We start from the raw sequence: 124,226 nt of genomic DNA on the forward strand, positions 1-124,226 counted from the left end.
AATGTGTCCCAAGTACACGGATGCATGCCCCATCCGCACTATCATTTTCTATGTTCAGTGGATCTCAATTTGGCATTAAAATTAGAAAGATCATATCATAGGAAACATGTTTACTAACATTCAAGTTGATTGGACTTCAACTTCATCAAAAACTACCTCTACTAAAAACTTAAACCTGAAGCAGGACAGACGGACGGACAAAGAAACGAACTGACAGACACACAGACCAGAAAACATAATGCCCATAAATGGGGCATAAAAAAGCTCTAAACAACCTATTGTATGAAACAATTTTTGTTACATAAAATTGAGAATGGAAATGGGGAATTTATCAAAGAGACAACAACCTGACCATAGAAAAAACAACAGCAGAAGGTCACCAACAGGTCTTTAATGTAACGAGAAATTCCCGCACCTGGAGGCGTCCTTTAGCTGGCCCCTAAACAAATAAATACTAGTTCAGTAATAATGAACGCCATACTAATTTCCAAATTGTACACAAGAAACTAAAATTAAAATAATACAAGACTAACAAAGACCAGAGGCTCCTGACTTGGGACAGGCGCAAAAATGCGGTGGGGTTAAACATGTTTATGAGATCTCAGCCCTTATATACACTAGATTGTTTGATGACAAGTTTCAGTGACAAAAAGACAGACAGACCAACTGATAAACAAGAAAATTATGTCTCTGAACATTGAATTGAGGGGAGACAACACATTAAGCAAAGTCTTTACTAAGAAACAAAATGTTGCTCAAGAAAAACTATTATCATAAGGTATAAAAACATTTATTTACTTAAACATTTAACTATATAATATGATGTGATTGCACAGATTTTGATTGCATGAATGAGTTAAAAATATATGACTAACATTGAGATAAAACAATGACAAAATAAAATAAATATCACAGAAAATATGACTAGATTTCATAAAATATAATATAAACAAATGGATAAATACATGTATATAAATGAAATATTGCTGACATCTTATGTATTATAAATATAATGGCACAAATGAATTATACAATAAGTTTTTTTTGTTAAGTTAGGGACGACATCAAAAGATCCATGTAGGATAAAAAACTTAAATCAAATAGTTTGGGGGTGGGGGTCAACATTGCTTCAAGTTTTGTTAATCTAAAATCGATTTAACATATATCCATATAGATAAATCAATTTTTCCCAAATTAAGTTAAGAAGGGGGGTAGGGGGTCAGCGAATCAGCGAAAAAAACTATGTGAATTAAGTTTTTTTATCCTACATTGAACTTTTGATGTCGTCCCTTAACAAAACATCTTTAAGTCAGATTTTTGTAAAAATAAAAAGATTCCTAAACTAGCAACATCTATTTGTCTTAAGTACAGATAATTGCACATTATAAATTTATTCAATTTGATTGAAAAATTGATAGAAACCCAATTTATAAGAGTTAATATATATCTCACGGAAAATTTGATCAATACAACACCTAGTGAGAATTTTTTTGTAAAATAATATACTGATAACTATAAACTATAAATGTGTATCGGCTATAGAAATTCTCCTCAATTCATATTTGTCAACTTTGCTTGAAATGTCTGATGTTTTCCCTGAAGCTATGCTAGATGTTTCACTAGGAATAAAATTATCATTTTTCAGTGCAAACAACAGTTCGTCTAAATCTTCATCCTGGTTATCATCTGTTATTGACGGAATAAGAACTGGTGGTGTGACGTATATGTTACGGTTGAATGGAAGGGTACGCTTGACTTTCATTGTGCTCTTTGTGTTTATGGAATCTTTTTCCCAGCTCTGAAAAAAATGTCAGCCAAAACATATGTTACTTTTTATAAACTCATTCATTTGTAGGAAAGTTCCTTATATAGCAATGATTAATTTTTCTCAATTATTAAAAAATGCAAAAAAATATTCATGAAATATCTGAATATACAGCACAAGGTTGAAAAGATTACAAACAAGAATGTGTCCTCAGTACACGAATGCCCCACTCCCACTATCATTTTCCATGTTCAGTGGACAGTGAAATTGGGGTCAAAACTCTAATTTGGCATTAAAATTAGAAAGATCATATCATAGGGAACATGTGTACAAAGTTTGAAGTTGATTGGACTTCAACTTCATCAAAAACTACCTTGACCAAAAATTTAACCTGGAGCGGGACAGGCGGACGGACGAATGGACGCACCTTCTATCATAGGTGGGGCATAATATTGTAGGTGGGGCATAAAAATGCCACAGATCTGAATGACAATTACAACTAAATACTCTAGTGATTTATAGAATAACTAATTGAAGAATCCAAATAGAGAGAAATATTCAACAAGTCAACGAACAACACATTAATTCAAGAATGTTTTTAGCGCATGAGGTAATTATCATTGTTGTATGACGTCAGAGAGTGAAATACCCATGTTTGTTTCACATGTGAAATTATCGGTTTTCATCTAACTGAGAAATCAATGTAATTGATTGCAACCAATGTAATGATAAGCATAGTTTAATTTAGCTCTCATACAGTCTGATATAGTTTATGGTATATACTGACCTCATTAAGTACAGAGGCTCTGGATCCTTTCAGACTGCCAATGTCTAAAATGTTGTTTGCATGATGTGATGGTATAGGCAAGCCATCTCCACCAGAGGTCACTGGATAAGCAGATTTTTGTGGTCCAAAACATTTCTGTATCCAGGGGTTACGGAGAATAGTGTACAAAACTAAAGCCATTACACCCTAAAATAATTTGAAAAGTTGAAATATTTATACTTAATACACTAAAATTAAAACAGAATGAAAATTATTCTATTTTTAAAATTTTTATTTTTTCTGGTAGTATAAAATAAAAGTGAAGGCGCTGAAACATAAATAAATAAGACTTCAGTATAAAAGATCACAGATGTACCAAGATACGTTGCAATACGACTGAATATTGTAAAAAACACCTACAAAATAATTCACAATGTATGCTCATAGACCAGAAAACTTTTTTACTCACCCTTTCACCTTAGTTTCTTAAATATGTTTGTCAATAGGAATTAACCTCATTCCAATAATAAAATCTTTAAAATACTTTATTCCAAATTTGGATTGAAACTAAAGGCTCTAAAGAGCCTGTGTCAATCACCTTGGTCTATGTGCATATTTTGAAAACAAAGGACACAGATAGATTCATGACAAAAGTGTGTTTTGGTGATGGTGATGTGTTTGTAGATCTTACTTTACTAAACATTCTTGCTGCTTACAATTATCTATAATGAAGTTGGCCCAGTAGTAACAGTGGAAAATATTTTGTAAAAATTTATGAAATTTGTTTGAAATTGACTATAAAGGGCAATAACTTCTTAAGGGGTCAATTTACCATTTTGATCATGTGGACCTTTTTTGTACGTCAAGCTCAGAAAATTTCTGAGCAGATAGATCTTGACCTGATAAACAATTTTCCCCCATGTCAAATTTTCTCTAAATGGTTTGGTTTTAGAGATATAAGCAAAAATCTACATTTTACCCCTATGTTCTATTTTTAGTCATGGTGGCCATCTTGGTTGGTTGGCAGGGTCATCAAACACTTTTTCAAAACTAGATACCCCATTAATGATTCTGGCCAAGTTTGGTTAAATTTGGCTCAGTAGTTTCAGAGAAGAAGCTTTTTGTAAAAGTTAATGATGGACGACGGACAACAGACGTCAAGTGATGAGAAAAGCTTCCTTGGCCCTTTGGGCCAGGTGAGCTTAAAAGCAGTCCTTGTGATTATAGTAAAACTAACCTGTATGATGTTGAAGATACAGAAGAGAATAAGCATCCATAGCTGTCCATAGGCTAGGTGTAATCCACCCCAGAACCAAGTCAATGTTATCACTCCCCAGAATGACATCAGAGTACGTATCTCTGAAATGTACAACAATTATCTTTATACATTAATAAAATTTCAAATTTAAATGTCATATCTTTCAAATGTTTTGTACATTTTGATGTTAAAGCTGAGTATGTAAAAAAAAAAAAACATTGTTGTGGCGAGTGAGTGCAGCAAACAAGCTTAAGAGTTTCACATTGTGTCGAGGGGCTTATATTTTACGATATTTATTCAAAGAAAAGCCTATTTACTACTGATAATTTCTCCCTCCATAAGATAGATCTACGCTTGACGAAAGCAAGCTATATAACGTCTCCTTAAACATTTGACGTGGATCACATTTCAAAGCTGTGATACGAGAATTACGGAAGGACTAAGCAGGGTGATATAGGCATAGGGCATGACTGTAAATCCTAGTATCTGCTGATTACCCCAGGATTTTTTTTTGGGGGGGGGGGGTTTGTGTAGCTCATTCTTTAGTTTTCTATGTTGTGATTTGTATGCTGTTCTTTATCAATTTTTGCGATAACTTTGTCAGTTCCCTTTTGACTGATCAGTTTGAATATTCTATTGGTAGCTTTACCTCTCTCTTGTTACTGAATTAAATGATGATACTCATACAAAACAAATGAAATGTCATTCTACAATTAGAAATGCACTGAAAAGATTATAATTTCTGTAAAACTGTAATTTAAACTTTAGAACTACAAAAGAACATTAGTTTTTGTTTGCAGTGTTTCACATTTGTCATTTTGGAGCATTTAGTAGCAGACAATTTTGTATTGGTTTTGCTCATTGATGATGGTTGTACTATTGGTGATCTGTAGTTGGTAAATTCTATGTCATGTGGTCTCTAGTGGAAAGTTTCTCATTGACAATCAAAACACATCTTCTAATTTTCATATTTTTTCTTCTATATGTCCATGCTTGTGTTCCTTAAAAAAATCTTACTTACCATTTATATTATATCTGCCTCTATAAATGTCATCATAAGCCTGCCATTGTGGTGTCACTTGGAATGCCTTCATAAATATTATACCAACCATAATGAGCATAAGGAGAACAGGTACTATTATACCTCCTAAACCAGCATAGGCATTCACAATAAAACATCTACAAGGTAAATCATCAGATACATATTTATTGCTAGGAAGATAAAACCTTTTCTCAGAATCAATTGTTGTTTATCAAGGTATCTAATTTTTTAAAACTTCAATAAGATTTAAAAACAGGTCAATTATGGCCCAGAAAAAAATTGAAATGGCAATTTTTATTCATTGTTGACAAAAAATATATGTTCCCCTTGCTTGGAGGTCTCATTTGGGGGTTCCAATCATGGATCCCGTTTACTGTTTTGTCAGATTCACGTATCCCGCTTCCACTATGTATGTAAGCAATTCTAATTTTTTTGTCATTTCCCGGGTCCCGCAAGACCTCATTTCCCATTTTTACGCCACAACAATTTGACTTTCACGTGTCACGCTTACAAAAAATCGGCAATCCCGCGTCACACTTAGACCCCAATGAGACCCACTTGCTTAATGGTTATTATAACATGATCATTTTATGTCTGAGTCAAAACTCCAAAATTCTTTAAAATGCAAGATTTCAGTGATAATTTTCAAATGAACTTTATGTGACATCTCTAATTAATGAGTTGCTGCACTTACATTTGTCCATTATTGTTGACGTCACCATAGATATGATCCACTGGTAGGTCATACACATATTTATATAAGTTATACGTGACTGTATAAAATATGGCGAGAATTACAGCAGGACTTCCTGGAAAAAAAGTGTTATCTTAAGGAGATCATTCATGAAAGTAACAACAAATTTATTTCTAAAGTACCACAATGTTTCAATATTTTCAGCATACAAGCCTAAATAAAATGTGTACTTCATTGAATATTAAAGTAGGGAATTTATCCATGAAATCATGAAAAATTGGAATACCAGAAAAAATAATGAATCTACAGTACATAGATTAGCTATTAAAAGCAAGAGATGTACTAACCCCAGCCTATGAGAAAGAAGAAAACATATTTCCTGTCTGTATGTTCATCGTTCATTACCAAGATTTTCCAATAATTGATTGCCTGAAAAAAAGAACAACTGCATTCCTTATAGTTTGAAAAAAAACAAAAGTAATTCAGATGCATTCATGAAAAAACATTTTTTTTTTACCAGAAATTAAAAATGTTGTGTAGTCACAATCAAATAAGAATGTAATTTTCCATTGTTTTTTTGTTTTTTTATCAAATTATGACAAAAAAATATTATCATTTTAATTTCATAAATATTTGATTAATGGCTTTTTTTGATTACTTATATAAATAAAATTAGGACACAGTGGAACAGAAGTTTGATAAAATGTATCTGACTGTGGGGTATGAGCGAAATGAGCTTTTATTCTTTGACTTGTGAGGAAAAGCAAAAGTAAATTTATATGATCAGCCATCGCAGCACTCCATTTAGTTACCTGAGCTAATATCCATGTAAACTGTGTCAGAAAGAAATAATGTAGAAACAATCCCATCACAATACACCTATAGTTACTCTCTATCTTATTGTATATCAATATCTCAGTGGGACTTCCATAGGCTGATACTATGTAACACAGCTAAAATAAAAATAGAAACAGTCCCATCACAATACATCTATAATTACTTTCTATCTTGTTGTAAATCAGTATTTCAGTGGGACTACCATAGGCTGGTACTATGTAACACAACTAAAATAAAAACAGCAAAACTATGTAAAAAAGCTAAAAGAAGTCTAGAAATCATTAAGTGTGTGTGTGTGTGTGTTGGTGTTTAAGTCCACTTTCAGCATCTATGGTGTCCAAGTTGTAGGGGGTCTCATTGGGGGGTTCTGATCCTGGATCCCGCATACTGTTTTGTCAGATTCTCGTATCCTGCTTACACTATATACATAAGCAATTCTCATTTTTTTGTCATTTCCCGGGTCCTGCTAGACCTCATTTCCTGTTTTCACGACACAATAACTTGACTTTCACGTGTCACGCTTACAAAAAATTTGGCAATCCCGCTTCAAACTTAGACCCCAATGAGACCCATGTTGTATTCAGTCAAGAATCCAGAGTAACCAGAGAGAGTCACAGTCTTCAGGGAAAATGATGTCTAAATCGGTCTAAATCCTAAATGACCTTAAACTGATAAAATTACCAATAGGCTGTCTTTTACAACAAAAATAAAGTTTGCTTTTGAACTAAAAGAATTTACTGTATCAGATTTATTTTTAGATTTTTTTATCATTTTAAAAATGCAACAGGATAAGATTTGCAAGAATTAAAACTTGCATTTTAATTTTGGATAGCATTGTATAAAATTTTCTTCTCTTAAATGACCCAATGTCAATGCAGTAAAAAAAAAACTTAAATATAGTATGCACGTAGTTACTTACCTGTGTTGCAAAACAAGCAAAACACATATGCATGAGTAAATTGGCTGAGAACATTGCATGTAACATCGAACATATGTGGTGAACTAATATAGCCAATGCCATGCTAACCTGTAATGAAATATATATACTTTATTATTCATTTGTTATCGTTGCATCTTTTTTTTTTAAAGTTTTGTGTAAATGCATGGTACATTACTATTTTATTACAAACAAAGTTTTATAATACATATATAATGACAGACATTGTGTTGTAAGTATTTTGTTTTTAATATTGGTAATCTTTTGATCACTTTTATTCCTCGCAAATATATATATAACTTTTCAAACATTGAAATTACAATAACCCTTCATCATTTAACTCATATGTCTTTGGCAGATATTTGTTAAAAGTTTTATAGTTTTTGGATTTAAATCTTACCATACAAAAGAAGCAGGCAACAAAGAACCAGGATGAATATCCCACAATTCCAGCATCTAAGGCTGTTGCCTTGACAGCATAGTGTGTCAGATGTTTACACGAACAATCCACATAATCATCCTGACCTGTTGAAAGGTCATTGGTCACTTGACACCATCCTGATGGATTGACCCAATCTTTACTTCCATAGTCATAAAATACACATCTGAAAATTGGACAAATTACAATACAATAATAACTCTAAAACTGGACAAAAAAGAAATACAGGTATTCTACATTGAATGAGAAGCAATTTGATATCAATATAGTCCAAAGTATTTCTGGATGAACCTGTAGCTTTATGGCTATAGTATAGGACAACAAACATAGACAAGTAAAATAAAATATTGAAGATATATGCATTTGTGTGCATTTTAGTTGTCTTTTAGTGTAAAAATAGTTTTTATTTTGACATTAATACCAAGTACATATAAAGGTAAACTACATTATCCGACACTTACTCTGCCTGGTTTGTAGCAATCCTACTGTCTGGTGTATGTATCTGATATACTGCTGGCCTGTTAGTGTACGCAGACGGTCTGCCTTTTATACCAAAATTAATTATCTGAAAAAATAAACAAGTTTTTTTTTTCAAACAACCTTTTTATATAAAAAAAGAAGATGTGGTATGATTGCCAATGAGACAACTGTCCAGAAGAGACCAAAATGACACAGACATTAACAACTATAGGTCACTGTACTGCCTTAAACAATGAGCAAAGCCCATACTGCATAGCCAGCTGAAAAAGGCCCTGATAAGACAATGTAAAACAATTCAAACAAGAAAACTAATGGCCTTATTTATATAAAAAATGAACAAAAACTTTTAAAGCATTTTAGTGGACATTTCTCAAGGTTGGTTTGGTGTAGATTGTTCAAATTGGTATTTTAGAGATTATTTAAAATAATAAGATACTTAATAAAACATGTATGATGTAGTACAAATGCAAACTACAGTACAAAGATTATCTCCAATGAAAATAAAATACAAATTAACAGCTACTTTTTTCTGGAATGGCAATGATTTTTCATGTAGATAATTTTTAGGTTACCGCAAATGGGACAAATGTTTCTCCCTTCCTCTTTTAAAGTAACTCACCTTATTACTCAGTAACTGTGGCTGATCATTTGTCATAAACCATAGCTCACTGCTATACTCTATCATATGGAAATCTACACACTGAAAATACATCAAATATTTTAACAATGTAACATATATTTCTATTTGTGCATAGTCCCATAATCAATGGATAATACCAATCTGAAGTAAAAAATCAAGAAAAAAGAATGCACATTTTTTAAAAATCTTAAGTATACTCAAAACAAGACCTTAGTATTTATCTAAATCATGGTCCAAATGAATTACAGTAATTCATTTAGTTCAACAGTGTCTATTTATCCATTTCGCAATACAGGGTACAGTACAATAACACAATAGTAAAATGCCAAATGATAAATGACATAGATAAGTATCTGTACCATATATATCAATAAACCAATAGATACAAAAAGATGTGGTATGAGTGCCAATGAGACAACTCTCCATCCAAGTCACACTTTGTAATAGTAAACCATCATAGGTCAAAGTGCAGCCTTCAACAAGGAACCTTGGTATGTATACTTACAGTGTCTACTTGATTGGCTGGAGGATCATCTATTTCGTCTGGTATTGTAAAGGAATCGTCTCGCCTGAAAAGACAACAATAAATATAGGTTTTATTTTTCTTCATCTTAAAATCAATACTATGATATATGTGAGGTTTGTAAACTCTGCAATATGCAGAATACTGTGAAATCCAGTTCATACAAGGAAAATGAAATTTGCTTGATACACATTATGAGGCTCCAGTCAGGTATCAGCCTTAGGTGAAGAGGTCCCTTTATAAATTGCCTCAGGTCACCTGGTCATAAACATTTTGAGCAGCAAATTAAAGAAATCTTTACAGTAAGGTTTTGAACAATTTTAAAGGTCTTGGGTCAGAACTTGACCATTATTATTAAGAGCAATTTTCTGTAACCACCAAAGAAATTCTAATAGGGTCTGGCACACATGGTCTCAAATTTTGATGAACTTTTATATAATAGCCAGTACCTTACCTAAACACACATATTTTAGTGATTATATTTGAGTTTGTTTCTACTTTAAGAGATCATGATATTTTGAAAACATTCTGACTTATTTTACACCTACTTACTGTGCTTGGTACTTATAGTTCTGTATTTTCTGCATTGGCCATCTTGCTGCTGAGATTTTGGCGTACAAGCAATACTGTAGTGTTGACCTAGAAAACATTTTATTTAAAGAGGGATTTTTGTTTTGATTATTTTACCATCACTCAAGTTTAGTGGTATCTGAAATTTGAAAAATCTAATTACACTTTGTATTCAAAAATTTTAACCACATATGTGAAAATGTTTCAGTTGGAAACCAGCCATTATACATATCCAAGTTTACAATATGGACATAGCAATTAAAAAAACCCAACAGCAACCATAATGACATGCCTAAACTTAATTATGCATATTGACCCATGTGTTGACATCTAGATGTCTCTAGTTATGCTTTCTTGTCATTGGGTTGCTGTCTCAGTGATGTACAGCCTACCTCTCCAAATTGTCTTTTCTTTTTCATAATGACTATGATTCAAAACTCTTATCATCTTTTTCGAATTACAATACAAAATGTACATTCAAATCGTCTTGATGTCACATGACTCAATACAAAATGTACTTTAAAATCGTCTTGATGTCACATGACTTACATAGTAGGATATTCTGGAGTAGAACAAGGTTTTCCAGTCAGTTTACAATATGCTAACTTTTCCATTAATAATCCAAGTGATGACCTCCCTTTAGTAGCATCTCTTCTGCTAGGTTTTAACATTCCACATAAAATGTTAAGTAATCCATTTAAAATCTCTTCAGGCAATCTGGAATAAAATAAAAATAAAACAGAATATTGAGAGATGTCTTACTATAGAACTCCTTCAAATACACTGTAATTATCAATGAAATTTACACAACCGAACAGAAGAAGTGGATATAATTTGCTATATTCAGTATTCTTTAACTTTTGGGAGTGAATTTAACATCTTAGAAAACAGTACATTCTCTAACTTCCAATACAAATAACACTAAAAAAAAATAATCTTAAAATCTACTTACTCTCTTATTTGTCCCTCATCCAAAATATTTTCCAGAATTTTTTCGACCAATGTCAGTTCTGTGTTATCAAGATCATCCTTTACTATTAGATCTAGTTTCACCAGTGTTCTGAAATGTAATGAAATAAAATGAATACCGGGTATATTTATTAATTTATTTCAATCTTTCATCAGAATTATTATCGTTGTGTTTTATTTGGTACAATGTATTCAGTTTAAACCTATATTTATTTGTTACCAGATTTGCAAATTTTATAATGCTTATTTTAAATGTTGTATGCCCTTTAAGAACTGTCTATTCTGTTGCTGTATATATAAAGTTGTATGCTTAATAATTACATTAGATGTAAGTTTCATTATAATACGTTATTCTGATTGGCTAACATGTTATTCCGTAAACAATTGCATCAGACAATAACATTTATCATGCATGATGACACGAGATCCCACAAAAAAGTGCACAGGTGAATTAAATAAAACTGGATAAAAATCGTGTTTTCATGATTTTAGCTAAAAAAATGTAATTATAAGTATTGAATACTTCTTTTTGAAACTTTATAGGGTGGTAAAAGCGTTGACCGTGCGTACATTTTTAGAATGAAGCGCTTCTGCGCTTCATACAAAATGTACTTCGGTCAACGCTTTTACCACCCAATAAATTTACAAAAAGAAGCATTCAATGCTTAATTATTATTTATATTGCTGTGTCGTGTGTCATTGTAAATTTTCTATTCTTTTATTAAATTACTGCATGCTCTAACTATAAATATGTCATATAAGTATAAAATGGAGAATGAGGACAGTGTTAAAAAGACAACAACCTGACCAAATAGCATAACAAACAGCTGAAGACCACCAATGCATGCTTTTTCTATAATCTTACTTTTCTATGTTTATAACTCTCAAAAGCTTTCATTTAGTGCAAATAAGATTGAACTGGGCTAAAATATTTTATGCAAACATTGACAAAGTAATACCTACTTGAGTATATCAGTATTATTCTTTACTGAGCCTTGGTTGATCACAGATTTCCAGATCTCTATATTAGATTCCTCAACAATAAGAATGCTAGCTTTAGAGAAAGATGTATCTGGATGAACACTAGAAATGAAAAATAAATGTATATAATCAATACTTTAAGCGAATTAAATCAAACCATAGATGTAATGGGTATTACATCTATGATCAAACTAATAATTGACAAACAAGACTGGGGAAAATGGTACATTAACATTTATTTTCATGTTAAAAGTAATTTTCATTGAAACTCTGCATTTAATACCGTGCGAATCATAATATAAAAGTCTTTATAATTAAAAGGTGCATGCTTTTTTTAATAACACCTCTGCAAATTGCTATTACTCCTGATAACCATAGTTGCATACATTTAACTTTATGTCAACAGTTATCTCCCATGATACTGGGTTGTCTCCCCTTAATACAAATATAATGATAATACCAGACAGGTCTTCTTGTGTTGAATTGTTCCAAATTTAGGCATAACTGGGCTTTTATAACTTATATGTTATGGATTAGCCAACTTTTGAAGACTGTAAAGTCTTTATGAATAAATTTTTTTTTTTGATTACATCTGTCCAAATTACTATCATGCAGTTTCTCCCATTAGGCCTAAGATCACAATTAATTCCCTTTGTTCGTGGTCTAGGAATATAGTTCCTAATTATTATATGGGGTATTTCTTCCTAGGTGTTCTGTCTACTGTTATCTTTGAAATGTTTACTGTTTAAGTGGTCCTTACAGTTGCATATATATGGAAATAAGTAGAACATGTGGAAAAAAAATATTGTTGAAAGTGAAAGTAGTGATTTGGCCAAAATGAAAGTAGGGTAGAAATTAGCCTTCGTCATTTATTCAAGATTCAAATCCTACCATTGGCATGTCAATATGGCTCTCAAAAGATAAAGCACTTATGAATTTTCCTGGGACAAGCATATTTTATTGGAATAATAATGGTCTATAAGCAGTTAAATTTATTTCATGTTTGTGGCGGTGCAAATTTTTTAATTCACTTTGACTTTAATAAAAAAATGCATTGTAGCCAAGGGGGAGAATAATTGTGTTCTGAGGCCATTACCCTTATTGCATGTTTAACTTTTATGTCAACAGTTATCTCCCATGATACTGTGTTGTCTCCCCTTAATGCCATGTGAATGATAATACCAAACAGGTTTTCTTGTTTTGAATTGTTACAAATTTAGGCCTTTTATAACTTATATGTTATGCTGTACAGTGGTTGGTTTACTTCCTTGTTCCTTTGGTTTCTGGTTGAAAGTTGTCTCATTGGCAAATCATATTACATCTTCTTATATCGTCAATGTTAGAATATCCTTACCTTGCTCCATTGTTAGGATTTTTCAATAGAACTTTGAACAGTTTAGGATATGGATTACCCTCACTTGCTTTCTGTGGTGTTAACTTTACATCTAAATGTTTGATTTCCTGTGAATAAAGATTTTTCTTATTTTAATACAATATTGTTTTGAAATACACTGTAAATTACATGAAGTGTGACAGTGTCTTTAATGTACGAATGATTGTCTTGAAGAAAAAAACATTGGCAAAAGTTTTCAATTGATCATTATTACCTAATAATTAAAAAAAAATTGAGGATCAAACAGTTTGCAGTTTAAACTTATCAAATGGCTTAAAAAAACATCTAAATGTGTCTAATATGCATTCATTTTGATTTAAATATTACCTGAGTATTTTTCAGAAATGATAAGACACCAGTCTTTAGGTTGAAGGCATAATTTTCCAATGCAGGGTATACATCTATCTCTTGTATTGTAATCTGACTGGTTACTTGTTCTGTTTGAAAACCAACATCTACGTCATAGTTACGACCTTTAACCCTCTCTACATTTAATGTCACAGTTGCTTCATTTTTATGTATTACTTTAAATCTGAAAAAAGCATCATCTTGTGACTGTGTGAATTAGGGATCAAAATATAAAATAACAATAATGTGTTCAAGTATACAAATGCCCAACTCACACTATCGTTTTCTATGATCAGTTGATAGTAAAGTTATGGATAAACTTTAATTTGGCATTAAAATCAGAAAAATCATATCACAAGGAACATGTATACAGAGTCTCAAGTTGATTGGACTTCAACATCATGAAATAAAATTGAGAATGGGAATGGGGAATGTGTCAAAGAGACAACAACCCGATCATGAAAAACTACCTTGACAAAAACCTTTAACATGAAGCAGGACAGATGGATAGACAGACCTACGAAAGTATGGGCGGAAGCACAGACTAAAAAACATAATGCCACTATGTGGGACATAAAAAATGCAAAGGGTACAATAAAAGTCTGTGCCAAACCTGTGATAGTCGCTGCTATTGTAAAATAGTAATATTGGCTGTAAAAAGTAAGTCCACTTATCACTACAATACAGGATTTTTTGTTACACATAAACCTTTAATATGAAGATCAGCTTCTGTGCAAGTTTCATAACAATCAATAAAGGTTTACAAATTTACCATGTAAAATTTATCATTTTTACAAGAAATATAGCTTGTCCCTATTAATAGCTTTTGCAGTATGCATTTAATGCAGTGACCACTAAGGTCTGTTCTTATTAGCAGACCAGCACTAAAACCTAATATTGATATAGTACTGACCTGGAGTCCTCAGTAAACTGTAGTAAACCTCTAACATAGTCACTACTAAGAACTGTTATGTTAGCTGTAATACTTTTATAGTCCAGTTCAGCATCTTTACCAGCACTGGTCAGTTGTATGATAAACTTCAATTCCTCTTCTGGCTCCTGTAACAAATACAAATTATTTAATAATATCAGATTATCACATGGCATTTTTCATATCGCACGTATTATCAGCCCTAGGTACAATATCAGCCCAAAAGCCGCATGGCTCGAGGGCTGATATTGACCGAGGGCTGATAATACATGCGATATGAAAAATGGCATGTTATGATATTTTTATCATATGCTTCAACAGTAGAGAAAATCAAACAGGTCCATATATTGATCCTTTTACGTGGTTCCCCAAAAGAAGTTGAAAGAGTAAAAAGTTCACGAATGTTGGAACCAAAATTTGATACATTCGATATGAAATCTTTCTATCATATGCCTCAACAAAGAGAAAAAAAAAACCATTTTAATATGGACGAAAAAATAATTTAACAACATACATAAGAAAAATGAACATTGTTTAGAAAAGTCATCTTTTTTAAAAATAACTTTCTAAATTATGTTTCCGGGAAATTTAAAAAAAAATGCAGTTATTTAATAATTTGTTTGGGTTTTTTTTTTTTATTATTATTTTACATAACATACTTTGTAGTATTCAAATAATTGTTTTGTACACTACTTTGTAATAGTTTTCACTGAAAACGTAACATTGAGGTGTATTTTCCGGAATTTGCCGATTGTCACCCGAATGCCATGTGATAACGTTATGGAAAGGCATGTGATAACAATCGAACCATGTGATAAACTTTTCAAATCAGCCCGCTAAGCACCAATTTCGAAAAAATATGGAATATACGTTAATTTAATGCTATTATCATACAGTAAAAATTATATGTTATTTAGTCTAAGTATATGATAATAGTACTGGTACTTGATGTTTTAAAACTAACAAATGTACAGATTTCAATAAAATATGATAAATGAAAAAATAAAAAAAGTATATGATAACTCATATTATTGTATAGCAACATAATATTTCCCACAGAAAGTAACCAAAAGTTAGTGTGCAATAATATAGGATTATTGCATGAATATTGTCCCAAGTAGAATCTTATATTGCACGAACTTGCAAGTGTAATATATGTTATACGAGGGACAATATTCCCCAATATTCATGCAATAACCCTATAATACACAAGACTGTCTGTTATTTAAGATCAAACTTATGTGGTTCCAAAAAGTCAATTAATATTAAAAAACTATCATGCAGGTTAATTAAGATAGGAATTGCTAATTCAATAGACAATGATAGTCTTATGTCAACTCTGTTATATGTCAGGTCACACTGAAATCATTATGGTAATAATTGTAACCATTGGACAGAACTATTTTTTCGGAATTTGGGTTGTCTCAACCTTTGAACTTGATTTGGTCAAATCATTTTTGATTTGAGCTTCACTGACTTGTCTTTTGTGGATGAAACATGTATCTTGGGTATAAAATTATAGCCTGGTGTTTACTTAATATGGCCATACCTGGTCATCCTTCAATGATACTTCAAATGTACATGATGATTCCTGAGCTGGACATACAGCTGTCCCTGCTGTCTTCATCAACTGGTTCCCTAACACTGCATCTTCAGTCTCTGTACTGGTAAGAGAGGCCTTAGCTTTCCATGATACCTGGTCAATAGCACAACCAATGTGATAACAGATATGTGATTATTTGTCTAAGATATATACAGAATCATTAAGTAGATATAATTAAGGAATATTAGAGTAATGTAGTTGAAGAGTTGCCACCATCAATTGTAGATTTGACGGTCGCAAATGTAGTTTTACTGGCAACGCGTAGTGTAGACAGTAAAACAGAGATTTGCGACCGTCAAATCAAAATTGACGGTGACAACTCTTCAACTACAGTACTGTTATTCTGATTCTAATGCATTACAAAAAGAAAAAATACGATAAAACTTGAAAAAATGTCTAAATATGTCAAATAAAAAAAATCTGCGCAACTTCATGAATGATTTTGGCACAAAGACGTCATGGCTAAACGTGACGTTACACAAATGAAAACTTACAAACTGGACGTTAATACGTTACCTGTACGCTTCAAATTTTGGATAAAATTACATTAAACCTGCAAATTCGAGGTATGTGTTGTTTTATTTTCAATTATATAGTAGTAATCGAACAATTGTTGATTCATCAATTCAAAATGGCAGGTCCCTCCTTAGTTACGCCAGGTCAACTGCAGATTTGAAGGCAGCTTTTAGCCAATGGAAAAAATTGTTACATCCAAATTGTATTACGTAGAATACATTTTTTGAAACAATTTGAAAGAAAATAGAAAATATCAATAAATGACACTAGTATCACTTTGTAAGGCCATTCCCTCTGTTCTATTTATGGGATTGATATTTCTTCATCAGAATTAGTATGACAGATATATCGTAACTGTGAAAAACAAATAGAACAGTAAAAGGAGTTTTGAAATTCTGTTCAGGATAATTATCTTTATATCAAAAGCTTTCATATTGTGATATTTTATGTAAAATAATAGATTACCTGCATATGATAATACATAATTTCCATCAATAGAGACTTTCGATACAGGTGATGCTAAATCAGAAAGAGACTACAAGTTTCTTACAGTTAAAAATAGAGAGTAACAAGAATGTGTCTATAGTTCATGGAAGCCAAACTAACACTAATTTAAGTTGACTGTAAAATTGAGGTCAAAACTCTAATTTGGCATTAAAATTAGAAAAAAAACAAGAGTGTGTCCCCAGTACACAGATGCCCCACTAGCACTATCATTTTCTATGTTCAGTGGACCTTGAAATTTGGGTAAAAACTCTAATTTGGCATTTAAATTAAAAAGATCATATCACAAGGAAAATGTGTACTAAGTTTCAAGTTAATTGAACTTCAACTTCATAAAAAACTACCTTATTCCAAAACTTTAACCTGAAGTGGGACGAATGGACGAAGGGACAGATGGACAGATGTACAGACCAGAAGACATAATGCCCCTCTACTATCGTAGGTGGGGCAAAAAACTATTCATAGGGAACATGAGTACTAAGTTTCAAGTTGATTGGACATCAACTTCATCAAAAACTACCTTGACCTAAAACTTTAACCTGAAGCGGGACAAAGTAATGGTGGAACAAATGGAAGAATGAACGAACACACAGACCGAAAAGACATAATGCCCCTAGGTTGGGCATAAAAATACTGCAATGATTTTCATTAAAAACGTTTGGTTAACTGTTTTGTTATATCTTACCTCAACTTCTCCAAAGTAGGCATTGATCCGTGACAGTTGGAGACTAAATGTTGGTGTTGTGTCTTCATTCACTGTTACAGATTTAGAACTTTCAGAAAATCCAATTATCCCATTGGACAAGTCATTCTGAAGAATAGTTATTATAGCAAAACCCTGAAATATAAAATCAATAACAAAGTAAAACTAGATTGAGTTTTTAAAAAGGTCAGGGGTACTCCCACATATCACCAATTACAATTTTTCAGATGAGAAAGGGACATAATTCTTTAAAAGTAAAATCAAACTCCACCATAATAATGAATAATTGGTATTTTGTGTTGATAGTGTCTAATATTCATGCACAACATTTAAGGCAATGTTCACTTCTGTTGTTGAAGAATGTATGTTGACCTTCAGCTTTTTTTGTTTTGTCAGGTTGCTGTCTCATTAAGATTTGTGAAATAATTGATAAAAAATATTTCTTAAAAACATTGCAACGCATATAAAGTTAACAATGTTTTTGTTTTATAACTGAATGGTGTTAATATCTGACCTGGACATAAAAATCTGATATTACCTTCTTGCCACCATCAGGTGATCCCAATGCTATTCTAGCGCCACCTGTTGGCTGTGTAAGGTAGATAATCATGGTTTCATCAGGCTCTGCAGTGTTGTCTGCTAGTATTGTCACTGAAACAGATTTACTGACTTCTCCCTGCTGGAAGGTGACCTTGGTATCAAGGACTTCATAATCCTGACCACCTGTTGCTATGTTGTTAATGTTCCTGTTGCCAAGGGCTTGTGTTATGGTATTGTTTATGTCAGATGATTGAGCCACGATCTGGGAAGTCCACGCCTCACCTCCACCAACAGATCTCACCACAACACTAATTGTTCCAAATACACCACCTATTCAAATATCAGTTTAAATATTAAAAACATTATCTTTTAACGGATTATTTGAAATAAAAGTCATTTCATTGTCCATAGCAAATTATATAAGCCATTTTACAGTTGCCATCATTTATATCAAAAACATGTTGTGAAAAATCTAAAGAATGACTACATAAAATATCATTTGTCATAAAAATATGTAAGGATTTTTATTAACCAAAAACAAATTACTTCTACTCATCCAAATTTAAAACAATTGTGTCTCATAGCAATTATCTGCACTAGTGGCACATAATGCTACACTAATATCTTCAAGGAATTTTTTTTAAATTTAGAAAAACACTTATAATATTATCCAGGATAAGAGTAATATATAAGTTATAAAATCTGACATACCTGTCCTGTGAATAGTGAGGGGGATCTGTGTATACTTCTCCTCTACAGATATCGTCAGTGGTTCTATACTCAGTATACCGTACGGATCATTACTTTCTTCTATCCGGACTAGTGATGTGGCATGTAGTATGCTTAGTCGAGGGGAAATTTCTAAAAAAAAAAGTGATGTACCATTGTCATATAAACAAAATACTATATACAAAAGGCATGTAGAAGAAACATGTATGAGAAAACAATTCAACACCACAATATGTCAATTGAAAAAAAATACACTATATGTACAGCAGTTCAGAAAAACACATGACTCATAATCATTTAAAACAAATATTCTTTTCTGACATATAACCCAATGATTGGAAAGAATTATATATTTGTATAATCAGTCCAAATTCAAGAAAAAAACCAAAACATTTGTTTCTTGAAACAATTATCTGTTTCTGAAATATTATTTTTATTCCATGCTAGTTCATTGTTTAACTTGTTGATATAGTTAAGTTAGTACAGTCAATCATATTACATTAAAAACTTATTTACTTGGAACTAATTCTGTAGGATATTTTTCCACATATGTCAGGTTAATGTGAAAACTTTCTTCCTCCTCTGGATGGTTATCTTGTAAAACCTAAAAAAAAAAAGAACAACATTCATTTGGGAATCATTTAAAAGTTTAACAATATGTTGTTATTCAATATTTACAGTAATAAAGTACTCTTATTATAGAGGAAGATTCATTAGACTTAAAAAAAAAAGTGATAATAAGATGAAAAAGATAGTAATCTTAGCAGTGTAGCAAATTTTGTATAAGGGAGATAACTCATGCCTATCATTATCAATGATGTCATTTGTTATATTTCCATAATTTTTTTAAATGTTCTTTACTGTGATGAATTCCTTTAACACAACTGAACTGGACTCTCTAAGGTTTAAACTGTTACCCACCTGTATCATGATGAGAGCTGATATTTCTCCTGGTTCCATGATGATAGCATTGGTCTCTGTTGTAATGTAATCCAGGCCTCTGTCAGCACTGACACCTTGAGATCTGTATGTTACCTCAATTTTACCTTGTGAACCATAAACTCTTTGTACCAATAAATATGCCTTCAAAGTATCAATAAAAACAATTTTTTTTTTATACAGTTAAAAAGTTTTTGACTCCAAGTTCAATAAAATTTACTGCCATAAAAGCAATCAATGTTACACAATTCTTTGATCCAAAACTATATTTGTATTTTTCTCACTCTCAAAGTACATGCTTTTAACTATACCTTTTCTGTCAGTTCAGAAACTAAAGGATTGGTAGAATTATCAGCAAATCTGACTACACCATATGGTTCTATCTGTACAGTGGTTTTGGTAGGGTCCAGTTTAGTTCCTCCTGATACTGTGGTAGATGGGGTGTGAGGTAAATGTATCACAAAATATTCCACTCTTCCTGGTAAAGCTGTCACCTGCAAACAATTAATGGAAGAAAATCAGAATATTTCAAAGAAAACGCTAAAATTCTAAAGTATATTTTTTAAAGTTTCCATCATGATGAAATTCTAGATCTTTTTCAGCTAAGCACATCTTTGCTCAACATACAGTAATGTAAATTCAGAAATTATTGCAAATACTGTGAATGGATGCATATCACAATAACAAAAACTAGCATTCTCATACCTGATACATATATCTGTATGTATAGTTCCCTGAAATTGCAATAATTAATCTGTCATTTTTGTTCATTTTAAAACAAGAATGTGTCCAAAGTACACAGATACCCCACTCGCACTATCATTTTCCATGTTCAATGGACCATGAAATTGGATAAAAAAATATAATTAGGCATTAAAATTAGAAAGATAATATCATAGGGAACATGTGTACTAAGTTTCAATTTGATTGGACTTCAACTTCATCAAAAGCTACCTTGACCAAAAACTTAAACCTGAAACATGCACTTTCATTTTCTATGTTCAGTGGACCGTGAAATTGGGGTCAAAAGTTTAATTTGGCTTTTAAATTAGAGAGATCATATCATAAGGAACATGTGTACTAAGTTTCAAGTTGATTGGACTTCAACTTCATCAAAAACTACCTTGACCAAAAACTTTAACCTGAAGCGGGACAGACGGACGGACGGACGGACTAACAAACAGACAGACAAAAGGACGCACAGACCAGAAAACATAAAAATCTAATATTATATATGGACACCATAATGTCTAAATTACAATAGTAATATTTCCGACTATGATTGATTTTTTTGGTGTGTTTTATCACCACTTTTAAGCACCACTTTAGGGCTATATCATTGTGGCCATTTTTATTGTTGGAGGAAGCCAGAGTGCCCCAAGAAAACCAGCTACCTTCCTTAGGAAAACTGACAATCCTAGTCAATTAGGATTGGAGTTGAGTGCAACCACACAAGTAACTACTTAGACCACTCAGCCACCATGGCCCCTTTTCAGACTATGCTCTTCTTTAGAAAAAAAAAGACGAAAAACTGACAGAGAATTTTACAAAGAAAATGAGCTATAAACTTACTGAAAACTGAACCTAAGTGACCAAACCATGCTTGAGTTATACACTTACAGTAACACTGAAATCTTTAGTGTCTACACCATGGGGTATAGTGACAGTCCCTGTCTGAGGAGTTATGCTTCCTAAAACACCATTTCCTGGTTCCTGGCCAGAACGATATCCTATCTGCCAAGGAATGCTAACAGGTCCATAGGTACCAGTCCTGTGAAGGGTCATTGTGGCTGTGTTTGTGTCTGAAAATGTAAATGTGCAAATGACAGTCTAAATAATTAGTGATTAAGAAGACCACATTGAAAGCATAATCGAAAAAAGAAAAAAAAAATCGACAAAACAATGAGATACAAAAGTAAAGTATGACTAAAGGTAAACACCTTTGAAACTTAAATTTTATATCAAATGAAACGAGTGTCTAGTTAACATAGATTATATTGTTGCAGAAAATGTATTACTATACTCTTATACAAGATATCAGTGGGATATTTTTTCAAGTATACACAGGTTGGGATTGACTAAACTATACCAAGCATAGTCTTATTATAAAAAAGATTATACTGAGCATTAAAAAAATGATAACACATTTTTATTTATAGCAAATATTGAATAATGTTTTGTCAGATATCATGTGTTGGTTTTTTTAATTTCAGAATTGAACATGACAAAAAACTGAAATGTTTTATATAATTCATAATAACCATGAAATGTATGTGCTTCTGTTTATTTCAGTATGTGTTTGATATTTTTCATTACTTCCCTGTATAATAAAAATATTTTTTACCAACAAAAGTGAACCAACGCCTGGTGAATCTGTAGAATGGTAGAGTCAAAAAATTACTGAAAGATTTTGTAGCAATCATTATACATGTATATGCTTGAGTTGATTTTGGAAAAATCATGTGACTATACTCAACAACAGATGTTGTTTTTTTAACAAAGAATTGACAAAGATATATTGTTTTGCCTACCTTCATTTATACCAGCCAATAAATCTCTGAAGCCAATCACACTATTAGCTGCTTCTGATGGCACTGTTATCTTGGCTTCTGTTTCTAGTGGCTTTAATGCTGGTGGCTCTGTCACTACATGTGAAGACAAGTTGGGTTATTATAAAAATAATATTCTTCAGCTTAATAAAGCAGTTGTCAAATATTGTCAGGTATAATTGCGCACCCTATTGATCCTTTCCATAGATTCACCTGCAAGTTACCTGTCCATTTAAACTTTTGGCAGTTCTATTGTCCCATCTAACAAATACAACAGGTATTGTTCCCTGTATAGTTTATTCACCAGGACCTTTAAATTTCTTGTAAGAGAAATATATCACTCATTGATTAATCTACCTTAGTAAAAAATTTATCTGCTAAATTGATAGAAATTACATGTTTCACATAAAAAAAAATGCCTGTAATTTCGTGTTTATTAAACATTTATAATATTTTTTTCAATATGTTCAAAATAAATAATAACTTAATAATAAACAGTTTGTTTTTAAAATAAAAAGTATTGTTCGTATGAAAATTTGCATTTTTTAGTTTTTGTTTAGTTATAGAATACTTTTAAGAAGGCCTTAATATGTAAACATCAACATTTTTAGGTGTTTTTTATCAATTTTTTTTTGGAAATAGGAATAATGTTAATTTTTTTTAGGAATCAACTTTTATTAATGTTTGAATCAGTGAATTCAACAGATTGAAAATATAATACATTCAAACTCATATACAGTTTTTTTATAAATAGTACACATGTTATTTCCATCTAATTTAGCAGATAAATTTTTTACTCAGGTAGATTAATCAATGAGTGATAGATTTCTCTTAGAAGAAATTTAAAGGTCCTGGTGAATAAACTATACAGAGAACAATACCTGTTGTATTTGTTAGATGGGACACAGTCTATGGAAGAAGCGTATCGATAAAAACTTTTCTTATATCAATGAGCGATATTGTCTAATATCAATTGTAAATATGCAGACATTCCATGCGGAAAATGTTGTTTTTGGCAACGAAAAATTAAGAAAATACTAACTTTAAAACTTATTGTTCAAATATAAACAACAATTGAGTCTCAATATACATTCAGAAGTTAGTTAGAAGCTAAAGTGTATGTCCGTGTAAAATTTGAAGTGCTGTGTTTTTCTTATATACATAAATAAACAATGCGATACTTTTAAAATATCAATGCGATACTTTTAAAATATCAATGCGATACTTTTAAGATATCAATGCGATACTTTTAAAATATCATAGCGGTGTTTTTGTAATATCGATATTAATAATTATTAGTATTAATATTGGACTGCTGTATCCATATTTTGACAATTTTACCTATTATGTCTGTTTTGTTCATGCATCGTTATAAATATGACAGAATCTGATGATACTGTCATACATGTGACAGGTTTTGCGTAATATAACCAGGTTCAAACCACCATTTTCAAAATTTGAAAATGCCAGTACCGATGGGGTTTAATAAACAATGTCGTAATCAAATAGCTAAGTATCAAAATCATTGTTCACATATATATAACATTTAGCAAATTTATAATGAACGCACTGAAATAATATATATCAGATATGCTCGCAGCGCATGCATGGAAGACTTTCTTTATTGAAAGCAATGAAACAAACTTTTGACAAAGATGAATCATACTGTCCTCGTTCAGATTGATTCGACAAAATTTGGCCTGTGCATTTTTGAATCTCCCTTTTTTATACAAATTAGACTGTTGGTTTTCCTGTTTGAGTGGTTTAACACTAGTATTTTTTTGGTTCCTATATAGCGTGGTGTTCGATGAGAGTCAAGGCTCCGTGTTTAAGGCCCTACTTTGATCTATAATGGTTTACTTAAAACAAACTATTACTTTGATGGAAAGTTCTCTCATTCGAACTCATGCACCATCTTCTTAATATATCTATAAATCTTCTATCAGATAAACCCCTTATAAATATCTGCTTTCCTGTCCTTCAAAATGTCATTTGGGTGCTGAATCTTTTGTTAAGTGCAATATGAACAAACACACTTCTAAACTTTAAAGGTAACGACAGTTATGATGGTACAAGAACGATTTCGTCAATAAAAATACCAAATAAACAGCACTGAACGATCCAAATGTAGAAATGTAGAAAAAATATATACACATTTCTAACGTCAACAGACATTTACATCTTATTCATTTGATTTCTAAACATTTTTTTTTTAGTATTCATTAAAGAAAAGAATTTATAACAAGCGATACGGATTGTTATTTATACGATCGATTACTAGTCAAAAACGCAAGTCAAATCTCTGTGGTAACAAAGCAACGGAATGCCCTCACGGTCAACGCGATGTAAAAGAGCGTCCAGGCGGCGAGCTGATTATGTTCATAGTGTTATCGATTTACCAACGGGGAAAGTCTTAGATATAAAAAAAAGAACTGTTTTCCTTCTCAATATTTTTTCTTTGTTAATAATAAATACATTTTCTGTTTGACAAGATTTTTGATTTTCTTTTTATCTGAAGTTGTTCAGTTTATAGTCTGAGGCTACTCAGTTGGTATTTTCAAAGTTCGGAACATCAGCATTTGTACATTTTAATTTGTTTGGAATATTTATTTTACCATTTGAATATTTATTGTTATTTGGAGCTGTATTGGATTGGACTGTTTGAAAGAATGTTTTTTTTTAAGTAATGATATGTATGGTCCGCAACGAAGTTGTCGGTGCCATATAGCTTTACCCTTGTTCTAAATTCTATAATTCTGAAAATCCGAAATTCCGTCATTCTGAAATTCCGTAATTTCGACATTCCGTCATTTTGAAATTCCGTCATTCCGTAACAAACCATTATACGGAGGTTTTTTTTAACGCCTTCATATATTGGGCTGATTTTTGTTATGTGAGTTAACCATGATGAGTTACAGATCAAGTTTAAGTTTTGTTCTGCTTGCCTAATTTTTGCCGAAATTACGGGCTATGGACTTTGGTAAATTGTTGAAAATCTCAGACTTTTTTTCTCAATGCTTTCAGATATTGGACTGATTTTTTTTTTATGTGAGCTAACTATGATGATTTGCAGATGAAATTTAAAATTGTTTTGCTCCGCTAATTTTGGCCAAAATTAAGGGTTAACAACTTCGAAAATTATTGAAAATCACAGTTATACTGACTCTTTTTCTATAGGCCTCTAAATTTTAAGCTTATTTTTGACATGTGAGACTACCATCATGTTTGTGTCCACATTTGTTATTGAAATTGCAGATTTTTCAACATTTTAAGACGGGACATTTCGTGTTGCTTTGACATATCCAGTTTTTGTCTGTTTCGATATTACCCATGTGGATAGAATATAGCAGTGTGACCTCAAGGGCAGATCCAGCCGTTTTCAAAAGGGGGTTCCAAACCTAGGATAAGAGGGTGGGGTCCAACCATATGTCCCAGTTCAAATGCATTGATCGGCCACTGTACCTATATTAGAATCTAATAGGTTGGTAGTCTATTTACAACAGCATTTAAATTCCACCATTACATCATCACTTCAAACAGAATTAGTCGGTTAAACCATGTGATTGAAAACATTAGACTGAACAGGTTGTTTACACTTTCAAATATCAATAGGGTCAAGCAACATTTTTAAAATGATAAGATCGTGTAAGCGTTAATTTTGTTGCAGATACAAAATTTTAGTGATATTGATCCTCAAACATTAATCCGGACATGAACTAAGTTTGTGAATTATGTTTGCGGTTCTTTTGACATGCATTGTGACGTGTCATCGTATTAATTCTATATTAGAAAACTTTAGCAGTTATATTAGAAAAGTATCGCATTCATAAATTTTTGATATTAAAAAAATATCGCTATGATATAAGACAAACATCGCATTGATATTTTAAAATATAGCAGTATCTTTGACTTATAGGCGATTTTGGCTTATCCAACAATTGAATTCATCTCAATTGCATTCCACATAATTTGCTAAATGACATTAATTGAATTTGTACATCTACAAATGATAAATCGTGCATTTATGTCTCATTTATTCAACAATTCAATTTTCTCGTTTAAATACACCTTGTTTGGTATCACTTAAAATAATCCATGGAAATTATACAGCAGACGTATGTCTTTATAATGTCAGCCTGTTTTTAGAAAAGAATCATTACTTTATACCGAGAAATCTTCGTTCCTTCATAAAAATGTAAACATTCGTCTGAGATTTACCACAATGCAACTCGTTGATATAAGACAATATCGCTCATTGATATAAGAAAAGTTTTTATCGTATCGCACCTTCCATAGACTGGGACAATAGAACTGCCAAAAGTTTAAATGGACAGGTAACTTGCAGGTGAATCTATAGAAAGGTTCAATAGGGTTCGCTATAATTATGTGTTCCTTTCAAAATAACTATAGTTTCTAGATGCATTGTTTGCAAAAATATCACAAAATATAAATAGTTCAAAGTATGAAGTATATTTGTGTTGTTTCAGTGGAATGTACCCCAAATTTCCTGTCAGTTATAACTTTTGCTTTTATAATTATTAAGTAGAATTAAATTTTATGTATGACTGCAGTTATTGATTTTGATAGGAAAATTATTCTTTTTTACTTGATTCTTCAATCTATAAAAATTTCTTTTTTTATCTTCTTGGACAACACCGTAGATGGCATAATGTATTGCTGTTTTAATAAAACTGTTTTAGATATCAACACCAATAACTTAAAATAGAAAAAAAAAATGAATAGTTAAAAAAAAAATCAAAATGAGATTGAAGATCACAAAATGCCATCTTCTCTGTGGTCATCAGATACTGGGACTGCTATGCGGAGGTCAATACATACTATTGGATTGCTAGTAAACAGTTGTCTCACAAATCAATTAATATTCAGCTCAACTGCCGCCATGGTCTTGTTTGTATAGGTAACAATAGTCAAAAGGGGGGTGGGGTGGGTAGCCTAAAAAGCTGTATAAATGGCAGTTTGACGTTTCAATAAATACAAAGTCGTATCTTGAACTTAATATGTGTAATTTAAAAAGTAAGACTGACGAGGTATTCAGCATTACATATTTATATTATTTATATAACCCAACCTTAACGAAATAACTGGATAAATAAATTCTCTATTTCTGCTAGTTTGTTTATAAATGAATAATATGGCTGCCCAGGAGGAACAAGACTGAATAAGAGAGAATGTAGCACATGAATTTATAGTACATGTACATGACACACTTTGGACAACATTTGGACACACTTTTGATGTTTCTAACGTCAAATTAATTCACAACACAAACTGCACTTTAAACATACAGGGACTTTTATAAGAACCTTTGTAAACAAACAATGGCAGCCCCCAGGGCTGAAGTGACCTGTTAATAAAAAGGGATAAAAGCTACATTTCTGGGAGACTTATGATCGTTGATACCGATATAACTACAACAAGGAACCAGAGAATCATGTTAGTTTTACTTGATTGTAAGTTAAATGTACAACCCGTACAATAAAATAGTAAATTCTACACTTGTCACATACATCATACAATTATAAAAATATTTAGTCTTTAGATTTGTCCACATTTGCCTTTCAATCTGCAATAGTATTTACATTTCATTACACAATATGAAGAACGTAACCCACAAAAGAAATGATCAAAAATGAATAATTAAGAATTACAAAACCGTAACAATATTATTCAGTTTAACATCTCTAGAATCAAAGAAAAGATAACAAAAAATATTTAGTGTCTTGTTATACCTCCTGCTTCCAAATAATCTACTGCTTTAAGGGTAGCTGTAAATGTGGTACCAACTGCCAGAAATCCATTCCCTTCTATTGCTATGGTAACCCTTACACTTGTCTGACCTTCACTAAACTTCACTGTACCAGTTGTTTTTGAAAGAACGATACCAGACTGTGGCTGAAACATGTAACATATAATTTTAATGTACATTTTGTATTCGATTTGACAGCAATCTTCTTAAGCAGCATTTCCTGAAATCACAATATTTAACCAAGCATTTCCGTCAATTGTTTAACAATTGAAATAATTAAAGCACACAAGAAATATGATAGCAACCATTGAATTAAAAAAAATTTGTAAAGTAACATATAATTAATAATGAACAATGTTTGGAATCTTTCAAAAGAAATGAAAACTTCGTTAACATAAAACCAATGTACCATAACATTATCAGTCTAACTTACGATATCATATTTTAAGTTAAATGTCAGCATAACTTCACCGAACGTTCCTTCATGTCTAGTGAAATTCAGTAGTACAGATCTTACTAAATCTGATGGATCCACATTTATCACTTGTTGTGACTGGATTAGTCCAAATAATCCATGGGGGTGGTCATTGTATCTGAAACAGAATGTTTTGAACTTCTCATAATTCGTTTGAAGTAATGTGTGAAAAAATTTCATACAGTTGGGTATAAAAAAATTACTAGGCAGGCAGCTAAGATTTGTAAGGGTTTAATTTCTTTTTCCAAATGAAACAAGAATGTGTCCACAGTTCATGGATGCCCAACTTGCACTATCATTTTGCAAGTTCAGTGGACCGTGCAATTAGGGTCAAAACTTTAATTTGGCATTTAAATTAGAACGATCATATCATAGGTAACATGTGTATTAAGTTTCAAGTTGAATGAACTTCAACTTCATCAAAAACTACCTTGACCAAAAACTTTAACCTGAACTTTGCACTATCATTTTCTATGTTCAGTGGACTGTGAAATTGGGGTAAAAACTTTAATTTGACATTAAAAGTAGAAAGATCATATCATGGGAAACATGTGTACTAAGTCTAAAGTTGATTTAACTTCAACTTCATCAAAAACTACCTTGACCAACAACTTTAACATGAAGCTTGACGAATGGACCAGGAAACATAATGGCCCTCTACTATCTTAGGTGGGGCACAAAAATGATGTAGCATACAAAATAATGGATTAAACATCTAAGACCAAGGATAACTATTATTAATAAATCCTTAATTTTAAATTAGTAATTTTACTTGTATATATGAGAAAGCCAGTAGTGTACTTCTTAGGAAGATTATCAGAAAAGGGTCCTATATTTAATAATTTTTGCTGGTGGTGCAAGAAGTTCAATTGGTTGGTGTGACAGTGGTGCTGACTCTTGCTTAGAACCTAAAGTCATCATGTTTTTGTTAGATTGTGTTGTCCAACCTTCCTTTTTATTGTAGGTTTGTAGATTTTTAGTCTTTTCACATTCAAGAGTGATACTAACACATACAATTTCTGTTATGTGTGCAAGAGAACTTGAGTAAATCTAATAGGATATACAAACCTTATGTGAAATACTGCTTCGTTATTACTTGTATCTATCACAGCTCCACCTTCCACAGAGGTTAGGATGACCTTGAAAGTTTCTGTCAGTTCAGGAAGGGTATCTGGTAATATCTGAATGTTAAAGCTGGCATCTCTTTGTAAATTACCTAAATAGACTGAACCATTCTTGGGTTGGAAATCTGTAGTGCTATCAAATGGTCCTGTTATCTCCCAAAATACCTGTTACATAATATGAAAGAACTTATTATGTAATGCCAAATTTTTTTTTTAAGAACTATCACTAAGTTATTTTTTCTTTCATACAGCCTTTTTTAGTATACAGGAAGCTATAACACTGTGCTTAGATTTAAAATAAGTTAATTTATTCTATTGAGCGAAAATACTAGACAAAATAATGATAAACAGCCTCAGGGTGCCGGAGTTTCTCGCTATAATGAAGACCCATTGGTGGCCTTTGGGCTGTTGTCTACTCTATGGTCGGGTTGTTGTCGCTTTGACACATTCCCCATTTCCTTTCCCAACTTTATCTTTTCTTTGCTCAGATATAATAATAAGTAGTTATAAATGCTTTTGATTTGAAACTGATACATTGAAATTCAAAGTTTGAAATTTAATTGACATAATGGTTTAAAGCTTTCATTCACCGGTAAACTTGAATTTTTATATAAAGTACAAGAGTGGTGAAAACCCTGTCATATCATATTCATTAATTAAATACCTGTATGGTTCCAACTACACCTGTGGATTCTTCCCGTTTAATAGGAAACTGTAACTGGAAAGGATTTATTCCTGTTGGTTCATCTACTGTCCTCTCTGCCAAAGCTACACCAGAAAACTGTATTACACCACTGGGATCTCCATTCTTCTCAATCTATAATTATATTGTAATCTTTGTTATAATCATTGAAAACATAAGAAAGTTGATGTTTTTTTTTCAAATCAGTACTTTAGATGAAAGGATGGCTGGCTGACTGTTTAACATCCAGTAGCAAATTAAATGCATATTCAAGACAAGAGAATATGATGATGTGAAATGATATATAAATCCTGTTTTGAACTAAACCTATCAATACTTTAAGTTCAAACAAAAATAAAACACATTTTAGATGTTTATTCAAATATTCAAAAAGATCATGTTCATATTGCTAAATTAGTGTAAATTATAAATTTTATAGCCGACGCCCGGTGAATAATCTTCAATAATTGAAAAGTTGAATAGAAACCTTAAGAAATAGAAGAGATCAGTCAGTCTGGAAAATGAAACTTACAGTGACTGAAGCCCTGCCAGTATTAGGTCCTATCTCTCCATCACCACTTGATTTAGGGTAACCAGTAATTGTGACAATCTCTATGTTAAATATTTCTTGTATTTCCCAGCTTGAGTAAGGTTTGATATTGAGGGTAATAGTCTTAGCTCCTGATTCCCCATCAGACCATACTAGATTACCACTAGTACTTTCTTTGTTGTTGCTAATGTAAAAGATATCATTGGTTTCAAGCAGTACTCTTTGTGGATTATTTGGTCCCATCAGTCTCCAAGTAACCTTAAAAATAAATGCAGTATGGATATTGAGACTAAGATGCTAGTCCAAGGACCTTGTTACACTTATTAAGAATCAATGCTTTATATCAAGGATGACCAAGATAACTTTGTTCCAAAATAATTGTCCAAGAGTCTGAATCTGAATCTGAATAAATATGTTGCAGGGCCAGTATATGGCATTTGTGGCAACGGGACAGAGGCGCTGGAAAATTAGTCCAACGTTGTGAGAGCAACCAAAGTTTTAAAGCTCTCAATTGTCTTAGCACCCAAGAGATTGTCTGGTAGTCTTTTCCATTTGAGTATGGTTCTTACAAAGAATGACTGTTTGTATTGATCAGATTTGTTAAGTGGAATTTGGCTGTTGTTTTAAGAGCAAATTTGTCTACAATGTTTGTTGTTTTATAGTTACTAAATTGTTTTGATTTAATTTGTCATTTTGGTCTCTCTTTGACTAATACTGAGTCTTGTGGTACCAACTCCCCGGCCACCTTGTAGAGAAAAGTTAGTCTACCGTGACGACGTCTGTTTTCCAGTGTTGGAAGTTTTAGTTCATTCATAAGTCTCCTTAGAGTTTATCTTTTGAGTTTTAGTTCACAAATCTTTCATTCAATGTTATAAATTGACCATGTTGGTTTATCAGCAATGATGTATGGTAAAATAATTACAGATATGAATGTGTTTAGTATGTGCCTTTAAGATTAGTTGGACTAAACTCTGAGATTTTAACAAATGTTTTGAACCTCAATCCAAGAAAATTGATAACCATGGATGAGTACTGTTGTAAATCCTTAACCATTCAATCTTATAAAGAGCTCTCTAGTTTGGTAACAAGAATAAACAGTTTTATATTTTTCCTTTAACCTGCATAATCAGTCACAAGAAGCCAAATTTCCTAACTTTAAAATCTTACAACAATTATAATATCAAATGAATATATCTTACTGTTTGTTGACCTTTTATACCTCCTGACCTTTCAATGGTCAAGGTCGTTTGTACTTGTCTGGCTGGATTCACCATGACAGTTTTCAGAGGACCTTTGAATCCAAACATTCCATTAGGATAATCTGATTTGGCTATGGTAACAGTTGTTGTAGAAATAGCACCAAGCTTGGCACCACCTGTAATCATAAAACCATCATGTTATCCTGAATTAGTAGAAAAATCATTTAAGATTAGCAGGCAGCAGGCCATAAAGCATTGTTGCAAAAACAAAAGCTTGTGTCAAATGGTCACCATGAACTAGTTGCACTATCTTCCATGTTCAGTGAACCATGAAATCTTGGTTGAAACACTAATTTGACAAATATATTAAATTATTCACTTCATACAGTCATACTGAACATGTTTACTAACTTTCAAGTTGATATGATCACAAACTACCTTTTACTAAAACTTAAATAACCTGATACATGATGGGGAGACAGACTAAATAATGGATGAACAGACCCACAAACCAATGGCATAGTCATTTATTACCAAGCAAGACTTTATTTCCCAAGGACTTATCTTTCAAAGCAGTATCTTACCATGTTAAAACTTACCTATAATACTATCAATGTTAATAATGAACTGTTCAGCATACTCCATTATAGAATCATCTTGTAGAACAATATCTATCATGGCCTCACTTTCACCATCCTGAATCATGACCTCAGTGTCAGCTATCACATAGTCCACACCAGCTGTAGCATTTATATCAGTAACAGTAAATCTCACTGTCAAACCACCATAATTACCTCCCTTTCTAACAACTGGTATCTTAGCAACACCTGACTCTTCCAGTACTGAAAATAGAAAATATAAAAGAATATTTACAGCAAACAAATATATATATGTGTTATATCTTGTTTCATACGATAAGCTGTACGTTGAACTACTTTAAATTCAGAAATTATGGCGATGTTTTTATTATTGCAAAAAATGCAACAAGGTTATAATCAAAATAATTTAAACTCGCTTAAACAGCATTTTTCTCAATATTGCAAAAATTGAAATTGCATGCAGTCAAAAATGACAAAATGGCAATGATAAATGCATACAATAATTTCAGAATTTACAGCACCAAAGCCTGATGGTCTATTCTAATTCATCTTTGAAATGTTCATTAATTCAGAGTAATGTGATACAAAGATTGAATTAACATATAGATGGACAAGGTCAGAACAGTACATTAATCACAATAATACTAGGGTCAAGCGTAGGAAGGGTCTTCATTTTAACTTAAAATGTTTTAAAATGTATGACTTGAGGGTGGAAAGCTACACAACAACTTGACTACCTGTAAATGTGTCTTCTTTAAACTCCACAGTTCCTTCAGCATTGTCATTCTTCTCTATAAGTATGGTCTTTACATTGAGGGAGCCAATAGCTGGGGCCATGTCTAATTGTAGTCCATTTATAATGGTATAATTATTGTTACTGCAAAATAAGAAACACAGGTAACAGAGAACTGTAGATAAATATATTGCTCTTTCTTCAATACTTTTCTTTTTCATAACAATCTTTCAACAGCACCATTTTCAAAATCACAGAAAAGGAGAACAAAAACTTAAAATTTGGTTTTTCAAATCATGCAAAACTTAAATGTTGCATTTTAACCCTGATCTACATTTTAATCATGAATAATGAGGGGAATGATATTCAAATGTGTAAATTATATCAAGGAAATAATAAAGTTATAGAGGATACAGGAATATTTTTGGATATTTTTTTCTGTAATTTTAAAAAATGGTTCCTTATTTTATCTGTATCTGTTTGTTCTATTCTATTTGGTATGACCCCTACACACCTTGGTATACTTAGTCTAGCAGAAGTCAGATTGAGATAAAACATCTCTGGACCTTCTGGTAAATCATCCTGTTGTATGGTGATTTCCACATTTCTTTGTTTCTGTTCATGTTCAAAGGTCAATGTCCCTGATGTTCCGTAGAAATCTTTATTGACCTCAGCTGTTCCAGGTGTGGTTGTGTACGTAACCATTACTCTGTTGATCCTACCATACAGACGTAGTATAGGGATACTGACCTGTTTAATAGCAAATAATAATCACTTCTTTATCATAAACTAACATAAGTTTCATAACATTTGGTTAAGGCAAACTAGAGTTTAACTGAATTAATTTCGGGATGTATGTTCGGACAGACAGACCGATAGACAAGGTAACACTTAATGTCCATGGATACCATTAGCCATATATCAATGTTTATTGTTATTAGGAAAATTTTGTGCTGAAGGCAGAGCTTCAAGAGTCTCTGTTACATTTAATCACATTGTTTAGACTCAGGTTGATTTAGAGCTTGGCATGTTTTGCATGTTGCATTGACATTTGTTTTCTTCTTATAGTTGATGTGTTTCCCTTGGTTTGAGTTTGTAACCCGGATTTGTGTTCTCTTAATTGATTTATGATTTTTGAACAGAGGTATAATTCTGTTGCCTTTATTTATGGACACCTATCTATTGTTGAATATCATATATATTTTTGTTAATCATGTCATTTGTTTACTGTATCATTAATGTATACCCCACATCTATTTTTATGTTCAGATTACTAGTATCAATCCAACTTCCCTCTCATTAAAGACAAGCATGCTTTCACAAAATTGTCCAAACAGATTGTAATTAAGATATTGGCAGCCCCCTTAGTTTTCTAACTGTTTCAATATCTTAACATTTTAAAAAAGGTAACTTTGACCTTCAAAATAATGTAAGTATTTATGAAGTCCTACTTTAGTAGTATCCTCTGTAACACTGGTAATTTCAGGTAATGTGAATTCAAACAGTCCATGTGGGTAGTCACTAGCAACATATATAATATCAGATTTAAATGTTCCTGGCTGACTAGATATAGTGGCGCCACCTGTAGCAGAATTAATCTGCAATGTATAGATCCTCCTTATTTCTGCAACTGTGTCATCTTTTGTCTGAAAAATAAAAATACTTAACTAAATATAGATCTTTTGATATGTAATAAAAATGGGAACTATGATGAATTATACAACCATATTATAGAAATTTACTGTAATACTCATACGTTGATTGCTTTTAATTTCTTTCAAATAACCCATCCCTCCTTTATTTTTCGTCACTGTCTGACATTTAGTTATAATTTGAAACTGCTTTGTGGTATATACTAGTTTGCAACCATTACTTAAACAGAATTATACTTAATGGTTAAAATTCATAAATTCATTAACAATATACAAATTAAGAGAAAAAGACAGAGGAAACTCATGTACTCCATATGGAGGGAGACCATGTGTTTTGATAGGTTAAATGCTTCGAGCATGCTAAACATTTTGGCAATCCCTGCCTTTTCAAATCAGATAATGTTGTTTTTCACACAATAGAGCAGTTGAATGTATGTGCTGTAGATATATGATGACAAAATAGTTGCTACATAAAATCATAATAGAATACCTGTAAAGTTATCTTAGCAGTTTGCTGAAGATCCACAAACTGAACAGTTCCCTCAACTTGCATGAAAGCCTCTAGATCTCTTGGAGTAATCACCCATGTGACAGCTATATTGCCATAGATACCGGCTCCTCTAGTCAGAACAATCTCTACTTGGCCATTGTATGTAGAACTGGACTCTCCTGGTTCCCCAATATAGACAGTGTTATAGTCTGGTAAAATCCTGACTGTACCAGCTGATCCAAGGTCAGGAAGTAGGACAACTGAAGCATCCCCTCTGATGTGAGAGATATCAGCATTATTATCAGCTGATATCAAGGAGACTCTAAATCTCTCCTCACCTTCTAGTATATTGTCCATCTTAGTCTTAAGAGTGATGCTTTCAATAACATCTCCCTGCATAAAAAAACCCATACATATTTATACTTAGTTTAGTCCTGTAAGGCAGAGACTACCACCTTTTAAACTCATCTATGCAATAGTTTATTATAAAAGTTAGAATGACACGCTCATATATTATTGTATTTTGTAATTATTCAAGGAATTTGATCTTGATGGTGGATCTCTCATTTGACACTTTTCTACTTTGAAAAGAAAATTTAGGAATATAGATGACTTTTGAATTTTTGGGTCCTTGAGTCACTGTCTCATCCCCTTTACTCCCTTTGTAGAAGTTAAAAAAAATAACTTACAGCAGAATGCATTGAGTTTGTAGGTAAAGGTAGAATCTTTGGTTAGCTTGGTTGTTAGCTGAACAATGAAGTCATTATAAGATTAGGAATACTACCCTCCTTTAAGAGCTGTCTAGTCCTACAGACAATAATTGGTTATCTGTCTGACTAGTCTACTCTTAAAGGGGTGTAGTTTTCTCAACCTAATAATGACTTCATGGTTCAGGTAGCAAGCAAGCTAACCAAAGATATTACCTTTACCTACACACTCAATGCATTCTGTTGTAATGGTGTTTCTAACTGATTGCCTATAATTGCTTACATCCACTTTATTTGAAATTTGTTAAATAGTTGTCTCATTGACAATCCTACCTCATCTCCTTGTTTTTATATTAAGACAGTGGCTTTAAGCTTATGAAAGTTTACCTGAGCAAAGACAACAGTTCCAGCTATAGGTTCGATGAAATCATTAACAGCTTCAGCATTAAGTCTCCATTGTACATTAACTACACCTTCCATCCCTTGTATTCTCTCTATATCTAACGTTACTTCTCCATTAGGATCATTTACACTAGTAGACTCCTTCACCGATACCTTTAAATAAAAAAAAAATATCAAATTGAAATGCACGATGATGAAAACAAAGCTTGCATTATGCAGTAGAAACTCTTTTAGAGACACAAGACACAACTGGTCTTTCTGACTCCTTAAATTGGTTTCCAGATAATGTGTATCTCTTGCCATGGTCAACTGTACCATTTCTTTTTTATCAAAACAAGGGAAGATGGAAGGCTTATATTTTTATACTGACATGGACTGTACACATTCAGTATAAAAATTGTTTAAAATTAAACAATTAATCTGACAATTTACTAAAATTGAAAATGAAAATGGGGAATGTGCCAAAGAGACAACAACCTGATTAAAGGCAGTAGACAACAGATGAAATGCCTTACTTGACAATTTTAGCCTTAGAAGGTTGTCAGCTGATTCTGGTAATTACATTTTCCTAAATAAGAAATCCGGTATAAGTATATTGAATTAGCAAGCCAATATGAATGCTGTAAATTCAAAAATTATCGCGAGCATTTATTATTGCGATATTGAAATTATAGACAAAATTTGATATAAGTTTTTGCAATTTAGAGAAAAGTCCTGTTTAATACATGTTAACCATTTCAAAATGCAGGTTTAATTTATTGTGATTATAACTCTCGCATTTTTCGCAATAATGAAAACTTCTGAATTTACAGTACTGTGCTTTTCATGAGTGTGTATAGCACAAATTTTCTTTTCTTCTACCACTTACAAAGGTTGTTTAACATTCACATAACTGCAATAAAGTAATATGACCTCACCTGATTCTGAACAAATCTAAACAATCCATTAGGAGAATCATTTTTCAGAATGGCTATCCTCACTCTGGTTTTTGGACCTAAGGTAGAGCCTCCTGTCACTGTTAAGAGTTTGATATCAAAGGTCTAGAAAAAAACGAAAATAACAGCTTTTATAGTCAATTTCTAAAATTTGGTCTTCATATCAAGGCAACTCTCAGAGATAATAAATATTAATTTTAGGTAAAGAAATAAATTGTTGAAATAAAGACTGATTAATGAACTATTCTAACATGACGTCCTTCAAACGCTTTGAGTACACACCCGTGGTAAAATATGAATATATTGGATTGGCTGTTCCGATCGTACTCCCACGTCATATGTTTTTTTTATGAATGAAGTACCCGACGTCATAGAATGATGACGTTATAATTTAAGCATTTTACGGGAAAAATACACGCTTATGATACCGAAAATCATCACAACAAGGAAACGTAAACAAACGATGCTAAATTGTGGTATAAGCCCATTTTTTTCATATACATAGAAAACATATAAGTAAGAATATCATTAAAATTCATCCAAATCTATCTAAATATGTTTTGTGAATAGTTTGAGCATGTCACTTATTCTGTTTGCTCCGTTCTTTTACGCCAATCTAAAAGTGCGTTAATTCATGGGAACGGCAAATAATGGCCTCCATCTAGAGCGCTTCGATAAAAAAAAAATGCCGTATTTGTCCTATTAGAATCGAAATAATTCATGGGGGCTTGAATATATCTAGATTTTACCACGGGTTGTCCCTTTATGCCGATATTTTACCCCTCGCTATCGCTCAGGGTAAAATATTTGTCATAAAGGGCCAGCCCGTGGTAAAATTACGATATATTCAAGCCCCCATGAATTATTTCTTAAATGCAGCATTCAAAGCCATAAGTAAAGATATCTTGATATATCAGAAGAATTGCAATCTTAATTTCAGTACCTCCATTTCTTCTGCTATGGTGTCATCAAGTATTGTTATAGTTATCTGCCCTGATTCTTCTCCATCCATTAGAGTTACACTACCACTAGGTGGCTGGAAGTCAGAAAATGAAGCCTCCTTGGTTTCAGCTTCCCATGACACAGTCACAGTACCCAGTAGACCAATAGTCCTCTTGACCTTCAGTGATATAGTACTGTTTTTACCATATTCTTCATAAGTGTCAATTCTTCCTTCAATATTCTGTAAATAACATAATATTGTGAAGAAACCCTAGGCCTGATACATATTAGTCAAAATCAAAATGAGTGCTATTGAAATGGTAATAAATTTTTAACAACAAAACCTGTTTCCTATTATTGGGACCTTATTGAAACTACTCTTTTTTTCTATTTGAGGATAAAGTGATCTGAGAAGTTATATATAATAAACCCATGAAATATTTTTAACAAGAGGCTGTCACAACGACAGCAAACCAGATTAATTAGCATTTATTTGTGTCCTGGCAATATCACAAGAACCATTACTGATGATCGGTGAAAGTGAAAATTGTCAATATCAAATTTGACCTCTATTTTGTCATCAGTATCAACATATTAAAATTTGATAAGCTTAGATTGAATTGTTCGTGAGTAAATGCAACAACGTGAATGGAAACACCATTTTACAATCTTTCAAGAACCATAACACCTGAACGGTAAAAGTCAAAATCGTCATTATTGAACTTGACTTCTTTTTTGTCATCAGTAACAACATATTAAAATTTGAAAAGCTTTGGTTGAATGGTTCATGAGAAATTGGACGGACACAACTGGAAACACCATTTTTCAATCTTTCAAGAACCATAACTCCTGAACGGTAAAAGTCAAAATCGTCATTATAGAACTTGACTTCCATTTTATCACCAGTAACAACATATTAAAATTTGGGAAGCTTTGGTAGACCTGTTCATGCGTAAATGCACGGACACAACTGGAAACGCCATTTTACGATCTTTCAAGAACCATAACTACTGAACGGTAAAAGTCAAAATCATCATTATTAATCTTGACCTCTATTTTGTCATAAGTAACAACATAATAGAATTTAAAAAGCTTTGGTTGAATGGTTCATGAGAAAATGCATGGACACGACTGGAAACACCATTTTTCAATCTTTCAAGAACCATAACTCCTGAACGGTAAAAGTCAAAATCGTCATTATAGAACTTGACCTCCATTTTATCACCAGTAACAACATATTAAAATTTGGGAAGCTTTGGTAGAACAGTTCATGCGTAAATGCACAGACACGACTGGAAACGCCTTTTTTCAATCTTTCAAGAACCATAACTCCTGAACGGTAAAAGTCAAAATCGCCATTATTGAACTTGACCTTCATTTAGTTGTCAGTAACAACATATTAAAATTTTAAAAGCTTTGGTTGAATGGTTCATGAGTTAATGCACGGACAACATTTGATTGCCGCCCGCCCGCCCGCCGAGCATCCCCAAATCAATAACCGACATTTTTGTCACAAAAATCCTGTTAAAAACAGATATTGTTGCTCGTAATCTCTTAAAATAACTTATACATCTGACTTTTTAAACTGATGGCAAGAGCTATGCTACAAACTTACAGTAGTAACATCAAATTCCACCGATCCTCTTGCATTGTCATTCTCTGTTATAGTAATGGTAATAATATTCCCAGGGACTTTGACACTAGGTTCAGCACCAGCTGGTGGGGTCATCCCCATTACTGCTACACCAGTGATGTTCACAATAAATGATTCATCTGCTTCAGGAATATCATCCTAAAACAGAAATTATGTATGTAAATACCCTAGAAATCCATAGAACAATTCTATAGTCTAGGTCCAGTTGACAGTGGCTGCTTAGGCTTACTGGATAAAGCTCTATAGTTACTTTTTAACACTTAAACACTTTTTATATATTGGAAAAACTTAAAAGCAAATTATTACATCGATGAATAACCGAGAAAAACGTGGAGAGAATTTTCAACTAGGTTACTCATGTGTAAAATGATGCAAGTGTTTGGTAAATAGGAAATTGTTGAGTGATGAATCTGAAAACATATCACACAGTATAGCGTATTTATATCAACCCTGAAACTAATTTTCAGAAATCCTTGTTATGTAGTTCCTTAGGAAGATAGGATGAAAAATATTCATGGGACAGATGGACTGACTGAAGGATAGACAGACAGACAGACTGATGTATGGACAGATAGAGGTTAAACAGTTTACCCCCTTTTTTTAAAGCAGGGGTTTAATATAACACCTACCTGTTTAATAACTAGCTGTACTGGTACCCTGGTTACATTCTCTTGCATAATTACAGTGTTAATACTGGCTACATAGTCTTCACCTGATACTGCTCTTCTGTCAACAGAGTAACCAGTTGCTATCCCTGTCCTGTAATGGAATTATCTCCCTTATTCAAAATGCTCACACATAAATTAATTATATTGTACTTCATTTTTGTTGAAGTTCTGGTTTTCATAATATTTGACCTTTGACAAATCATAAATGAAAGTCTGTCAGATTTAAACAAAGCTCTTTTACTGTAATTGTAATTCAAAAACATTTCTTTCATAAATATGACCTAAACAGTCATGAATTTTCTTAACGTTATTTTCTTCAGGTGGGCAGTCACTATATAAACGTACTGGAAAGAAACTTGAAGTTGACCCATCATGCCTTGCTGCCTAGTGATGTGTACTTCCTGTGTCAGGTCAGTACCATCAGGTTCTGGTAAGGTAACTGACTCTCTTTCCCACAGAACTACACCATATGGAGAATCATTAGCTTGTACAATTATCTTGGCTACATTGTTTTTTCCTGAAATAAAACACTTATTCAGATGTTGTTACAATGTATTATAGGACACAACTAGCAAAAATAGAATGGTAAAAACACATATATAATATAATTAGGAGATAAATGTAGTGTATTTGAAGCTTGGCCTTCGTAAAACGTAGATTTTACTGTCGCAAATTGAGTTTACCTAGCGACGCGGAGCGGAGATAGGTAAACGGATATTTGCGACAGTAAAATCAAGTTTTACGAAGGCCAAGCTTAAAATACAATACAATTATCTCCATTCTAATGCCACATATTAAAATAAATGTCATTTAATAAATATTTTGGCTTAAAAATGGCATAAATGAAAAAGTCTGTGAAACTGTTGCATGGTCTTTAGCATCTAAACAATGTGACGTCATGTGTTTACTCTGAATGTCAAACATGAATACTAAACGTATTTTTACTTTTCGTACGCTTCAGAATGGTTTCAATATACGGTAGACTAAAAGAAGATTTTGAGGCTCAAAATGTGAATATCTTGTTTATTTTTTGAGAAATTACATATCCAAAAAAAAACAGAATTCAAAATGGTGGCTTTCTTAGTTATGGACTGGTAGAACGTGGAATCTGACCCCTCAAAATATCTATCAACGTCCAATGAAAATTATCGTTACAAACAAATTGCATTAGAATGTAATATAACTACAACATCCTTGGCATAGTGGTATAAGAAGATCATCTACTGCAATCATTGAGGTTGAGTTTATAAACTTGTATATTGCTTGAGTGTTTGCAACCAATCTTAAATTGACTAGATGAGGTATTTTCCAGCTCCAACAGCTGCCTCCACAAATGTTATTTGGCCTCAACGATATAGCCAAGTTTATATGAAACATGTAATGTTTTATTATTTTTTTTATACACATATGTGCACTATACTAGAATTTTACATTAATTTGAAATTTATATTATGAAATAGCACTTTAATCTACATGATGTCCATTTTAACAATGTCCATTTCAGATGCATGCTTTTTGGCAAGTTCTCTGTAAATAGTACATATTCTCTCTGGACAATTTAAACAAAACAGAAATGAAACAAAAATATTATGTTAAGAATGTTACATGTGACTGAAAATTTCAAAATTACCTTGTCTGGTAACTCACAATTTTAACAGGAGTGTGTTTAAACGTCTTCTTGACATAATTAGGGTTTTATAATACTTTTTTATTTGATGTCATTAAGCTTACCAATAACAGCTCCACTTGTAGGATCTGTGGAACCTGATTCTATGATCTCTGTTAGACGTATATAACTTATCTCTGGTAATTCTGCTAGGTTGTCATTCAGAATAGTAATTCTTATATTGGCAACTGAATATCCATTTGGAAACTCAATCTATAAAATAAGTATGTAACAAATAAAAAATCATGCGAATACTAGATAAGCGATAAAGTCTTGCAAAACAAGAATGTGTCCATTATACACGGATGCCCCACTCGCACTATCATTTCCTATATTCATTGGACAGTGAAATTGGGGTCAAAACTTTAATTTTGAATTATAATTAGAAAGATCATATCATAGGGAACATGTGTACTAAGTTTCAAGTTGATGTAACTTTAAATTCATCAAAAACTACCTGGACCAAAAACTTTAACCTGAACTTCTTGCTATCATTTTCTATTTTCAGTGGACCATGAAATTGGGGTCAAAAATATAATGTGGCATTAAAATTAGAAAGATCATATCATTGGGAACATGTGTACTAAGTTTCAAGTTGATTGGACTTCAACTTCTTCAAAAATACCTTGACCAAAAACTTTAACCTGAAGTGAACGGAAGCACAGACGGACGAACGGACGCACAGAAGAACGAACGGAGGCACAGACCAGAAAACTTAATGCCCCTCTACTATCGTAGGTGGGGCATAAAAAGCATTAAAGTCTTCTTTATTGATAATTACAGATATTTTCCAATTGAAGTATCTACAATCTATTTATGTTTTCCTTGATTGTGACATTACCCTAATGAGACTAAATTCACCAAGTTGAAGTTTGATAGCCTGACCGGTTTCGGTCCATAAAGGACCTTCATCAGAGGCAGAATGGTGGATTAATGTTTGCACCCTATTTATATAGATATGGTAACCGGCGGTTGAGTCAACCGGCGGTTGGGTTAACCGGCGGTTGAGTTAACCGGCGGTTGGGTTAACCGGCAGTTGAGTTAACCGGCGGTTGCGTTAACCGGCGGTTGCGTTAACCGGCGGTTGCGTTAACCGCCGGTTGAGTTAACCGGCGGTTGAGTTTACTGGCAGTTGAGTTAACTGGTAAAAAAAATCCCAATGGGATTTTCCATGGTTACAATTATCTATATTTAGCTAATGTTCATGTTACAGTAAACTTTTTGACATGTTACGGTAAACATTTTTACACTATACGGTAAACATGTGACCTGATGATATAACCATATTTGGGCTTTAGCATTGGATAAAGGGTGTTTTAATAATTTAAGAAGTACATAGTAATCATTTAGTCTTGATCTTTGGCTTATGATCTTAATATTTGGCTTATGATACACCTAAATATCAAGTCTAATAATAGTATTTCATGGTAGTCATGCAGTCTTGACGTTTTAGCTTGTGATACACCAAAACATCAAGTCAAAACTATTACACCCCCTAACCAAACAAAATTTGGTTCAGGGGGGGTTCTTATTGAGAATGCTTCATTTAAGCCTTTAGTACTCCTTTCAAGATCAAAGGTAGATGAATATTAATCCTCAGTGTTAGAAAGTTTTCAACACCTTAAGTTTGTAATGCAGGTATTACATATATACATCAATTTCAGGTAATCGCTAGGCTTACGCTTAGAGGTCCTATGCCAGTGAAAAATCAATAGGCAATATAGGAAAGGTGTACTGACATAAGTAGTCTCTAAACACATTAGCTCCCGCAACCGCCGGTTAACTCAACCGCCGGTTAACTCAACCGCCGGTTACCATATCTATATAAATAGGGTGCAAACATTAATCCACCATTCTGCCTCTGATGAAGGTCCTTTATGGACCGAAACCGGTCAGGCTATCAAACATCACCAGGCGCTGTTAATTATGTGTATTGGTATATACTATATTTTTATGCTTTTACATTTTTCTCACTGATACACATAGTTAATATGGCTTCTACTAACGAAAGCTCCATGGAGCTAATGTGTTTAGAGACTACTTATGTCAGTACACCTTTCCTATATTGCCTAAATTCACCAAGTTGAACTGATGTGAACAAAATGACAGGTGCTGTGTATGAAGCAGGATCTGCTAACCATTCCAGAGCATCTCAGATCACCAATGTATTTTGATGGGGTTCATGTTGCTCAGTTTTTGTTTTGCTATGTAGTCTTTTGAGGATTTCTGTGTCTTTTTGTCATTTTTTTTCTAGCAGTATTGTCATTAAACTCAGAATTTTTAATGGCCCCTTTCCATCTTCAATCTCTTTTTTACCACAGTTCTAATAATTTTTCTAAAATACTTCAGCTTAAAATCATTTCACTCAAATGTAGCATTGTAAATAATCTGTCTTATAAAACACTTACTGTTCCCTCTAAAGGAGTTAGATCTGACAGTCCATTTTGGTCCCCTGTTATAGACCATCTGACCACCACTCTACCAAAGAAGCCATGTTTTCTCACGACCTTGACCTCTACTGTATTGTCTTTGTCATCCTCCTCTATAACTAATTTCTCCAGTGATTCCTAAAACAAGAGAAAATATATACCTATTCTTACACGCTTCAGCTCATCTTGTCAAACAGCTGGTTTCAAGTATGAAGCTTTTCTGTTCAAAAGTTTTTGATAACAGTTATTTAGTTTCAATGGTTAATATTCAAACTTGATCTTTTCAGAGAGAATAACTATCATGATTATTAAGGTTAAGTGACCAGTATATGTAAAGTTTTTCAAATAATTTATACTCTTGCCCCACAAAAAAAGAATGATTTATTTTTCATACTGTACCAATAACATAACAAGCAAAACTATAGAAAAGTTACAATCATAAAGGTTTTTTTATGACTAAAAATGATCGTCAGCATATTACAAAAAATAAATTGTTAGGGTTCCAGGGAACCCTGTGTCTCGGCTACTTTTGCTGTTAATTGCAGACTCAACAAAACTGAGGGAACAAATTAATAAAAATATTCCTCTCTATACTATCTTTTTATTGTAAGAAGCTTCTGTCAAATTTTGGTAAAAATCCTGAATAGTTTATGAATCTAATAAATATTTTAAAACTTAAACTGCAGACTGTATGTAATGTTTACTGGGAGAAAAACTAAGTCCATTTATAAGTAAAATATGGAAAAACTGGAACACAGTTTTAACATAATTTCCTTCCAGATACTAGCTTTTAATTATAAACAAGCTATAATGAGACTGTCCAAGTTTGGTTCAAATCCAAAATAGTTTAAGAAAGTTATTAAATTTAAAAAACTTTAACTACTGAGTGAATATTTGTGAACACCAATGCCCCTGCCCCTGCCCACAATGATGCTGACGGAATGTAGGATCCCTATGTCTTGCTTTTTCGACAAAAGTTGAAGGCTAACAAAAATCATTTGCTCTATTAACATTAAAATGCATAGTCCTTCCCAAAACAAGTTAATTTTCGTAGCATATGTGCTTTATTAATTAATTCAAATACCTGAGGAAATTCTATAATTCCATTAGCATTGTCATTGGACAAGATATTGACTGTAATCATATTGTGTGGACCTATCTCAGCGCCACCTGTGGGGTTGCTAAGGGTTACATAGAATGTCTCTGTTTCCTCTGGCTGGTCATCCTGTATGATGGCAACAGACGAATGTAAAGTCTTCTGACCAAGTTCAAAGGTCATTGTGATTGTTCTGAAAGGAATGATATGGATCACTTTAATTTCTCAGTGTTCAAAAGAGAATTTTTAAAGTACATGGTTATCATGATAAGACAAAATAAAATCAAAATAAGAGAATATAATTCTGTAATAAAATATAGGGTAAAATCTAAAATCTGAATACAAATATGTTCCCCCTTTTAATCACAAAATATCTGATCCGCCAATTTGAAAGTAAGTAATCCAAACGCTGGACTTACTATGGTTTGATAAACTTTTAAGATACGAAATTCAAAACTTGATTGGAAATTTAAAAAAAGTGTAACATTAATAACTGTATCTTACCTCGGGGAGAAGTCACTGTCTTTTATTTTCACAAATTGATAAACAGTGGTGTTTTCTGTAGATCCTATGCCACCTACAGTCATAACAGCCAGAGCACCAGTTGTCTGTGGTATCAGTATAGGAAACATTGTATTCGCAGGGGGACCAGTCCATACTGATTTAAATTTTTTATCGTGAATGTCCCAGGAAAATATCTCAGAATTTCCTATGCTGTTTGAAACTACCAAATAGGCTGAAATTCAGAAATCAAATACTATGACAATTAAATTTGGTCTGAGTTAACCATACAATTAATATCTAAGGTACATTTTATTGTAGAAGACATTTAAAAGACCAAAAATAGTAGGATAAACAGTTTGCTTTTTTTTTCTGTTTATATATATCTTAAAAAAAATACTTGGCTGAACACAAAGTGAAGCTTTTTTGCTTCTTCTTAGTGCTCACTTACCAAAAGAATCATATTGTGGCTCATAGCTGATAATTAAGGATATCAAAGTGTAGAAAATCTGATAATCTCTACATAGTCCTACCTGTGTCATCTGAGCCAATAAAAGTTGATGTTGTTTCTACACGATATGTGTCTAAATCACTATGCTTAAAAAACATCTGTGTTGTGGAATCCCATCTATAGACCCAGGATTTCTGGGGACTGTTGACTGAGTCCCCTCTGTTGTTAGCAAATACCAATATATTAAGAGACTGTATGAGTAGGTGTGTGACATCTACAGCTCCCTCAGTCCTGATTCGCTGATGCTCAGAAAATTTATTATCTGCATTTAATTTATATATGACTGAGCTGAAACACAGAAAATGATATATAACAGTGTTGACTGATCAAAAACTTTTGAAGTATATCTAAACAATAATTGTGACTTTAAAGTTATAAGAAAGCTATTGATCATTTGATTTCAGTATGATTAAATTTGCATTTTAAAAAATGTAACTCAATGGACAAATCAATGTTAATTCGAAGAACTAAGGCTTACAAAATCTCAAGAGGGTGGTAAAGGGGGTGCTTGCACGAAAAAAACGTGAATAGCCATAATTTCATGTTGAACGTGAAATAATTCTGTAATGAACATTGCACGAAAAATAAACACTTTTATGTGAACCTTTTTTGAATGAGTCACTGTCTTCTTGTATATATTAACTCTTTGATTTACTTGATATTCCAGATTTAGTATACACATTTATGATATAATTGATTTACGGCTTTTAAAAAAGTATTTCTTAACGATCCCTGCCAAGTGTTTGAATTTTATTTGAAAAATACCTAGCACGCAAAATAAGACTTTGAAAATCATGATGCACGTAAAATTAAATATGCAGAACACGTTGAACAAGGCACCCGTCTTGCACGACTGAACGTCAAATAAAAAAGTAAAAACACGTTGAACGTGAAATAAAAAACGGCGATCACGTTGCACAAAATAACCCTTTACCACCCTCTTTCAAGTTTACTACCTAAAACAGTTCCATTTTTTATTTATTTCTTTTCATTCCAGGTAACACAAATATATATTTAAGACTTACTCAACAATGTATGTAGTTTGAACAGAATTATAATTATTAGCCACTGCCATATAAACAACTCCCTCCATCTCAAATACAGCTACTGCTTCAGCACCCTGATTGTCTAGAGATTGCCATGCTGCAAAGGTGAACATTCCTATAGACTGGTCCCATCTGTAAATGTCTATAGGTACCAGTGTGTTACCATTGTTATCCTTGGAGTTAGCAAATACCAGAAAGTTATCTGTTCCTGATGTGAAAGATTTAACATCTCTTGCTCCTGATGTTGGTAAATCTTGTATCTGCAGGGTAGAAAAGGCAAATATTCTACACAACAACTACAGCAATCGTCAATATGAATAACAATTACACTTTAATGGTGAGATCAGTTGGTTAATTGTGTTTTGTGTTGTGTCTGTCCAGTGGATAATATTTCATGCATATTGAGGATGAAAACAATAAATACAATAAGTGTTTTTTTTACAATAAAGGTTGAAACAATTTGACTGTCACTATAAAACAGTGGTAAACATTAGAAAAGAATAATACCAAACATTTTATTTCTCTAAAGAAACAAAGAATAATTGAACTGAAATTATCGAAAATTAATGAATATATGTTGCAAGCTCACGTATGTGTGAAACTTTCATCTCCAATTCATTTGTTAATCTTGTAATTTCATTGTGTAAAATGATAATCTAAATAAATTAGTAATATAGATATTTACCACTAGTAAGGTTCCATCAGTGTTAACTTTGTAAATCCTTGACTTGCTCTGGTACCTTCGTACATTTCCTGTGTTACTGATGGCCAGGTAGGTGCTGCCACCTATACTGAATGAGACAGCTGCAGAGGCTATATCTGTTTCTATTGTCTGAAATTAAACAATGTAAATTATTTAAAAACTATATGATCATCATTCTAAGATGTAAGCTGAGAAACTTCCTAGAGTTGAAAGATCATACATGGATAATCTGTTTATTGCTATTTTCCAAAGAAATATGAATGACTTTGGTTTAGGATTTCTTTGTGTTGTTGGTCTTTTGGACAGAGAAAAAAGCTTGATTAGGGAAATTATCACTAAAAAGGTTAAACTTAAATTTAAGAAATACAATCATCTATTCTAGTATAGTTACTCTTTCATTTGGAAGTAAACAAAAGTACTACTACGGTAACTCCTTAAATCATCTAAACTCTGAAACCTGCAATTAAATTCTTGAAAACATATTCCAAAATCTCAAAATCCCATTTATTCCTACCTGTAATGGTATCATCTCTCCCTGCCATTTAAACAGAGTAGAATGATACAATCTGTCAACATTTATAGTTCCAGCAGATCCATCACTACCAATGGCAGACGTCAATTCTCCCACTCGGAAATTTGTCAGCATGACAATATACACCAAACCATTGTATGTGTAACTGTACCAGTTAACCACCTGTATAGAGGGTATGTACTGTAAGGGTGTCAAGGTCACCAAGGAAATGTCAGTGTCAGTAATGGCTGTTCCAGGCTGTGTTGCCATGTCAACGGATATCCTACCATCGGTTCCTTGAGATCTCTGTATGTCAAAGAATATCAAACCAACATTTTCATCTACAGTTATGGTCTTGTTGCTGAAAGACAAACAATTTAAACCTCCAATTTTTGTTTATAAATAATAGGATTTGACTTCAAATCAATACACTAAAAAAAACTTTGGTTTCTAAATCTAAAATATTCAATTTATTAAACTGCAGATTAAGATAAACATTTTCCTTGTACATTGAGTGTTGTAAAATTTCAAAATATTGGCTGCATAGCAACGTAGAATTTACTTTAATTGCTGTTTCCATTATTAATGCAGGTAATTATGTGTCGAGAATCACAAAATACAACTTATTTCGAGAGGGGTTTATCAAAAATTTGTCTAATAGGTCAAAACCACATATTTTAAATGAAAAAGGGTGATGAAACTATCACTCATGCTTAAAAAAGTTTTACAAAACGGAAAAAAAATGCATTGCATAAAATTCACTAAAAGATATTCTTACGTTGTTCCCCTGGCATAAATTTGCATAAGTCCATTAGGTGAATCATTGGGGTTTACAATGACAACTTTATCTGTATGCTGTCCCAGTAATCCCCCATTACTTGGTTGTGATAATCTAACAGTAAATCTTTCTATCTGTTCTGGCTCACTGTCATCCACTGCCTCTAATTCTAAAATAGCTGAATCCTGGAAAAAACAATCAAACACCATGTATGAATTTTATTATTCATGAAGAATTAAAAATCAGATGAACATGAGGAATTGAAATATGAAAAGAGACTCCAAAAACTAATGATATTAAGCATTATTCCTTGCAAAGTAAAATAAACAATTGATCACATGAACAAATGATATTTCCTTCAATTATCAATGGTTTTCAAGCTCAATTTCTCAAAACGGAACTCAATTCTGTATCAAAGTCATTTTATTCAAATACATCAAAGAAATGGTAAATAAGACAAATCATTGATTGCAAACTAACATATGTAAAATTGAGTATGGAAATGGGGAATGTGTCAAAGAGACAACAACCTGTGCCTATTTATTGTAACTTCATAACTTCTAAAATGGTAAAGAAGGAAAATTAAACAAATCACAACATAAGATAAATATCAATATTGCTTTAAAATTTCACGAGATTTGGTCAGACTAAATAGATTTGTCCCTTTGAGTTGTAATACATGTACCACCAAATCATGGTACGTCACATGCGGTTGTATACTTAAATAGGTAGAAAAAAAATTGAATTTGACAGTTGTAGGTAACTAATCCTACATTTTATTGCACCAAAACATTTCTGTGACATATGTTTATGACAAAGCACAATTATTTTTTTATTTGGGGTTTCTATAGAATATTTTGTAAACTTCAGGTTACATGGTTTCTAAACCTTGTACACAGATTAAATAAGGGGAGAAATTTTGATTGGTTAACTTCCAGTGATGGCTATTTTCTTATATGCAATGAAATGTTATGTTATTTTTTTTTCTATGGTACTGAACAAGATAAACTTTACTCATGCCAAGTATTTCTTAATTTGAAACAGAGATAAATTCTGAACATTTTTTTTTAAAGTGCAAATTTAACAAAGACTAATGGGGTTAAATCAATGGTGGTATTATACACCTTTACAATCCTTACAAACCAATACTTTAGATGAATTAGGGAGCTACCATTTGATTTTTATGGGGGGGCCTAGGATGAAATTTTTTTGTCCTGCCCTTTTTTTTAGTTGTAATCTCTGTCCTGCCTTTTTTTTTTAGTTGTAATCTCTGTCCTGCTTTTTTATTTTTCAGTCTATTTGGTCCTGCCTTTTTTTTTTCTTAACTTATCCTGACTTTTTTACAACAATTGTTGTCCTGCCTTTTTTATTTACCAAGTTACTCATCCTGCCTTTTTTCTTTACTCAAAATCTTGTCCTGCCTTTTTTTTCAAATTTCATCCTATTCCCCCCCCCATAAAAATCAAATGGTAGCTCCCTTACCTGTTTATCTTGGAAAACAATAATACTCTGCATAGGTGACAGATCATTAACATTAGATACTTGTTCTGGTATAACCTGGTAGGGTACATTGACCACACCATAAATCCCTGGACCTCTAACTATCTTTAACATGGCCACACCCTTCACATCACCACTTGTCTCCTCAACAGTTACGGCTGTGTCAGTCTCAAAACTAAATGATCCACTTGCATCGTCATTGGCTAAGATTGTCACATTGGCTGTAAACATTTACAGATGAAAATAGTGATTTTTTTTATAGATATCTTGTTTGATATTTTGTTAGTACAGAAAAAATTAATTCAGTTCAAAATTTAAAGAAGAATAAATATATACAAGAGGTTCTCAAGAGCCTGAATCGATTTTCCTGTATTTCATATGGGAAGACTTTTAAATGTTAGCAAACTTTATAAACAAATTGTGTAAAATTGTCTTTAAAGGGCAATAACTCCTTAAGGGGTCAATTGACAATTTTGATCATATTAACTTTTTTTGTAGATCTTACTTTGCTGATCATTATTGCTGCCTACAGTTTATATTTATCTATAATAATATTTAAGATAAAAACAAACCAGGTGCTCCACAGGGCACAGCTTTACGAGCCCGAACAGTTGGGGCAAGAATAGACTCAACATTCAAGATTGATAGAGCTCTGAATTTGGATTGTGATCAAATTTTTGACATAATATGAGTTTCTAACACAAAACAAATGTCAAGATCTTACAAATCTATTGCGCAATATTGTGCAATTAAAGATTTCTTCTTCAAAGTTTTAAAAAATTTGGAAATTCAAGAAATTTGGATTTTTTTGTTTGAAAACTACTACCACCCACCTTTTTTGTTTGTTAAGATAGTCACATTGGCTGTAAATATTTTAAGATGTAATTACTTATTTTCTAATTTACAGGTATCTTGTTCAATGTTTTGTTTGTTCTGGTCAGTTATTCAAATGAGCTGTATAATTTTACATGTTGACCCTCATTAAAACACCAGAATTTGAAAGTCCTTCAGAAAAATAAAAAAAAAAAAAAAAAAATAACATCACATTGTGTATTTAACAGGGCTGTCATGAAACATGTGGTTCCTTATAGTTACCAGAATACTTTTTTGGTTTTTTTTTTGAAACATATAGAATATGCTTATGTATGTGGGAGTTTCTAGTATAACACCATTAAGCATACCTCTACTAGGTGTCCCCAGTATAGCACCATTTCTAGGATTAGCCAATATGACTTCAAACATCTCATCTGGTTCTGGTATATCATCATTGTTTATCTCTATCATAATATACTTCCTATTCTCTCCTTTCTTAAAAGTCACTTCCTGTTCAAATTTAAAAGACAAAATGGCAAATAGTAGTACATATGATAACTTTTCAAAAGTAAAATCACAAAAATACTGAAAGGCAAGTAAATTTCGACACAGAAAGTCCCTAATCAAATAGCAAAATCAAAAGCTTAAACACATCAAACCAATGGATAACAACTGTCATACTCCTGACTTAGTTCAGGCATGTAGAAGAGCAGGCTAGTTCAAGGATTTATGACTATTGAACAATGAATTTTTTATACTACTGTTGCCTTTATTTAGAATACATCAGTAACAAGTTAATGGTTTTCAAAGGAAAGTAAAGTATCTGTACACGTCCATGAATAAATATTTGAAAAATTATTCATTTATTTGTAACATACAATCCTACTCAAATATTACATGTATCTTAGGATGAGAAAAAGTGGTAAATGGTGATATGATATCAATATGAAGTTTATGTTATACTTATAGATTATTGTTGATCATCTCAACAAGATTGATTTTCTGGCTTGAGCCCTTACGGAGAAAAGCGAGAAAAGCAATTGAGTTGAGATGACCAATGATAATCTATTTATCACTATTTTACATATGACCACCTTGTCAGATTCATTAGCAACGCCATGTGCCTTCTTAGTTTCTAGCTATATTTTCCCATCTCAAGTGAGTTGCATGACAGAAAAATTATCACAAAAAAACAATCAAAGGAAAAATGCACATAATAGCAATAATAATGTATCTACCAGTTGGGATTTTCAATATTCTATTTTGCATTAATTATAATTTAGGAGATTTTTTAGCTGATCCTAACTTTGATAAGCAGTGAAAATTGACACGTTTACTCAAATCAACTTTTCCGTAAGTGCTTTAAATGAACAATTTTCATTTCAACTGACTTGCACTATATATTTCTTGAACAGGTAAAAAAAGACATACACAAACTAATAGTTCAACTATGCTAGATAAAAATTCACTATAATGATACACATCAAATAGCTGTCTAAGTTTAGTTTATGATATAAGGAATTAAAAGAGTAAATAATATAAGCAAGGTTCATACACATATTCTTATACAAAGCAATAAATTTACCACATCTTTTGAAATTTGTTTGCAATGATAACACTCAATATTCCCTTTTTCATAAAATACAAAATACTTTTTCTTACTACAAATGTAAGGATGTGTATGAAAACCTGCAGAGGGAACACACTTAAGGAATAATTCAAATCACAAAAAAAAGGCATATATACAGCAATGGTGACAGCTTTACCTGCATGCAGGAGATCCCTCCACCTTTACTCCTAAATAAAAAGTGACATGTGAATCAAGGAAATTATAAAATGTGAATGAAAAATGTGAACACAACACATGCAACTTGTTTGTATGTCAACTAAATTTTCTCCTATAAAATCATATGTAAAGCTGATAATGTCAAACAATCTTAAAGCCTAAGTTGTGTATACATATACTAGTTTCTAATCCAAACAATAAATCTTAATTGTTTGGACCTTTCAATGCTAAAAAACTCATCTTCAAATTTAAAATTACATTACAGAAAGATACTGTAAACCAACTTATTTTCGCGGATACTTTATTTTGCGTTCTACCCTTTCTTGACCACTTCGCGGCTATTTTTTTCGCCATTTTCTTTTTTACTTGAAGGAAAGATCTAAGTTTTACATGTTCGCGACGATTTATATTCGCGTTATTTTTCTACTCGTGAAAGTCGCAAAAATAAATCGCTCGCGAAAATAAGTTGGTTAACAGTACTGCCATGAGTCCAATATATTTGTCATGCTTTATTTTAAATAACATATTAACATATGATCAAATGGATGAAAGACCCCCACCTAAATTATTGAAAATTGTCATTCTGCATAGACAATAGTATCTTGAAGTAAATTAAGTATACCTATTAAATCAAGCACCTTCACAACCAAATATTTCAAGTATTTGTCCACCAAAAAATAATAAAATCATACTTCAAAATAACTGTTGTTTTCAATAATACTCAGTCTGACAGATAAATATAACAGTACAAACATAGTACCTTCGGATCAAAACGAAAGTCTTGTCCTTGTGTAGTTCCATCAGTAATACCCTGGGCATAACAAAACACTGTTACTTCTCCAAATGTTCCTTGGTCTCTAATTATAGTTAGTGTTATATTCTTGGTGATTTCATCTACTGCAACACTGTAAAGAAATATAAAATCAAAACCTAATTTTCAAAGTATTTCTAGTTATTAAACTATTTGTTTTCTCTCTGATAATTGCAATATTTTTACAGGACAAAAATTTGTGAAGAAACAATGGCAGTACAATAATAACATGATAAGTCACATAATATTTCTAAGATAATTATTTAAATACATTAATTTCATTTTTTACCTTGCCTCTTATGGCTCAACAGAGTCTTCCATCCAATAAATTATGAATTTACAAACAGTTGTCTGTACACATAGTTTTTTGGGGTTCTTTCTTACACAAATAACATATGAAGTTCACTTATACTGTTGTATAAAATTTCTTGGATAAAATCTAAGCTTTTTCATGTCCATCCATATTAATTTAGAAATTTATATTTTTATGTATCGTTATTTGTATTGCCTATCAAAATAATAGCTATACCAACAAGTCCCTAGATAAAGCAATTTATTGTAATCATTACATTGAGTACATACCTGTGGGAATCTGACCCAAATATTATGATTCCTTTAGTTCCATCATTGGCTGATATAATTATCTCAGAGGTTGTATCCTTTGTACCTGAAAATGAAGTTTAATCATTTTTATTTAAACACTTTAATTAATAAAGGGAGATAATTTGTTTTTATATTTTTAAAATGTGCATTGCAATTTATTTTTTAAATGAATGTAAAAATACTGAAAAAGAATGAATCCTAGAAAGGTGAACATCCATGGTTTTTACAAATAAGTACAAACTTCAGATGGCATAGTTCTCAGTATGCATTCTTAAAAAAAAACCAGCTACACTACGAGTGCCAATGAAGCCTTATTGTGCTTATGAAATTTTTTAAGAATAAAAAGGGATATTTCATATATAACCCTGGAACAACAATCCTAAAAATTCCAAACAATGAAACTTGTTTGTTTTGACACCACAATTCATACAACTTTTTTTTTATTCAGATATACTGTTATACTAGTGAGTAAGATTATTTATTACAAATACTTACCTAACTGAGGTGGCATGTTGGACACTTGTGAGTTATTCAGTAAGACAACACCAGTTAGCACTACTATAAAGACCTCATCCAGCTCTGGTATACTATCTTCTTTAACTCTCACTCTTATTGTAGCATAGGAGATTCCATTACCAATATCAACATACCCTTGTAAGGCCTCAAAATCATCCCCAGCAGTAGCCTTCAGGAGGTCCTCTGACAGGGGAGTCACAGAACCCTCTTTTATTTCATATGATACTCTTATATTACCTGATGATAAAGTAGCAATACATCATATCTCTTATAATGCAAATTACTAACTATAGTAGGTCATGCATACATAGTCAGTCTAGTCAGTGAATTTAATAGGATCAACTGCTAAAATATCTACATTTTGCCATTCCTACTTCTAAAATAACATACAGACTTTTATTGGAAGTCATTTATGTACTTTTTGGTGAATACTAGTAATTGTGGTCAAAGCATTTGTTAAGAAAAAATGCTAAAATAACTTTGCCAATCTTAATGTTTTATTTATAAATAAGTAATTTCAGGTTAAAACTCCAATTTTAGTAAATTGAAAGACTTTTTGTCTGATTTTTTATATAAAACGTCTTGTTATAATATTTGAAATACCTCTCACCATGATATAACCTTTTTGTGCTGATGCAGCACCAAGCAATCAATCAATTTAACTACTTGCAGATATACAAAATAACTTAGAAATTAAAAGAAGAAGGTACAATAGAAAAAAATCTCACCAAAAGTAAAATGAATATATTTTGAACAAACCTATATTTCCAAATTTTCTTTCTATCTGTAGATTAATCATAACATCTTGCTCCTCTTTTACAATCTCTAGAGATGTCTGACTAAATGTTAATAATCCATGGGGATAGTTACTGCTGTTGATAGTTATGGTGGCCATCTTTAATTGTGGATCGATGATGGCTGCTCCTGTGCCTCCAATACCTAATATATAGGAATGATATGTGATTATGGACTTTCCAAATTGATTTTCCTGTAAGTTCAGTATTTTTGTGATTTAACTTTTTCCAATACCTAATATATAAAGTATTGTTAGTCACTATTGTGATTGACGTGACATTTGTAGATGAATGTTACATTTTGCAAGTTTCTGTAAAAAATATAATCTTTCAATTTTCTAATGAATGATAAAAAAAAAACCACCACTGTAAGTAGTAAAAATTTCTCTTTAACCCATTGATACTTATATATCAAACAGAATTGTTTAATATTTTTTTTTGCAGAATATATTTTTTGTAGTTAAGGTTTAATGCCCTTACCTCACTTTCATATTTGGAATGATATACTTACCAATAGTTCTAATATTAGATAGAAGGACTTGATATTCTTCATTCACTTCTGGTGTGTTATCATCCAAAATACTTAGTATCACATCTTTTGATGTATCTCCCTGCAAAAATAAACAAAATTACAATGCTCAAAATATGCAGCTTAATAGCTATATAACTAATTCCATATAAGGAGACAATGTGTATGCATTTGACATTGAACATTTTTTTATCTTTTTATGTCTATCTGCAAAATCAGCTTATAACTAAAGAGAGACATATAGATTCCATAACTGCAACAAGTGTTTTACCATATTTCTCCACTCGTGAGTTAAATTTTAATATCTAAAGTGTAAAACTTGCAGAGCTTTTTAAAAAAATAAAATTTAAAACTGTTGAGAGTGGTTAAATATCATTATAAATGAATTATAGTGGTGGAATCTGTTTCTCTAATGTTTTTTATCCTTCTTTTTCAAAGATTTAAAGAAAGTTGTGTACTTTTTATGTGACTATATCAGGCATGGTCACCTTTTTCAATGAAGTTACAATAGAAAAATTATAAAAAAATCAAGAAAATTAAACATCACAATTAAATACCTACCAATTATTTGCCCAGAACAGATTTTTCACTAGTGAGGAGTAATATTTTTCTCACACCGATTAAGAAATGTGAAAATATCGCAAAAATTAGAGAAAAACAGATTCAAAAAGATTTTTGGAATATTATACACCATACAATTAAAGGCTTGGAATTGAAAATAGTTCGTAAGATTTCGAGAATATTTAGCAAATATAATTTAGTGGCACTTAGAACTAACTGTGACCACAAACGATTTCCAGAACAAAAACCTGTAAAATATTTAGCAGCATTATAATGAAAAAACAAGCTAGAACTAATTTAAACATTCATCAAACATTTTGACTGAAGACATAAAATAGTTGCACTTATATCGAAATATTTTTACTGGTATGGTATTCTTTATTGTGGCTTGATAAAAGAAGATACATAGTTTTACAGGGTATTTTTGTCATTCAAAAGACCTTACTGGTAAGAATACAAGTGTTCCATTGATGTGTGAGAACCCTGTAACTGGGTCTACTCCATTCAAGCCATGTATCCTCCACTCAACCATTACTGTACCAAATGATGATCTGGCTCTTGTAATACCCAGTGTTATATCACTACCTGAAAATACAATATATCAAAATTATCTAAATATCCACACACAAAAAAACCGTTTGTACTGACATTCATTCATAATATTCCTAGGGTTATGAAATTTAAAAAAAATATTAAAACATTAAAAAAAACCAAAAAAAACCCACCAAACTGCTTCATTAAAAGTTATAGTAAAAAAAAATACCAAATTTATGAATTTAGTTTTCTCATTTGAATTGTTTTAAATATGTAATTTCAGGGTCTTTTATAGCTGACTATATATGCAGTATAAGTTTGGTCATTGTTGAAGGCTGGTTTGTTGTGTAGAGTTTTCTCATTGGCAATCCTACCACATCTTCCTATTGCTCTATTTCAACAAAATGATTTACAAAACTTCAAACAATTCTGATCATTGATCCTTTGTCACATATAACACAGTAATGTAATTTAATGGGTAGTCATGCCTGTAACAATATTAAAGTCTTTACCTTCTTTTCCAACTAAAGCAGTTGTTCCAAATCCAATTACTCCAGCAATATTGTCGTTTTCTAATATCACTATGGTTACCATTGCATCCTGGGAAAGTTCTGCACCACCTTGAGGGTTTCTCAGTTTAACTATAACAGTTTTATTATGTTCTGGTGCCGTATCATCTAAGATGGTTACTGTGATTACTAAAAGAACAAAAAAAAATATTTACATTGATATCACTTATTTTATATAGCTATATGGATAAATTCATTTTTTTTTTAAACTACTGCAGTATGTTGATAAACAATAATTTAATACAGACATAAAATGTTTTTCATAGAAAATTCTATTAATAAAAACATATGAGAAATTCCTCAGGAACAAAATACCTGTTTTTGTTTGCAAACTATTTAAGGCATGAGGAACACCTATTTGATATATCATCTGTATATTCCAAACTGTATTGATATAATTATGTAAGTGATACTTACATTTACTCGCCACACCAGAAGTGAACTGTAGTGTAGCCCCATCCCCTGTATAATCCACACCATATGTAGCAGTACTCCCTCCTATATCTATATACCAGTCTATACTTACATCATCTAAATTACCTCCTAAAATAGTTCATATTCTAATGAAACATGTGTAGGGTACTCTTGTTTTAATCGATTTTATGAAAAAATATTACCAGGTCACTAGAATTTTTTTTTTTTTTGCAATCCACACCTCCATCAACTTTTCTGTTATGAAGACATCTATAAGTTTGTTAAAAACTTGTTTCATCTCTGAAACTGTAAAAATACAATTACAATCACTTGAAATAAGCTTTTTCAAAAAATATTTTAAAACAACCTATATTACTGACTTATCAATCTTCCTATACTGAGATGTGATTAAGTATTATCACTAGTTTTGCTTCTCTTCTTAATTAATACACCTTATCGTTATTTGCCTACTTGGCTGGCCGACCCGGCCGAATATTGACCTTTTGACGCATACAACAATCATTTTTCCGTTATGGCGTCAGATATTTTGTTTTATGACGTCAACATTTTAACAGGAACCTGTGTGATATCCAGTAATGGCAGACAAATAGCGATAAGGTGCATTGAAACATTACTGGTGTTTCTTCTTCTCTACTATTTTTACCTTTCCTCTCCACGACTAGATCCACAGCAAACTTATGTCTCTCTTCCACAGCAATCTGATGTCCTCCTTTTATGGCTGTAGGGTAATCACTAATCAGATTAAATTCACCATAGGCATTGTCATTCTGCTCTATGACAACGGTTGCTGTGGTAATACTACCTAACGTAGGTGGGTGTTTAGTGGATGTAACACCAGATACTACCTCAACGGAATTAAGCTGGATAAGAAATTTCTCATCTATTTCTGGGAGATTATCTCCCTTGATGGTAACAGCAACATTTCCTGTGTTCATGCCTTCAGGAATGAAAGCAAAACCATTGCTGATGATTGTATAATCAATTCCTTCTGTAGCTCTTCTTGAATATAAATTGTTAACCTGCAGAAAATAGACACATACAAATAATTTTTACCTTCAAATATATATTAAAACATTTATTGGAAAAACTCAATGGCAAATTCATTTTTTGTTATAAATTTGCATCATATAGTATACTTTTCAAAGAAATCTTCAAGGTCAAAGGAAGTGAGATAGATGTATACCAGAAATTTATTGAGTTTCGAAGTTGTAAGAATATATGTTAGATGTAAACAATAGTTTCGTAGGGTTAATATCACAACGCCATAGGGTTTTCATTTGTTATACCCAACATAAGTGCAACTACTCTTCCATAATACCAGAACTGTTTGATTTTTTTCTGTTAACTAATATTCTGTCAAATTTGTGTCTTGATGACTTGATTCTACATATGATTTTCTACAGTATCTTATATATTTTATATGTCATATTTCTTGATAAGAAAAATGGATCTGTAATTGACCTAAAATACAATCCTCATAAATCAGTGTTGTCCTACCTTAGACGTTAGTCCAATATAATATTGGTAATCAGCTGTATTAGACAATGGTGTAGACAGACTTGTAGAATACCAGGCACATTTCTTTAAAGAGGCAGACACTTCAAAGGCTACACAAGCCAATTCCCTAAAACACACCTTACCACATGCCTGTTACAAAAAAAATTTACCTAAATTTATCTGAAAATTGATTTTATCACTGATTTCATTTATGATATTAATTATTTCATGCGATCACAAAATTAAACAAACTTCAGTTAATATATAAACTCAGTAGACACTTCAAGGAAGATTTTGTGCTGTTGTCATGAAACATTTTTAGTATCTTGCCTCTTTCCTTGTTGCTAAGGTAGTTTGTTGCAGAAAAATAGGATTCAAAAGAAATCCTAATACACAACAAAATCAGAATAATATTTAAGCCAATGTTGTTTACTTTCTTAACCTTCAAATTTTAAAAAATCTTTTATGTTCTGTGCTTATTAAAAATTGTTAATGAATGACAAACATAAAGTATTTTACAGATAGGTACTCAACATTTAACTTTGCATGTTTTTGTTTTTTTTATTAGACTTGAAACACAAACATACATCTGGTGTATTGGTTTCTGATGAGATGTCAACCACTATTCCTGTTAACCCTCTGCTGCCCCCTAGTGGTGGATTGTAATAACTTAGAACACTACTGCCATCTTTTGTTGCCTCAGTAACAATGTCAGTCTGCTTGGTGCTGAAAGAAACTCTTAGTTGCCCAAAGAGTCCTCCTCTGAAAATGATTATATAAGTGATATGACAAACAGACAGAGTAAACGTTACCCTTGTTTTTTTCTTCTCCATGGTAAAATGAAAAAAGAAAATCTTATTACATTTGACTCCAAGTTAGATTAAATGTTATTTCATCCCTTGACTATCAAAGCTAAGCGATGGAGCATCCAATGTATCAGCTTGTCAAACTTGTTCAGTTCCCTTGCAGCTTCTTGTCATAATGTTATATCTTATGACAAGTTGCTATTTTGGACAAATTTATTCGGTCATGTCAAACAGTAAATAAAGATTCAAATAACAGAGGCTCTGTTTTTGCAAAATAAAGATTATTTCAAATGAAATTCAAAGTCTAAATATTTTACACAACCAATAGAAAGGATTCAACTAGAAGCATTCAGAATATTGGTGTTCTAAAAAAAAGAATTGCAATATCAAACTTACAATCTATTAAGTGATACCAGCTGTATACTATCTCCCTGAACTTCTTGTAGAGTGAACATGTTCTGTGAAAATTGTACAGTACCATATGGATTGTCATTAGGAAGAATGGATAGGGTGAACTCCTTACGCAAACCTATGGTCCCACTGTTGGAGGCAGTTAGCAATGTAAATATAATATCCTGAAAACCAAAGTTACATTACATCAAAGTATGCAACAGTGCTGTTATAATTAATGAAAAATAACAATAAATCAATTCTTCAGGTTATATTTTTGGAACATACTTACAAAATGATATGAGAACAATTTTTTTTTTATAGGATATGAAGCGAAAATGGGTTGATTTGAAGTTAATCTGATTTAAGACAAGAGTGCACACACTGAAATGTCTCGCCTTCTTTACTAATCATTGATATTATGTTGAAAGTCCTAAATATAAAGCTTTATTACAGCTGTCACATAAACTGAACATTGACCAAAAAAACTAAACAGTGACCAATGAACCATGAAAATGAGGTAAGGACAGATTAACCATGCCAGGCAAACATGTACAGCTTACAATTCTTTGATACAACTATAGTTGAAATCTTTCTGATAGTTTAAGAAAAACAGACCATTGAACTATGAAAATGAGGTCATGGTCAGATGAAACTTGCCACCTAGACATGTACACCTTACAATCATTCCATACACCAAATATAGTAGACCTATTGCATACAGTATAAGTAAAACAGAGCAAAACACAAAAACTTAAAACTGAGCAATGAACAGTGAAAATGAGGTCAAGGTCAAATAAAAACCTGCGCAACTGACATATAGATCAAAAAATATTTCCATACACCAAATATAGTTGACCTACTGCATATAGTATTAGACAAAAAGACCAAAACTCAAAAACTTAACTATAACCACTGAACTATGAAAATGAGGTCAAGGTCAGATGACACCTGCAAGTTGGACATGTACAACTTCCAGTCCTTCCATACACAGAATATACTAGACCTATTGCTTATAGTATCCAAGACATGGACTTGACAACCAAACTTAACTTTGTTCACTTATTCATGAAATTAGGTCGTGGTCTGATAAGGAAAGCTGTCTGACAAGGATGAGGACCTTGCAAGGTACGCACATACTAAATATAGTTATCCTTATATTCATAATAAATGTAAGACAGAAATTAATATTACAAAAGGTTTTTCAATTTGTCACTGAACCATGAAAATGAGGTCAAGGACATTGGACATGTGACTGACGGAAACTTCGTAACATGAGGCATCTATATACAAAGTATGAAGCAGCCAGGTCTTCTACCTTCTAAAATATAAAGCTTTTAAGAAGTTAGCTAACGCCGCTACTGGATCACTATCCCTATGTGGAGCTTTCTGCAACAAAGGTCGCAGGCTCGACAAAAATTAGTGATACATTATGATCATGAATTCTATCTAAGATATTATTGACTGTTGTGTATTTAAAAATAGGAACTATGATATTGAATATGAACTTTGTAGATGGCTGTAGTTGTCCTACCTCCTGACCTTCTGGGGTGTTATCTGGTAGTATCTGTATTGATATTGAACGTCTCAGTTCATTACTGACAAAGTAAACTGAACCAGATACTGGACTTATATCACTTGCTGCACTGCCACCTACAGGTATAAAATATTACAATAATGGTATGGGTTAACAAAAAAAAATCTAATATCATTGAAGACCCATTGGTGGCCTCCGCTGTTATTTGCTCTTTGGTCAGGTTATTGTCTGTATGACACATTCCTCATTTCTATTCTCAATTTTAATACTAAATCTCCAGCTCAATTCCATGTACTGATAAAAGAAATGATAATTTTTCACATCTTGTTTTAATATGAGAAAAGTTTGACAGAGCTTGATATATGGTAATTCTGATTTGCGAGTATCTTAAATTACCTAGTTTGAATAACCCATGAAATCCACAAAAATATAGAGTCAATTGAAACTCAATATTATAGATAAATATTTCATCTCTTAATCTTATCTAAAATCATAATTTTAGTCCATATCTGTGATATTGATATATTTACCATTCAATAATGCAGCCCAGGTGATAGTGACTACCCCTAAAGAGCCTCCAGTCCTAACAATAGTAATATTTGTAGTCAATGACTGTCCATTCTCTGGTTCTTCTACTGAAAGTCCATCAGTCTCAAATTCTATAAAAAAAAATTAAAAAAAAGTATTGTATGATATTATTTCTCCCCAAAAATCTTTTGAAATACTAAGGCTTTTCTAGCTCAGGAATACATGACATGTGTTTTGTGTTTGTCTTTTTAATTTCTAGCCATGGCGTTGTCAGTGTATTTTCTATCTATGAATTGTATTGTCCCTCTTGTATCTTTCGCCACTCTTTTGTAGACAAAATGTGTGTCTGGCGCAAATACAAAATTGCGCAATCCTGGTATCTATGATGAGTTTATTTATATATAGTAGTAATGATTGTCTCTGAAGAGCATCACATCCTGACAAATGATTATAATTTATATCTATATTAAAATTCATAATCATTTGAAAAATTCTAAGCTATAGATTAAAGTCAAAAAGAGAAAAAGTCTAGAGCAACAAATTGTTTCAGTTCTCCTATATGTTTGTTGAACCAAATCCTACGACAGGAATCCAGGAGTAAGTTTTTTCTAATGAAAGCTTTTAATAAAAATTTCTAAAGCTATACTGACCAAATGCTCCTTCAGGGTCATCTGATGCTAGAATATGTATTACAGCCACTCTGTACTGTTCAGCTCCCAACACTCCTCCTCCAGTTATCTGATTCAATAGTTCAACATAGAATATTTCCTCAAGTTCAGGTAGATTGTCGTCAATTATTCTGATTGGCAGATCAACACTACTGGCGCCATCTGGTATAATAGCTGTGTCAGAAATGGTTTCAAAATCGGAATGTTCAATAGCTGTTCCATTCACTACTCGAAACTTTACACTGACCTGCAATAGATATATAGTTCAAAAACATTTAATAATTTCAAATACTCATAATAAATTCATGTAATCTTCAAACTTAGTGAGACAACATCAAAGCAACACATGTATTCATAAACCTTTAAAAATGGTGCACCATATTCATTTGTTTTTAACATTTGAGATATCTTATTAGGCAGCAACCATTTGATTTTCTGGGGGGGGGGGGGGGGGGGGGGGGGCTATGGTTTTTTTTTGGAAAAAAAAGTTTGTTTCCAGGTTTTGGTGAAAAAAATAATTTGTTTTGGACCCTGAGAAAAAAAATTTGTTTGTTTCACCCTCAGCTGCCACTATATGTAATGCTAAAATTGAAATAAAAAAAATGTTTTCGGTTTGTCGCTAATAAAATAATTTGTTCTTCGCCAAAGGCGAAAAAAAAAGTTTGCACAGAAAAAAAAACCCATAGCCCTCCCCCGAAAATCAAATGGTTGCTGCCTTATGTCAATATGATATTTCCTTCTTTTTTATAAGATATGTTCTGAAATAAGATTTATCATATAGTATTAGGTATTTTTTATCTTTGAGTTGTGAAAAAAACAAGTTTTACCTGCCCAAATGTGCCTCCTCTTCTTAATAATTTGACTCCAACATTTGGTGCACTTTCCAATATTTTGACAGAAGTTGGAGACAACTCTAGGGCACCATTAGCAATGTCATTACTAGTTATCATAATCTGAGCTAAAGATTGAGATAGAAGTCCAAGTCTTGGAGAGTTAGACACTGAAAATAAATAATACAAATCATAACACAGGCTACAGCTTCACACTGATGTCAATCAATTAGTCAAAAAGACAATGAGAAAAGATAATAAACTCTCAATATTTACAGATATTATTTCAGAAATTCAACTTTTTTCCTCTGACATTGTACGTGTAATCTGAAAATCCCTTCACAATTCAGTAACATCTTTTCCATACAACATCACAAGTTCTAAATTTGTCTATCAAACTTCAGACTTTTAATGTTGATTTCTTAGATTTGAATATTTAGACATAGATTTGTTGAATATTGTTACTTTCTTGTCAAGTAAAATTACAAAAAAAAAGTAAACTGCGAGCTACTGCTCACTGATGATACCCCCACCGCAAGTGGATAATATTAATAATGTAAATATATGCAAGTGTCTAGCTGACTTAGATAAACCCTGAAACCAAATTTCAGAAATCCTTGTATTGTAGTTCCTGAGAAAAATGTGACGAAAACTTTCAACTTGGCTATCATACATGTGTAAAATCGTACAAGTGTTCGGTAAACAGGAAGTTGTCAAGTGATCAATCTGAAAACGCATCACACAATATAGCTGACTTAGATAAACCCTGAAACCAAATTTCAGAAATCCTTGTATTGTAGTTCCTGAGAAAAATGTGACGAAAATTTCATGGGACGGACTGACTGACGGACTGATGGACGGACTGACAGACGGACGGACGGACTGATGGACAGACAGAGGTAAAACAGTATACCCCCCTTTTTTAAAGCGGGGGTATAAAAACCAACAGAACTCAGAAGAATTTTCTATAATTGGAAAGTCCTTTAGTAAATATTTGTTAGTAAAATCTTTGTTTTTAAAATATATACCTGTTCTTGTTTGAGAAGAAGTGTGTAGTGTGGCATTTATAAGGATAACATAAAAGGACTCATCATTTTCTGGGTCGCTATCATCCATTACTGTAACAATTATTGTCTTCTGTGTCTCTGTAGGTCCAAATCTCACCATGCCTTCTGCTGCTCTGTAATCATTGACTCCAGCCCTGTTTACTGTAACTGGTACCTGTGGATGTAGCTCTGCTGGGCCTAGAGTTCTATAATAAATATCCACTGTACCAAAAGTGCCTTTAAGTCTTTCTATGGTCAGACTTATATCTAAAATAAAAGAAAACAAAACATGGCTTATATTGAATTCTAAAGTAAAATTCCTTTTGTCCACTTAAAATGAAATTTTTTAAAAATAATTCACTCGTTTCAAACTATTTTAAACATCACATCTAAGATCATCTAAAAAGAAAAATGCAAAATACATATCCATTAGTTCAACTCTTATCCAGTTAAAAAAAAAAAAAATTCCCAACAATCAAAAATATACAACATTATAATACTAACTCTATACTCATTGTTGAAATATGTAAGTTGACCTTAATAGGACACTTTTCTTCCACATTATTTGGTCTCTGGATGAAAGTTGTCTCATTAAAATTGAGAAAGGAAATGGTGAATGTGTCAAAGCGACAACAATCTGACCATAGAGCAGACAACAGCTGAAGGCCACCAATGGGTCTTCAATGTAGCGTGAATTCCCGCACCCGTAGGTGTCCTTTAGCTGGCCCCAAAAAAATATGTATACTAGTACAGTGATAATGGACGTCATACTAAACTCTCATTAGCATTCATGCTACATCCCCCTAATAGTATACAGTTTGAAATTTAAATAATTTTCTTAAAATGAAAAGTTTATTAGTTTCATATTTAAAATATGTACTTACATGGGAAGGAGCTTTAAGTATATAGATTATGCACAGTAATTTAATTGACATAAGTCCAGATAGAAAGAAACATTTATATTTACTTTTATAATTTTCTTCCACCTGTAATGGTCTTAGTTGACTGGGAAATACAAACTCTCCATATGGATCATCATTGGCCTGAATAGTCACAGCAGATACTAATTTATCTCCTGCACCAAGTTCTCCCTACAAAAATATTAAATTCATTTTTTTTCCTTCTAGTAAATGTATTGATCCAACTACTTAGTGGTAATAAATATCTATCAATAATTATTTAGTTTTTGGTGACATTCAAAAAAATATTTGGTAAAGTGACATTAAGAAAATGGATACATAAAATCAAATATACCCATGAATATGTGAACAGTCATGTTACTATGTTCTTACCTCCTAGGCTTTCAAACATTTGACTTTGAGTGTACACTGATAAAGGTAAATCAAGTAAACCATTTTGGATGCATGAAATTCATATCATGTCGCTTTCATTTCTTTAAGTGTTTCTGAATTTTCAGCAAACTCAGCAAATCTTTCATTTTCATCAGATAAAATCATTTGCATTATTTCAAATATTCATCTGATTTAATTAGGAACAATATATTGTTTGTTTTGACCTTCACTTACCGGTTCAACTGATGTTAATTTAACTTGGTATGTTTCATCTAATTCTGGAACAGTGTCTGCTCTGACCTTGACCTCTAAGTTCTGACTTTTGTCTCCATGGTTGAACACTATTATGCCATTTAGATCTACTATGTCATTGTCTTGGTTTCCGAGCACTTCCCAGGTGACTGTTGATGTTCCTATAATGCCCTGCAGTCTATCAACCTTGTAAATATTATTGTTGAGATCTTAATTTCCACTATACAAATGTTGAGCAATATAATTGTGTTTTACTCATGTTATTTTGTGTTGAAATGTTGAAGTATGTAATTGACAGTAATGGAAAAGTAATGTAATTACTTTGGATAAAGTAATCGATTGAAATCTATTACATATTAAAATTTGAGTAATCGATTATTAATCGATTGCAAAAAAATCCTTCATGTAATCGATTATTAATCGATTACATTTGTCAGTAATCTTGCCCATCCCTGATAAATAATATAAATATTACAGCCATGTGATGGAATCCACTGTGTATCTGTTAGACAGGTAAATGGTGGATCCAAAAAATATGTAGTATCATCAGTAAATTAAATCCACCAAAAGATAAATCCTCAAAACAAAATTTAGTTCAGTGGTGGTAAAACTGTTGAATTCGAAAGTGGTGTATTGCCTTTAGATTTCCTTGAATTATTACATGTACAGGTAGTTAACTTCTATGTCTTTCTGTGAATGTGATAGGGATAATTTTTTAAATTAACAGTCGCCTTTACTTCTAGTCCACTTTGCAGGTATTTGTTTTCCCAATTTTCTAATTTACTTGATGTAGTTTAATAAGGAAAAATACAAGTCTAAAATATTCGCTCGTAAAAATAACTTGGTTTACATTATATATATTATTTCTATTTTTATAGGAAGATATGCTATAATATAAGTTTCACAGTAAACCAGCTTACTATATAATGATATTTACCTTTAAGAAGACTGATGTATAGCCAGATTCTCCAAGTTCATTTGTTTCTACACTGAGGGATGAATCACTAAACTGAAATTTCCCAAAAGCCCCATCTGATGCCCTTATCACCACAGTAACAGTAGATGCTGTATCTAGAGTGGCTCCCCCTGTTGGATTTAGTAACTGAACATAAAATGTTTTATCGTCCTCAGGGTCAGTATTGTCCATAATATTTATATTGATGAAGTGGTACATCTGACCATCATTAAATTCTAGCTTCCCAACACCAGCCTGAAATAAAAAACAACAACAATGCATTATAGATCATATTGATTGATTGTTGGATGCTTAACCCCTTCCTGTTCCCATCGGTACTCTGGTACCGATGGCCTATATTTTTGGGTAACTAACTTGCGCAAAGTATTGAATCTTTGACATTTGTTGACGTACAGAAGTGGTTGATGGCTCAAATCAATCCCCTATATCACAGCTGTGTGATTAGTGGTGCCTAAAACTTCTTCAGAGTACGGTTTGGTATCAAATCGCCCCTAACGGACAACGTTTTCTCCTGTAAAAACCGTGTGTTTTTTTTTTATTTGAACTTAATATTTCCGTCGAGTATGGGAAAATAAACTGTTGATTTTAGGGGCAATATGACTTTTTTTTATTAACTTCGCCATGTATTTTTGAGGGAAACTATTCAAAGTATGATTAAAACTTGTACTTAAGTGAAAAAAGTGATTGAAAGTGTACCAACGCAATCATTTACTTGAAATGCACTCTCAATTTGTGGTAATTTCTTTCCAAATTAATTGAAAAAAAGACAAAAAAGACAAAGAGTCATGAATTTTTTTCTTTGGAAGTTGAAATAGATGTAACAGAACATTGTTTCTGATGTGCCTGGTTATGGAAATGTCGAAAACACTTTTGTTCAAATAAAGAAACCGGTAAACGTCTAGAAAAAAAATGCAGCATAAGTATGATATCATCCTACATGTATATTTGCTCAAAATAATGGGTTTTACAACAATTCTATGTTATATCGAGACTTAATTTCTAAATGAAAACAGTAAACAGGCTGATTATTTGATTACTTTCACTTCGTTGCTTTATGAAAGAGTTAAGTATTAAAATTTCGATGTATTAAACTGGAACTCCCGTGGTCCAGTGGGAAGCTGCACTAGCCCAAAGCAGGAAGATTGCATGTTCGAACCTCAAAGCCGGAGGTGAAAAAATAATTTCCTATATTAAATGAAACTTATCTTAACTTTACTTTCAATTCCATAAAGAGGGTCATGAATACATACAAAAGTCAACTTAAAAACAATGTTTGTATGTTTTTAAAAAATGTGTGTCCTAATTTCTGTTAAAGTATCCCTTAATTTAAAGGCCATAAGAAATTCCCTTAAATGCTCTTGCCAGGCTGACTTTGAATAAAGTATTGTAAAATCATACAATTATTGGTAATAAATTAATGCAGACAATTTTCTTATTAACCCATAATTTGTGCATATAGAAAAAAAACCATTTATGCAGCCAACATGTTTATTTTCCTTGGAAATACTTTCAAATTCACTAAATGGGATTTGATGATGTTAGTCATTTTCACAAATTTTGGATGCTAATCATAAATTTAATAACTTTGCAAAAACAACCAATTTACTTTTGGATATATTTTCATATGTAATTTAACGTTATTATATGCCCTCAAAGTGTTTTGAAAAAATAAAATATCAGAATATCTACTTAAAATTCCTGATTTATATTGATTTGGATTTTATAAGAAATAACAGTCAAAACTTGAATCCAATCATGAGAGTCTTGATCATTTTATCATAATGACAGAATCTGAATTATATCAGAAGTTCTTTCATTTTTACAAAAATTCAATACAAGCAAACAAATCTCAAATCTAAATCTAAACATGAAACTTCAAATAAATTAAACTGACTTCATTTGAATAAAACTTGAACAATTGTTGAGTTTCCCTGTCATAACTTAATTAGAAATCCAAGGACAATCTATTATCATGAAAAATAAACAGGAGAAATCTTTTAATTTTGAAAACGATGGCAATGCGGACATCAATTAAAGATAAAATCAATCAAACTGAAACAAACAAAAAAATTATCTTTAAAAGTGCATCATTACATAAAATATTTGTTTCTGCTTTTTTTTTTCTCTGTTTGTTTGGTCCAACCAATTTATACTCAATTTCTTTTCTAAATCTCCTACATAAATCAAGGGTCACATAAATCATTATTGCTAAATAAATTTCAAATATTATAGCCCACATGTTGAATGATTTTAGAATTTTACACATCAGCCCATCATATAATATCTATCAAAGGATGTCCCGAGATTAGCCACGCTTTTCTGAAGAGTTATGTAAAATAGCAACTTCTGGGGATTAAATTTTCCCTTTGAAATTCAGTAAACAACTTACTAACAATCGAATAAAATTCATAACTTTAGCCATAAATCAAAGTGATTAAATTTTTGTTACAATTATTATTCTGTAGTCAATATTGTATTAAACCTGCCATTCAATAAAAGGTCGTGAAAAATTGTAAAAGAACATCATTTGGTTAAGGTATTGATAAAAGCTTGTTGATCATAAGGCGGTATTGTGTCTAAATGAGAGGAAAATTATATCGTTTACATTTTTGAAGCTGATCAGTGACATTCTGTATGCATATTTATAAGTATTATTAAAATTGTGCATTTAATCCATTTGAAGTTAAAACAGCAGCATGAAAACATGTTAAATTACATGACTGAATTATAAAATAAAGTGATCATACTGATACTAGAAGATGTCTGATAAATTCTGGACAACTTATTTTATTACTTTCATTCTGTTTGTCTTCATAAGTAAAATTGATGGATTAAAAAGTGATTCAGCAAAATGTTTTGTCAAAATGAACAATTTCACTTATGAAATAAGCATCTTGGAGAAGGATGGCTTAATCCCAAAACAAAAAGAAAATATTGAGGAATGGAGTAACAATAAAAATGAAGAAAAGACTTTGAACTCAAAAAGTTTTCATTCAAGATATAAAAGATCAACTACTGCTGGGGAATCTCAGGTTTCAGATCTTGAAGTCAGCAGACTCAAGAGAAAAATAGGAAGACTAGAGAAAAAACTGTCAGAATCAATGGACGACCTTTCAAAAGAAGTAACAAAAGGTTTCAGAAGAATGGAAGAAAAAATAAGAGACATTGAGGCACCAGGTCATACCAAACGTGAAGTCAGATATTTATCGTCTCAAACCCCGTGTCCACAAGACTTTCACCTAATTGATGTAGGAAAGCTACAAACCTGTTATTTATTGTCTAATTTCAATACTACTTGGTATGAAGCTAATGAGTATTGTACAGCTCTTGGCAGTGATCTGGTTGCCTTGGAATCAATCCAGGAACATTACGTACTGACATACATGATAAAAAATCATAAGGGTAAGTAAGCAACAAACTTTCAGTCATTTTCCTCAACAAATGTGCCGACAGTGTAACCTTTGTTATCTGACACACTTGCAGACTAGAAAAAATGTTAGATTTAGCAAGGTGTTGGAATACTCAGTTTTTTTCTGCAATGATAGGTATATTTTGGGACCATAAATGTGTTGGTTAAAGCAAGATGTTGGAATACTCAGGTGTCGGTTAAGGCAGGTTACACTATAAAAGCAAGAAGTCTTCATGTATTTTAGAAATATTTTAACTTCCTATATCATTTAGAAGAAATTAATTGCATTGATCAGGGGGAATAGAGTTTAATTTTTTATTAGTGGATTCATTATAATTCAGGACAGACAAATCTTCTAGGAATTGTGGGTATAGACAAACCAAGAATTCTGATGCAATTATTTTGTAACAATTGTTCTGATTGGATAACAGCAAGCGTAAAATTCTCTATCTCCTTGTCTGTAACTAAGGAAGCCGACATTTTGAATTTCGGAATGTATTGACATGTTATTTCTGCAATAATAAACAAAAAACTCACTTGTTGCGCCTAAAAATCTTCTTTTTATCAACTTTTTTTGCATTCTGAAGCGGCACAGAAGCCACAAAACGCCAGGTGTTTATGTTTGACGCCGGAAGCATACCTATGACGTCACCTAGTGTAGGGACCAAAGTACATAACATCTTTTCTATGTATGAAAAAAACATTCCTTTTTTTAGGCAATCAAATCCCCTCCGCGTCGCCAGGTAAACTAAATTTGCAACAGTAAAACTACCGATGGACGTCCTTAAAGCTTCAAATACAATACAGTTATCTCTTAATTTCAATGTTCGAATAAGTACAAATTTTATGTAGGTTTGCATGCAGACTTTTAGCAGAACCACAAAATCATATACTTCTTTCTCAATACTTGAAAATTGATACCCACGAAAACCATTCATGAATTTCATTGGTATAGGTTAACCATTTATGTGGATTTCTCTAGTAAAGGAAAACAATTTCAAAATAGTTCCAATTTTATAGGCTTTTATTAGGGCTAAACAACAAGAAATTAGATATCCACAAAAACAATAAAAAAAATCTTCAATCAAAGAAGATAAGGGGGGATAGAACCTTTATCGGGACTTCGGGATCAGGTGTTTTTAAGCTCAGGATTTCCAGATTGACCCTGTTGGAATCCAGGAATTCTTTTTTTTCCGAATTTCTGGACCTTGGCGTTTCGTGTTTTTAAACCTGGGATTTCAGGATCAGGACCCCTTCTACACCCCCCTCGAACTATGAAAATAAAGGAGTTCACAGTTGATTAAATATGATATACATGTATCAATGTACACGCATTCCAAATCATATTGTTATATCCTTACATTAAAACTGACATTTATTTTAATCATAATGAGAAATAACTGTAATGCTTTTACTATGTATGAAAAAAACATTCCCTTTTTTAGGCAATCCAATGTAATAAAATTCTTTAACCATTAATGATTTCTTTGACTGAGTTTTATAAAGAGACTACGAAATGAAATCCAAATTTTCATTTGAGTTTATTAGGAAGAAAAAAGTATAGTTTGTAAATAATCTCTTTGCAGTACTATAGGGTTATTGCATGAATATTGGGGAATATTGGGGAATATTGTCCCAAGTAGAATTTTATATTGCACGAGCTTGAGAGTGCAATATATGTTCTACGAGGGACAATATCCCCCAATATTCATGCAATAACCTTTTTATTGTATAGCAATATAATATTTGAAAGTAAAAATTGGTTTAAACTAAGATTTAAACGTTGATGACGTCATGAATTTTAAAGATTTATTGCACTAGTGCAATATTAGAATTTATTGCACGCTAACTTTTGGTTACGTTCTGTGGGAAATATCATATTGCTATACAATAAAATTTCATATTGTTTTTTGTGAAATAGAAAATCTGTTCATAATAGGGATTGGTCTCATGGGTGTTTGAACTGTTTTATGCATATAAAAAACATTCAAATTAACTTTAGAGCATATCAGACATTTTCACAGAAAAGTTCCATTTATTCTATTTCAAAATAATTCCTAGCGTATATCATATGTTACATCTAGAACTCAACAATGACTATAAGAGTTATTTTTCCTAAATTAAAGGCCTTGGTAAATCATTCCAGACCAATTCTAGCCAGAACTTGGAAAATTGCTGAGAATACATATTTATCTTACAAGGATATTTAACCTTACAGTAATTTTCTACATTAAATCATCATTTAAAAGACTTTTAAGAGTTTATTGAATAAAAGTGGAATCATTCAAATTATGTTAAAGTGATAATTTGATGTTAAAATACAATGAATAAAATGAGACTCTATTCAATTGATGTTACCAAGATAATTTAATGGAAAATACAATTGACAATAGAATTGAATTTATTTCTTGAGGTAGAACATTTCATCCTTCTATCTATTGATAAACTGAAAGTGACATTAACCACTCATCTTTTATAATTCACCAACAATATAACACGTGAAAATTCAACTTGACGACTTCTTCAGATAAAATTTGAAGAAATAACGCATTTAATAATATTTCTTTTCCAATAATCAAATGATTTAATATTAATCTTCAAAGAGAGAAGTTTATAAATAAAGACTTGAACATAATTGAATATTATAAGAAACCCCACCATTCTGACAGTGTCTGAAAACAAATTCTGGTCTTTTTTTCACAGCTAATCCAAATAATTTATGTTTTAAAGTGTTTCATGCAAACTTTAACCATATAATTATGATTAATTAATTCTACTGGGAACTCCATACAGTTCAAATAAGTGCAATCTACTTTTGATATCGACATTTTTTCTTCAAATGACAATTTTTAAATATTAATTTTCTTCAGAGCACAGAATAAAAAGCTCAACCAAAAATGCTTCACCATTCAATTGAATGCAGATTTATTCATATATATGAAAAGACTCAACCTGCAATGAATTTGAAAATAAATACACATGTCACTAGCAGTGTGTGCAAAAATCTAATAAAACAAGAGGCTCCTAATAGCCTGGATTGCTCAACTGGTATTGATTTGCAACTTTGATATTAATTATTATCTTAATTGCAATCAGTAATGTTATTTTCATAGACCTTATATTGCTGATTATTTTTGCAGTGTATAATTTTTATCTAAATATTATACCTTTCGAGATCAATTCCCACAAAGATTGTCAAAAATGGTCATAAGGAAATAAGAAAATAAATTCTCTATAGTCCATCTTAGCACTATTGTCTAAATGGAAAGAAGTTTTAAAATATTCAAAATAAAATGTTTAGCTTAGAAATAGTTTTAATGCATGCATATAATAATATGCTTTGAGGGCTGCTAGAAATCTGGAGATCAGAGTTTATGACTGATTTGTCTCATCTTCAGTAATTCAATTTTAACAATTTTTTGTTCATGAAAAAATGTTGAATATTTGTGTATCATTATTATTTAAATTCATTACTGTTTATAGGTTTAACAATATTAGAGCAGATCTTATATTTTAATGCTTAGTTAAGTTTCAAACCAGGGCCCTTTTGAAGTTCATGTGATTCACTCATTCAAACACAACTGTTGCCTTAAGTTATTGTATACTTAAGTCCTGTATAAACATAATAATAATAATAATAAATTCTTTATTTAAAGAGGGTACTGTTGATTCAGAAATTACTGCATGCATTTATTATTGCAATTTTGTCATTTAAGACTAAAACGCATTTTGATTTTTTGTGATATTGAGGAAAAATCCTGTTTACTTCATACGAAAAATTTAAAAATGCAAGTTTAAATTATTGCGATTATAACCCTGTCACATTTTTCGCAATAATAAAAACATGGCAATATTTTTCTGAATTTTTATTACCAAGAATGTTAACTTACTGATGAAGTGTATTATCAAACCTACTATATCTATTACAGACCACAGTAAGGTAGAAGGATGGTGGACCAGTGGTATGTTCATATCTAAGACTAAACAGTGGATGTGGGCCACAGATATAACTGTAAACAAACCCTTTACGTTCATCAGATGGGCCTCAAACCAACCTGATGATGATTCCTCTAACTGTGTGTATCTCAGACGTGATGACGACCAACTGTGGAATGATGAGCTCTGTACTTCAAAGTTTAACTTTGTTTGTGAAACATGCTTTGGGTGTCACAGACATAATGGCTATTGACAAAATATTTTGTTGTTTCTATTGCAATTTCATATCAAACCATGTTAAATACAGCAATACTTTAAAGCCAAGTGAACTGAGGACACACAGACAGAAAGTGTTTTAGAAAACGAATTGATTTACTGTTGATAACTTATTTTTAAAATTCTATATATTTAGTCTTTGCTTTTAATACACATTGTCTTGTTCTTGGCAAAATAAAAAAATATTCCATGCATAAGAAAATTCATTTTGAAATTATATTTAGAATTCAACTATAACTGTCGATCTTCTTGATTGAAGCTTAATGTAGTAACAATATGTTGACAAAAGAAATAAAAATATCTTGCATACAAAACATGTTTTATAGCTAGTCAGGACCTGCTCATGTATAAACTCTTCTCTTATGAATCAAGAAAACATATACTATAAACCAACTTATTTTCATGGACAACTTTGTTTCACATTTAGCTCTTTCTAGACCACTTTGCAGCGATTTAATTTCATGATTTTCAAATTTACTTGATGAAGGTTTAAAGAAAGATTCAACTTTAAAATTTTTGTGACAACTTATACGAAAAATTGCTAAAAATAAATTGCCAGCAAATATTAGATGGTTTACAGTAAATATAATAATGATTTTTTGTTTTTGATATACACTTTATGAGCAAGAATATCAGCAAGCCTGGAATGTGAGAATCCCTGAAATATGATTGCCCTGATAAAATTAGGCTATTGTAGACACATTAGCAGATCATATGACTGGCAAGACCAAATATAAAATGAAAGAAAATTTTAAAAAAATGTTTTGAAATAGTTGAAATAAAACTTATACACAATGTTAAGAATTTTATGACAATAGTGGAAAGCTATCAAAAATCATTCACCAGGATTATATTTTATAAGAAACACCATTTGAATATATTTATAAACATATTGACAGTAGAACTGTTAGAAACATACCTGAAAATCTGGAGTGGAAATTCCTGAACTTTTAGCTGTTCCATCAGTTGTCCGCCACTCCACTGTAACAAACCCAGCAGTTCCTTGTGCTCTTACAACCATTAAAGCAATTGTTCCTGCCTCTTCATATACTTTTATCTATGAAAAAATTTACATTATTTTCATAACACTCAATAATTTTTAATTTTTGATGTAGCATTTCTTCTGATTTGCTGAATATGTTTTGTCTATCAGCTCTTATACATAATTTTGTCATGCAACTGTGATGTTACAAAGTTTTTGTATGATTTATTCCCTAAAACAGAGTTAAATTACAAGGACTGACTGCAATATTTTTTTCTGTTTATTCTAAAAAACCTGAAAAGTCATTTTAAATGTGGTGCACATTCTTAAATAACTGAATTCCTATTACAAGTCTTCTGTTATTGTTTAAACTTACTGTTGGTTCTTCTGTAGCTACGGGAAGAATTCCTTCGTCAGGAGAAGGGGGTCGCGTCCTGTTACTGAACTGTAATACTCCATTTGAATGGTCATTCTTTAGAATAGTAAACACAGAACTAGATTTGGACAGGTCTATACTGGCTCCACTGGTGTTAGTAGGACCCTGTGAACCATCTGTGCTGGCAACAGTCAATAATCTGATGTGAAATATCTCATCAACTTCAGGAATATCATCATCTTTGACTGTCACGGTGAAAGTCTGGAATAGAATGTATAAAATTAATATTACTATTAAGCATGTGGCACAGGAATAAATTTTAAGGTGTGTTTGTCAATTATCATATAATAAAATTGAGAATGAAGTTGGGGAATGTGTCAAAGAGACAACAACCCCACCATAGAAAAAACAACAGCAGAAAGTCACCAACACGTCTTCAATGTAGCGAGAAATTTCCACATGGGAGGCGTCCTTCAGCTGGCCCCTAAACAAATATATACTAGTTCACTGATAATGAACGCCATACTAATTTCCGAATTGTACACAAGAAACTAAAATTAAAATAATACAAGACTAACAAAGGCCAGAGGCTCCTGACTTGGGACAGGCGCAAAAATGCGGCGGGGTTAAACATGTTTGTGAGATCTCAACCCTTCCCCTTTACTTCTAGATACATACTTATTTGAATAAGGGTTGTTCTAGGAAAGTTGTGTAATATACAGTATGGGTTTTTCTCATTGTTGAAGACAGTAACAATTGCCTTTAATGTTTTCTCAGGAAGGCCTTCATACTGATGACCATTATCGGATGTTTGCCTAAAAAAGACATGAATTAACAAATAACCAGGTTCAATTTAAACAAAACACAAGCACCTTACCTTAAGTCTTTCTCCAGCATTAAACACCATCATTCCTCTACTGGCTATGAAATCATCACCAGCCTCTACTTCTCCTGCCCCTAGAGACTGGAACACACCCCATGTAACATTTACATTACCATCATCTCCCCTTTGTCTATCAACCGTACAAGACACAATCGTGGTTTCTGTGAGAGCCTGACTGGGGCTACAAGTACGTATACTAAATACACCATTAGCATTGTCACTCTTCTCAACTGGAAATAAAATAACTTTATTCATTATTTAACATTTTAAATTCTCTAAATTCTTAAAAATCTTTCAAAATGAAAATTCAAACTGGTTGTCAATGAATATAATGAGGATAATAGATGACCTTGATTTCACTGTCAAATAACAAGATCAAGTTGCCAGTGACATCAAGAGATGCTGAAGGCACGGTAAAAATTTGAACAGCAGTAAATGACTATTCAATAACAATTGTTTTAATTATGTTTCAGGCGATTTTATATTCCCCCCTTTTTCTTATTCTAGTTATGTAAAATTTTAAACACACTGTTCAATCTTTTAAACTATGTTTTGACTTTTCTAACTATAAAGCACTACCTACTGTAAATTCAGAAATTATTGCAATGTTTTAATCATTGCGAAAAATGTGACAGGGTTATAATCACAATAATTTAAACCCCCATTTTGAATTTTTTCATATTAACTAAACAACATTTTTCTCAATATAGCAAAAATTAAAATTGTATTTTAGTCTAAAATGACAAACAAGCAATTATAAATGCACGCAATAATTTCTGAATTAACAGTATATCAACTGAAGTAATAAATCTTACTTGTAATCCTAGACATGCTATCAGTCTTGGATAATGTTCCACCATTATTGGCTGTTAGTAACATCACTGTGAACAATTCATTGTTTTCTTCCTCCAAATCCTGAGTTGCTGTGACAACAATAGTCTGCTCTCTGAGTGCTTCATGGTAGGAAAGGTATCCAGATACAGGGGACAAGTCTGCCTTTGATGGGAGATTATAAACCTCATTCATTTCTCTGTAAATATATAGCATATATAAGTAAAGAGCATTGCAAAGAGGTTGTATGAATATGAATACTCAATATGATTATGAATAGAATATGAATACAATATAATAGTCAATATGATTATGAATACGATATGAATACAATATAATAGTCAATATGATTATGAATACGATATGAATACAATATAATAGTCAATATGATTATGAATACAATATGAATACAATATAATAGTCAATATGATTATGAATACATTATGAATACACTATAATAGTCAATATGATTATGAATACGATATGAATACAATATAATAGTCAATATGATTATGAATACAATATAAATAGTTAATATGATTATGAATATGAATATGAATAGTCAATATGATTATGAATACAAATATGAAGTCAATATAATAATGAATGCAATATAAATAGTCAATATGATTATGAATACAATATGAATAGCCAATATGATTATGAATACAATATGAATAGTCAATATAATTATGAATACAATATGAATAGTCAACATGATTATGAATACAATATGAATAGTAAATATAATTATCAATACCATATGAATAGTCAATATGATTATGAATACAATATGAATAGTCAATATGATTATGAATATGATATAAATAGTCAATATAAATATGAATACAATATGAATAGTCAATATAATAATGAATGCAATATAAATAGTCAATATAATTATGAATACAAATATGAATAGTCAATTTGATTATGAATACAATTTAAATAGTCAATATAATTATGAATATGATTTAAATAGTCAATATAATTATGAATAGGATATGAATAGTCAATATGATTATAAATACAAATATGAATAGTCAATATGATTATGAATACAATATGAATTCTCAATATGATTACAATATGCATAGTCAATATAATTATGAATATGAATATAAATAGTCAATATGATTATGAATACGATATGAATAGTCAATTTGATTATGAATACAATATGAATAGTCAATATAATTATGAATATGAATATAAATAGTAAATATGATTATGAATACAATATGAATAGTCAATATAATTATGAATAAGAATATAAATAGTCAATATGATTATGAATACAATATGAAGTCAATATGATTATGAATACAATATGAATAGTCAATATAATTATGAATATGAATATAAATAGTTAATATGATTATGAATACAATATGAATAGTCAATATGATTATGAATACAATATAAATAGTCAATATAATTATGAATATGAATATTATAAATAGTCAATATGATTATGAATATGAATACTTTAATAAATTAATTACAGGCCCACAAATATAATGATTAAAAACAGACCCATAAGGATAATAAAGCTTCTGATAATATGGATTCAACAGTAGCAGTTGTTTTCTTATTGTAAAACAGTTATAACAAAGCAAAGCATATTTCTTTATGTTCATAGTAAAAAAAAACAAATAAATCTGTTTTCAATAATTTAAATTATAGAATTATAACATACTATTTGAGCAGAATATAACATCATACTGACTAAATCTGCATCTTGAAATAAAAATCTGGAAATCTTGTAACTTTAACATGGAAAGGCCTAATGCATTTCAAACATATATGGTTTCCTATTGCAAAACAGAGATCTATTATTGTTATAAATCTTACATGGCAGTTAGTTTTCTGGTATATATTCTAACATCCTGCAAATAGCCAATAAACCATTCATTTCCTGGAGCAATAGCTCCTACATGTAACCTTCCTGACAAATCTATCATGGGCTGAGAATTTAAAAGTCTGCAATACAAATCTTGTATCATGATATTTGATTAAATCATAATCCATTCTATAAAAGTCATTCTTAAAACCTGCATCTTTTTAGTTAACATAACTAAATATAATGTATTCATATAAAACTGTCAGATTTCATGTTACAATAAGAAATAATTTAAGATCTGAGTAAACATGTATCTTAAAGTAGCAATCACATGAATTCAGCTTTTGGTTTTCCGGTTTGCATGGTTTTTGCACATGTCATTTTTGGGGCCCTATATAGTTTGCTGTACGGTGTTAGCGAAGGCTCCGTGTTGAAGACCGTATTTTTGACCTATAATGGTTTACTTTTACAAATTGTGGCTTTGATGAGAGTGTTATCTCATTGACACTCATCTTTTTAAATCTATATCTATGGAAAACTGGCCCAGGAAAAAAATTTCTTTATCTACGGAAAACTGGCCCAGGAAATAAATTTCTATACATGAAAACACAATGAAATTATTATTACAATCATTATCAATTAGCTCATCAATCTCAAACAAAAATCTTTTGACTTTAATAAAAATATCTTTATTTAGATAGAAGTTGCCTAGTTTTGTTGCAATACTGTATTAAATTGAAATTCAAACAGACACACAATACAAATATACTTACTTAGTACCAAGGACTCCACCATCCAAGTAAAATGATATAGAACTACTATCTACTGTAACTAAGATATGATGCCAGCCACCATCTTTTATGTGAGTATTTGTTGTTACTGATATCTGCTGGTTGTTCTAAAATAAAAGGAAGTTAAAAGTATCTAACTGTCTGTGTTCTGTTAGTACACTTTATATTATTTCTTTGTGATTTAATTATGTATTTTGTACAATGAGCTGCATAATTCAGAGTCTGAAGAGTATTATTCTTTATGCTGATTTCTCGTTGAGCTTCAGGTGATAAATGTTTTGAGACTTTTTTAATTTGAAAATATTTATCCCCGTACCAAGAGTGAATACTGTAATATATCTCAACTGCTGCAATATTAAGTTATAATGACATTTGTCAGAAGTACAATTTAACATGTTAAATTGAATTCACATTTAACCAAATACAATGTATTGTATCTTATATTTACAATTTCTTTGAGACATAAGCCTGCCGAGTGATATGAAATTGATGTCAAGATAATAAGACATGTCTTCATATACTGCCTACCCTCCCCTTTTCCCACACCCCCCTAAAAAAGGACCAAATCAGGACATGTGATTGGCTGACAATATTCAATTTTTAAAAACAACATCCATTTCAATTTGGTAATTGTGGGTAAAACTGAAGACCCAAATCTCAGGGGATCCAATATAGGTATTCTTTAATTTGTCAACTTCAGTTGTATAAAAAGTTCTATGTTTGGCTCTCACAATTTATGTCACAAACAAGACAATAAAGAACAAGTAATATCAATTGATTACAAGTGGCATTACTGACACAGATAATTTTTCCAGTTTTATATCAATTAAAATTTCAGCATAATAGATAGTATCTGATACTGAACATTGTCTTTACAAGAAATGTGATTTAAAAAGTCCAAAATATAGTAAAAAAAATCACTTCAACTCTCCACTTACACTACTTCCTGAAACAGAATAACCAAACAAGAAGATGGCACCACTGTTTCCTGTAGTGACCTTAAGTGTATAGAAAAATCTTGACCCATCATCTGTGGTCTTGGCAACAATGTAACTGTTAAGGTCAGCAAAAGGTTGTATCCATGCACTGATTGTGTACCCATTCTTTAGGTCATCTGGTGGTGGCTGACGATCACTGGATATTGTCAGATAACTGTCTATAAAAAGAGATACACAAGTATTTAAAAACATTTGCATTTATAACCTTCTGATTGGGTCTGTCATTCATTGTCATATTTCAAAAGCTTTCAAATCAATGGCTTTGAAAATTTCCAGCTAGTGAAGTATTTGCTTTTGTATACAAAACACATTTTTTTTAAATATAAATATATTTATTTTTGTTAAAGACCTACACATAAAATGCTCTATCTATATTTTGTAACCCTTTTTACTGTTAATTTCTTTTTTAAATTTCTCCCATTTCTGATTATCCCTTTTCAGAGACATTTGAAAAGGAAAGGCACACAATTTCTATTTGTTTTGTATCAAAGATAAAATTAAATGGCAAAATTTTCTTATTTAAAATATAAATAGTTTAAAATTGAAAGCTTCAAGCAGCAGACACCAGTATGGTCACTAGTTTTTAGGAAAATCAACATCTTTACGAACTATTGAATGATAATTCCTGTGGAGTTTATTCCATCTGTCACAGTGATCTATTCTTAAGTAATATGGGAGAAATAAATAAAGGAGAGACAATTTTAAAGAGGTGAAACAGGACAAAAAAAAGAAGTCAATTTATCATAATTGATTTTGGGGTTGAGATTGCATGAAATGCAATCAAACCCCAATGTTACTGACTTGATATCTAAATCTTCCAAGGCTTATCACTACCTTTTTGATATACAAAATATAGTGCATTGATCGTTACTCTCTATACATCCTATCCAAGAACATTTCCAGAAATTTATCACCTGATATATGCTCAGATATTCAAGGCACAAAATAATGTTACATTTGTCAAGAAAATAACATGATTTTTGTAAAGAGCATGAAACTTATATTTGTTCTCAAAATATAAATAATGTCATTGTAAAATTCAACTTTGAAAATTGGAGTTATCTCCTATCGTCCAGAATTGTAGTTGAATCAACTTCAACCATGCAATGCTTAATTGAAAATGCATATCTAATTTTACCTCCCACTGATAAATTAAACAAATCTTTACCCTTCTGTGCTTACAAGCACTTTGATTATAACTGTAATTTATATAAACTTCTGTCTCTGTGAATGGTCTATAATTCCCCGAGTGTAGGTATAGTAAAGGGGGGGGGGAGGTGGAGAGAACAATCAATCAGAACTTAGTGACATCTACAAGGAAGTACTTACTGACAGCCCCATCAAAGTACATAACATCTGTCCCTGTGAACGGTCTACGTTTCCCTGGAGTTTTCCCCACAACTGATGATGGTTCAGCAATAAGAAGTAAATCATAGACAGATGGCATAGTCACTGCAACCTGATATGTAAATATCTCCCATACAACCTGGAAAACATGAGGTGAAGCATTGAATAATAAATTTATTCCCTATATAATCACAATAGCTACTCTAAAATGGTAATGGTAATTATTAACCTCACATTTTTGTTCATTTTTTAAAAGTCCCATTTTTAAATGCATGCAACAATTTCTGAATGTGCAGTATTATATCTCTTCTTATCAACGGAAGAGAATAAAGTCATACTAAAATATTTTTTCTAAATGCTCAACGATAGTTATGTAATGAACTGACTTTTTTGTTGAAACTTATTTGTGAAAGGTTACTATAACAACCATATACTCCATCAGAATAAAATTGAGAATGGAAATGGGGAATGTGTCAAAGAGACAACAACCCGACCAAATAAAAAACAACAGCAGAAGGTCACCAACAGGTCTTCAATGTAGCGAGAAATTCCCGCACCTGGAGGCGTCCTACAGCTGGCCCCTAAACAAATATATACTAGTTCAGTGATAATGAACGCCATACTAATTTCCAAATTGTACACAAGAAACTAATAGAAACTTATTTGTGAAAGGTCCTACTACAGTTACTATGACAACCATATAATCCATCAATGAACCATGAAAAAAGTGTAGAATGGTATAACCTGCCCAGTTGTTTATGAAAACCTTCAAAATGAGGCCAAGGACAACAAAAATATACAAGACAGACAAAAACACTGTATATTTTGGAAAGTGTTTGATGGATCACAAATGATGAACAAAGTTAGAATGTACCTTATTGGTCTAGTGCTAAAATAGTAATTTTTATTATCTTATGTTAGAATTGCTAAAACCTCGAACAAACAACCAGATAAAATCACTAAGGCCTCATCATAAATGCCTTTAAAAACTGATTAGATAAATATTGTTCTGACTATAGAGCAGAAATATATAGAAGTCACGGACAAGACAGTAATAGAAAAAAAAATTAAATTACACAATCGGTGAAGAGGAGTCTTGGGGATAATGTACTGAAAATCAACTAAAAGTAACTATAAGTAAGTATAGTAAAACAATAATATAGTCATAACACTAACCTGAACATTCCCAAAACCACCCATCCTTCTCTCTACTACAAGTTTGGCCTCAGTTTTACTCTGTTCTCCAGAATAATAATCTTCTGCAATAGTGACCTCTGTAGAATTATAAGCAAAGGCAAATCTACCATAGGGATCATCACTCTCTTCAATGGTCAAGGTCACTTCTAGGTCAGTGTCAGCCAATGAGGCTAACTCTACATCTGTTCTGCCAACAACAACTGAAATGATATAAGTTTGTACTTGATACTCTATAAAATGTAAGTAACAATATTAAAATACCGATTCTGTGTGCATGACAAAGATTTGACACAGGCTGCGTAGTAAGAAAAGACACCATGCCCTGAATAATATAACATAAAAAAACAGTATGTTTATATGCATCAGTAAATAAGGATGCCTGAATAATAACTAGAAGAGAACCACAGCCTTGCAATTTTATAAGCTGTCATAAAACTTTGGAGAATGATTTTTGTTCTCAGACTTTGATTTCAACCAATCAAACTGCTGGACATGGTGTTTCAAGCACAAATTTTGTACTCAGAGTACTGAGTAAAGTTTTATGACCTAAAGGCTGACACAATATCTACACTATATGTAATAAAAACTTACTTAAATGAGTAAAATCTTTAAAAATGACTACCCGGTACAAATTACCTTCAATATCATGAAGTCTCACTGTGTATACCCTTTCTTTCTCTGGTGCCAGATCAGATCTGGGGAATATTGTAAATGTCTGTCTATGTAATCCTTCAGTAAATAGCACCGTTCCATTTGATTTGTCAAACTGACTGCCATCTGGTGGCATTTTATTGGTCAGTACATCAATTATCTCCCATGATACTTCTACTTCTCCATATACACCTCCATCTCTCAATATTCTATATAAAAAATGTAAATATAATTCAGGTACCACACCAATGGCATACATTTTTTTAGGTATAATATATCAATTTCTAAAGTAAATCAATTTTCGATAATAATATATTGTACTAATAATCAAATATTAATTTGCCCTGTATATACTTAAGATATTTGCCACTGAATTTTAAACAATCAATAATTAAGCAGTATCAAATAGTTGAAAAGATGAATATTTTATAAATCAATCAGGAGATTTTGAAAAGTTAGCATGTATGCATCTGATGAAATGACAGAATGAAAAGAAAAAAAAAATATTTACATCAGTTCCAGATGACTTCCTTCTTCCACTCTGACTGAGAAAGGAGGTGACAATTTAAATATTCCATAGGCATTGTCATTGGCAAGAATAACTACACTACAGTTTGATCCTCTAGTTGTCACTAAATCTCCTGAAAAAAATAAAATGCAAGTATAATCACATTTTTTAAACTTCAAAAGAAAGGCTTTTTGTAAATATTAAGTGAATATATTTTAGAGGACAATTGTGTCCTACATTACTGCTATACACCACTGATGAGTAAAACGGTCAATAATTTATGAAAATTAAACATTTGACTCAAATTTGATATAGTTGTACAGCCGATTGCATTGAATTTGTAGGAAAAGGTTATAGCTTTGGTTAGCTTGCTTGTTAGCTGAACCGTGAAGTCATTATAAGGTTAAGAGAAGACTAGTCTGATAGATAACCAATCTTTCTGTCTGTTGGACAAGGCTACTTCAAAAGGAGGGTAGTATATCTGACTTAATGATGACTTCACCGTTTATCTAACAAGCATGCTAACCAAAGATATTACCTATATGAAATCGACTGTAAATACACATAGTGTCAAGCAGCCATAGCTTTTATGTGGAAATGTTATCAAGGACCTCGCCCCATCAAAATCTTAAGTAGCTAGATGCATGTAACAATATGATTTTATAACATAGATATGTTTGATATACAATGTATTTTAAAGTCATTGATGCCAAAACTATTGTTTTATGCAGGCTGTTGATAACATTGTTAAATCACAAAGAAACTACCATAATAAACTTACCCATTATTTGGAATATTTCAATAAAAAATGTCTCATTTCCTTCTGGTAAAGTATCTTCATTGATGACCACCTGAAAAGACACATCAGTCTTTCCCACAGCAAATACAGCATCCTGATTGGTTAATTTGTTGTAGTCACCAACCAATGCAGTGTCATCTAAAGTTCTGTACTTGACTGTTTCCTGTTTACTTGCATCACCTTCTCTATGTATTGTTACAGTCAACAAAGATCCTTCTGCTACATAGTAGACTGACTCTGGTAAAGAAAAGTAAAGGAACTGAGGAAGAAGTTCCAAAATAGGAGAGGACAAGAAAAAAGTTTCAAATTGTTTGCTGACAACTTGATTAAACATAAACCAAGGTTTATTATGGGTTTTTTTTATTGTCTATTTCTTAAAAGAATTTGTTCACCTTTTTTCAAAAACTAAATATTTATATGCAGCTTAATTTTACTGATTCTGTTTTATTAACATGCAAAAGAATATTCAGTGGCTAGTCCTTATATGTAATATGCTGCAACCAATTATGAAATATCACCACAAATGAAATGTGCTATTTTGTTAAAAAACTAATAATGTACAGTCAAGCAAATATCTTTCATTTATGTAATTTTTTTTGTTCTCTTAATATCTTATAATTTAAATTTGGTATTTAAGATTCAGTCTGCATTAAAAATAAGAGGGGGACATGCTGATTCAAATGAACATTTGCCTAGAGCTTGATGACACTGAATTATCTCCCCTGACTTACAGCTTTACAGTGCAATGTGTCTTGGTTTTAATGTAAGACATATGAAACCTCAAATTAAAAAAAAAAAGGAATCATGTTTTTTTATAACTAAATGGAGAGTTTTCATTATAAAACGTATGTACATATACATTTCTCTGGAGAAAATTCCTTAATTTGTCCACATTTAGAAGAAGTTTACTTTTTTTAATTGCTTGCTTCCAGGAAGCAATTCGCCGACATATTTCCCTTAGATGCATGTGACTTTGGTGTGACCCTTCTCGTAAAAATTCGGTGATCACAATATGCATGGATCTATCATCTGATTGTACATTTAATATACATGCTAAATATCCATGCTTTTTTGTTGATTGTTTACAATAAGGTGACAATCGGTTAACTACGGTTTCAAATCACGACAATTAAGTAGCTGCCATATTTTCACTTCATAACAGAAAGAGAGAAAAAAAATTATGATTATAAGATATGTTTGCGTAAAAAAGGATAAAATTGTACACAGAAGACCAAGTTTATGATATATACATGCATTGTTTCGAGAATCGGATAACATTATTTTTCACCAGTCACTTGTTTCATATGACTTTAAATGATATTTTCTTAACCATCTCCCATGTATTTTGATTCATTGCATGATAATATTATCCTCCTCATTACTGTTTAATCTGACTCAAAGTAGCAGTTACATGTTTTGTGTGAGAGTTTTATATGGGGTTATGGGTCATAAGTTTATACTTTTGTGGGTATTCATTTGACTTTTGTTTAAAAATATTTGATAATTTGATTATAATTCCATGTTAATTATCATTAGATAACTGCTATTGTTATTTGACGCTTATGCTATATCATGATACATGTACCACCAGTGCACCAATTGAAAATAGGAAAGTATGAAATATACCTTGGAAGTAAATAGGGAAATCATTTTGGTTAATAATGACAGTAAATGTCCTTCTTGAACCAAGCTCAGCGCCACCTGTGGGATTACTCAACTGTATGGTGAAATTTTCTGCTGATTCTGGTATCTAAAATACAGGAAGTAAGAATCAGTAACTATAGATATCAATCATGTCTGGTAACAGACACTTTGGAAAACAATAAGGTATGAAGCTTCTTATTAACCATACAATTATTTGATGATATCATAGGAAACATGTGTACTAAGTTTCAAGTTGATGTAACTTCAACTTCATCAAAAACTACCTTGACCGAAAACTTTAACCTGAACTTTGCACTATCATTTTCTATGTTCAGTGGACCATGAAATTGGGGTCAAAACAATAATTTGGAATTAAAATAAGAAAGATCATATCATGGGAAACATGTGTACTAAGTTTCAAGTTGATTGGACTTCAACTTCTTCTAAAACTACCTTGACCAAAAACTTTAACCTGAAGCGAACAGACGCACAGACGGACGAACCAACGAACGAAGGCACAGACCAGAAAACATAATGCCCCTCTACAATCGTAGGTGGGGCATAAAAATCTGCAAAGCTTTCAATATGTTTTTATCACATATACAAAAGAGGCAACAGCTACAACTGAAATAGTGTTATGTAATCACTTTTAACACATTCTTTAAACTTAATCTATTATTGTTTGTCAAGAGGGCAATCACATTATAATTCAGTCATATAAAATTTCTCTTGACAGCAACACTAAAATGATGCCGCATAAATATTTTTTGTAGTTTGATCTTTTTTTAGATGTAAGAAGCCTCATCCCATCTCTGATAAAAAAAAGACTTCACGCTTTTGACTACAGCTTTTAATACACTGGCTACAAATCTAACTCAATGAAATATATATTTTCTCTTGTTTTGAAAACACTATAATTTTGTGTATAAAAAGCTTAGCAGTTAAATTATAAATGTTTCCTTTTTATCTCCTTTCAAATTTTGAGATTGTATACTATCATTGAGGACCACTGAGTTAGCCATGATAAAGCCTTATACTCTTCAAGGTAGAACAATCATATTGCCTGTATTAAATTAAAACAAGAATGTGTCCAAAGTATATGGATGCCCCACTTGCACCATCATTTTCCATGTTCAATGGACCGTGAAATTGTGTAAAAAATCTAGTTTGGCATTAAAATTAGAATGATAATATGATAGGGAACATGTGTACTAAGTTTCAAGTTGATTGGACTTCAACTTCATCAAAAACTACCTTGACCAAAAACTTTAACCTGAAGCAGGACAGACGGACGGACGGACAGACGAACGAACAAACAGACGAACCAAACCGACGGAGGAACAGACCAGAAAACATAATGCCCCTCTACTATCATAGGTGGGGCATAAAAAAAACCAACAGATGACTGATAATGTTCCTTATCTAGAATGTAAAACAAAAATATTTAGTAATTACATCATCAGGAACTGTAGTGATCTGTATTGTCCCTTGACCTTGACTTTCTCCAAATGTAATTGACCCTGACAAAGGAGTCAAATCCTGCTGGTTACTAGGTATAATATCCCATGCTACTGTAACACTACCAAATGTTCCCTGTGTTCTCCTTACTGATATAGAATGTGTAACTGTTCCACTGAGGGTACTCTCATCTAAAACAATATTTTTACTAAAATAGTACATATATGTCTATCAAACAATACCCAAACATTTAAAATTATATACTCAAATGTCATTTGGAGTTTAGTATGACCTCCATTATCACTGAACTAGTATCGGTACATATTTTTTTTAGGGGCCAGCTGAAGCACACCTCCCGGTGTGTGATTTTCTCGCTGTATTGAATACCCATTAGTGCCCTTGTGGGTGTTTTCTGCTCTTTGGTTGGGTTGTTATCTCTGTAGTAGAGTTGAATTTTAGTCACGTTTCTAGATTGAATTTATTAGTAAAAATATACATGTATGTTCTTTCCTTTGAGATAAAAAGAATGCACTTACTTATTTTCATTGGGAAACTTTAGTTAAGCATATATTTATGTTGAATTTCATCTATGATATGCACGTTGCAAACCGGAAGTAGTTGACCCATAGCCATTTAATGTCCTTTTTAGACAGTGGTCAGTTTTGACCAGTAAAATACTTATTTACAAAATTTACTGGTAACTCTCGAGTTTTACCCGTATTTACATCGATGTTGTCGGTCAAGGTCTATTTTCTTTTGTTCTCATTAGTATAAATAGGGCGAGTTTTTAGTAATAAGGCAGTTGCAGCTTGAGCCGACCTCGACAGGTCATTTCTCTTACCTACGGAACTAAAATAGTTTCCACCAGGTTTACTTAGGAAACGTTCCAGATAGTGACCTTGTCACTCATTTTAAGGTACAGTGTTCATTTTATGTTAGTTAAAGTACACAACGCGAAGTATTATTTCCATTTAGATTAAGGTTTACTTTATATTTTTGAGAAACTTTACAATTGTTAGGAATTTGTGTTCATTTATTTTTGTTGGATTGATTTACTATTGTTAAATTGATTTACTTTCTATACTATTGTTATTTTTGTCAAATAAACGAAGTAGTTATTTGAATCAGTTTTGTTAAAATTAATAGCCATTGAACAAATACAACGGGTGTATCCTACGAACGAATTCTGGTAGAAGTACTAGCCACTACACGCCCAGAAAAGGAAGCTCAGCTTTCCAATCTGTTACATCTCTTTGACACATTCCCTATTTCCATTCTCAATTACATTCATTAAAAGTAAGTGTGAGTATGCAAGAACATTACTGTATTGAGTTGTAGCCATTATATAATATGTAAAAAATACTCAAGGAACAATTTTAGTGCTTTAATGTTCATTTAGAGACTTACATGGTTAAATTGTTTTCCAAACAATATCACAACTAAATTGTAAACTTATTTAATCAATATTTTTGTTTCTTAACTGATACTTACCCATATAGACAACTGGAGGATCATCTTCAAATTGGATCAGCCCATAGGGGTTATCATTCTCTAGGATATCTATTGTTATCTGTGACCTTGACCCTATATCTGATGTACTGTTACCATAGGTGTTTAATGTTAAGGTAAACCTTTCTTCTTTCTAAATATAAACAATTGCAATTGTTATCTTTTCTATCAAAAATAAATTCACTTCTTTATCTAATCATCCCCCCTTTTTTTCCCATAAAAAAGATATATATAGATCAACTCAAGTTTTATACAGTTATCAAGGCTGTATAACACATGTCAAGTTTAAATCCTCATAATAAGACAACTTGTGAGTAAATTCAATACAAATTACCAAATATCTGAAGATGTTGCCAATAGGTTTAACTCAATGAGATAGCAAGATAGCAACACAACAAAACAAATTACTAAAAATATATCAAGTCTTTTATTCACAAATCTCTTTCCTTAAAATTCCAAAAAGAATCCATGCAACTTTCTTCTAAAGCTGACAATTAAATTGACATACCTCAGGAATCCCATCTGCTATAGGTAAAAGTGCAGCCGACATCTTCATGATACCAGGTTCAAATTTGAGTACATTGGTGTATCCATAGAATTCTGCTGCTCCGTTAGGTACCACTGTGTACTGTACATGTCTGGTGACCAAAGAACCACCATTTCTGTCAACAACTATATCTATAGGAGAACTGCCTTCCTACAAGTATATGAACAAATTTGTTTAGGTGTAAATTTTGTTGTTTAAAATGAAAACTAGCAATTATCCTTTGTTCTAAATCTTATGACAACCACTGCAGACAAAAATACCACTTAAATTGTGGAGAACCAATGCCACTTTCACAATAACTAAAACAGATAAATAATTAATTTCAGCATTTAAAATTCCAGGATCTTATTTACTAAGAATAGAGTGTAACATTTTTTCCCTAAAATTTATACTCTTTTAACCGAAAAATTAATACACTACATAGTACTCTGCTGCTTACTGCATAAACTTATGGATTTGTTTACAGAATTGTTTTTACTTCCAATAACTATCATTAAATTGACATGTTACAAGCAACTAATTACAAGAATATAAAAGTTGCACTGAGACAAATTTTTAAAGCCATTTGTATAAGGGTATTTTATCAACCATGTGTCTTTTTTAAATAACAGGTAACTTTAAAAATTGAAGTACAAACTTCTTTAATTGATTAGCAAGATATGAAAACTATATACTTACTTCAACTTGATATGAATCTTGCATATCTGATGAAAACTGAAAAGTTCCTCCTGGATTGTCATTTTCAAGAATTATGACCTTGACTTGTGTTGCCCCATGCTTTAAACGTTGTGTATCAGATGGACTGACATAGGTCAAGGTCACTGTCAACTCTTCATTTAGCTCAGGTAAATCATCTGGATTAATCAGAATGGTAAAGTCTGCCTCTGATTTGTCTGCAAAGAAAATATGTTAATACATATTAAACATTATTGTCTTCTTTCTATTCTTTTTATAGCTTAGGAATCTGATGTACAGTAGTTGTCGTTTGTTTATGTAATATATACGTGTTTTTGGTTTTCCCGTTTGAATGGTTTTACACAAGTAATTTTGGGGCCCTTTATAGCTTGTTGTTCCGTGTGAGCCAAGGCTCCGTGTTGAAGGCCGTACTTTAACCTATAATGGTTTACTTTTTAAATTGTTATTTGGATGAAGAGTTGTCTCATTGGCACTCACACCACATCTTCCTTTATCTAATCATTTACTCAGTAATGTTGTTGTCTCTTTGAGACATGCCCCATTTCCATTCTCAGTTTTATCAATACATTCCTCTTTAATCCATTGCAGTAGTTTGCCCCTATCCAACATATCATCGTCTTTCAGCCTAATCTAGTTGTTCTTCATAACCTGTATGGCAAACTTTGCAGAACCTACTCAATTGGTTAATTGCTCCATTTGTTTTTGTCTTAAATATGCATTAAAAACTGAAATTAACTATTAAACAAACATCAACAAATAAATCAATCTACACAAGAAAAAGTGCTTAAAGAACTTCTACTTCATCAACCTATATTTCAAACAAAATATATAAACCAAATGTTACTGTACATTGATATAACAGGAATATATTTCATACCAAACCAAGCTAGCCACCATGTTAATATCTTTCTAATCATGTATCAGCTACTATGGCAACAAAACCAGATTTGATATCATTATCATCCTGGTTTTCTCAATTTTCATTGGTTAACCTTCAAGACTGTTGCCCAACTAAATACAATCGTCACAACCCGGCGGATTCTGTACCTAAGGAGAGAAGCGGATTCACCCGAGGATTGCTGATTGCAAATACTAACCTGCTTCCATGACAGCAGTACCAGAAGTGGGACCAGTATCTTCCTGGGTTACTGAGGCAGCATGGGTACCAGATCCAGCTAAATACCAGCTAATAACTGCCTGGCCACTTGTTCCTTCTCTGCTCAGTTTAAGATTAACCTGAAGAATGATTAGACTTATAATTATGTCAGTATCAATTATACTCAACTTGAGTATCCTATAAAACACTGGACTCTTTCTTTGGTAAAGTAACCTAGCAGGTAATATAATATACCACTCAAACTAAAAAAAATGAGAATGGAAATGTGGAATGTGTCAAAGTGACAACAGAGCAGATAACAGACGAAGGCCACCAATGGAGCGCCCGGAAGCGTCTTTCAGCTGGCCCCTAAACAAAAATGTGTCCTAGTTTAGTGATAATGAACGTCATACAAAACTAAACCAGATGATCGGCAGGGTGCAGCTTTACAAGACCGCAGAGGTTGAACCCTGAACAGTTGGGGCAAGTAAGGACACAACATGCAAGCTTGATACAGCTCTGAATTTGGATTGTGATTAAATAGTTGACACAGCAACGGTTTCTGACACAGAATGAATGTGGTCTTATGACCTTAAAAATTTCTTTTTTTTGCTTTTTGAGCAATACACTATACTGCTGAATACAAATCCCATAAAAAAAAATTATTTGAAGAAAAATTCTTTTTAATCTCTGAAATCTGAAATGAGAAAAAAAAATTACCCCCCACCCCTCCCAATTTTTTTTCACCTCCCCAAATCTCTTATTCCAAAAATAATCTCAATTCAAATTTCTAATTAAGTTGGCAACAATAACTACTCATTTAACATCATAAAGTATTAAAATATAAAATAACTTACAGTTATGGTTAAAACTAATATCAATTAACAGTAACTTCTAAATATAAATTTACAGCTACACATCTAAAGACAATTATCACTTCCTTTAACATAATTTTCAAGCTGTGTAAGGGAGGTTATCAAATAATCAAATATATATATATTTAACAGTATTCTTCAAATTTTAATTGGAATTGAATTACTTCAATTACACTGCTTTTAAATTGTCTAAATTGTCCTTTAACTAGAAAAAAACCTTGTTTGCCCCATTTTTCTGCTAATTGCTTAATGATTTGATCCATTACCCCCTATAACCATCCCTTTGTAGTATGGAAACTTGTGGTATAATTTCAGAGATATTTATATACTTAAACACAAGTTATTGACTGAAAAGTACAAAAATGCTTATTTGGGCCCCTTTTGGCCACTCACTTATTGAACCCCCCCCCCCCCCCCCTTGGTGCAAGACCCCCAAAACACAATTCCACCCTTTGTAGTGAGAAACCTTGTAGTATAATTTCAGAGAGATCCATACACAAGTTATTGTCTGTAAACTAGAAAAATGCTTCTTTTTGGTCCTTTTTTGGCCCCTTATTCTGAAATGTTTAGGCATATTAACCCAAAACTGACACCAAACCTCCCCTTCATTATAAGGAACCTTGTGGTACAATGTCTCAGAGATATCCATACAGTTAAACACAAGTTATTGTCCCGAAACTTCAAAAATGCTTGTTTTTTGGCCTCTTTTGGGCCCTTAACTCATACGACTGTTTGCCCATAACCCTTAAAATAAATCCCAACCTACTACTTAATGGTATAAACATTGTGGTACAATTTCAGAGTAATTGAAATACTAATACACAACTTATTGTCCTAAAACTAGATAAATGTATGTTTGGGTCCCTTATTCCTAAAGCTATGGGACCATAACCCCAAAATCAATCCCAACCAACCTTTTGTGGTTATAAACATTGTGTTAAAATTTTATTGATTTCTATTGACTTATACTAAAATTATATTAAAGACGACGCTGATGACGACAACGAATACGACGACATTGACAAAAATGACGACGTGCTACCAATATACGACTGCAAAAAGGAGTAAGTCCGGTAAGACCCCTTTTTGGCCCCAAAATATAACAGTTTTACAAAATTGTTAAAATGTAAACTTTTAGTTATTTATTGGACAGTTGAATGCTTCTGCTACATAAATATGGGCTGTTTTTGACAGTACAATGCACATATATCGAGTACTGGCACCATTAAGTCATGCTAAATTACTGAAATCTTCAAAATTCTATCATTTTAGTTAAATTTTAGACGATTTCCGTGTAAAATGAAAGTGGCTGCATTCGTGTTCATCCTTAATATTGAAATGTAAGTTATATTTTATGATAATACATTACATATATAAAGCTTGTGGATGAACACAAATGCGGCCACTTTCATTTCTGACAAAAACCATCTGAAAAGTGACATTTTTTGGCATATTTGAGAGATTTTTCATATTTAAGCTTGAATCGGATCGTTTTTAATGACTAAATCAGTTGAAATCTTTCACATAAACTAATTGAATCAAGTGAAATAGACACTTCAGTGTTTAAAAACTGGTCAAAATCTTTCGTCAGATGAAGCTGAAATTTGAGGCCAAAATGAGTCCTTACCAGACCTACTCCTTTTTGCAGTCTTATAAAAATATATAAAAGAAACTAAAAGAAAAACCATACTGTTATACAAGACTAACAAAGGCCAGAGGATCCCGACTTGGAACAGACGCAAAAATGCATTTTGCAGTTTTTGCTTATGACCCCCAGTAAGAATATAATATCTACATTAGCACTGGTGATAAACATCAATTATCTGTATAAGTTAATGCCAACCAGCTAACTCTAAGACCACTTGTTCATTATATAAAAAAGAAGTGGTATGATTTTCCAGGTTAAAAAAAGAATGTACAGAAACTTGCTCAGGCTACACATATTAAACATGTATCACAGCTATTTTTAAACTTACAGAGTATGGACTGGTTTCTGGTTCACTAACAGTAACAGTATAAGTGTTCTGAAAGCCTATCTCCCCATTGGCTTGTTGTATAGTGACAGGTATCTCCACTGTTGTTTTACTACCTAATTTTGGAGTGTTGAAGGCTCCTAGTGGTGGATCTAAAAGATGTATAGTAGAAATTTAATGGAATAGAAGTTATTCGAAAAAACACATGTAGATGTATCAGTTCCAATTAATATACTCCAGAATTTATTTTAACTGAATTTCATCTGACTAAGAAAATACTTTTATAGTTCATTGAAAGAATACTCAAAAGAAAAGATAGTATCTGAAAATGCTCTACTTTAGCAATTGAGTGTAACATTCCTATAATTAAAAACAAATATATTGACACATTATTTCACCTTGAACTAAGGTCAGGATTAGAAATACATATAAGAATGTAGTCTGGAAAACATTTCAATTATTCCGATGAAGACAAAAAAACTAATGATACCAAATGATATTCAGATAAACAAACCATAATTGAGACCAGCATCAGTTAAAGTTGCTGTAAACTTTCCACCAACTTGTAAGAACGCAGAACCGTTAATTGGAACTTTAAAAATCTGGCTACTGATTCCCGTTGTAAATATTGTCTGCCACTCTGACTTCTCTATAACATCTGAAATAGCAATTAATTTGTTATTGAAGGTATTCATCTGACAGACAAACACACCAAGAAAAATGATTTAGAGCATTTTTGAAAAAGGATTCTTTGACATTTGAATCAATCCTTGATTTTGTTAGTGGGCAGTGTTCTCCCCAGGGCCTTTAAGCATCATGGTAATGTGAGGCGATATTTCTTAAATGTGATGCTATTTGACTTGGTTTTCTTATAGATTGTATTATTAATGTGAGGCAATATTTCTTAAATGTGATGCTATCTGACTTGGTTTTCTTATAGATTGTATTATTGATGTGATGCTATAATTTTCAGAAACAAGATGGTATTTCAAATATCCATATCTACCAGGATGCTAAACAAATTATCTGGAGAGAACACTGGTAGGTATAAAATAGTTTATGTTTCAAATTATCTGTATTTAAAAAAATAAATCTATCTAGCAGCTTTTGTTTTTTTTTAAACACCACCGAGTATTTACTATTGAAGTATAAGATGATTACTTCCTAGCATGACCCTCAGCCTATCACCATCTAACAGTATATGGTGACAACTACCTGGTAGAGTTTAATATTTGGAAATCTTTTGTTGTTTGCTTGCTGTCTTATTGACTATTTTTACAGACACAAATGTATAACCAATAATATACCTTCTGTATCTCCAGGTCCTGTATACACTACAGTCAGGTTAACTTTTACTGTTCCCTGGTTAAACCCTGTCCTTAGAATTGTTAACTGTACATGTCTTGGATTGGATACCTGTAGAATAAAGGCAATAAGGCATTTAACTCCTTTTAGGTTTTTTTTATAACTGTGACATGTATCTATAGATTAGAACTTAGTAGTTTCAAATATTTATCTTCATTTACAAATTTTCTGTATATCTGACCAACAAAACTAAAGGTGTCAGACCACCAGAAAAAAGTCCATATCTGTTCAACCAAATTTTGCAATTACCACAGCTTTCTACATATTTAACCTGAAGTTTAGCTTAATAGAAACCAGGTACCTGTATATCCTGTATTGTACATATATCAGTTTTCTACATGCTTATTTTCAACATACCTTTAAAATCATATAAGAAAGAAGAGGTGTCCTGAGTAGAGGTACCACTAAAAATAACCCCTGGTGTTTTGGAAATCTTAAATTAGTATACTATGGAGTGCATTAATCCTTAATATTGAATGCAAACTCATAGACTAGTAATTTTTGGCTTAAAATGGTCTGAATATATTTCTCTTTCACCAAAAATTTCATTTCTGCCAATTTGTTGGTTAGTTTAAGTAAACAATGACATCAAATGCACTATTTTTTGTCTGAGTAGGCCTACTTTCACATACATTCTAAATTGGATGGAGTAATTGGTGGTCTGACACCTAAAAGATATTTTGGTCCTTCTGAGTTTTCTTTATGGAGAGTGGAGTATTAGTATAAAACATTACTTAGTTTCTGAAATGCAATCCTTTCTATTTTTTCTTAAATTGTTTTTCTATTCAAAAATCATTTTTATGACTTATAAATAAAAGTCAACATTGGTATAACAATATTCTATCATCATTTTATAAGCATCAATTTTATGACAAAATAAATCATTAATGTTTTCTATCATCAATTGATGATTTGATAGACAGTTCAACAATTTAGACTGCAGTCTGTCTGACTATGACAGCCAACTCTCCTTGCAACCATATAAGTCAACTGTATGATTGAGGCTGGGAAAACATAGCTGCTATTCTAAATGTTATTCTAAAGCAAGAAGGTTACTAATTTTCTCATGAAAACAGCTGTAGACCTTATACCAAAGATCAAATCCATTCAGATTGTCAAATTTTGTTAACTAAATATGATCTAGTTGAAGATATCAGCTGTTGAAAAGTATGCCAGAATCTGGTGATTTTACCCTATTCTAACAAACATTCCTGTTTCAATAGTTATAGTTAAAGACAATCTGAATAAATTTGATCAAATATAAATAATGAAGTATACCATGTATATTGTGGATTCATTATTACTCTTGGGATACATGCACTAATTTTCATGAATTTCATGTGTATCGGTAAACCCCAAATTCAAGTATTCAATGTAGTACAAATTTTCTATAATTATGATTAGATATAGGAAGATGTGGTGTGAGTGCCAATGAGACAACTCTCCATCCAAATAACAATTTAAATATTAAACCATTATAGGTTAAAGTACGGCCTTCAACACAGAGCCTTGGCTCACACCGAACAACAAGCTATAAAGGGCCCCAAAATTACTAGTGTAAAACCATTCAAACGGGAAAACCAACGGTCTAATCTATATAAACAAAACGAGAAACGAGAAACACGTGTATATTACATAAACAAACGACAACTACTGTACATCAGATTCCTGACTTAGGACAGGTGCAAACATTTGCAGCGGGATTAAACGTTTTAATGGGCCCAAACCTTCTCCCTTTTTCTGAAACAATAGCATAACATCACAACATATAAAAACATACGATAAAATATCAATTAGCAGACTTAACTCAATCAAAAAATTGCATGTTTACAGAATTTGACAAAACCACAATATCAAATATTCATGAAAATACAAGTTTTTCTAAATCCTCCAAAATTGTATACACAGAAATAAATGAATCCATTGTATATATGTATTTAAAGGTGGTACCCAACACTTTCATTAAAATTTTGGCTCTTTTAATTTTTATAAAATTTTGACAAAGTGTTTACTTTGACCCTTTAACAGAAATAAAAAAAAAAAACAAATTTTGAACCAGTTTTGTCAGAAAAATTACACTGGTTATATAGTAGTTTGACAAACACCATTTTTGATCATTGAGACGCTTAATATTCCCTTTACAACACAACATAATAAAATCGTTAAGCTGATTTTACAGAGTTATCTCCCTGTAGTGTTAGGTACCCCCTTAACGAGCCATCATGATAATATTCCAGAATATAGGTTTATTCTACTATCTATATAAAACCAAATCATAACAAATAAAACATACCTCAGTAGGTATAATTTCCTGTGATCATTTATATATATCAAATTTGTCATATGTAAATTAAAAAAAATACTGCGAAAAATTCATAAAATTTTATAGTGATACAAAATGTGACCAAAACTCACTTTGTAAATATTTAATCTGCTGAACAAAATAAAAACATAATTCTTACGACTTTGCTTGTAATTATGAAAAATATCATCATCATCTGTGTGGATGTTTTTTTTTCATATTTCCAGGGCAATATTTATGTTTTTTACAAATTATAACAGTTAATTCAGAAAATGTTGTGATTGTTGGGTTATTGACACAAATGTGAGTTAATTTATCTCAGTAAATTCTGTATATAAATAATGCTATCAAATTATAAAATATAGATTACATTTAATCAAATTAACGGCACCAATTTTCTTGCACCAGATGCGCTTTTCGACAATACATGTCTCTTCAGTGATGCTCGTGGCCAAAATATTAGAAAATCCAAAGCTTATATAAAAGATGAAGAGCTATAATCCAAAAGGTCCAAAAAGTATAGCCAAATCCATCCGTGAAAGGAAATAAATTTAAATTATGCAACACTTATCCCATCTGAGTTTACAATATAAGAGCCAGTGTTCAACAGCTACAACAACTTCTTATATTATGGTGTAAAGGAAACAAATTTCCAAACCACTTACCACGATGATTTGCTGTTGAGTATCATCTCCAAACTCTACCGTTCCATGATAATTATCACTATCCTCTATAAGTATTAATCCATGGATAACTCCGTCAACCTTTGCCCCATCGTTCACACTGCCAGGTAATAACTTGATTACAAAACGTTCAGGTGGTTCCGCAACAGAATCCTGAATAGCGGTAACATTAATCTTAGCCTGAGACTGTCCTGCTTGGAATACAACACTTCCCTGTGTACTTAGTATATCTCCACTAACTCCTCCAGAAAGGGTGCCATTTCTTTGTATCTCCCACTGAACTGTCACAGTACCAAATGTACCTGCAGTTCGTAAAACTGTAAAAGTTCCTGAATTTATTCCGTCTTCATTTAATTGAATAAATGGCAATGAGACACCATCACTTCCTGGGCTGAAACTTATCACACCATTAGGATTATCATTTCCATTAATAAATATAGTTGTTTTGACTGGAGTTCCTGAAATGACATCTCCTACTGCATTTGACAGTAAAATTTGAAAACTTTCTTCAACTTCTGGATCACTATCATCTAGTATTTGTATCTGAATAAAAGCTTGTGTACTACCAGGACTAAAGACAAGCTGTCGATTACTTGGTCCTGTAAAGTCTAGTCCATCGGAGGCAGTATCGGTCAATATGACAAAGTCCACAGTAGCTAAACCATTGACCGATCCTATTCTACTCTGTCCATCACTTTCTAAACCTCGTAATACTGGAATCTGTATAGTCCTAGTACCTGGCCCTTCATCAAATCGATATTCAGCCTACAAAAAGTTGAAATTTTTACTGTTTGCTGATAACATGCAGGCATATAAAAATTAAATAAAAAAGCATCAACACAGTATTTTTGTAGCAATTAAATCTACACATCCACATATTTCAGCAGGAAAAAAACAGTTTGGTATAATTAAAAAAAAATTAAAAAATCCTTAAATGATAAAATGTCTTGTTTTGTTTTTTCTTTGAATCAAAATTTTGAACACCTGTTAAGTATAATTTTTTTTGTGAATCCTAGTTTTGTATTATATTGTACGAGAACTATAAGGTACAATGTTTTAAAATGAAAAAAATTAATATTCAACCTCTTGACCTAACTGCTGGATCAAATTGAGGCACATGACTTACCTGTTGGAATCTGATTGGAGCATCATTGGCCTGTATTATCAGAACCATTTCTGTGTCCAGTACCCTTGCTCCCTGTGTAGCTCCAGTTAATGTTATTATAAACTCTTCATTGTTTTCTGGTATCTAAAGAAAAGTAGATTAGTGACCATAAGTGAATAGTTCTTGTCTGGAAGGTACCCTGTCCTAGTGAGACAATCTGTTTGGACTTTATGCAATTCCCATTGCTTTCATCCCCAATTTTGGTCTGTTTTATTCATTGACTTACCAGATAATGAGTGAACATAATTGAATTTACCAAATATCTAAAAGAAAAACTGAAAAATTTAAACCCCATCTCTTTTGGCAATTATAATAGCAAGATTATTATCATCTTGCACCAAGATTGTTAATTTTAACAAGCTACCTAGACCATAAAGTTAGCAAGACCCAAATTAATAATTGGAAAACATAAAACGATGAATATGCATTTAAGGAGAAAACATATTTTAAAATGCACATCTAGATACATTTTTCCAGTTGATTTTATCATATGAAAACATTTTTCAGCTTTGTCAAATTGCTGTAGAAGTTTTAAATATTTCTGAATTTCAAAAAGGTGTTTGACTCATCCATTCTTAAATTTGGAATGTAATAAATATTAAGTACTATATATAGTTTGATTGCTGTTTTATTATTCATTCTTCCATAAAATTTAAGTTTCATTTCAGTTAAAGATAATTCATAGATTCAAATTGGAGTATAAAAAAATAATCTTTAGATTCTACCAGATCTGAAATTTTTCAGCAAATGTGTGTTAGGTCAATATTATTTTTGTAGTAAGAAATATCATTGATATTGCCTATCACAATTTAATAATCAAGTGTATGACAATGTTACCATGTATTACACATCAAGATTTATCTAATTATTCGACAAGCTGTTACACATTGTTACACATTTGTGTTGTCCTTACGTTTAGTTTATGTCCTTTTGTATCAAGATGTACATTTAAAAAGCATTACATATGTAATCTATGGTAAAGTGAATACTATGAAACTAATTTCAGTTTCAAGGACCAGGTTCTCTCTTAGAACCAGTTAGTGCACGTCTACAGTAAAATATGTCATTTAGAGAGAAATCACATTAACATTTGTGTGTCAGATGCAATCATTAATCAATGTTTTTTAACTATGGTTTATAAGTAAATAAAACAAAACAATTTATTGTAGCAATAAACCAATTGGTCTTGTTCAGTTTCCAATGGCTAAAACGTCTTGAAAATAGGTTTAATACTACATTAATGTTATATATGTTCCCCATTGGAATTTTTGAAACAAAGAAAACAAAATTTTGAAACAAAGAAAACAATGTACGATAAACATTACAAGAAATTAGTCCCGCTGTAGTGTCTTGAATCCATGTCCTTTGGTCTCAGGTGGATAGTTGTTTCATTGGGAATGGCAAAGATACCACATATCCCTATTATATATTTACTGCAGAAACTGAATGGAACATCAGACATGTCAATTACCATGGAATGAGCTAGTCTTAACAGTTTCATGATCTCCAAAATATCCAGCCTGAGTCAATAATAATTATGAATAAATTGAGCAGAAACTATTAAAGACATGTCATCAATACCAAATTACAAAAAAAAAAACATTAAGTTATAACATAAAATAATATATTTACATTGTCATCATTGATTTGAACATATAGATAAGTCTGTGCTTCACCAGCTTGGAACACAACAATGCCAGATTTAGGTGTAATGTCTACTCCTGGGATGGCATCTGTTTGGGTACTGTTTACCTGTTATATTAATAAACAAAAAATCTTGAAAATGTTTTAAAAGTAGTAAATGTTATTCTCTAAGGACTGAAAATAAGTATTAACAGAGTTTACTTATGTTCTTTTGCCTATAAAAGATAAAACCCTTAAAATAAAAAAATATATTTTGGTAAACAAAAATTTGATCAAAATGTGTTGTAATTAAAAACTAACATGTTTTGACTAATTTTCTTGTATTATGTCAATTCTGTTTTAATTTTACACCAAAAACTAAACAAAAAATATAAACAGAGAACCAAAAGATCTTCATGTTCAAATTCTCTACTTTCCATTATGAATTTTCTGCATAGTTTGGTATTTTTGTGATTTTACTTTCTACATACAATTTAAATTGAACTAAACAGTTACAAGAAAATTACTTGACAATTTTTTGGCTGAACATAATTTGTAGTGTGTTTCCCTCTTCAACAAATTAACCATACACAATTTACAGAAAACTGACCACAAAAGTGACTGTAACTTGACCATTTGTTCCTCTATCTCTGCCAACGCGTAACTTAACTGGTGTTATAATGTCTGCTTCTGTTACCAATGTATGAGAACTCTGGAAAATATTTAAGTTTAAAGCAAAAAATAAAGGAAGCCTTTTTAAATTGTTATCTGCTTCCACATTTGATGAAGGGAGGAGAATGTACATTGATGAATGATAGGAAGATTAACTTAAGGTGGTACCTAACACTACAGGGAGATTAAACTCTGTAAAATCAGCTAAACGTTTTAATTACATTGTGCTGTTAAGAGAATATTAAGCTTCCCAATGATCAAAATCAGTGTGTGCCAAACTGCTATAAAACCAGTGTCATTTTTCTGATAAACATTAGTTCAAATATTTTGAAATTTTGATATTTTTGTCAAAGGGTCAAAGTAAATACTTTGTCAAAATTTCATGAAAATGAAACAAGCCAAATTAATTTTAGTGAAAGTGTTGGATACCACCTTAATGCTAACAAGAAAATTATTATAAGACTCAACACTGAAATTGTGCATGTCTACCTATTTGCATAAACTATTGGTGTTTTTCAGCATGATTATCTGTCAAACATGATGTACCCACCTTCTTATCGGTGTGTTCCCATTTCGCCTTAGTTGTGAATTCCAGGTAAAAAAGGTAAAAAAAGTACTAAGGCGATATGGGAATTGAACTAAGGCGAAATGTGAATTCTTATCTTATTCAGGGGGATTACCAGGATGTTTGAAGTAGGTGTCATTCCATAAAACCTAATAGATACTGCTGAGCAAAGCAATGTTCAAAATATATTGGAAGAATTTATGCAAAAAAAACTATAGATTCAGGATAAACATGATTTTTTTTTGTATGGTTGGTGATAAAGGGGTGGTCTATTAAAGATATGTGATTTTTAAAATATTTTTGTCAAATCACTAAATTAAGATGGCATAGGAGCAATACTCATTTACTTACATCAAGAAAGCTAAATACTCCATAAGCATCATCATTGGCTGAGATTGTTATAGCTGCAATGTATGGTGTACCCACGGTAACACCACTACTAATAGCTGACAGTTCAAAGGTGAAGGTCTCTTCGACCTCAGGAAATGAGTCATCAGTGACAGTGAAGGTCATGGCCACAATATCAGGGCCTCCTGGATAAAATGATCCTACCTGACTACTACCAACAAAATCATTTCCTGTATCTAGGGGACTTTTTACCTGACAACAGAAAAATAAAAAAAACATGTGATTAAAATGGCAAAAAACTCTGTATTGATCAAGGATAAAAAAAAAAGAAAGAAAGAAAATGATGAAAAAATATCCTACCAAGTAGGAAGCTTTATATCTGAGTATTGAGGTGTTTTGAATAGACAGGCAGACAATAACCATATCCCACTCAGCAAGATACTTCGGAAACAAACAAATCATAACATTATCAGATATCACAAGAGATCTGTAAATTTCTAAACATAAAAATACATTATGAAGCTTAAAAAAGTTGAACAATGGAAAAAATATTAGTTTTATGATTACAATTTTGGAAATACTGTATACACATAACGCAATAAAAATTGAAATGCAACTGTTTATTGTGTTGAAACCTGTTAATAGCTAAGTCTCAATTATTGCAATTATATTGATAAAAACATTGTCAAAATTTCTAAATGTCCACTACTTCAGCAACATGTGTCTTTCATACCGAAATCAGTATCATACTCCCGGCTATATATCATTTTCTCCTTATTTTTTGGCCTTGCCTTTAAACCAAGTTTGAAAACAAGGTTTCAATATTTCTAAAGGCTACCTTCATCATTTACTATCCTCATCGAAAAACAGAAATGTTTCTTTGAGAATTTCTTCATTTTAATTTTTCATACTTACTGACACAACAGTATTGATGACAGAGGTGATTACTCCTGTTTTCTGTATACGTATTTGGAACTGCTGTCCTTCATTCACTAACAAGGCTGTATCTAATAACTTGACTGTAACTTGTCCATAACTCTGGACAACTAGTACCAGTATCCAGATATATCTTATCATTCTATAGTTATGTCATTTATCTGAAACAATGTCATCATCAAAATTAAATGAATTATATGTTGACCCTTTTTTTTTATAATTATGTGTTACATTTCATTGTGTTCCTGGGATTGGACCCCCTATTTTAAAACGCCTGCTGAAGCTTTCGGTTGTTGCCTCATGAAACAATTCCCCTCAATGAATAATTGTTATAAGGTCAAGTGTCTATTCTTCTAACTGCACTGTTGTAATTGTATTAAAATTAAAAGCACAGCAGAATAAAAAAAATATTGTCTGTACTGTGTAAACCTATCTTAATATATTCAAAAAAACATTGCATACTTTTTTTATTCTTTATTTATGGTCTTGAGATTACAACTCAATATACGAAGACAGTAGCCCATTTATTGCTGTATTTAGTCTTCAAAGAATAATGTGTGATCTCAAATTATAAAATGTGACTTTTGACTTAAACCAAGCCTTAAAGTTTAACTGGTATATTCATTAGGCATCAAATATTTGTTTAAGGGCATACAATACAGTTTTGATCCTGTATTTACAAGTTCAAGAAAATTTGCATATAGGCTATTTTTAACCTGATTAAATCAATTATGTAATAAAAAATATACCTTCATGTGCTACTTTTTGAGTAAAATGAGGTTGAAATTTTGTATATTTGCTCAAAATTCAGATTTGTGGCTGTAATTTCTTTTTCGAAAGAAAGACATAACTTTTTTGTTATAAAAGATAAACACAAATTGTTTTTTGTTAAATAATTGGTAATTTCGGTATTTTAAAAGTATCCTAAAAAAATATGCATTTTTCATTCAGAAATAACTCATATTTATCAAATGTTCATGAATTGAGGAAAATACGTCATTTGTTGCTGCATGTTTATCAAAATTTTTAAAAAATCCTCTATTTACAGTTTTATAAAATTTGGGTCACATAATCTCCCTGCAAAATGTAACAAACTGCTGTTTTGAAACTGAGGTACTACACAGGCGTCAAAAGGCATCATTATGGAGTAAGGGGGGTGGCGTCAAATGGCGTCATTATGGAGGAAAGGGTTAAATTAAATCAGTTTGAATGATAAAAATCAGTTGAAAAATACATCTTTATTGATATGTCACAGTTTGACGTCGCGAAAAATAACATTTTACGTTAGCAACGTCATTACCTCCCCTGTAACTGTATCGTATGCCCTTAACTAATGCCAGACAACAGAATAAAGGCATTCTTTCATCTCATTAATGTATAATGTGTATTGCCTGACCATAAAAGAATTGTATGTATTAAATAGACTATATCCCTGACATATGGGGGATATTACACATATTTAATGGCTTTAGATGTTGATTAATCAATTTGTGTTTGAACAAAGAATTGATTACCATTTATTTCAATGTTATGAAAGTTTCTCAATTCATTTGTGTTAAAACATCTGTTATCCTGAGCTATATATCGATAAGAAGTTAGACTCTGTCTAAAAAAGTCAGCTACATGTATGACTGCCATTGTATGACTATTTCAAATCCAAACATATAAATAAACTGGAATACCAACCCTTAGACCTAAATAAACTTTTTTTTAAACAATTTCTTTGTAAACTTCAGTTTGAACTATAAGAAAAGCCCTTAAAATAATTTAAAAATCAGTTTCTTTAAAGACATTTATAGCAGTTATTTCTGAATATCCAAAAGTTGACACTTTAAAAGTCTATGTTTCAGAAAGTTGTTGACTATATATATATCCCTCTGCTTAGTCTGTTTTATGGCATTAAGACATGAGCAGAACTTTCCAGCAACATCAAAACATCTAAGGAGAAGCTATCAGCAACCTCACAATGCATGTCAACTTTTATCAAGCCCAAATCTCTCTAAAGAAAAGGGCAAGGACTAGAATTGCAAGATAAATAAATAATCATATTATTTTTAGTGTATGGATATTGTAAAATATCAGTGTGTTGAAAAACCGACATATCAGTTATTTAGGTAATATTACTTACCTAATAATGATGAAGACAAAATTCCGTCTTTAAAATTTATACAAATGCTGCTTTGAACTCATAGAAGTCTTGAAAAAGTAAAAATGTACCACACCCAAGGATATATCACCTGAAGTATAAAGATATACCTTATTATTTACCTGGTCAGGTAATCAAATAATTATTGAGACAATTTACTGGCTGCTGTTCGTAAATTATAAATGAAATCCACAGTCTAAATAAACTAATTTTCTGTGGTAATTAATTATTCATGGTAAGATACTAAACATCAATCTGGTGGGGGTATTTCAAAGATTGCATTGCATTTTACAAATTTTGTTGTATACAAAGGTACTACCAGAAAAAAAAATATATGTTACATAAAAAAATATTAAAATTTTGAAGTAAAATCATCAAGTCATTAAAGAAATCCAGACGATGGATATAAAACTATTGTAGTAAATAATAACGTAATTTGAAGGTAACGCTACCAATATCTGTAAATTCATCAGTGTTCTCCCCAGGGTCTTAAAGCACTGTGATACCCCGGTGCTTTATTTTCTACCACGGTTCTACAAAAGTTGAATGATTTTAAAATAGAATATATAGAGGCCATGGGGCTATATATTTTTGAAAATTAGTGCTATATTAATTTCAATGGTGTGATTTGATAATACTGGGAATAAACAGTTTAATGGAAAGAGATAGTCCCCATAAATATAGGACATGGCAAATGGTACACTTAACTTTTTTTTATCAAATCAAATCAATAAATCTATAAATTAAACAATTAAAATACAAATTTTTCAATATATAACAATTTCTAATAGACACAAGGGGACATAACTCTGATGCTAATGATAACTCTACAAACCTGCTTCTAATTCAATTAGTTACTATTTACAACATCCACAAGTTCATAACCTTATGTGCTTAAAAAAACTTTCCACTAAAAAACATTTGTGAATATCTTCCTGAATATTTTTCTACTTTTATGAATTTTCACTTTTTATAATTTGTTTAACACTTCCAATTTTTAACTTATAATCCAATTTACACTAATAAATTTGTAAATATTTGTAAATTTTTGTTAAATGATTTTAATCCAGTAAAACTTATGTAAAAAGTTGTGTAATAATAATGTGAAACGCCTTTATTGATTTTAGATGGGATATTAAGTGAAGCAGATCCAGAAGATACTATGACATACAATACTTTACTTTGTTAACAATAAGTAAATGTGGCTGTAACAGCTGGCCAAACATATGTCTGTACTAATGTATGGCTTGTAATTGTTAAAAGATGTCATATAAGGAAACTATAGATTAATTGGTCCTATTAATGAACTATCAAATACTTATATATTTAATAATTTTTATCCAATTACATCAGCTAATAATTTTTTTTTTTGGAATTAACACTGTTTGGTGTGAGCCAATGCTCTGTGATGGAGACCATTTTTTAGCTTTAAATGTTTACTTTTATAAATTCTGGCTTAGATGGAGAGTTGTCTCGTTGGCTGGCACTCATACCACATCTTCTTATATCTATATTCTTGTGAGATAATAAGGATCACTTTTCTATAATAAAACTTAAGGATAGTGATGGTATCTAAAGAGGGCCTCCATCAAATGTAAATAAATCCCTGCTCCAATCCTTAATCCAGGCTAAACTTAAAATAAAAAAATATTCCATATGTAAAAAGCCTAGCAGTGAGTTATTTAAAATTCTTGTAAATGTATGTGCTTATATATGTTCAATACTGTAATCAATACACTGAACTACCTTTTTTGTTTATAGACAAGCACATCATTCATGATACCTATGTCTTGCTTTTAGTGACACTGATACTTTACATGTTATTGCCTGTATTTTTAAATAAATAAATTTGGTGTATTTGCTGTCTTCTGATTGGTTGAAATTGTTAGTTTTATTTTCAATGTTGTAAATTTTTATGGCGACACGCTCACTCTGACGTTGTGTATTCATACGCCAACATGTGTGTAAGTTGTTATTGTTAATATAAATAATATAAAAACTTCTTTGAGCTTTATTTTTTGATAGAAATTTATTTATAATGAATGGCAATAAATTATTTTGAATTTATTGAACCATAAAATTAATTTTTGACTTTTCACATTTTACATAATCCGCTTCCCGGATTATTCAATGTGAAGAGTCAAAAATTAGTTTTATGGTTCAATAAATTCAAAATAAATAATAGCCATTCATTAAATACAAGGTCCTGTCCATGATCTTAAAAATATGAAGCAGAAAGATGTAGGGGAACAAGTAGAAACAAACCTCAATTACGTCACCAAATGGAAGATACATTATTTTATTCTAATTTGATTAATGCTGTGTCTGTTGTTATTCTTTTGTTTACATGTTGTGATGTACTTTTATATTATTTACTTATAATTACATTAGATGTATGTTTCGTTATAATATGTTATTCTGATTGGCTACACTGCAATCTTGCATTATTCCTTAGTCAATTGCATTACACAACAAGAGTGCACACACTGAAATGTCTCGCCTTCTTCACTAATCATTGCTATTATGTTGATAGTCCTAAGTATAAAACTTTATTACAACTGTCACATAAACTTAACATTAACCAAGATAGCTAAACAAAGACCAATGAACCATGAAAATGAGGTCAAGGTCAGATGAACAATGCCAGGCAGACATATACAGCTAACAATGCTTCCATACAACAAATAAAGTTGACCTATTTCTTAAAGTTTAGAAAAATAGACCAAAACACAAAAACTTAACACTGTGCAACGAACCGTGAAATTGAGGTCATGGTCAAATAAAACATGCAAGATTGACATTCATATCATAATATATTTCAGTACACCAAATATAGTTGACCTTTGGAATATAATATTAGATAAAAAGACCAAAGCTTAAAAAAATAACTTTGACCACTGAACCATAAAAATGAGGTCAAGGTCAGATGACATCTGCCCCCTAGACATGTACACCTTACAATCATTCCATACAACAAATATAGTAGACCTATTGCATAAAGTATGAATAAAATAGACCAAAACACAAAAACTTAACTGTAACCACTGAACCATGAAAATGAGGTCAAAGTCAAGTGACACCTGCCAGTTGGACATTTACACCTAACAGTCCTTCCATACACCAAATATACTAGCCCTATTGCTTATAGTATCTGAGATATGGACTTGACCACCAAAACTTAACCTTGTTCACTGATCCATGAAATGAGGTCGAGGTCAAGTGAAAACTGTCTGACGGGCATGAGGACCTTGCAAGGTACGCACATACCAAATACAGTTATCCCATTACTTATAATAAGAGAGAATTCAACATTACAAAAATTCTGAACTTTTTTTTCAAGCGGTCACTGAACCATGAAAATGAGGTCAAGGACATTAGACATGTGACTGACGGAAAGTTCGTAACATGAGGCATCTATATACAAAGTATGAAGCATCCAGGTCTTTCACCTTCTTAAATATAAACCTTTTAAAAGTGAGCTAACACCACGCCATCATAGCCTACGCCGTAGCCGCCGCCGTAGCCACCGCCCCCGGATCACTATCCCTATGTCGAGCTTTCTGCAACAAAAGTTGCAGGCTCGACAATAAAACTAATCATTCATGATGACACAAGGTCCCACAATAAACTGCACAGGTAAATTAAATAAAAACTTGATAAAAATTGTGTTTTCATGATCCTAGCTAAAAAGTGTAATTATATTAGTATCCAATGCTTCTTTTTTGTAACTTCATAGGGTCGTAAAAGCGTTGACTGTGTGCACATTTTTAGAATGAAGCACTTCTGCTTCCGCTTCCGCGCTTCATACAAAATGTACTTTGGTCAACTTTTACACCCCAATAAAATTACAAAAAGAAGCATCCAATTCTTAAATGTTTTTCTCTGTCCTGAGTGTTCTTGCGTTTATTTGTACTGGATTCCTGTCAGGTACTATTGACATTTTAGTGGTATTTATTCCATTTCCATATAAGCGGAAGGTTTCGGTAGCAATACACAGTTAGGAAAAAAACTTAAACTTGACACTCATAATTTTTAAACACCCGCTTTCCCCTCCTGTCTATCAAAGAAGGCTTTATATGTGTGTTATGCATGTATATACTTGTAGAAAGAAAATCTTCCATAGATTTGATTTCTAATGGTCATAAGGGTGAAATATCATCCCTTTTTGGGTGTAACCATGGCAACAATCTGCATTTCTTAGATACAAAATATAGCAAAAAAGGGGGGTCTCCAAAAATTGGTCTAAAGGAAAATTTCAATGAATTACAGTGAAACCTTTCCTGAATCCATAGGTTTATATCTATCACGTGGTTCAAAAAAAATCATATGCTTTCCTGCTCGTTTTTCCATAAAATTGAATTAAAAAGATCGAGCGCAAAATCTTTGTTGATAAACACTACAATAATTTAAGGACCTATGAACGGTACGGATAGGAAAATACGGACTGTCAATCATAGAAATGGCCTATAAAAGATGTTCAAATCAATCAAAATGTTCATATAAACCCACTAAGAAGGCTATATTATTCTTGAATTATCTAAAAATCAATTTTATTGTACAAAAACTTTCATATTTTAAAAATTCACAGGGGCCATAATGCGAAACTAAACTTCTAACTGTGTATTGCTACCTTAGCTAGCAATAAAACCAGGTGCAACCCATAATTTTTTAATAGAATTTCCTGTACCAAGTCAGGAATATAGCAGTTGTTATCAAATAGTCTGTTTATATGTAAGTTGGCATTTGTTTTTGTAGCGGTTCAGTATTTCTGTGGTTTCATTGTTTTCCTTTTATAGTTTCCCTTGGTTTTTGTTTGTAATCCAGATTTGTTTCAGTTAAACTATTGAATAGCGGTATACTACTGCTGCCTTTATTTTACATTTCAATCATTTCCCGAAATTATCAAGTGGTAATTTAACAGCTAAGTTTTCATTTTGCTTAAAACATTTGAAGTAAAAAAAAATGTTGCTTTGTTAGTGACAATGCATCATTGTAATTACTCGAGAAATGAGTCTTTGTACTAATGAATGTTGATAATTTATTTTGATTTTCAATTTTTGGCAACAAAATTAACGACAATTCTAATATTCAGCAATGAAATGGTAATAAAAAAAACTTAATCCATTCATAATCAAAGATGTATTTATAACTGAGAACTTAGAAACATTACCTCATGCTATAAATGAACTCTTAAATTGTCTATTCCTCCAGTATATGATGAAGCAAAATCCTGAACATGGATTGCCACTATTCTGAAATTGCCTTTCCTAAAGTGTTCTGGCACTTCTATTGGAACATGGTGATAATTTTCTCAATGTGGTGTAATGTTTTTACAGTTTGACACAACTGCATATGATTTAGGTATTTTTTTAAATGACCACAGTAACACAAACAGATATCAGACATTTCAGGCATGACTCAATATGTCATAACCTGCACTAAGTCATCATGATAAACTAAACATATGGTCTACATAGTGGTTGGGGGTGCTTGTAAAACTGGTTTAATCTCCCACATCGTGAGCCAGTACAAACTCAGACTTTCTGGACCATGTATTGCTTTCTGGTGTTTTTTTTATAATTGTGTGTCTTATGTTTAAACTAGTAGAGGAACTTAGTGAAGTGGTTGATGTGGTCTGTTGAACAATTTAGACGAGGTATTTTGGGCATTCAGTGTTAAAACATTGAAAAGAGACAGTTCACAAACGCAACTTAAGTAAATGTAACGACTTAGTATACAGAATTAAGAATTTACACAAGGGTCATAGGAAGCTACATGAAACTACTCTTGATCATCAGAGTTTCGGCACTCTCAGAAAAATCAGGTGGAAATAGAATGCGTAAATTTTCAGTTCAGAAACTATTTTAGACTGTCTACTACTTGTTAAATATGAAATCATCAAAGAAATGTAAGAATTGTGGATAAGCCATTCATATTACTTTATTGTGGTGTCAAGATAGATTGATTGATTGATTGTTGGTCTTAAATGCCACTTTCAGCACATGTGGCTATAATGTGGCAGCCACTTTTTACTTGTGAAGAAAGCCAACATAGTCACCACAGAGATGCAGGATCTTTTAGCTGGAGAAATTGTAATCATAAGTCAATCAAGATAGGAGTTAAACACAACTGTCAAGTGCAGAGTTAGACAATTAACCTAAGTGTAAAACTGAAATTGAAATAGGTAGACCATTTGATCACTATCAAAAGAGGATGATCTCATTATGCATGTAAGAATATGTGTTGTGTCCGGATAACAAATATTTGCTTTTGATAGGTTTCAAGGCAGATTTTGGTCTCACTATATATTTCAGATGTCCATTACTTTTGATGTTTTGAATGATTTGATTGGTTGAAGATTTATATTTCAGATGTCCATTACTTTTGTTGTTTTGAATGTTTTTGATTGGTTGAGATTTACATTACAGATGTCCATTACTTTTGATGTTTTGAATGACTTGATTGGTTGAGATTTATATTTCAGATGTTGATTACTTTTGATGTTTTGAATGACTTGATTGGTTGAGATTTAAATTTCAGATGTCCATTACTTTTGATGTTTTGAATGACTTGATTGGTTGATATTTATATTTCAGTTGTCCATTACTTTTGATGTTTTGAATGACTTGATTGGTTGAGATTTATATTTCAGTTGTCCATTACTTTTGATGTTTTGAATGACTTGATTGGTTGAGATATATATTTTAGATGTCCATTACTTTTGATGTTTTGAATGACTTGATTGGTTGAGATATATATTTTAGATGTCCATTACTTTTGATGTTTTGAATGACTTGATTGGTTGAGATTTATATTTCAGATGTCCATTACTTTTGTTGTTTTGAATGATTTGATTGGTTGAGATTTATATTTTAGATGTTCATTACTTTTGTTGTTTTGAATGATTTGATTGGTTGAGATTTATATTTTAGATGTCCATTACTTTTGTTGTTTTGAATGATTTGATTGGTTGAGATTTATATTTTAGATGTCCATTACTTTTGATGTTTTGAATGATTTGATTGGTTGAGATTTATATTTTAGATGTCCATTACTTTTGATGTTTTGAATGACTTGATTGGTTGAGATTTATATTTCAGTTGTCCATTACTTTTGATGTTTTGAATGACTTGATTGGTTGAGATTTATATTTTAGATGTCCATTACTTTTGATGTTTTGAATGATTTGATTGGTTGAGATTTATATTTCAGTTGTCCATTACTTTTGTTGTTTTGAATGACTTGATTGGTTGAGATTTATATTTTAGATGTTCATTACTTTTGTTGTTTTGAATGACTTGATTGGTTGAGATTTATATTTTAGATGTCCATTACTTTTGATGTTTTGAATGACTTGATTGGTTGAGATTTATATTTTAGATGTCCATTACTTTTGATGTTTTGAATGACTTAGTTGGTTGAGATTTATATTTTAGATGTCCATTACTTTTGATGTTTTGAATGACTTGATTGGTTGAGATTTATATTTTAGATGTCCATTACTTTTGATGTTTTGAATGACTTGATTGGTTGAGATTTATATTTTAGATGTCCATTACTTTTGATGTTTTGAATGACTTGATTGGTTGATATTTATATTTCAGTTGTCCATTACTTTTGATGTTTTGAATGACTTGATTGGTTGATATTTATATTTCAGTTGTCCATTACTTTTGATGTTTTGAATGACTTGATTGGTTGATATTTATATTTCAGTTGTCCATTACTTTTGATGTTTTGAATGACTTGATTGGTTGAGATTTAAATTTCAGATGTCCATTACTTTTGTTGTTTTGAATGATTTGATTGGTTGAGATTTATATTTTAGATGTTCATTACTTTTGATGTTTTGAATGACTTGATTGGTTGATATTTATATTTCAGTTGTCCATTACTTTTGATGTTTTGAATGACTTGATTGGTTGAGATATATATTTTAGATGTCCATTACTTTTGATGTTTTGAATGACTTGATTGGTTGAGATTTATATTTCAGATGTCCATTACTTTTGTTGTTTTGAATGATTTGATTGGTTGAGATTTATATTTTAGATGTTCATTACTTTTGATGTTTTGAATGACTTGATTGGTTGAGATTTATATTTTAGATGTCCATTACTTTTGATGTTTTGAATGACTTAGTTGGTTGAGATTTATATTTTAGATGTCCATTACTTTTGATGTTTTGAATGACTTGATTGGTTGAGATTTATATTTTAGATGTCCATTACTTTTGATGTTTTGAATGACTTGATTGGTTGATATTTATATTTCAGTTGTCCATTACTTTTGATGTTTTGAATGACTTGATTGGTTGATATTTATATTTCAGTTGTCCATTACTTTTGATGTTTTGAATGACTTGATTGGTTGATATTTATATTTCAGTTGTCCATTACTTTTGATGTTTTGAATGACTTGATTGGTTGAGATTTAAATTTCAGATGTCCATTACTTTTGATGTTTTGAATGACTTGATTGGTTGAGATTTATATTTCAGTTGTCCATTACTTTTGATGTTTTGAATGACTTGATTGGTTGAGATTTATATTTTAGATGTCCATTACTTTTGATGTTTTGAATGATTTGATTGGTTGAGATTTATATTTTAGATGTTCATTACTTTTGATGTTTTGAATGACTTGATTGGTTGAGATTTATATTTCAGATGTCCATTACTTTTGTTGTTTTGAATGACTTGATTGGTTGAGATATATATTTTAGATGTCCATTACTTTTGATGTTTTGAATGACTTGATTGGTTGAGATTTATATTTCAGATGTCCATTACTTTTGTTGTTTTGAATGATTTGATTGGTTGAGATTTATATTTCAGATGTCCATTACTTTTGTTGTTTTGAATGACTTGATTGGTTGAGATATATATTTTAGATGTCCATTACTTTTGATGTTTTGAATGACTTGATTGGTTGAGATTTATATTTCAGATGTCCATTACTTTTGTTGTTTTGAATGATTTGATTGGTTGAGATTTATATTTTAGATGTTCATTACTTTTGATGTTTTGAATGACTTGATTGGTTGAGATTTATATTTTAGATGTCCATTACTTTTGATGTTTTGAATGACTTAGTTGGTTGAGATTTATATTTTAGATGTCCATTACTTTTGATGTTTTGAATGACTTGATTGGTTGAGATTTATATTTTAGATGTCCATTACTTTTGATGTTTTGAATGACTTGATTGGTTGAGATTTATATTTTAGATGTCCATTACTTTTGATGTTTTGAATGACTTGATTGGTTGATATTTATATTTCAGTTGTCCATTACTTTTGATGTTTTGAATGACTTGATTGGTTGAGATTTAAATTTTAGATGTCCATTACTTTTGTTGTTTTGAATGACTTGATTGGTTGAGATTTAAATTTCAGATGTCCATTACTTTTGTTGTTTTGAATGATTTGATTGGTTGAGATTTATATTTCAGATGTTCATTACTTTTGATGTTTTGAATGACTTGATTGGTTGAGATATATATTTTAGATGTCCATTACTTTTGATGTTTTGAATGACTTGATTGGTTGAGATTTAAATTTCAGTTGTCCATTACTTTTGTTGTTTTGAATGATTTGATTGGTTGAGATTTATATTTCAGATGTTCATTACTTTTGATGTTTTGAATGACTTGATTGGTTGAGATTTATATTTTAGATGTCCATTACTTTTGATGTTTTGAATGACTTGATTGGTTGATATTTATATTTCAGTTGTCCATTACTTTTGATGTTTTGAATGACTTGATTGGTTGAGATTTAAATTTCAGATGTCCATTACTTTTGTTGTTTTGAATGACTTGATTGGTTGAGATTTATATTTCAGATGTTCATTACTTTTGATGTTTTGAATGATTTGATTGGTTGAGATTTATATTTCAGATGTCCATTACTTTTGATGTTTTGAATGACTTGATTGGTTGAGATTTAAATTTCAGATGTCCATTACTTTTGTTGTTTTGAATGATTTGATTGGTTGAGATTTATATTTCAGATGTTCATTACTTTTGATGTTTTGAATGACTTGATTGGTTGAGATATATATTTTAGATGTCCATTACTTTTGATGTTTTGAATGACTTGATTGGTTGAGATTTAAATTTCAGTTGTCCATTACTTTTGTTGTTTTGAATGATTTGATTGGTTGAGATTTATATTTCAGATGTTCATTACTTTTGATGTTTTGAATGACTTGATTGGTTGAGATTTATATTTCAGTTGTCCATTACTTTTGATGTTTTGAATGACTTGATTGGTTGATATTTATATTTCAGTTGTCCATTACTTTTGATGTTTTGAATGACTTGATTGGTTGATATTTATATTTCAGTTGTCCATTACTTTTGATGTTTTGAATGACTTGATTGGTTGAGATTTAAATTTCAGATGTCCATTACTTTTGTTGTTTTGAATGATTTGATTGGTTGAGATATATATTTTAGATGTCCATTACTTTTGATGTTTTGAATGACTTGATTGGTTGAGATTTAAATTTCAGTTGTCCATTACTTTTGTTGTTTTGAATGATTTGATTGGTTGAGATTTATATTTCAGATGTTCATTACTTTTGATGTTTTGAATGACTTGATTGGTTGAGATTTATATTTTAGATGTCCATTACTTTTGATGTTTTGAATGACTTGATTGGTTGATATTTATATTTCAGTTGTCCATTACTTTTGATGTTTTGAATGACTTGATTGGTTGAGATTTAAATTTCAGATGTCCATTACTTTTGTTGTTTTGAATGATTTGATTGGTTGAGATTTATATTTTAGATGTTCATTACTTTTGATGTTTTGAATGACTTGATTGGTTGATATTTATATTTCAGTTGTCCATTACTTTTGATGTTTTGAATGACTTGATTGGTTGAGATATATATTTTAGATGTCCATTACTTTTGATGTTTTGAATGACTTGATTGGTTGAGATTTATATTTCAGATGTCCATTACTTTTGTTGTTTTGAATGATTTGATTGGTTGAGATTTATATTTTAGATGTCCATTACTTTTGATGTTTTGAATGACTTGATTGGTTGATATTTATATTTCAGTTGTCCATTACTTTTGATGTTTTGAATGACTTGATTGGTTGAGATTTAAATTTCAGATGTCCATTACTTTTGTTGTTTTGAATGACTTGATTGGTTGAGATTTATATTTCAGATGTTCATTACTTTTGATGTTTTGAATGACTTGATTGGTTGAGATATATATTTTAGATGTCCATTACTTTTGATGTTTTGAATGACTTGATTGGTTGAGATTTAAATTTCAGTTGTCCATTACTTTTGTTGTTTTGAATGATTTGATTGGTTGAGATTTATATTTCAGATGTTCATTACTTTTGATGTTTTGAATGACTTGATTGGTTGAGATTTATATTTTAGATGTCCATTACTTTTGATGTTTTGAATGACTTGATTGGTTGATATTTATATTTCAGTTGTCCATTACTTTTGATGTTTTGAATGACTTGATTGGTTGAGATTTAAATTTCAGATGTCCATTACTTTTGTTGTTTTGAATGACTTGATTGGTTGAGATTTAAATTTCAGATGTCCATTACTTTTGATGTTTTGAATGACTTGATTGGTTGAGATTTATATTTCAGTTGTCCATTACTTTTGTTGTTTTGAATGATTTGATTGGTTGAGATTTATATTTCAGATGTCCATTACTTTTGTTGTTTTGAATGATTTGATTGGTTGAGATTTATATTTCAGATGTCCATTACTTTTGTTGTTTTGAATGATTTGATTGGTTGAGATTTATATTTCAGATGTCCATTACTTTTGATGTTTTGAATGACTTGATTGGAAAAGATTTATACAAATGTTGTGAACAAAGACATGTTTCCTTTAAAGATATGGCATAAAAATATGTTTGGTTTAGCTCCTTTTACAATAGTTTTATAACAATGCACATGGTTGAAACAGCATATGACTTCACAATGTGTACATCTTTGAAAATATTTCCCAGAATGCTCTTTTTTTGAAATAATCAAATCAGTGTACAAATGAATTTGCACATGGTTTCCCAATTTACATAGTCTTCCGTTTTAAGCATGTCAACACAAATATGAATTCTGATTTTATTAAATAAACCAGACCATTATGTATACACATACAAGTAATAGGTTCTCATGAAGTTACAAATATTGCAAATAATTCAATGTATATACAACCTTGTTTTGTAAATCAAATATAAAATGTCTGTAAAATTTTGTCTCAGTGTCATGTTATCACTTTCAAGAATCTTAGGTTATTCTTTTTTTTACACAGTAAAAATGTACCTCGATTTGATCAATCTGAAATATTCTAAATTAAAATCCTGATCAATATTTATATAATTTTCCTCCAGTACACAAATTATATTTAATATATAAGTTCTAAATACAAAGTACTGATTTTATGGATAAATTAACTGACATTTTCTTCAAGTTATCAAAAAAACAAAATATCTGATAAACAACCACTTAATTGTAATGCCTTAAAATTACATTTAAATTTTTCAACACAAAACAATAATTAAATAAGCACTTCTGATTCTTTTATGGTAAAATATTAACAAAGCCATTATCTATCACATTACATTTAAAATTTCAGTTTTTCACAGAAATGTTGCATAAAGAATGAAGTGATACTGATAAGCTAAGCTCATTCTCCAAACAGCTTTGATCAACTACAAGAAATAATGCCCTACTTTTGTGTCATATTTTCAGTGACCTAATTTGTTACAATTAACTAACACATTTCTGATAACTACCCTGACTAGACCAGATAATGAAATGTAGGTTCGTTCTTCTAGCAGCAAATCTAACTTAATCTCATGTTTAACGAAAAATAAATATGTCTTGATTCCATAGAAATGAGAAATGAGGAAAAGTATTATTCAAATATGAGTTTCGAAATGTTAAATAAGTCTGTTGGTTTTATCATTGCCAAAGTCTTGGAGATACTATTTTCTGAACTTTTTGATCGTTATTTAATTACAAGAAATTTAGTATTGTGTACAGATAAATAATTCACAGAAGCATATATCAGGACCTTTTTTATCAAAATTTGTTGCTGATTTTAGCAGCCCCTTAAGACATCAGTAAATACAAACTAAACAAAGCAGCTGATATGAGATACATGTATAAACATTTCATCAACGGTTACCTCACAAAAACCTACAATATTCACTTCTGAAGCGATTTGTCAAAAAATAAATTACAATAAGAAAAAAAGAAAACGAAGAAGGTAAAGACAGACAAATTACATTTAAAACATATATCTTAATTCTTATTACAGTATTTTCAAAATCAATTAAGAAATGTAATTGCCATTCTCCTAAATTATGTTGTGCAGTTTCAGTGTTCCTCCTCATAAAGGACATTTACATCAATAAATAATGTCCAACACAATGAGGTTCCCACAATGCAATACCATTTCTGAATGATGCCATTTATAATATAAATAGGTTGTAGCAGATTAGTGAATTATAAATAAAATATGTCTTAAAAAAATATTCATAGAAAAATACTCTCCTAGTTTAACCAAATTGTGTTTAAAAAATAAAACAGCAGTAATCTATGGCAACATTTGTAATGATATACAAGACATGTAGAATGATTTGGTGATTTATTGTATTAGAAAGTAAGACAGCTCTTGTTTAAACAAATCTCATTTGCTGATCAACAGCAAAAATTCTAAATGGATACAAAAGTTGAAGAACAATATACATGGTTTTAGTCATGGTGCTGATTTTATGAATCTTATAATCATTTCAAATGAAAAAAAATAGTTGTGTAAGTGCACATGTGAAAATAATAGCTAAAAAATAAAAACTGACCAGGTCAAGAAGCAGGCAAGGTCGTGCAAAGGACTAAAAGATATTTAAATGTTAAAATCTACAATAAGAATCATTACAAAGCAGTAATTTGTAAAGTTCATCTTCACACCCAAAGCAGGTATATAACCACGAAAAATTTAACATTCCTTTGCAAAGCTTTCTCACATGTTAATAAGTGAATAAAATCCA

At 31.4% G+C, this 124,226-nt stretch overlaps 2 protein-coding genes across 2 annotated transcripts; one reads left to right on the forward strand and one right to left on the reverse strand.

The window, feature by feature from the left end:
• Positions 1-774: 774 nt before the first annotated feature.
• LOC134716562 (adhesion G-protein coupled receptor V1-like) lies at positions 775-108,174 on the reverse strand. Its single transcript, XM_063579573.1, has 103 exons — positions 108,013-108,174; positions 107,101-107,349; positions 106,123-106,224; positions 105,522-105,641; positions 103,851-103,973; positions 102,707-103,489; positions 99,682-99,790; positions 98,889-99,032; positions 98,378-98,526; positions 95,528-95,666; positions 94,413-94,627; positions 93,696-93,884; positions 93,170-93,320; positions 91,676-91,869; positions 90,203-90,326; positions 88,559-88,813; positions 87,781-87,910; positions 87,255-87,478; positions 86,598-86,818; positions 85,404-85,560; positions 84,015-84,232; positions 83,059-83,183; positions 82,297-82,425; positions 80,427-80,641; positions 79,606-79,841; positions 78,729-78,989; positions 78,290-78,427; positions 69,711-69,983; positions 68,756-68,959; positions 68,197-68,320; positions 67,212-67,496; positions 66,181-66,353; positions 65,336-65,600; positions 64,688-64,816; positions 64,155-64,273; positions 62,627-62,805; positions 62,012-62,186; positions 61,425-61,574; positions 60,571-60,946; positions 59,910-60,035; positions 59,436-59,621; positions 58,835-58,974; positions 57,811-57,910; positions 57,265-57,444; positions 56,485-56,742; positions 55,969-56,053; positions 55,336-55,480; positions 53,158-53,299; positions 51,959-52,197; positions 50,477-50,661; positions 49,702-50,059; positions 49,170-49,316; positions 48,464-48,744; positions 47,461-47,726; positions 46,931-47,162; positions 46,415-46,619; positions 45,310-45,468; positions 42,967-43,114; positions 41,581-41,752; positions 41,197-41,326; positions 40,529-40,705; positions 38,915-39,154; positions 37,954-38,076; positions 37,022-37,189; positions 35,928-36,320; positions 35,237-35,431; positions 34,300-34,535; positions 33,790-33,929; positions 33,053-33,295; positions 32,454-32,629; positions 31,237-31,512; positions 30,687-30,839; positions 29,967-30,187; positions 28,857-29,016; positions 28,407-28,569; positions 22,639-22,752; positions 21,728-21,909; positions 20,419-20,601; positions 20,090-20,251; positions 19,685-19,772; positions 19,151-19,300; positions 18,438-18,769; positions 17,882-18,034; positions 16,123-16,269; positions 14,556-14,701; positions 13,622-13,826; positions 13,256-13,362; positions 11,884-12,003; positions 10,904-11,011; positions 10,501-10,668; positions 9,934-10,020; positions 9,364-9,427; positions 8,838-8,918; positions 8,200-8,303; positions 7,700-7,904; positions 7,282-7,389; positions 6,338-6,478; positions 5,873-5,954; positions 5,526-5,640; positions 4,811-4,968; positions 3,769-3,890; positions 2,553-2,738; positions 775-1,798 (listed from the first exon to the last, which is right to left on the reverse strand). Exons 1-103 carry the CDS (start codon positions 108,172-108,174, stop codon positions 1,520-1,522), a joined length of 18,759 nt encoding a protein of 6,252 aa, XP_063435643.1. The 3' UTR covers positions 775-1,519.
• On the forward strand, positions 72,243-77,352 carry LOC134715153 (asialoglycoprotein receptor 1-like). The gene is made up of 2 exons (XM_063577108.1): positions 72,243-73,151; positions 77,088-77,352. Exons 1-2 carry the CDS (start codon positions 72,509-72,511, stop codon positions 77,345-77,347), a joined length of 903 nt encoding a protein of 300 aa, XP_063433178.1. The 5' UTR covers positions 72,243-72,508; the 3' UTR covers positions 77,348-77,352.
• Positions 108,175-124,226: the final 16,052 nt, after the last annotated feature.

Source organism: Mytilus trossulus, chromosome 4 (genome assembly GCF_036588685.1).
Source record: "Mytilus trossulus isolate FHL-02 chromosome 4, PNRI_Mtr1.1.1.hap1, whole genome shotgun sequence".
NCBI lineage: Eukaryota > Metazoa > Mollusca > Bivalvia > Mytilida > Mytilidae > Mytilus > Mytilus trossulus.

Bases quoted from the DNA above. Each gene is read 5' to 3' on its own strand.
- LOC134716562 (XM_063579573.1), bottom strand. From the start codon at position 108,174: ATGATAAGATATATCTGGATACTGGTACTAGTTGTCCAGAGTTATGGA. The intron at 93,321-93,695 runs GTATGTCAATTT...GTTTATATTTAG, and splicing joins TAGCAGATGGGATTCCTGAG to AAAGAAGAAAGGTTTACCTT. The intron at 35,432-35,927 runs GTATTCTATTAT...TTTATTTTTCAG, and splicing joins CTGCTAAGATAACTTTACAG to ACAAAAGATGACACAGTTGC.
- LOC134715153 (XM_063577108.1), top strand. From the start codon at position 72,509: ATGTCTGATAAATTCTGGACAACTTATTTTATTACTTTCATTCTGTTT. The intron at 73,152-77,087 runs GTAAGTAAGCAA...TATCTATTACAG, and splicing joins CATGATAAAAAATCATAAGG to ACCACAGTAAGGTAGAAGGA.